Genomic DNA, 144,179 nt, shown 5'->3' on the forward strand with positions numbered 1-144,179 from the left:
GGAGTCTGAGTGAAATGGCCATGGGGAGAAACACTCCTGCTACTTGCAAAGGGTGTGAGGAAGCTTATTGTTCAGGGTATTATATAGCTATGGCTGGAGCTGGGCATAAAATGGGATTCTGTTTCTAAGCTGTAGGATAGATCCATTTCCATGTCCTTTCTGGACATGGGTTTGGTAAAAGCACTGTGAGTTGGGGGACAGGGAGGTCCTCTGCTTGTCTGGCTGGTGGCAAGCAGAAGCAACCTGGAAGGTGAGGGTGGGCCATGAGATGACCTCCCAGCTGGCCTGAGGGACTCAGGGATTCCCCCTGGGCATTTGGGTATTGTGGTGCTCTGGGCTCCCCCATGGCCTGAGCTGAGCACAGGAGCCCATTACACTAGTGCAGCGTTGCTCATCATAGGGTGAGCAACCTGAACCTTTTCCTAAAAAGGGACATGAAAGGGACATGAGGGAGGAGATGCCTCAGTCCCCATCTGCTGTTGGGAAAAGGTAAGTGTGACTTTGGAGCAAGAGGTGAATCAACTCATGCCCTGAAGGGCATCAAGGCCACAGGGTCCTGGTCCTGGTGCCTGCGTAGGTGAAGTGGGTGCTTGGAAAGCCTGAGCAGTAGGTTTTAGCCACTTGTTTTTCTGTTCATAAATGGAACAAAGTACTTGCTGAGTAGCTCACTTTGTAAGGTACCAAGCACAGATGTTGGGAATTTCTGTCATGTTGTTTTTTTAATCAGAAAATGCTAATTATCCAAGGTGGGGCTCTAAGTGGGATAAGGCTGTGGGCTTTTTGCTACAGCTTTCCTTTCTGAGTGTTTTCAGAATGCTCTTTCTCAGTGTTCTCAAAATACTCATTTTCCAAGAAAAGTGAGCTCCTTTGTTGTCGTTATTTAAATTTGTTTTCAACATTTAACACCATAAGGATAGAAGCATTGGTTTGGGTTGAAACAAAAATGATTGATCAGATCTCTTTTTTACTTGAGTTTTTTTTTGTTCTTTGACATTCTCTGGTTTCTGATTTTTAACTGTGCCTGAAGAGGGAGACAACTGAGCAGGTAACTACTGAAAATCCTCAGACGATGGGAAACTGCTTTTGTTGGGAGTTGTTAAAGAGAGTTTGTTGAAGAGAAACCTTTGCTACACTAAGACGTTCATCAGAGCTGAAAGGTGCTGCCACTTTCCGTGATGGATTGTGTATGCTTTCTCTCCTGTAGATATCAGTACCTACTGCTGAGGCTCTCCTGGAGCTCTCCCAGGCTGCCCAAGGTGTTCAGTTTAAAAGCTCAGCTTTGCTAGACAAAACAGGTTTCCATTGGGGTTAAGAATAACACTTTCAGGTAACTTTTCCAAAGCACTTCAGGTGCTAATGCACTACAAGCTTTCACATTTCCATCACTTATTGTTGTTCCTAAGTAAGAGTTGGCTGCCCTGACTGTCCTGTTGACAAGTGTCCTGTCACTTTTCCCAGTTGTTTTCAGATTTATTGTTTTCTCTGCTGTATCAAGATTGTTACAAGTACCCAAGTACCTGTTGGAGCTATAAGGGGTTACGGAGTACATGAGAGGGGACAGAGCTGTTCTATGATTGATGGCTTTAAAAAAAATCAGACATGCTTTCACTAAAATATCCACCTGATTTTTCATTTTGTTTTCAGTGCTGAAGAACTAGGATTTTTTTTATCCCTGACATGCCACTAGCTCTGTGGTAATGAAAACCAGAATACTGTTTTTGCGCTCTGGTTTTACTGTTAGAAATGCTTATTACACACGGGGGCAGTAGCACACCGTAAAGATGCAAAGTATGTTAATACTGGCTGGACTGATTTGTGGACATTCAATATACAGTGGAATATTTAGTATTCGTTAGTTGGCTTGTACGCTTGACAGATACTGGCAGGAAGTATTAACTTACATCCCACTTTGTCTTAAATAATAAGTGATAAGCAAAGAGAAGTTTGTATTTGCTGTCATAAACTGCTCTGTGAATCCCTATCCTTCAACGTTTTTCATTCCAAATTTGACGCTTGGCCTTTTTAATCTGTTTAAATGTTGTAGGTGCCACAAGAAACCCAAACTGAAAAGACTGCTCTTGAGAGCAACAAAAAATCCACGTTACTCTCGTGACTTGCAGCCAGCACTTGCATTAAACTGATGTGTCTCATCTAAGCTGTTTCTTTTGCATCTATTTTCTATGGAAGAGTTAGTAGAAAAGTTGCTCTACATTTCTAAGGGATAACCAAATGTTTAAGTGCTTTGCTGGATGCTGGCCAGAGCGGGCACCTTGCTGAATAGAGCCTATGACAACTCATTTCATCCCCAAATCTTGCCTTGCTTTGCAAAGCCTTGTAAGACGAGTCTACGGATAGCCCGGGAATGCTGCAGCAGCTGCCTTGTCCCAGCTCTCTGGATGGCAGAGAGAGCACTTAGGTGGCTTGCCCAGGGGAGCTGGGGACTAAGTGAGGCTGGACTGGTGCAGGAGGGGACCCTGGGAATGGTTTTGTTGGCTGGGTTTGTTAGATGTCTGCTGCCGCCTGGGTGGTGGGATTGGGATGCAATCACCTGAGTCCATCTGTTCTGCAAAGTGTTTTCCAAGAGGATGTCAGGAGTGCTGGACTGGCTGGAGATGAGGGAACTCTAGGACATGGAAATGAGGCAGGTTGGAAGGACTCTAACTTGTTCCCAGAGCCAGCAGTGGGGCTGGCAGGAATGATAAGTTGTGGAACGGTCGAGTGCTGGTGCCTGAGTGCCCCAGGTCATCCTCAACTCTGAAGGTGTAGAAGGAAATAATGGATAAAGACTGAAAGCCAGAAAATGAGCAAACAAAAACTCTCAACCACACATTTTCGATCCTTGCATGTGTAATTTATGTTAGTAACTCCAGCCAGGAGCTCACCTGAAGCAGTTACCTAGGGGCTCTGTCATGGTATTCCATCACAACACAGGGAGCTACACAGGGTATTATTTTAAGGTAATATGTTCTGTGTATTAATCATTGGTTGTTATTGACTTGGTGACATGTTGCTGTTGGTAAAATGAACCGTGATGTAATTAGGAGCAAATAATACCCAGGCTTGCTGTGCTAATTATTTTTGTGTGAACCCAATTCGTTGCTAATATAAATAGCAATATTAATTACAGCAAGTATCAATATTTATGCAGCATGTTTCTCTTTCAGTGCAGCTGTAGACAAGGATTCTTGTTACATATGCTGAAAGAAGAAGTGTATGTGGGCTTAAATGGTCTTTGTAATCACACCAGAGGAGTGTCACATCCATTACGTGACAAAGGACAACTGGTTATAACAAAGAAGGGAAAAACATTACTCCAGGCTGCTTCCTTGGCTGGGCACAACATAACGTAAAGCATGCCACTTTTTGTTATCAGAATTAAAACACTCTGAAATGGTTCATGCTGATGTGGACTTAAGGAGTATCCCAGCCATGCCACCAGACCTCCCAAAACTTGGGCATGCAGAAATAGGCCCAGCACTTAGCTTTCCAGCTTTTCCTTGTAGTGAAGCACAAAACATGCCCTGACTCAATGAAGAAACAGAATCACAGAATCACAGAATGGTTAAAGTTGGAAGTGACCTCTAGAGGTCATCTAGTCCAACCCCCTGCACACGCAGGGTCACCTAGAGCACGTGGCACAGGACTGCGTCCAAGCGGGTTTGGAAGATCTCCAGAGAAGGAGACTCCACAACCTCTCTGGGCAGCCAGTTCCAGTGCTCTGGCACCCTCACAGTAAAGAAGTTCTTCCTCATATGGAGATTAAACTTCCTATGTTTCAACTTACATCCATTACCTCTTGTCCTGTCACCCTTCACCATGGAGAAGAGCCTGGCTCCATCCTCCAAACACCCCTCAGGTACTTGAACATGTCAATCAAATCTGCTCTCAGCCTTCTTTTCTCCAGACTAAGAAAACAAGCATACCAGCTTTCTGTGCTGGGTTCCTGCACAGATATGATGCTGTGCGGGTGGTTGGAAGAAGGGCACAAATTTCTTGGAGCCTTCAAGCTTGTTCCTGCATGTAGCCTTGGCCCGCTTTCTGACAGATGAATAGTCACGGATGCTCCTGGTTTTATGATCCTCTCCAGCTCACTCAGTGTCTGCTGGGATTTTTGGAGACACCAGGATGAGTGTGGGGCTGCACATTACAAATCAGTGATTCCTAGTTGCTTTCCTAGCAGCAGCCCTCTGACTTCGTCACAGAATTAACACACCTTCATCAGCAACCGTGCTCTGGAGAGAGAGCAGTTGGGCTGGGATTTTCATCCTAGCAAAAGTCCATATCACATCCCTCTCCCTTCCAGAGTGCAGATATGAAGGGTTTCGGGTGCTTAGCCCCAGGTCCTCCTCCTAACAAACTGAACTAAAGCAATTGGAAGAAATTTGCATTTATGCCTGATCATTGTTTCCCTTCTCCCTTTTCTAACCTCACAGACTGTTGCTGTGCCCCGCTGGGGCTGTGACTCCAACATGGACTGGGTCTGAGTGCAGCAGGTGTCATCAGAGCATCTAGTGCAAGAAGCACCATCTGCTCTGTCTTGTGGAAGTCCTGTCTGAACATGTTTCTTCAGACTTACACTGATCATAAACCTGCTTTATGAAAGCATCCTTGGGCTGTGCCAGGTGAGCTGTGTGAACACAGCTTGCTGTGCAGACTGGTAATATTGACCCACAGGGGAGGCCCAGGGCTGGGAGAAGCAAGACTGAAGATTGGTATGTGATGCTGACCCTGGGCAGGGATGTACAGTGTGCACGTTGCAGAGGTGCACTCAATAAAAGAGAAAGTGATGTATAACATAGTACATCACGTTCTTGAAGGCAAGGCATATATACTCACCAGATAATGTGGAGCATGTGAAGTATTGAATATATCAAAGAGAGATTAATCTTTATGTGGGAGCAGTCCTGCACATTCTCTGTCTAGGTGAGCCAATATTGTGTAATTTAAAATACGGGAATAGTGTTTGTTTGCTTCTGTACTTGGACACAGGACAAGCATGTTTGTGTTTCTTTAATCTTAGGGGGTGCCCATGTACACATCTGTTAATTTTAATACAAAATTTAGCCTTTTATTTTTCAGAACAAAATGTTCTTCTAGCATCTAAGGCTCTTGTCATAAAAGCAGACCTTTCCCTTGTGTCATGCCTTGCGTAACTGAGAATGGGGGGTCCTGCCCCAACAGGCCTGCAAACAGGTGAGTTTAATTCTTTCAGGCCTAACCAGAGGGAGCGGGGGCAGTAGCACATGCTGTTCTGTTACTGCACCTCTTGGTGCACCAGCTAAAAAATCAAAGAGAAGGCTACACAATATCACTGTGTGGTGATTGACAAGTATCTGCCCCAAAATGGCCATAGCTCAGTGAAGGGGTATGTGATTGAAAGGTTAGCTAAAAGTATCCAGCATTGTGTTTTGTGTGTATTTAAGGGTCAAAATTTTGTATAATTAAAATCCCCACAACTGTTTCTACCTCCCTAACAAATTGCATCTGCTATTTAAAACCATAATATGATATATTAAATGGTGGTTATTTTAGAGCATTTATCTTGAGTTACTAATCATTCTGTTTTTAAGTGTTAATTTTATTTGTAATCTCCACAGTTAAATTGCCATAAAATATCATAGTTACAAAGACATTCATGAGCCACTGAAAGGACATGACATGTAGTAATTTAGGAATTAATGCACACATAAAAAAGCAATTTCAAGAGAAAGCTACTAATATATGCACATTTTAGGAAAAACAAAGCAGAGAAAAAAATCTGCCAAACAAGATAAGCCCATGAACATTGCAGCTCTGTCTCCAAATGAGGATTTAAAACTATAGTAACTTCTAGCCCATCTCTGAACAAAGAGTATCAAAGGGCAGAAAAAAATGTAACAAAACTTAGTGCAGAGCAGGCAGTTGTCAGCGTGTTCGGGAGCTTGGTGACGCTGTGTTTCCCAGCAGTGCTCCTCACACTGCGAAATTCCCATCTAGGTTGGGTGACTCCATGGGAGCTAAGTATGGGAATGCAGCTGGGTCCGCCAGCAGCTAGTGGCGTAGGAAAAAGAACAAAATATCTATGATCTCCCAAGAAATAAAATGCAAACATTTTACGATTTCAGAATAACTCCTAGAAATTAGGAAAAAAAAAAAAAGGAGAGAGAGAGAAATGTAAAAATAAAGGATTTTGGTACCCTTAACACGCATTTAGTTTGTGGTACAGCTGGTTGATGCATTTAGAACTGGTTGCTTTGTTGGCTGAAAATGACTTATCTTTTTGAACTGAATTAAAATGATTATCCTTTTTATATCACTGTAATTGCATGAAGGAAAAATGTAAAGTTATGCTTCCCTGTCATTGGCTATTAATAGTCTCTGCAGCTCTGCTTAGGTGTACAGGGAGAGAACAATTTCCTTTATGGCACAAGAGAAATGTAAATTACATGAAATTAAGGAAGCTTTTTTCCACTCTATGTAGACAACCCTTTGTTATGTGTGTGTGTTCTTCACAGAAAACAGTTAGTCATTAATCTTCCTCAATACAGTGGGGAATTTTAAAATCAAGAGTTCAAACGTGTTTTATTTGAAGGATTTTTCTTACAAGGTGTAGTGTATCCCATGGCAAAAGTCATCCGTAACAGGGAAAAGAAGTTGAAAGTCCTGGGGTAGAGCAGGAGCAACTCTGGTTACTTTGAACTGTCTTGGGAAATCACAATTTATGCCTATAAAAGAATGGGAAGAGTTTGAAGAATGATGTGATAAAATGAGATCTCATCTGTACTCCAGCACTCTGGCGGTGTTGCAATCTTCAATGGGATCCAGGCTTGAAAACAAACTCATTCCTTTCTCAGTGCTGCTCTTGGATGTGCTTGTCAGTAAGGATCGCTGCTGTCACCCAGATTTCATTCAAGCATCCACTCAGTAATAACAAACTTTTAAGAACTAGCAGAGGTTTCTTAATTAGCTGCGTCTCTCAGGCACAGCTATACTCTCTACCTTAAATTTGCAATTTCTTTTTTTCCCTATTTTAGCAGTACACATGCTGCCATTTTTGCCATAGTAGTGCACATGCTGCCATTTATGAGAGGTTTTATAATTGATTTAATTTTCACCCAAGGTTTCTAATGTAGAATGCTAAATGCATTTTGATTTAGACTCCTATAAAGGAAATAACTGATCACCTTTTCTGATGCATTTGTTTTATGGAAGCATATTTGCTATGATAGTACCCGGCCAGGTGATTTCTATGCCATTAATTCCTTTGAGGTGGTTATAAGTAGCTGCAAAATAAATCATCCTTATGATTCGCCATTCTTTCTTCCACTTTTCTGCAGGTTTTCTTCTATCTGTGAGGGGGAAAGACCCTGTTTATGCAATGTGAATTTTGCTTGCCAACTTCAGATTCAGAATGAGTGATGCTCTTTATCTGTGTCTCCATTTATGCACTCTCAGCCTCTCAAAATGATGCACAACTTCAGCAAGCCAGAGTCAGGGTTACAGGTGGTGACAGAATGACAGAATTACACTTCATCAAGCCATAGAAAGCTCATGGCAAAAAAAGGTCGTTTGAATCTCTGGTTATTTAATAAAGAGGACCTGTTTGCAGAGAGGTCTGTACTGCAAAAGAGCAATTTAGATGCACTCTCTGCCAAGGCAGAATAATGTTGCTATAGAAGCTGTCTGAGACAGACCCTTCTGAATTGCGTCCTCAGTGACCCCGACTGCCCCGTCTTCCTTTCCTCATCGGCTCATTGCCTTGTTGCTCCAGCAATTGAGCCTTAGTACCATTGCTTTGTGCAGATGGTTGTTACTCTAATTATTGGAATTTAATCCCTTTTAGCCCAGGTTCACTGGAATGTCTTGCAAGAAGCTTGCAGAAAACACATTGAATTGAATGGGAGAAAAAATAATATTTCCTTTTTGTTTTTTTTTTTTTAACAAGGCTTTTTAATATATTTTTTAAACTTATCATGAGCTTCTAAGCAGCTTCTCTGCTTACTTGTAATATTCTCTTCAATGATGCTGTGTCTTGGTGATCAATAAAACTTGATTATGGATAATAGTGAAAGACAGCCAGCCTGTAATCTCATTAAATATAAAAATCCAGTAGAGAGTGTAGTGACTAGAGTCAAATGATTGTGACTCAGAGGACAAAGCTGTGGTTTCAGAATAGAAGAAACTGAAGCTGCTGTTTCCTAGATTTTTCCTCACTGTCGCTCAAGCAGAAAGCTACCACTTCCATGAGCTGAATGTGGATTTACATCTGGACAGGAGATGAAACGCTTTATAAGTCCCCTGTTGAAGATTTCTTTTCAAATGAAACCAGAAGGATATTTTTAGAAAGATTTGGAAAAACAAAATAATTGAGTTAAAAACAAAAATTCTTGCTGAGTGAATGCTTTGCCTAATGTAAAATGAACATATTATTTTTGTAGTGAGTAACTTTAGTCATGGTAGCAATTGACATTTTGAAATGAAAAGCCATTCCAGATTTTTAACGTTTGAATTTTTTTTTTCTTCCTTTGGATATCTTTTCAAGGATGATGTGTTGGAGTAGACAGCAGATGCCAAGTGTTTTGTTGCCAGTGAATATGGATGCTCCTATTCCAATAACGTTGAGTGACCCTGGCTTTGTGTGTTGCTCTGTGGTAGAAATAAACTTGAATCTTGATTCTAGTACTGGTGAGATTTGCCCTCTTCTGTGTATGGTAATAGAATTGGAAAGTTCAAGATTACCAACTGCTACGTTTTAAAAATGGTTAGAGTGACCAAAAAAAATGAACTATAGTTTTGACGTATTGTAGATTCCTTTGATTCACCTTCTGGTTTCCAAGACATTAGAGTACTCATAGTCTTTTCTCAATCTTTACCTCCATAAAAGCTAAATACTCACTTTTTCATTAAGTTGGACTTTAACCTCATGCCTCTGGTGGCTGTGTCTTAAAACAGTAAGGCTCAATGGGTCACTCAAGTCAGGAACACTGGAAACCTCTGAGGTGGGAATATGCCTATCGTCTCAGAGACTTCCAGTGTTCCTGACTTGAGTCGGTGTATTTTTGGTGTTTGTGGGAGCACAAGTTCCTGGTGAGGGAAGATGTTGGCGTGTCAGAAACTGATGTTCTTTATGGTGCTACAGATCCTACTACCAAGATGTTTGTGAAATATATTCCAGGTAGATTCTGTCCCTTGGATCTGTTTGCACCTCTAAGGAAATGTTCCAATTACCACCCCTAAGGAAGCAAAATGAAGTGTTTGAGTAGTGGTACCTAATGGATGATAACTTATGCAGTGGTAACTCCATACTTCAAGGGAAACTTGGCATCATACTTCATAACTTACCCTGTTAATCGAGGCTGTTTTGAAATTGTTTCTCTTTTTTTCACCCAAATGAAAAATTAAATGCAATCCGCTTTCTCGAAGCTGCTTTCAATTTTGACTAGCCAGTAACATATTCCAGTAATGAAACCTGTACCTCCATTTAAAGATGCTTTGTGTAATTTATAGACCCTATATTCATTCCTCATAAATTCCCACCTTGCTTTCTAGGGAGTGGAAGTGCCCATTAGCCACCCTCCCAGGAGACTCCCATACTGTGCATATAGTAACTGGAGATAACAGCTGCGCAGGGTTGAGTGCGTGCAGTTTCCAGCACCGCGGAGAATTAGGTCCTCGGCTTGACCCCCCATGAGCCAGCAAGGGACGATTTTTCTTCCAGGCAGTGTTGTTTTTTAAAGCACTGGTGCATGTTGTTTTTTAAAGCACTGACTTACAGGCAGAAGGGATGTGGATTTTCCTTTTGCTCAATTTATGTGCAAGCCTCTTTCAGGAATGCTACTTTGAAGTGTCTTTGGGATGCTGTAGGGCAACCATATTTCTCATTTTAAAATATTTTTAAATGCCTAAAACCTTCAGATATGTGTGTTTGTGTTCATTGCAGAATGTAAGCACGAAGATAGAACAGCTAACATGCATAGAAAGTCAGCATGGTCAAGCCACACTAGCGTGGTAATTTCTTTTCGGTCCTGTGCCTGGGACCCTTTTAGATTAAATTCATTAGTTCATGGTAGTTTCGGGTTGTTACATAAACCTCCAAAGGGATCTTAAGCTTCTCTTTTTTATTAAAATGAAATCTTCCCTTGGCATTTCTCTAGGCACTTCTCCAGTCACAAATGAAAAGGGACAATGCTGAAAGGGTATTCTGCTGTACACTTAAATGCCAGCAATCCAATTAAAGGAATGTTTAACCTTTTGTAAATAAAGCTATGGTTTGCGCTGCCTTTTGGCTAAATGAAAAAAAAAAAAAAAAACTGATTTATTATTAAGCTTCTTACCCAAGACTCATCTATGCATTCACAGTATGGTTTACAGCATTGTAAATCCAGAATACTATTAAAATTATTGTGTCCCAGAAGGTCAGCTGGCTGGAGATACAAGACAGGCCTGTTAAATGATGTGCTTCTCAAAAACTACCTACCTCTTGATCTTTTACATCCTCTAGTCGCAAAAGTCCAAATCTAGATATTAGATTTTTGTATTTTTAATTTGAATTCTAGTCTTCATAAAAGTGAAGGTAACTTCCTGCTCGTGGGTTTAGATAGCAACATGTTCTATGGTCTGATGTGTTTTGTTATGAGACTTACTCAAAAGCCATTTTCCAGTCTAAACAGTTGTGAATAAATGCTGGACTATCAGCAAAGAGGGAAAGTCCCTCTTCTTCCAGGGGAGCAGGGAGAATATTTTCTTGCTTTCTGTGTCCTATAGCTCCGGAGAGCTTTAAAACCAAATTCGGTGGCAGTAAGAGGACACTTTTCTAAGCTGCTCTAGCTGCTGTGATGATGGAGTTGGACCAAGACAAGGTTCTTAAGTGGGAGTGCTTTTACTAGACCAGCTGATATTCCTGAGGCATAAAAGGCAATATACTTGACTTCTGAAATGAAAGCAGCATCCTTCAAAACTACATCTGGAGAACAACTGCTCAGTGTGATTTTCAGGACTGAAATACAGGTAGAAAACATGAAGAGCCTGTGTACCCAACAGCTTGTGTAAGCTTTCAAGTTGTATCAATTGACTGAATATAGAATATCATCTCCAGATATGAATCTCGGCTTAGCTTTTCTGAGCCTATTTCTTTGTTGCTCATTGAAAGTGGATTTGCTTTGCTTTTGCAGAACTTCTCCAAATAGGGCTTGATCTTGAAAAAGGTCAGACTTAGAGCTGAGTTGATGCTGGTTGCATTTTATGTTACCATAAAATTTAGAGAGAACCTGGGTAGGTTCCTATACTGTGGTGTTTTTTGGAAACAGTATTGAAATGAGAATGCTTTTTGCCTTTGCAGAATCCCTCCCTACATGTGGTGTTTTCTTAACCAAACTCAAACATTTTCTGTCATGTCCCCAGGTCCCTGAAGAACAGCAGTGCCAGAGGATGTGAGTGCCAAAAGTCACAGAGGGCCTTTGGATACTGTTAGGGAATTTTTGTTGACCTACAATGGCATTTCTGTTTGCAGGCCTAGTAAATCAAAGCTGCTCTTGAGATTCCCTGATGCTCATGTAGCACATTGTGCTACTCATCCCAGTGCACTCTAGGATGGGCTCCCAAATGTCCCTAACTGGAGAGAACACAGAGGTCCCTTGTCTGCATGTCTGCTCCATTTGTGGTTTGCCAACTGGCTCATTCTGTCATGTTTGTATTGCTCCTTCTTGCAGCTTGGCATGGTTTGTGGTTGCCTTTTGGTTTTATTTTTTGATGATGGTAAGGCAGATATATTTTCTTTCCCTTGTAAGCTATAGAAAAACCTAAAGCTTCTTTTTTTTTAAAAAAAAAAAGAAAAAAAAAAGCAATCCAGCTTTTTGAAACCATGTAATTGAAGAGCTCTGAAATAATTTGGTTATTATAGTGCACCCATAAAAATGAATTTGCATCTCATTTATGAACTATTAGATTCCCTGTTACATGAGACTGACTGTTCTTAATGTGACCTGCATGTAATTTCACATTCTTTACTCAAACACTTTGTAGCTAAACACAGGGGGAGGAAAGTTTGTTCCAAAACTGGAGCTTGTGTTATCGGGGCAAACGGGATCCTGCGTGCTGTGCCCTCAGTACCCTCTTCATGTTCTCATTCCAGCTATGCATTGTATTGCAGAAGTGAGGTGGGTGATCACTAAGGACCAGTGTGGCCAGCAAGCGCCCAGGTAATTGCCCAGTGCCCTCTACACAGTTTTGCAGCCTGTATCGGAGCCGTTGCTGTGGTTTTCAGCCAGTGACAAGGAGCTTCCCGTTTGCTCAGCCGTGTTGCCCCGTGCTCTGTAGGCAGAGGTGAGTGCTTAGGTGATTTCCATTCTGTGCAGAAGCATTCGTCTAGTGATGATGAAGTCCTGTCTGGCAAAACTCTTGCCATTTTGACTTGAAGGAGGGGCAAAGATGCCAATAAATAAAATGCAGCGAAACAGGTCACCTTGGAGGACAGGGACCACTCGGAAGTGCGGAATTTCTGAAGGCCAGTGTTCGTGTTGTGAGCAAGCCAGACCTAGGTGAAAGGGCAGAAGGACTGCTGCCTAAGGGATAAGGAATTCGGCCAAGGGCCAGATAAGGAGTAAAAGAGCTGAGACAAACAAGTAGAGGGGGATGGTCATTAAACGTAAGGGCGTGTGGACCTTGCTAGTTAGCCTATCACACTGTATAGTCAGACGCATGGATGCGGGGTCTTAACCAATCATTGTAAAGAAGCGCTTACGTGTTCGGGGAAGCCTTGCATATAAGCGCGCTTGGAACTCTGAATAAACTGGCACTGCTTGATCACATAGATCGTGTCCGTGGTGTCCGAGACCCCCGTGCCAACACCGAAGGAGATGCTTGTGCAAACAGCATCAATGAGTGAAGGGAAGGTGACCAGCAGCTCCCACTGCATGAATGTTGGCAGAAGTATTGAGCTGCCGTTTCAGAATCTCTTGTTTACTGTAATTAGCAAATGGCAAAAGAAAAGATGTAAGTGTATCCGAGTTCTCTTAAAGCTCAATAGAATCAAGAAGGTCTTAACAAGAGGTATGAAACTAATGTTAATCTGTCTTTGGAAATGGCCAATTAAGAAAATATTGATACTTCTTAGCAGGAGCAAGTATAGCCGTAGGGTTCTATGGCTGAGTATTGGTGGTTTCAGAAATATTATATTCTCCTGAATATACAGGGAGAGAACTGAGTTTTTAACTGACCCTTCTCTTCAGCTGCACACAGCACATGATACACAAGGAAGCCTGGGCTGAGGGATTAGGAAAGGACCTTGTACTCCTGAAGGCAAAACAAACTATGCTCAGCTCCTGTTATATTCAGAGGAGTAATTGGAAATGTTAGGAGCATTTACATCAGAGGAGCAGTGAAATACTTGGCATTTCACTCACAACTTCCTCTTGACCGTAAATCCTTTCCAAATTTCAGTTCACCAGCAGAATAAAAGAAACCAGAAACCAAATGTACTGTGAGTGGGCAGGGAAACACAACTTACAGCCATGGTCACTTATTTCTTCTGCTTCCTCCACTTTACTGTTGTGTTGCTCAGAGGCAGTTTTGTGCCTTAGAATCGTTGGTGAGTTGTAATAGGGATTTGGAGTTCAGGGGTTAAGCAGAACTGATCCGTTAGCTTTTCCAAGCCTGGTGCTGTGGCCTTTGAAAGATAAGGTCTTATTTTTTGATCTTATTCGACCAAATCCATATTGCTTTGCGGAGAGCTTCAGCCTGCTGCCCCACTGTTATTGGGGAGCATGATGGCTGTGTCGGTTGGTGGCACAAGGCAGCAAAGACCTGGTTTCTGTCCTCCTTTTTATTATTCTTGCTATTTCTTTTTGAGGAGGAGGAGGGTGGAATCATACATTTTTGAAAACAGATAGTTGCTTTGTATGTCTCATTTTTTAATTCCCAATTGAACACGTTTTTCAATCTGCTTCCATATGTGTATTTTAGTACGAAAGCATCCTACTTACCCTCAGAGTTAAAGGTTAGAGTGCTGGAGATTCAGGAGAAAGCCCAGAACGGTTCTGCCTGGGGGTTAAGTTGTTCTGATTTGTCTTTTTGGATCAATTTTGGCTATTTGAAACAGCCCTCATGTCTCATGGAAGGTGCCGCACAAAGACGTGGTGAGGCGATGTTTGGAAATGAAGAGGGGGACAGGCTTGTCCTCGTGTCACAGGAACACAGAGCAGCCAAGTGGCTCTGTCAGAGGCGAGTGATAAGCTGAGAACTAAATCTCCTTGACTCACACATAGCTCTTGTCTCCTGGAAGCCGTGTTGCTATTTGTTTGCAGATATTGCTGTTTGTTTTCTAAAGCCTTTCTTCTTTTTTAAAAAGAGAGGCACTATGATTATTATTAAACTAAATTAGAAGGGCAAAAGTCAGAGAGAGACAGGAGAGAGCAATTTTTATACCTGTTGTCATGCTCATTACTCACTGCTGCTTGTGGTTATTCACTGCTGCAGATCACCATGCAGTCACAATGCTAATTATCTGTGCAGGAGGTTGGTTTTGCATGCTGAAGGAAAACACTGGTATGTCTTGCTAATTTAGTTTTAATATCTGTGCCACGCTATTGTTTGGCCTAGAAATTAGATTGCTTTTTACTAATATAATTGGCTAATTAAAACATCTTCTTCTCTAGGAGATGGGGAAGATACCCACAGTTCTTTGTGACTTGGGACCTAATAAAGTGAATATGAGCAAGATCCCAAACCAACAAGAGCTCATTTAGAGCACAAAGGAAGACCTGTGCTCAAATCAATTTTAAGAAAAGTTGAGGTTTTTGAAATAGTTTTTGGTTTTGAGCTAGAGTCCAGACCCACCCCCCTTCTACAGTGGATATAGAAGCACTTGCCAGACCTGGTCCTTTGGGAGTTCTGTGCAGATCTTCAGCAGGTAATTGTTTGTTATCAATTCCATATATTTGCAGTATCCTATATACATAGTCATTGTAAGTCTTTTGCAAAGGCTAGCTCTAAGATGTGAAGAAGTAGAAACAAATGAAATTGCACCAAAACATGTTTTGTCTCTCCCAGCAGGTTACATACACCCGGGTTTGCAACCTGATCACACATTCCTGACACGTTTTTTTGCTTCCTGTTACCTGCTTCAAGTCCTTGGAAGAGAATTTAGACTGGACAGAGCCACTGTTTTCTTCTTTCCCTGCTTAGAGATGATTTAAAGTAGCTGGGTGGGGCCTGGGGAACTGTCCCCTCTGTCATAAAGGAGAAGACGGAGCAGAATGGGCAATGATTTTTCCATAAGCAGATTACTCCCTCGTCCCTATCTTTTTGGTGACTGCAAAAGCAGCAGGTCTTCCCCAAGGACGCGCTTTGGATTTCACACTAATGCACCAACCTTCAGAGAGGACTCAAGGAAAAGTCCCAATCTATCTTAGAGTCTGGGAAGAGTTTTATAGACTTATGCTAATCATATTTAATTTGCATGTGCAAATGATTTTAACTAAATGTAGGCTTCCCTTAGTATCTTCAGTTGAAAGCCCTGGATGTACTCCAAAGTTGCAAATTCCTTCACTAAGCCAGTAGGGAATGATAATGAATTATTGCTAATATAGCCATAAAGCTTTTATTTGCATAAGTAATATGAAGCTAATGTGTGGATAAAATTAAACTTTAAAATGAAATATTATTACAACAAAACTGTTAATGAATTTGGACGCATTACTGAGCAGGTATATTTGGCAGCTGGCTATAACAGATAACTCTAATAAAAGTCTAGTTGAATCAAAATCAATATTGAACATTACATAACACGTAGAACGTAGTTTAGCAAGTTATATGTACTCTTCTCCTCAATTCTGATGTGCTTCATCATTGTTAGCTTTCCTAATCACGACTAAAACAAAAGAAGATCTCAGAATTCAGGAGGGAGAAATGGATTCCTCAATCCGAGACTTTCCGTCTCTTTCTGCTGTTATAGTCAGGTTGGCTTGAGAGGAAATGCTGTGAACGCTCACTAGCATAGAAGAAGACCTGAAGATGAAAAGTCATGTCAGCAGTAGATATTGGGCATGTGTACTGCTCATACCAGCAACTTTGTTATATTAATGGCATTATTACCAAAGTTGCACATTTTTCTTCTTGAAATATTTCACTAAATCTTTTTCATGATCTTCCTTATTGCAAAAGTCTTCCCTCAATTTGCCCTGGAGTCTTTAGACTCTGACAGTTCAGGAGTATCACTACAGACTGAAATCATTTTAAGACCCTTGTTAGTGTTAGATGAAGGAAATAGGCTGACTTTACTATTCTGGAACACTGTCAATAAGCTGGAAAAAACATCACCCACAGTAATCTTTTATTTTCTGCCTCTCTTCTTACAAAAAAAAAAAATGCAGAGAAATTGCTTTGATTGCCTTACTGGTGTCTCCTAAAGGCTTTTATTCATTAAAAGCCCTTTTCTGACTTGGACACACATATCACAGATTTCTACTGGCTTTACACTGGAGTCTGCATGGACAGTTAGCGGAGGAAGCATGCGAGGCTGTGCAAAGCTAGTGGGACGGGAGGCATTTATAATACCTGTACAGGAACACTCCTTAGCTTGCTTTCCTTAGAACGTGGTGTACAGAGGGTGTAATCCCCAAACAAATGAAGAGAATGGTGCAGGCCGTGCTTTTTAGACATCTGATTCAGCGGCACCGGAGTGGATTTAAACTGTGCTTTTGATAAATAGAGAAGCGCAAACTACATCTGTGCTTATAGCTTCAATGTCAAATTTCAGCCTTGTGACCTTGGAACTGCTGACAAACTGAACCTTGGAAATTGGGCTTCATAATGGAAATAGCAACTCAGTGACCCTTAATTACAGGAGCAGCACTGGCTATGGCCTACCTTTTCACACACAAGAAGAATTCGATATAAGAGGGTGAGAGCAGCAGAAACAATTTTTCATGAATGATACTGGTTGGCAATGTAGACGCTCTTCATGCTGATAGCTTGTCTTAGTCAACCTGGGGAAAGTTATTGAACTCAGCGAAGGCAATGCTAGTATTAGGGAACTAAAAGATAAACTACTTGTAACCTTTGTGTTTTCTACCATCAGGCTCAATATCTGAGTGGAAATGTACCCATCTTACTGCTCTGCTAAGGTAGCTTGGGCTCGCTCTGCTACTAACAAAATGGTGTTAAAAAGTTAATTCGGAAATGAGACTGTTTGGATGCAAGTTTCCTCACGTTTGCTTTTGTTCCCTGCTGCTCTTCAGTTGAGAAGGATCTGAATACTGGCATATAAGTCATCACCGAGAAGGGAGATGTTTTGTCAATTCCTGTATGTCCTTTTCTGTTCAAAAATGTGCTTGAAACTCTGGATTACATGCATAAAAAGGTAAAGAGAATAGTAATGATTTGCTTTAGAAGCAGACTAGGATTTGGTGAGTATTATGCAAGTCAGGCTAAGTATTTTTCTTCTGTGCTATACTTCAAAGCAACAAAATCAAAAGAGATTGCAAGGATCTGTTATATATTACTCTACAAAAGCAAGCAGATGGCTTTTTCTCCTTTTTAAAATGTGTAATTACTACATTCTTATTATATCTCTTGGAAAGGTTCCAGATATCAATTTAGTTTGCAATATTGAGTTGTTTGAATAATAGGTATATCACAATTTCAAATCAATTAGAAATATCACTTGCCAGAGGAGGAGATGGTTTACTTGAATGTCAATAATAAAATTGTGTAAGCCATGAGTTACTCTGGACCATTTTGACATTATTACTTTTCTCTGCAGCAGGGACAGCTGAGCTCATATCAGTTGGCAGGAGAGTTAGACTCATTTATAACTTGATATAAAGCAGTTCTCAATGACCTTTTGAGGACTTTCGCCATCTCTTGGAGTGATTCCCTCCCCTTAGCTGCTCCCTTCCCTTCTTCCCTTTCCTCCAGGCTGTCCCTCTCTGCACTTGCAGTTGGAAGTGCTGAAGTAGGGTCCTTGCTTTGGGCTTCAGCAAGTTGCAGTCAGTGCATAACTGCTACTCTCCCCCACCCCCTTTTAATTATTGAGTTAGTATGTTTTTTTTATTTTCTGCATCAAGCAGCAGGAAATAAGAAAATAAGTTTTTTTTTGGATAGTGATAACTGTAACTAAGGGTTCTACCCAGATTTTTTTTGTCATCTGGCTTGTCTCACATACTATGTATTTCATAAAAGCACTCCTGACAGGGAAGAAAAAATATACCTGAGAATCTATTTTTTAAGAGGAGGGCAGCGAATGAGGTACTATGTGTGCGGTTTAAAACCTGAGGTGAATTATTGCATTAATAGGGTTCTTCCTAGGACTGTGTTGATTTTTCTAATCTAATCTGCAGTGTATTTAGTTTCTCGAGTTCCACTGACACAAAAGCAATTGTTTAAATCCATTTCCGTCTGCTGAAGCAATGATTCTCTGGTTAACTTTCACGGAAATTAGTTGGCCTATAATGTCTACATAAAGCGTGGGCACTTCTACCAAGGCACAGTTGTGCTTTGGGTTTGTGGTCTATCTTCTTGATGAATCATAATTTTAAGCACAGTTCTTCAGTAATGAAAAACAAGGAGGAAGAAGGAGGAGACTGGAGGGGACACAAAAAAATTTTCACTTGTAGCCTGTGGAGGTTTGACCTGTAGCATAGGGGCTTTTTAATAGCTGGGAAGTGCTGAGTTTGCATGAGAAAATTTGTAAATAAATAAATAAATCTGCATATTTTCTCTCCAGTGTGATCTGAAATAGGTCTGAGATACAAGTTGGCCCAGCTTTGCATGCTGGAGTCGAGCAGTGAGACCTGAACTAGGAAAACTCAGTCAGAGGAAAACACGGGCTGAGGCACCCCTGTGCCACTAAAATAATACCCAAAGGTTTCAACACGAAGGCTTGGGGGACCCTGAATGAATCTCAACTTTTTCTGCATTGACTCTTTGAGACTGTATTTCAAGGGCAGCTACAGAGGTTGAGGAAGCATGAATTTTTAAAGTAGCTTACACTCCACCCTGCTCTGTCAAGCGATCTGACCTAACCAAAAAGGAGGAAGTTTCTCTATCCCCTGTATAGAAACCACTTCTCTCTCCCTCTCTAGCAGGACCAGCAGGACCACTGGGAAATGCTGCATATTTGAGTTTCATGTGCGTCTTCTGCTCCAGTGCAGTGTGTGGCAGCAGTGGGCCTCCGAGAGCCTTCTTCAGCCTTGGAAAACCAGATGAAATATGCCGCGATGCAAGTCCTTTGGGATAGACCATGATTAGACGAGGTGAGAAAATTCGGGTTTCCCTCCTGTTTTGCCTGGGGTCACAGTAACATGGCAGGGACCAGTCCAGGCTGCGCACTACCCTGCATTGCCTGAAATGATGGTCCTTAGCCCCGGGCTTTGAACTGAGTAGTGCTAATTTTTATTAGATGACTTAAGTGCAACAGCCTTTCTCTTTGCCTCCATTATGCTGGTCACAGGAAGCACTTGCTCCTCATTTCTTGTTTGTGTTGGGGTTAGTATTTCCAACAAACTTTACTGCCTGTGGCTGCAGTGAGTGGGATTGGCTGGGGTCACTGCACAGGCTTTGGGGTAAGGTTTTTATTTTCCTTTTATTTTCTTTCTCCTCTTGGCTTTGATTTCTGGAAGCCAGTGGAAATATTTATTCAGCATAGGCAGGGTGACAGATATCTTTCGTATGAAGAACTATTTGATGAGCTGTTAGTTTTGAGTGCCTTTCCTATTCATTGAACTAATTAGTTCTACAAATCTTGCTGTCAACCAGTCATATAACCACTTATTTATTTCCTCATGTGCAGAATTTTTATTTTGTCCCATATACACAGAGCTATAAAATCAAATGCACCAAAATTATCTCTTAGTTGGATATAAATGGAAACAAAATACGCTTGGAATTATTGTTACATGTACCATCAATTTTTATTTGAACTGTCTTGTAAAAATGCCAAACTATGAAAATGTTTTTCAGTGTTGCCTTCATAGAAGTGTAGAAAGTTTTCTTTTTTTTTTCCACCTACTCGTTTAATGCTGTTTTAATAGTCTTCAGTGGGAGAATGACTATTTCCAAGATGGGAGAAGGCAGGTTTTGATATTTCTGTGAGTACCACGACTCTCCCAGTATCCCTGGTTGTTCTCTCTCTTGTTAGTGTTTGCTCTTAACCTCCTTTCATGCTCTCCTTCCTTCTGCAATTGTAGCATTTTTGGAAGCCTTTTCTGCATCATAGTAAGTGGATTTAAGTATTTTGTGCAATTAAGGCATTTCTAGCTCATGAAAACATAACTGCTAGGTCTGATTTGTGCTGTGTTTAGTCACAGCAAGTCTGGTCTTTTCTGGCAGTGATGGAGCATGGGACATTATTGTGAAAGATACAGAGAAAATGGATTTTATGGGAAGCAAAAGCATGAATGGGATAATTCCTGCCCTGTGTTCCTCTTGTGACTTGATTTGTTTTTCTTATTTGAGTCAGTATCACATGGCTCCAGAGACTCAGCGATACTTGTTGGTAAGTGGAGCTGCTCCTCTGGAGCTTAGCAAGGGCCTGCTCATCGTGGCCAGATGTTGCACAGCAATGCAGTTTCATTTCAGTGTTGCTGTTGATCCCTGGGATTTGCACAGAGCAATGCGCAGCTGGGATTGGGAAAGGATTTTCCCTTTTGCAGCCTGATATACTTTAAGTCCTGAAAGGCAAGATTCCTCTTTCACAGAAGCAGCAGCATCTGTTGCTGAGCAGGGAAAATGGAGATGGATTCACCACGGGGAAATCATGCTTGACTAACCTGATAGCCTTCTATGATATGATATGACCAGCTGGATAGATGAGGGGAGAGCAGTGGATGTCATCTGTCTTGACTTCACCAAGGCTTTTGACAACATCCCTCACAACATCCTCCTGGGCAAGCTCCGGAAGTGTGGGCTGGATGAGCGGACAGTGAGGTGGATTAGGAACTGGCTGGACGGCAGAGCTCAGAGGGTGGTGATCAGCGGTGCAGAGTCTAGTTGGAGGCCTGTAGCTAGCAGTGTCCCCCAGGGGTCAGTCCTCGGTCCAGTCCTGTTCAATTTGTTCATCAATGACCTGGATGAAGGCACAGAGTGCTCCCTCAGTAAGTTTGCTGATGATATCAAACTGGGAGTAGCTGATACCCCAGAGGGCTGCACTGCCATCCAGAGGGACCTGGACAGACTGGACAACTGGGTGGTGAAAAACCTCATGAAATTCAACAAGGCCAAGTGCAAGGTTCTGCACCTGGGGAGGAATAACCCCAGACACCAGTACAGGCTGGGGACCGACCTTCTGGAGAGCAGCTCTGTGGAGAAAGACCTGGGCATCATGATGCACAACAAGCTGATCATGAGGCAGCAGTGTGCCCTCATGACCAAGAAGGCCAATGGGATCCTGGGGTGTGTTAAGAAGAGCGTCTCCAGCAGGTTGAGGGAGGTGATCCTGCCCCTCTACTCAACCCTGGTGAGGCCACATCTGGAGTATTGTGTCCAGTTCTGGGCTCCACAGTACAAGAGAGATGTGGAGCTGCTGCAGAGAGTCCAGCGCAGGGCCACAAGGATGATCAGGGGCCTGGAACAAATGCCCTATGAGGAGAGGCTGAGGGAGCTGGGCCTGTTCAGCCTGGAGAAAAGAAAGCTTAGAGGGGACCTGAGCAGTGTCTATTAGTACCCCAAGGGAGGCAGTGAGGAGGATGATGCTGGCTTCTTTTCAGTGGTGGCCGACAGAGCTAGAGAAAACGGCCAGAAACTGAAGCATCAAAAGTTCCACGGGAACTTAAGGAAAAAATTATTAACAATGAGGAGTGACAGAGCACTGGAACAGGTTGCCCAGAGAGGTTGTGAAGTCTCCTTCTCTGGAGATCTTCAAACCCGCTTGGACGCAGTCCTGTGCCACGTGCTCTAGGTGACCCTGCGTGTGCAGGGGGGTTGGACTAGATGACCTCTAGAGGTCCCTTCCAACCTTAAGCATTGTATGATTCTATGATTCTGTGATTCTATGAAATTTTGTCCATGAAAGAGTTATGCCAACAGCATTCTGTGCTGCAGGGGTCACATACTTTTTTTTTTTTTTTTTTTTTTTTTTTTAATATTAGGGAATTTTATCTTGTTTTAGTCCATCCCCTTCCTCTGGAAATCTTAAGTACACCTCACTTTTGAAGCAAAAGTAATGAAATTTTGCAGGATCTACTACAAGCTCATGAATTAAACTGTGTTTGGAAGAGTGAATGCCTCAACATTTCTTTCCCTCCAACCAAAGAAGCCCAGTTCAAATGAAGCTCAGACAAACAAGGCCTGCGCAGCCTGAAGGCAATGCATGTAAAATGGAAAACTGCTAAGTAGAACTGTACTAATTAATGTGAGGGTGCAGTTAGTCAACTATTGGAAATTCATGTACGGTTTTGATGTGTGAATTTCAAAAAGGAAGTGAAAAGGGTCTGGAAAGGGGTTACAGGAAAGATTTGAAAATGAAGCCACCTAAAGAGAGGACTTACCCTGTTAATTGCTTTATCTGGTTGAAAAGGAGAAGAAAAGATTATGTGGGAAAGAGATCTGTGATAAGGTCTCTTTAATGTTAGAAAGCCCAATAGCTGTTTTTTGGCAGCAGTAGCCAAATATATTTAACATTAACATTTTTGACTGTGGGTGTAATTGGCTTCATGATGCTGCTCAATAGGCTTGTGAATGTGTTTAGGGAATGGGGCTGCCCTTGGTGCCTGTGGAAGACACGCAGTCACCAAGATGATGGTAATAAAGCCAAAATGGGCAGGCATAAGATTGAGAGCAAGGTTTCAGGTCTGTGTTTCAGTCCATTCTCCACTGGTTCTCTTGATGCGTTGTTGATCTCTGTACCGTCACATCCACATTTAGAAAAGAAATGTGAGATCTTCTCTGAAGTGTGTAAGATCTGTCTTTGGAGTGAAAGCAAGCTATGGATGATGGAATGTTTCTTAAATCAGCAGAATACCCCTGAGCTACAATTTTTTTCACATGCAGGTCTGTGTAAGAGCTTTGCTGAAGTGGGGCCCATTGCGAAAAGCTCTAAGTTTTTTACTTAAATATAGACACTACATATATACACTTGTGCTTTTGAGGGGGAAGCAGGAAAGGGCTGTAGGCACTGGTCAGAGATAAATTCCTGATTTTCTTGGGCTCACACGGTTTTAAGTAGAGGTAAGTATTTCTCATTTGGCTGAGGTTTAACTCTCCTGGGCCTCAGAGATTATTACAAATTAGCCAAAAATATGGTAGTGTTTTCATTTTATTTTGCTTGGTCATTTCCTCTTGCTTCCGCACCTTGTCATTGCCCATTAGGATTCCTGTCCATTTAAACTAGTATGAGTGAATGACAGGCTTAGAGTAAAGTTTAAATTCATTCTGCTTTCATTTTGGTAATTTTATCAGTTTTCCTACTGTACTCGAGCAGGTCCACAATGACTCTTCTGCTGCTTGCCAGGTATCACTGTAACCCTAGCAGCCTTGGCTTCTGTGGGAGTAAACAGAAATTGGACTTGAACTGTAATACCCTGGTTGTGATCACCTCAAGGTATTCTAACTTAGACCCATATCTAGTTGTTAACACCAATTCCTAAAGGTTAATAACTTAATTACCTTAACTAATTGGACTTAACATTTAGAAGTCTCTCCTCTTTGTCACTACAGACCCTCCTGATCATCATGGATGCATAGTATGTTGTTTTGATTTCCCTTTTTTGTGCGTCTAATCCAGAGCAGAGTTTCACTCTTCTCAAAAGAAAACTCTTTAATATTGTACCTAGTTCAGCAAAACTTCTGGAAAGGAGAGTAATTAACAGCTTGTTGAGGTAAATGGAAAGATTTGCCTTGACCTACACAGGCCTTGGATCGGACAGGTTAATCGGAAAGGCATCTAGGCACGTGCATAAGGAATAGGAATTGACTTGAAAAGGAGATTCATCCTGTGCCAGCCTTAAGTACAATGTGACGTCGTTCGATAAAGCCGGGTCCATAACAGTTGAAACTCAATGGTCTTTTAACCTGTGTTGCCTGTTCTCTTGTTTTAATAGTGAATTTACGAAACCTACAGCAAAGCAGTCTGTAGAAGATGCAACTTTTTTGAATCACACTTTACAACCTAATAATGTATCCAGTTTAAAGTAGGTGAGGTGTTGCATTAAAAGCATATGCCCTTGCAGATTGTTTCTGCTGGTGGCCAATCTTAGTGGAACCATTTTTTGGATGTGTTTGATTAAAAGCCATGTTTATACCTCAAAATATAGAAAATTAAGTGCTTTAATGCTTTAAGTGGTTTAATGCTTCTTAGTGGTCTTTGAATTTTAACTCAATTTGTATGTGTAGCATTTTCTTTATTCTCAACACATCGTTAGCTTGTTTGTAGAGTATATTTTAGTGCAGTTTTGAAACATTTCTTTGATAGTAAGCATTTCTGTCTTGGCAATACTAAGAGTGTTTTTCCATATCAGCAATGGCACGTGAATGCTGAAAACTCACTAGAGAATTGTGTTGTGTGCTGAGAGAGAAGTGCACGCTCAAAAAACAGCACAAATAAATATCTGGGAACTGCATTTAGATAATTACTGCAGCAAAATTAAGAATTAGTCATCTTTGATGCAGAGTGTGACTTTAATCATTGTACACCCAGCCGTCTTCATATTGCTAAAGTTGCAAGGAAAAATGTGCGCGAGAAGGAGCTGTTGCAGAATGAAGCCATCCTGTGACCCTTCCACTATGGTACAATCTTAGAGAGTATTTCTGTGAATGGGCTGTAAACGGACTGCTGCCAGGGGAAAAATTACTGGTTTTAAAACGTAAGGACTGTTTTGCACATAGCAGCACATGGCAGCATGCAGGGGAAGTAGGTGTGTGCAGAAGTGCCTTGCCCGGGCTTTGCTGAGCGCGTCCTTTTGGCCCCGCACTCGTCCCGCAGCACTGCAAATAGGAGTTTCAGGATCTCGTATGGGACAGGAGAGGAGTCTTTGCCTGAAAAACACACAAATCATGTTCCATTCGTGACAGTTTCTCTTTTATTCTTGCAGTAACATACAGCACTCCCTGCCTTGCCTCCGAAACAGAGTTCCTTCTCTTCACCAGTATCTGAGCAGTGTTTGAAAGCTGCTCTTCTTGACAGGCTGTCAAAGATCTACGAGCAGAGCTATCATCAGTCTAGGTACGGTCATGTAGTCTAGGTATAGCAGCAACTTTTTATCATGTTCATCAGAGAAGAAAAAAAATCTAATAAAAACCTTGATATTCATCACCTAGAATTTAGCAGCTATAATAAAATTTGGCTAAGCAAAAAAGTGTTCTCAGTGAAATATCAACTCAAACTCTTTATTGCCTTGCTGGTCAACTCTGCAGAAGGAGGTGGGAAAACCTTGGCAAGGGCTACACTGAATACTGTGTTTAACAGGGAGAGGGTAAAAAAAATAGTGAAGTTTTTACTAATGTTGGCTTGAAGGGTAATTTTCTTGTCAACTATATAATTAATGTGCCATACATTACAGTAGCCTATTGTTATTCTAGAACGCCAGGATACATTTCAAACAGAATAGCTGTTTAACAAAACACTTGGCAGATTTATTACCCTTAGGTGATTCTGTCAGTCAGCATTTTTATGCAGTTAGCCTGAAGTAGGCAGAGAATCAATTTTGGTGACTATTCTGTGAAATGCAAAGCTGTTTAAATTAACCCCCCTACAGACACAAATGAACCCCCTCACAACTACCCCACCAAAAAACAGGACTTGTATTGGATGTTCACCTATTAGCAACAAAACAGGAATTACCCTTGCAAGCTCCTTGGATTTTCCTTCTGCAGTCAAGACATTGTCTGCCACTTCCAATAGCTGCGAAGAGGAATATTGTGCTCATTTTCTGATAATGTCTTCAGTATTATGTTTATCTCCTCTTTACTTCACAGAACACTTGCTTGGAGGCATCAGAAACTATGGTTCAGCAATAAGTGTGCAATGGGAGCTTTTAAACAAGGCAACATCGTGTTGAATTTGCTGTTGCCGATGGTATGAAAAAAATCAAGTTTCAACTGAGTACAGAACAGAGGAGGTGAGTTGTGTCTTCTGAGTGTAATGATATTCTCTTGATAAACATAGAGCCTTTTCCAAAAGATGCTGGTTTAACTTCCTTGCTACACAGAAATTAGGAATTCAGGAATAGAATCACATTGCTTTTCTGTTTTCAATAGGAGGAGTTTTAGGATAGAGGTAGGAACTCAAGAGATGAAGAATACAGTAGAAAGGACAAAAGTGGGAAATAAAACACATTTGGAAACCTACAAAATCTCGGCTAACAAAATTTAAATCTTTGTGTTGCTTTTAATTAGAAAAGATTGAAGCAGCACAATTTTTCATTTTCTAAAAAATACTCTGTGAAATACAGTTATAGAAAATTGGTTGAATTTGAAAAAGGAGTACCTTGAATATATCATTTCTTTTCTCACTGTCACTTTTCTGTTATATTTCTTCTTTTGTTACTCTGCTTCCTTAATTTTTTTTTTTACTTTGGGAAAGTTATGAACTGCCAGAACTGTAATTTGTTTCCTGTTTCCCAATAGATATCTTTGCCAGAGGCTGAAAAGTCAGGCAGGAATAGAGAGAAAATCGTAGTTCCCACAGCTGATCTTAACTGATCTCTTATGGCCAGGTTACAGTGGAGAAGCTTAGGGGGTTAAAGTTGCAGTTGGATGAATTAACCAGGGGTGCTGGCCAAGAGTTCCATGGGACAAATCCCTCCCTGGAGTAAAATGACCTCACTGGGGTTACCAGAGAGATGATTTGAGCTCACACCATGGAAAGTGATCTCAGTTTACAAGCACAGTGGCCTTCTTGAGCCAGAAGCTGCATCTCCACGCTTATGTTCAATAACAATTTGTTCACTTGACTCTCCATGATACATGTCCAATCCCTGTTTTTTTGTAACGGTTGCTTTGTTTTTTTTTTCTTCTTTGTGGGTTGTTTTTCACCCTCCCATAGGATCTGGTGGCAATGTATTGGTGTGTTTGTCACTGGTGTCCCAAAGCTTGTGTGAGGTACACCTTTTTTTCTCATATTCTTTTTTTGTGCTGATTGCAATTTCATAGCTATCTAGTGTATCAGACTTTCTCCTGAGCTCTTGTGCTTGTCTTTTGGCAAAGCAAACCTAAGTGTGGTAAATCTGTAAATGATGCTACATAATGCACAGTAAAATATTGCTGAGATCCTTTGGTATTTGTGATGAATATGCAGTTGGGTTCAGTATGTAATACGGATACTAGCCAAGAGAGTTTTGTTCTGGCATGTTCTTAGCAAAAAGAAGGTAGTCCTAAATATTTCAACAGATGGAATTTCAAGCATACCCAGAAGTAGTCTGCTTTGGTGGCTAATTATTCTAAAGACGTATGTCTTATTTTCCATTCTAGTATGGAATACTAGTATTCTAGTATGCAGACTTTCAGCTTGAAGGCATTGGATCATATGATCTATGCTGTAAATGGTGCCTCCTTGCACAGACTCTAGCCATCGATCAAGGAACCTCTTCTTCTTTTTGATGAGCAAAACTGCATGAGCTTCTTGCAGTTGTATCTGTCTTGGTGCCTTTAATACAAACCTGTGGTGAAATGTAGCCCTCCCTGTAATGCCTCTCTGGGAGGGAAGTTTTCCAGACTTCAGCTAATTCTTGAAGCCTTTTGCACACTCCGTCAGATTGTAATACAGATCTGTTCTGTTGCACTTGTTCCTGAATGGAAAATTTTCTCAGGGACTTCTCAAAAAGATAGCAAAGGTAGGGTCATGTTTGACATCTGTTTGGGTTCAGGAACAAATACATTGTTCTAAATTGGTTCGTCTTTACCCAAGAGTAACGGACCCACTTGTATTTATTCAGTCACCATTGTAAGGATGGGTGAATATTAAGCTTGTTTTTGAGATTGAAGAAAACTCATGCAGAGAACTAAAATGGCTTATTTTCTTTTACATGGCAACGTGTGTGAATGAGAACTATGAAGAACTTCACTTGTTTTTAGCAAGCAGGATAAATTGCTCCTACTTGAATTTTATTTTGTATGCTTCCACTTGCTCTGTGCCTCAAGGCATCTGTCAGCCATCCTCAAGTATCAAATGATGGCTGGAAGTAAAGAAATGAAACAAGAGAGCAGCCCCACATGTGCACTCTCGGTTTTGCTATGCAGGTGTTGGAATGAGTCTTCCCTGTTCCTCACAGAAGATCCCTTTCTCATGCCACAAACACATCTTTGCTGTGGCATTGGCTGAGTTATTTTCATAATTCATAATTATCTTGCTTCTTAAAAATTTAGACATACATTTAAAAGCATGATCCAATCTTGCCTGATTGCCACCACATTGTGTTCAAAGTAATTACCATTCATTTGGCTTTTGAGGCTGTTGAATGAATTTTCCACATGAGATTCCTTAATTTGTACATATTTTATTGCTATAAAATAGGTATTGGCAAGCTGCCTAAACCGTAGAGAGGGCCTTTAATTCCTATCTCTATGTGTAGAAACAAATTAAGTGCAAATGGGGAGGCAAGAAGATAGACTACTGAAAATGTGTTTTCTAGCTTTTCTAAATTGTCCTTACGCAGGTGCAAATGCACAGGTAAGATGAAGGTAGCTTTGTTCTGCACTAAGAAGCCAAAAATGGTTAGTTTTCATACAAGAAAGATAATGTTCCTATATAATATAAAAACTCTATTTCTATCCTTGTGCTATTATCCCAAAGAGAAAATGTACTCTGCTTGAAGAGGTTATTAGAGCCTTTGTGCTGACTTCCTGCATGCTGAGGAAAACCTTCAGGAATATTAATCTTTCTCCTCCTCCTGCTTACCTACTCTCTGATGGCTGAGCAGGGCTGACCTACTAGTTAGGTTGTTAGAGGCCCTTTTAGGAATATTCCAAGTTTGTCCCACCAAACTGAAGGTGTCTGGCTATTGTAAGAGAGCTGTTACTAGGGCTAAGTGAGAAGGAAACAGCCAGTTGCTCTGGTCTCTGCTGCACCAGGGACTCACTGAAAGACCTTGGAGGCTTCCCTGGATATTAGGCTCCGTTCTCCACCCGTTAAATTGGCACTGTGTCCTCTCAGTAGCTACAGATATGTTTCAGTACATAAGAATATTGTAAACAGAGAGCAAATTATAAAACTGCTCTTAAAGCATGCCAGGTTTTATAGCTGTTTTGCTAAACAATGTTGTGTGTGCTGTACATTTACAGAAATGCAGGAAAGTTGATGCATTTCCCTGATTTCCTGTCAGAGAACTTCAGGTATGGTCTCTTAAGAGAAAAAAAAAAAGCCCCAAATAACAGTTCTTGGTGTGTTTTCTTGTACAGACATAATTGGTACACAATTCTGCCCAATCCACACTAACAAAGCCATCCCTAGGGATCTAGCATTTCCTGTTTGTTATAATCACAAGGCTCTCATAAATTAAACAGCAAGAGTGGGGAGGCTTTGGAGCTGACTAATGAGCACTTGTTGCCAATCAGCTATTCCCAGCGAAATCAGGCTTTGCTTCCTGCTTCTAACAAGAAAGTGCAGGAGACCCGGAAATGCAGAGCTTGCTAAGAAACGCGGCTAGTAGTGTGTACTTGAAGCAAAAGGCTTACAAACCAAGGGACATACTATATGGAATCAGAGAGCTTTCAGATGGAGCTAATTTTTAGTGAGTGGTCTAAATGCCAAGTGAGGCTGGTGGTTATGTTGGGATGCATTGGTCAGAAGGTAGGCTCTGAACATGTTGGCTTTTTCTGTTTGACAGAGACCTGCTTGGCCCCGCTGCTGTTAATATAGTATAGAGTTTGAATTTAGGGACCAGATTTGCAACTTTTGAGTACAAGGAATATGTTCAAAACCAGCAATGTCCCTAACACTGGGCTCAAGGAACAGCACATCCTCCCCTTCCAACAGGTTCCAAATTAAATGAAGCCTGTTTGGGCTTCTTGTGTGCTATCTGTACCTTACACTTGAGTAAACGATGCTAAGATCTCACACAAAATAGTGATTTCATGAGGTTTCCTCCCCTGCTCCACATCCATTCAGGATAAACCAGCTACCAAACACATTTTTATCTTAGTCGTGTTAAAGCTATCTTTACCTGCTCAAACACTCATGCCTTGGCAGGCTCTTTTTCACTGTGCAGCCACTCTGCTGGCCTGGGAAGAAGATCATGGAGGCATTTGGCATCCTCAGTATGGCCATTCATAAAGGCAGCTGAATTGAAGCACACTGTGGAGGAGAGGCAGGGCTGATCTTTCAGAAGCAATTTCAGCATCAGTTCCAAGAAGTCCACAAGCTCTCCGCTCGCAAGAGGTAGCCTTGCTGGCAGCAGATAACAGCACCTTGAAAATAGCGGATGGAAAATGGCCTGTGTCTCAGGTGGTGTTTTGCCTTTGTCTCTCAGTCCCAGCCAGGCAGAATTTGGAAGCCAACCTGGAACTGGGTTCCAGCTCCTGAGCAGATTTGGCAGCAGCAGGTTCACATACTGTTGCACTGTGCTGTGTTGTGTGCATAGCCCTTGTTTTACCTGCAGACCGGAATAAGTAAGAGGCTTGGTCACGCACTGTAGAAGAAAACACCACTATTGGATAGTTAAGGTAATTGTTACAATCCTTCGACCTTCTTTTTCTGTGATCTCTACCTCTGGGAATATTCATAGCACCTTTGATGACTCTTCACTGAGAGAATCCCAAAGAGGACAAATGCTCTGTTTTATTATGGCCATACATAACTTAATTTTGAGGCAGATCACAGATTTCTGTCTGACATTTCTACCTTTCAACTGTTGCAAGTTTTTCAAGAAGCAGTTAAAGAATGGAAGAGGAGAGGCACCATTTTAAATTATAACATGCTTTTCTTCTCCCTCTGGAGGTAGGCCTCAATAAAATGAATAACAGTTTTAAATCTTGTTTCAATACATTTTTATGTGAAAACATATGAAGTGTAGTCTGAAAGGACAAAGGAAAATTCTCATTTGTCCTTTACTCAAAGCTTTTTAAAGTGTTCATACATAAAATATGATAGAGAATGCCAGTGGCATTTCAACTAGAGACAAAAGAAAACAAGAGTAAAAATGTCCTGGATTGTTCTGAAAGCAGAAGTTTGGTTCCTAGGTTCTTTGCGAAGACCTTGTAAAGTGGTGCAGGATGCATTGACCAACTGAATGCAAACTTTGTTGAACAGAAGATTCGGTGAGGGTAATGCCAGCTGGTGCATCCATCCATGGCAGTAACTGGCCCGTTACCTGGTTTGCTGATTGCTTTCATCTTCTGAAAACATACGAACATGCAAAACTACTGACCAGAGGAGCTTCCACCTTTACCTTACATTCTTAGGACTATCCTGTGCAATTTGACTTGGCTGCGTAAAAGCAACCAGTGGTCCTGGACTCAAGTCATAGTGCGCTGGACTCTGAATATAACAACCTTCAGTCTGGAAGAATATTTGTTGTGTTCCCCAAAGTAGCAATGCTCTGTCGGAGGGGACTTCGGTCAAGAAAACAGCCCAGGTCAATTTTGGAGTGTGTGATTTAGAGAAAGAAAAATACCATTTGAGTGTCAGATGCTTCCTGCCTCTGTGGACATGGCCTTGAGGGGTGGTGGAACACCCTTTGCTTCTGGATAGCTGCTCTCTGAATTTGGCTGGTTGTGAAATTGTGAAGCACAGAAGGGAGTAATTCTTTGATTTATGGCATTTTCAGAATGGAAGAGGAAGGACCCACTTGTGTGTCAGCCTGTGTCAGTAAAGGGACCTGCCTTTTAGCTCACGCAATTTCTAACCTAGCTGTGGCCATAATGCTTCAGGCTGGCTGTTTGGAGCCTGCAGCAGAAGGTGACATAAATGTTCAGTTAGGTTGGCTGCACCAGAGTATCTCAAAAAATGTGGCTCTGTATTGATCCTGTACCTTGATTCTCCCGATACATGTGGCTGTGCAAGTGACTGAGTCCCTGAAGTGCCAATACTATTGGATTGTGCATGTGAGCAAAGAGGGTGAAAATCGTGGAATCCTTTCAGGTAACGCACAACACCTTGCTCTTGAGTCCCATCTGTTTTCTCTGCCCAGATCCACATAGCCCCTCTGTAGCACACTCCTTCTCATTAATGTGGGCACAATGCACTTGTAGTGAGGCTTGTTTTGTCTGGGAAGCCAATATAATGGCACTGGTGGTGTTAGGTGGAGTTGCCAGAACACCTGAAGCCATCAGCAGCCTAGGAAACCTGGTCAGCTGAAGGAGAGACCTTAACTCCTCTTGTGGCCAGTGTGACAGTGCAGGCCATGCTTACTGACATGTTGGATGAAGCTATGAACTGCCAGATCAAATAAAACCTCCTTACAAGTGCCTCCAGTTTTGCCTTCTTACATGGTTAGCCCTATATACGTGCAGTTTCTGTATGCAAATTTTATTTTTAACAATTTTGATCCTCCTGTTATTGAGGCATCATCATTCTGTAGCAGTAGGTGTTTATTTTGATTTATTTTTGTTATTGTTTGCAATACAAACTGACCTTTTACTGCAAAACTACTTGAAAAAGAGATGTCCTGCTCACATAAGGAATGCCTCAAGAGAAGGGTAGCCCTGAATAATTTCCTATCCTTTCACAGAAAGCATTCATACTGGAAAACTGGGGAATATTACTTTCAGGCCCTGCACACTCTCCTGGGTAGAAAGGTCCTGAAACACAATTTATTGTAAAACACACAGTGGTTACAGAGCTAGCACAGTCAATGATATTCCTTTTATTACCACTCAGATGAGAACACAAAATGACATTGGAAAGCAGTGAACTCACCAGAAGGGCAGAGAAAGCCATTAAATTCAACACGCATCATATTTCATAATCAGAATCCTGCAGTCAGAGCTGACACCACTGAATGAGTTTGTTGCAGTCATGATAATATAAAACCTGCTGCATCTGCTTCCCTTGGCACTTTTCTTTGTAGACCCTTGCAGTGTATGGGCAATTAATCATCAGTAGCCAGGGACACTGCAGACCAATGCACTTTGTATTGCATAAATTGAAAATGCATCACTATTAGAGAGAAAACTGCCTTCTGTACATCTCTATTTAGATAAGCAGTTTCCTAAAGGGCTGCCATGCTATTATGGCTAACCACTTAATTGGAGTTCTTTCCACAACCCAGTATTTCGGGTTGGGGGTGGTGGTGTAATGCAATCCCTTTTATAGCAAGGGAAGTTATTGCTTTTTGTACCTAGGAAGCCTGACAAGGCTCAAGCTGGAGGTAAGAAAATGCAATCCAATAGACTGTATCATTTAACCTCACTAAATTAACCTCAGAAATGAGAGCGCTGGAGCGCACCTGTGAGTGGGAGAGGTATGTTGTTTAACCCCAGTGTGGGTGAATTTTCACTATTCAACAGGTAGCTGGAGAAGAGACGTTGTCTTTTTTTTTAACGCTCTTAGATCTGCTCCCAGAAGAAGAGAGTAAACTCTCTTCTAGGTTAGGAAGAAAGGTTAGGAATAAAAAAGAAGTCCCAGTGGCAACCTGAGAAAAGGCACTTGCAAATGCATTACTCAAAAATTGATCTTTTTAAAGAGAACCCATCTTTTCTCCACCATCATTTGTTCAAGTTTTCATATGTAATGAGCAAAGAGGAGTTATTAATGAGAGCTGGGGAAACTGTAAATTACCTTGTGGTGTAACTATTTTATTTTGAAAGACTGTGATAGTATTTGCAGCTTCGTTGATCCTCAGTTATAAGCTGCCCACACTTAATTCTACTTGCATCTACCATGCTCTTTGGTCTTATTCCCTAGTGTGTGCAGCAAGTGATGTGGTTAAACAGAGCTTTTCCTGATAGAATTGTAATTATGTGAACTTGGGTCAAATCTCATGTTTTCCCATGATACTTGCAGATTCAAAACACAGGTTGCTGTAAGTGCTTAGGTCAGATGCAAGTCAGAGTCGAATTTAAATGGGACCTAAGTTAAAATACACAAGTAGAGGGGGGCATGGCAAAGTTATTCTCAGAAGTGTCACTCCCTACTTATTGGAGGAGAAACTGCTAAATGTTGTTCTCATCTACATCATGTGCTGGAGAACAGCATCTTTGCATGGCACAATTTCCTCCAGTGGAGAAAGCGTTAGAGACTGAACTGTGAAGAAAACTGAAGTTAGATCTACTTAACTTGAAAAAAATGTTGGTTAGTTATCTTTATCTTGCGAAGTTTAATGACAATTTCATCCTTGGTAATCTGATGTCAAGTTAAAACCAGCTGGATGCTAAAGCAGCCAGGTGATTTAAAATGAAGAATTCATTACCAACTATAACTGAAGGTAATACAGAATATGTTATATTTTTAAGTAGTTGTGTGATTTTCTCTGATGTAATGAAGGCAGGAGAACCAGGCCAGGAATTAAAAGCTTGAAAGCCTTGGAACACTGCCTGCTTTTGCTGCCTCTGTCTATTACCTAAATAGTAGTAACACCTATAGCAAAAAATAAACATAATTTTTGGGGAACTTTTAATGTGCCTTCTCTACTACTACAAAGGACTTGGAAGCCTTAAGAGTTACTATATACTTATATAAAATGGTAAGTAATTGCAATAACAGTATTTAGGTTAAGAAAAAGCTCTTTGAAAGATAAGTAGCACTGTCTGCTCACATTATTTCTGCTCCTTAATACTGATTTATATATATATATATAAAACTATTCAAAACTATTGAACATTTTTTTCAAAAAAAAGCAATGCATTCATACACAATCAAATATTCAAGTTTAATATTTAGCTTTGCATACATGTTGTTTTGCAAAAAATAACAACATCAAGACACAGAAATATCTTGTTGAAACACACAAATTATTATGCACAGGTTTCCTAAATTATTTAACAGATGGAGTAAACAAGAATTGTGACTTCTTACCAAAAAACCACAACCTGCTAACATTTCGTTCCTGTGAAAACAGATGAAGGTTCTGTGTTTCAGTCGCACAGCATCCTGTCCTTGATCAGGGCAGTGTTGCAGATGCAGGATGATGTCCAGAAAGCCTTGTCAAATGTTGGACTTGGCAGCCTTTTTCAAGCTGCTACTATGAATTAATGTAGCTGTAGACTAATATTTTAGTCTTTACTATGCAACTGGTGTTTTACTTCATAAAGTGAAATATTCTGAGATCGGCCACAATCTGCTTGATAAGCTTTTGTGAATGTTATTTCATGTTTAAAATAGCTTTGCTACATGGCCTTTGCTACATATAAGACTATATTTAATATCAATACAAGATCCTCCTTTGGCCTAAAATGGAAATTATTCATTAGAAGATAAACATAAGCCTAAAGGAAATGCTTGTAAAGGATAGGAGTTTTTCTTTTTTTTTTTCCCTTGATATACACAATTTCTCCAACAGGATTGGTAATGGGAGATTTGCAGTCATATTGTCAGTCTCTCATAAGACATTGCAACAAGTGTGGTAAGTTACTGCAGCAAAGTCAGGTTTTACATTTATTTGGTCCTTGGGGTGATACTAATTAAGACTAGAAGTAAATGAGGCCTCGCTGATTTAGTATGTGGTGCCTCACGTGTTAACCAGTTAGTGTGATTTATATGTTTCCTTCCTCCCAACGCCCTCCGTAAAAGAAAATCTAATCAAGATTAAAGTTTTGCTGTTTTTATTGCTTTGATTGTGATGAATTATTTCAAATTTTTAATTATACATGGAAAAAAAGCCAAGCAAAGCAAATTACAACAAAACATTTTAATTAAAGCTATACTTAACCCATAATGCTATGCTATATGTTTTTTACCTCATTTTGCACACTATTGAAAACACCTCGAATGGAAAGTATGGCCACAGAAATTACTGCCTGTACGTATAGGTCTAGAACCCATACTGTTAAAAGACAGAATGGGAGGAAGAAAGAATAACCCCCACTTTTATGTAGTTTAGGATACAGAAAAATGATCTGAGGAGGCAAACAGTGGGTCTGTGCCAGAGCCAAGGAGAGAAATTAGCTTCCCTCCCTCAGCTGCAAAGCAGCTCATGCCCTACCAGCAGGACTAAGTAGTATTTTTCTAGGCTGATATATATACTCGTTCCCTGGGTGCTGGGGAGCTGCAAGAGAAGGGATAGCAGATAGAGCACTTGACTTTCTGTAGATCATTCATCCCAAGTTCAGCAAACTTTCCTTTCCTTTCTTCAATCTTAGTCTTTTGTTGTTGTTGTTGTTGTTGTTGTTGTTGTTGTTGTTGTGTGTGTGTGTGGAATGATAGTAAATGGTCCTTCTGCCTTTGGAGAGCAGGACTGGAAAGAGCCAGGGCCTCCCCTGTGGTGCGGGGCTGCAGCCCAGAGGAAGGAGCAGCCTGCCCAGATGGAGCCCAGGATCCACCGCTGCAGCTCCGGGACCTCTGAGGAGAAGAGCAACCGTGTTCCTCAGGTGCAGCTGATTTGCACTGCACCAAGAGTGGTACAGTCCGTGTAACACCATATACCCGCCCGAGGCTGTGTTAAAGTGACAAGCAGCTGCTGTGAAGCTGCACATGGGCTTCGCTTTGCTCTCTGTATTGGAGTAAATTGAAGCTGAATGAATTCCCACGTGCTGTTGCCCTCCCGAACAGGGGCGAGTTCAGCCTGAGCCTTGTTTGCTTGGTGGGAGGGAGAGCAGCAGGGAACAGTGCTGTTAGTGCTCTGTGAGACATAGTGCTCCTAGCCTAGTATTTTTGGTGTTTGGGAGATGTCAGGATGAATTGCACTGCAAAATTGCTGCCACAGACCTGTCTGGTACTAGCTTGTTTGCAGGCATACGTCCTGGGAATCCTTCCTTCCAGTGCTGCTGGTATCCCTGATCCTGATGATCAGGGTCATTCATACAAATCATTCCTTGCCCTACAAGAAATTTAAGAGTTTGGGCTGTTAGGAGAACATGTACAATGTCGAAATCTTAGTGATGCTTTTCCCTACTATTCATTACAGCTACTAAAATAATAAAGTAGTAGTTTCTGACCACAGGCTTTAATTGCTTTCTGAAGTCAACAGAAACGTCTTAATGTGGCTTGGATTTAACATTCTGAAAAAACTTTAATCAATCAAAAAATTGTTATTAACTCTGCCCCAGACGGTATGGGCATGTGCAACAGTAACTTATCTTTTCCACCTAGTTGTTTGATGATACATCAGACAGTTAAGTGCACTCAGATGTCACCACTTGCTATCAGGCATGTGCTCTCTATGTCATGCTGTAAAAAGCTTACTGTGGTAAGCACCATTATTTTGATTATTTTGAACTCCCCAAAAATGGAACGTAATGTTTCAAGGACATAAGGTCTCAGAGAGCACCTAGGCCAAAGACCGTGGTGTGTGGATGTGGCCTTCTCAAAATGTGCTAGTTCTGGAAAATTCAATTGTGAAGTTCTGTTTTTATTCCCTGGTGCAATTGATAAATGCAGCCTGCACTGTAGGAAACCCAGGAGCTCAATGCAAATTTCCAGTCACACCTCACCTTAAATGGACTTCAAGGTTGTATGTTTCCTTACTAAACAGGAGTGCTTTAAATGCCTCTTTTGAAGGTCTTCACCTCTTTGCAACCTCTTTGAAGCAGTTACATGGTCTGAATTATGGAGAAAGTGACACCCATCCTTTCTGGTTTAAAGGTCTGTAGAATTTCGTGGGTTTTCTTTAATTAAGTGTTTATCCATCATCTTTTAGTTTTTGCTGCTTCATCCAGTCATTTGTCACAGTCAACTAGTGACAGACATAAAACTAGTTTTCTTCAGTGCTAAGGAAAAGTGTATTTAAATCTATATTTAATGAAAGAAAAGGCTCCTTCAGCCAAAGGTGGAAATATTTGGCAAATGACAGTGCTGAGAGTTTTCCATGGTATGTCAATCAGCTTCAGTAAGTTCTCATTAATTAAGCAATTTACTGTAAGGGGAGTGATTTGCAAGATTTACAGTGTCAGCACTGGCTACAGAATCACTCAATTCCCAGGTGCAAGGTTGACTGGGAAGCTTTTGTGCAGAACAACAGACCCTAGTGCCACTAAAGAGCTGCAGGCGTTAGAGCTGGATGAAAATTGGCGAATTAGGGAGAGACTGGAGGGGGAAAAATCCTCCATCTCTTTCTATTTGAAATCAAAAGGATTTTTTGAAGTTTTCATAAAAGCAGAAAATACGGAGGAAAGAAATTCTTTAGAAACATTTTTAAAATTTAAATTTAAAGCAGATGGCCCCAGGCCAGGAAATTCTGGCCTTGCCGATGAAAGGTTATAAAAAGTGATGATTAGAAATGGTCCCTAAGTGCCTAAATGTTTCTGTGTTAGATTTAGCTATCAGAGCCTCTCAGCATAAAATGTAAACTTACACTTTTTTGTGTCACTTGAAAACAAAAAATCTTTTAAAATGTTTATATATAGGGTGCCAGTTGTCGGAAGTGAGCAATTTGGAGAGGAGATTGCAGGCAGGATGTCTTCCAGCCCTTTGAGCACTGGGATGTGCTATTAGAGATTTTGCTGATGAGTCTCCAGCCCAGGAGATTCTGTGCAATTATTTTGGGCTCAACTGTGCAGACTAATCCGCAGGCTCCGAGTGAAATACTGGCCATTGTTTAATACATAACTTTTGTTTCCATGCTGTTGCCAAAAGTTTTCTGTGGCCAAACTAAAAACAATCTCTTAAGAAATAGCTACCCTGACTGGTAGCAATTTGGGATTGTACTGTAATAACAAAATAACTTCTGTTGCCTCTGTCACTGTATAAAATTGAATAGGATATTTTCTTCTTGAATATTGGCTTTGGTGCTTCTCCATTTCTAGAGATACAACATGGTCAAAATTTATAAAGTGCCAAAATCTGTTCACAATAAAGTCCACAGGTTGAATAATTATCTGTAAATAAAAAGAGTAATTCTAGTGGTAAGGCAGAAGTTAGATCCCCAAATTCTATGTTTTTAGGAGTGGATCAAACATGGAAAATTAGAACTAAGTTTGAATTTTTACTATGAGAGTTGGTATTTAGATAGTAAAAGCTCAAGCAAGAATGTCTACTTTGAAGTTGTGTGTGTTTTTTTTTTTATTATTAAATCTTAGCTGTAATAAACTAATTTAATCTGCAATTGTCTCTCTCAATAAGCAGTGGCCTGAAGGCACACCCAGTGCAAGAAATGTTTTCTATCAACTAATAAAGGCATTATCTCATGTTCTAGGCTTAAAGGATCAGTGCAGCCACTGGATTGCAGAGACACCCACAATCCAAATTTATGAAAACTTACCATAGTGGCATTTATGGCTACTAAATGAGAAATCTATGGGGCTGAACGTTGTCTGTCAAGGAAATTTTGTCAGCAAAGAAACTGGAAATTCTGTGGGTGGATTTGACTCATGACGATTTCACTTCCCTTTATAAAGGCATTAGGAAAAAGGTTTGATACTGAAAATATAGTGACTCCTTTGAAATGGTAACTTCAGGAACTCCAGGAGACATTCAGCCCTCCATAAAAGCAAATGTTTCATAACTGAATAGTGATTCAGCTACAGAAAGGTAGAAGATTAAGTTAATGCTCTAACAGGGCAAAGTGTGAATCAATAAGTTAAGGACAGTGCACTAATGTCTGACAAAACCCACACAGATGGTGTAAAAGCTGGTCCTCTGACTACCAGGATCCTTGCAAAAGAAGGATCCGATTCTTCATTTGATAGTGGTCACTGAATACTAGTTCATTTTTAACCATTTCTCTCTCAAACAGCCACAGAGGCTGTTGAGGCTGTTAGAACTGTAGTAATTGCATACAGTCGCTTTTTTATTCAAGAACTTTGCTTTCTATAAGGTACTGAAAACCAAGAGCACTCTTTCCCTGGGGCTAGTAACTTATAATTAGTGGACAGTTCCATGCCTTTCCTGGCAAAGTCATACACCTGAAACACATGTTCTGTACAGATGAGCAATTATATGTATGTTCATTAAGTCTAACACATCTAAACTTGGGCACCTCAATCATCTAAGTTACCCGGCATTATGGTTCCTTTTTAGCATTTCCCACTCTGATGCTCCTTCAGGTTTTATGCCAGCTAGGAAAGCTGCCACAGACACACAGCAAATGTGCTGGGATGAGGTAGGCAACGTGAATGGAATTCCTCTTGTGTTGGGAATTGTGACTTGTGATCAAGTACGGCCTCTTTTTATAGCAATATCCTTCATACTTTCCACCCCCCCCCAAATAGTAATGCTGAGAGATTGTGAATTTTAGCAGCTTTTACACCATCTGTGTGGGTTTTGTCAGACATTAGTGCACTGTCCTTAACTTATTGATTCACGCTTTGCCCTGTTAGAGCATTAACTTAGTCCTGTACCTATGTATAGGTACAAGATACGTACATATAGAGCATTAACTTAATCTTCAGAGAGAAGTGAAACAGTATTCTGATTTGAGTTAGATTTATAATGTTAAAGTGCCATCTTGTTTGGCTTCTCTTGTAGAAGTTTCAAACATTGGGCTCCTAAAGGACTAAATTGTAACCTAAATCATAGTTTGCAAGGCCAAACCCACAGAGTTATAATAGCTATTTTTCCTGCTACGGCTTCAAAAGTGATCGCATAGAATAAAAAAAAAATCTCATGTTAAACAGGAAGAGGTGGAGGAAAAGGTCAAGATTTTCCACAAAAAAACTTCATATACGAAGTGTGATCCACAAGGCAGAACAAAGAATATTGTTGGGTGTAATCATGGGTCACTGCTTTCTCTGAGCTGTTTATAGCAATTCCAAGGTAACCTAAATAAACTCTCCAGAAAAAAACTCTAGCTTTTGAACAACAGAGTATTGTATATTCCTACTGCTGTTGTTTACAGTAAGTTTTGTCTGGGGCTTTGTCAACAAATTCTCTGCAGATTTTCCTTGGGCTCTTTAAAGATTGCACTGTAAAGTTACATAGATCTTAGAGAGTGAAACAACTGTTTTGTATCATAGTTGAATACTTTGATTATACTACACAGGGGTCATTTGCATTAATTGCAGCCTATTAGTTGCAAATGACAACATTTTATTTTGTTGTACTTAAAGATTTTATTAGTAACAGATGCTTTTAGTTAGTCTTGGTTGCCCCAAGAGCTTTGGAGAAACTGATTTTCTGTCGGAAAAGATTGGAATCAATTGCATTCCTCCCTTCCAGATAGTGCTAAAACATTTATTTAAAGGTTTATATGCTCACCCTGCCTTATCTGTATTCCAAGTCACTTGTCTGATGAAATAAAATTCATTCATGCCTTCCTTCACTGTGTTATTGACAAAGTGTAAGATTTATGTGACTGGAAGACAGAATTCTGTCTTTTGGGAATACCTCTCTCTAAACTTCTCTGAAAGAATTATTTTATTGCAATTTTCATGCCAATTCAAGTATGTTTGAATGGTAAATCCTAGGAGCTGGGCTGTGTCTGACCATATCAGCCTTTTGAATTAGTAGCAGGCACAGCATGATAGAAATATTATGTTCTAAGGAAGCAGTCTGTGTGCTACATTTTTTTTTTATTAAGTAGTTTGCCTTTTTTTTTGTACATAATAAACTGCCTGTCACTTGATTCTACAAATCAAAAACTAGGGGAAATCAGTTTTCTAAAGTTTTCTAGATGCTTGGCATTTTACTGTTGGAAGAGTTCACCATTGCTGTGTGTTTCCTTAGCCCCTTCGCCGTGGAAGAGCAGTGCCTGGAGAGCAAGTGCTGAAGACCATTTATGCTGCGTTTCATTTGGGGAAAACCAGAACTTCAGCAGCTGCTTTGTCCATCCACGCAGCGAGTGCTGTACGCGTGAGGCTGAGCTGTCGGCCAGGGATATAACACAAGGTAGATGTTATGAGCTAAGTGCTTTCTCTCTCATGCTACAGGCACAGTAGATCAGCCCTGAATTAAATACTTAACAAAACAAAACAACCTGGCCTTGCAACTGCAATACTGATTAGAGAGTCCAGAAGCATGAGATGTGCAAGACCTCCTCTCTTGCTCCTCTCTTCTGCATTACGATAGCTCCTTTAAGGCCAAGGAGAAGTAGCGAGAAAAGAATTTAACAGTAGTCTGAGGCTAGAAAGCGTGAGGAGAAAGGTTGCCTTTTCTTTTTGTCACTCGCCATGTTTCCAGAGCTGTCTATGGACAGGACAGTGTGGCTAGAGGCACCAGGGTATTGCAACTTGTAATACCTCAACCACGAACTGATTAAAAAACGCCAATTCTCCCAAATCGCTGCCTCTTTGTTTCCTTTCCTCCCCAAGCAGGAGCTCAGTTTAAATGAGACATCCTTTGGAGACTTGGCAATGAATAATATTATTGGAGTTTTTAGAGCTTTCTTCAGCTTTCTCTAGAGAAACTCTCCAAATGTTTAGATGTGCATTGACCTAAAGGCTGGATGCATCTGAGTTTTCAAAACTGAGGGCTGAGAGAAGGGGCTGTTTCTGTACCCCTGTTTCTGTATTGTCAGATGAAATGACAATAAATGATTGGAGGGGATCATAGTCCCACACAGATTGGGTAGGCCGCTACCAAGTCAGGCTGGACAACTCAAATTCCAGGCTCTGATTCTGCAAATTCAGGGAAGCTTTTCAAATATTGTTTTTTTTAGAGATTAGTGAATCTGCTATAGGCCTGAATCATTCTGGGCTCAAAAGGCAGTGAAACACCAGCCACAGCCCAGTTTAAAACCTTATATTTGTTTAACCCTGCTTCAGAATCAAGTTACTGCTGTTACAGAGAAAGCAGACCTAAGGTAGGCATTTGAGGACACTTGACTTTTTGTTCTCCTTTCAGAAAAATCATCTACAAATAGAAACACTGTTATTTGGTCACAGAGATTATCTGAGTGTGAGGAGAATGGATTCTAACTCTGCATTATAGCTCAGGGTTCTCTTTATTTTTCAGTGTGCCATTGGAAGATATAGCTCCAAAGCTACAGCTCTACTCCTTTAGCTGTGCTGTTTTTATTATGATCCTCCATGGAAATTTGCTATCTTTAAATATAAGCTGGGGAACCCGGTCATGTCCAACTCCTTCCACCAGAAATCTTTCCAGTTAAGCTTTCCAGACTTAGTGAGTGCAAGAGCCAGGCTCAGGAGGTCCAGTAGGGAATAACCCTCCTGCTCAAACATGCCCACCAAGCCATGTTCCCAGAACACGACTAGTGATGCCCGCACAAGTCTCTTGTCAGTTCTTATAGCTCCCCATTCATCCTGGAGCTCACCCCAACCTCTGCAGAGAGCTATAATGCAAATACTTTGCTAACAAATTGACTTCTCAATAAGCAACCTCTTTCTGTAGAGTCCATCAACCCCCCCATGTGGCTCTGCTCTACCCAGGGAGACCTTGATGAAGCTGCAGCATATGCGTTTAACCTTAATAGCCATAAAATACATTTGTCCTAGCATGAAAGAGAGCAAATGTCCTTCATGCAGACAACTGCAAGAACACACTACTCCAAAAGAGCACGGTAGTGTCGACAGTGGTAATATTAACAGGCCTTCCTCTCTTCTTTGCTCACACATGCGCTGTGTCCCGTATCTCGCAAGGTTAAGTGCTGTGCTGTTCGGGGCACCGTATTGTACCCTACTTGCCTGGGAGTGGCTGGTGGCTCTGCTGGTGGCTCCACAAGCAGGAATGCAAAAGTCAGGAGCTCGTTCACACTGCAGGCATGCCCCAGGAGCTGGTTTTGAGTGACCTAGATTGTCCTCTGTTGTCACAGGTCCATTCCTGTTACACTATTTCACAGGCAAAAGAAAAAAAAAGAACAGAAAAAGAGAAATTTAAGTATGACTAATCAAAGACAAAATGCTGCTTTCAGCTGCCAGTTGGCAGCTTTTGTCCTTGTGGTGAGTAGATAGTTAAAGAAGCAGAAAGCAAATATTTAGATTCTGAAAGCCCTCTTACTCTCTTATTGTACCTTTCTTGTGAGTGTTTATTTTTAAATAAAATGCCAGCTGAATAGGTGATTAAGCCTGGAGAGCTGGATGCAAATGAATGTAAAAAAAGAGTCATTTTTGTATTCATGCCAGCTTGCTAAGACTGAATTCTACCAATTGGCAAAACTGATTTTCCATATTTACTGTAAAGAGACAAACATCTTGAGATGGGATAAGGTCCTGGTAGTTGGTTTTGGGAGAGGGGGGAGTTTTTACTGAAGGAGCAGAAAGATAAGCAAACTCTGTAGAGAGCTCCTAAATTTCTCTGTAACTAGATAAAATATATGACCAAAAGACCCCCAAATGACAACCAAAACCCACCATTGTATAAGCAGATATTTTCAGAGTTCCTGAATACCAATCTGCACTGGGCTTTGTGAAGCGAAAACCTTTCAGGGTTAGCTAGAACTCTTATTCCTTAAATATTTAAATCCACATAGAGAAGAGGGAAGGAGGCTGGGAAGAGAGACCTACTCCATGCAGGAATCCAGCAGGAGGATTTCTTGTAAACCCTTGGAGACCCCGAGATGCTTTTTTTGACCCTGCTTTACCCTGTAGTTTAGAGAACTGTATGAAATAATAACTAATAGGAGAAAGTGAATGTTCTGAACCTTCCAAATGTCAAGAGCCTTGATCACAGACTGGGACTGATTGCTGCAAGGATGAAGGATTTGGTTTGGAGACACCCTATTGAACAGGCAGAACAGTGGGAGGCTCTTCCCCCAGTGTTCCCACTGGGATGAACACAGTTGGATCTGTATGGCCTCACATAGCCTCTTGAGTAAAAATGGTCATTTTTGGCTCATTTTTTTAGAGCAGGAGGCATTCACCAGTGCCCGCCCCTTTAAGACTCATTACAGCTCAGTCTCAGGTATACTCGTGCTGGACACATTTAAAGGGCAAAGACTGAAAGTGATAAAAAGAAACAAAAAAATGCCACACAGGCATCATCTCTGGGATTCAGGAAGGAACCAGCTGCCCCAATGTTCCCCTAAACAGACTTTCAGAGCATCAGATCTGTGCAAAAATATCCTTGATTGGAAAAACAACAGCCCCAGGATTTTTGTTGTTGTTTCCATCTATTTAGAGATATGTAACTTCTTTGGTAGGCATGACCCTCTCTGCTCTAACTGTTTTATAATGGATTTCATTCAGCCATTTTTTTTTTAATTACTGAGATTGAATTGTTATCTCATAATAGTCCTTTTAGTATTAATTGTTTTGTTTTCTGATGATTTCTGTATGTTTGTTTTCAGCTAAAAGTAAAGGTATTTGGCAAATCTGTTAAACCCAGGTAAATTTAATGATAATACAAGAGATTACAAATTCTGGCATTTAAAGTGTTGGCTTATTACCTGAACTTGAGAAAGACAAGTTGGTATGTTAAGCAGAGATGTTAAGATCTGTATGTTAAGATCTGCCCTATGAGGAGAGGCTGAGGGAGCTGGGCCTGTTCAGCCTGGAGAAGAGGAGGCTGAGAGGGGATCTAATCAGTGTCTATAAGTACCTCAAGGGAGGGAGTGCAGAGGACGGTGATGGTCTCTTTTCAGTGGTGGCCACTGATAGGATTAGAGGAAATGGCCGGAAACTGAAACACCAAAAATTCCATAGGAACTTAAGGAAAAATTTCTTGACAGTGAGGGTGACAGAGCACTGGAACAGGCTGCCCAGAGAGGTTGTGGAGTCTCCTTCTCTGGAGATCTTCAAAACCCGCTTGGACGCAGTCCTGTGCCATGTGCTCTAGGTGTCCCTGCGTGTGCAGGGGGGTTGGACTAGATGACCTCTAGAGGTCCCTTCCAACCCTAAGCATTCTATGATTCTATGATTCTGTGAAGAGACAAGGAGAACATTTGTTTTGCCTATGAGACTGAAGACCAGAGAAGAAAATGCTTTCTCCGGTCACCTGGAATGAAAACCGGCCTCTCCCCTCATAGCACGAAGCCTGTGAATTAAAGCTTCTTTTGCTGATCTTAGTAGAGAAGATAACTATTCAACAAGAAAATCCATTTTTAGGAGAAAGAGATTCTAAAAGCAGACTCAGTTAAATCTTTGCGAGCTTGCGTTATCTTATAGGATCTCATCGATAGTGCTAATGACATAACATTAAGTCATCTTATCATACAGAGAGCAATATCTGTAAGTGTATAACAGAATAGATCGCCAGAAATTTACTGTACCTTGATGTTCTTTATTTCTCTTCCCAGTACAGAAAGGAGCAAGTTTTCCAAATGGCTAATAACCTTCTCAAAGCTTTTTATTGATTCCTATTTCTAGAAAGAGGACTAAGCAAATCTCCTAGCTTCTCTACCTTTGCCACAAGGAGACTTCTCCATAAACTAGACTCCTGGTGTTGTTGCTACTTATTTTATGATGGACTACTCTGATATCCAGTTATGACAGAGATCTGAATTTGAAAGGCCTTGAATTCTCTTTACTGTGAAAATGCTGAGCCAGACTTTTCTAGCAGCCTTTAACATATAAGATAGGTTGGTAATTGCCATTTTCATTCCTAAATCTTACAAATGGCATAGCAAATGATTACTTGGTAGAATCTGCTTTTAGATGTCTCTCTGAGTCAGAAAATTTTAGAGAATCAATCAATTTTCTCCTCTGTTTGTGGCTTACACACCCCCAGTTGTCTAATTACATATGATAAATCTGTGTAAACATGAGTCTTATCCTCCATAATCCAACTTCTACCTTACTTGTTTATACAGCGGTTAACAAGCTCAGTCTATTTACCATATTGCTTAAAGTAATGGTTTTAATGCTTTGTGCAGCTTCACGGTCTTTTAGCAGAAGTGAAAAGGAATGGAGTCAAGAAATGATCACCACTGGTTGGTCTGAGTTCAGCAACAGAGAGTTCTAACTTAGGAATCTATGAGCAGAAATGCCAATAAACAGATTTGCAGAGATATCTGATTTGTTTTCCAGAAGCATTAATTTTCATTTTTATCTTGTTCATCCTTCTGTGTAATAATTCCTCATTCCTGATTTGGAAAGTAGACTCATGCATTATGATTCCGAATGCCACAAAATTCAATTAAGGGCTGGTGGCAGCATCGCTGCTTGGCTTGTGAATGATTGACCTCCGTCGAGAAAACAGGAAGACTTCTTCCATCACAAGGCCCTGTTGCTAATTTTTACGGAGTAGATAAGCTAAGGATATGTAATCTATCATTAAACAACACGGGACCATTTACAAGATGACTCAAGGGGTGTTATCCTTCAGCATGAGGGAATAACTATTCCTTGAACTTGGTAGGAGTAAGGTTGTAAAATAATGTAACACCTCGGGTACAGCCCTGCTGTGAAATTAGTTCTCTGTCCTTCGGCAATCCTTTTGCATTAGCAGTGTCCTTAGCAGCATTAGCCCACAAGAAATACGGATACAACTGTTGTTGCACTGCACCTAAAATGTGAGTTATTCTTGCATCAACCAATATCACGAGACTTGCTTATGGCTGTGTATAGGTTTCTTCCTAAGAGACTGTTCAGCTTGCAGTCTCACTCCCCAGGTCCCTGCAAGTCCTCCCCAGCCTCTGTATACCACCAGGGTCCAGCCCCGCTCCGCGTCCCCGAGCCAGGCTGGATCCTGGCTTGCTCATCATCTAGGCTGCTGCCAGGGTTGCCGCCATCCTCACCTCTGAGGTCCACAGGCACCGGCTGGTACGACGGAAGCTGTCTACATAGCAGGAACAGTCGATCCTGTTCTTCTGTTTCTATTTTAAAATATTTCCCTTTATTTTTTGAGAGGAGCAAAAGTTTCCAAGACAAGCATTAATTTATTTTAGAAAAAATAAGAGGTCTTTGAGTGTACTAGAAAACACCACACTCACCCAGAAAGTGTTTTATTAAGATTTTCAGACTTTTACTGGTGTAGCACAGAGTCATGTTTTTCTTTGTAATGAGAGAGTGAGGCATGGATTAAGTGCTCTGTTTAAAAGCATGCTTGACTTTGACATGTTTTGCTGAATCCAAAACAATTTGGTTGAAGTATTATTATGAGTTACTTGAGGTAAATCAGCACATAACTCATGTTGCCCCATAGGGCAACTTATCCTAAGTGTGTGTGTTATGTATACAGAGCCCTATAGCGTCTGCACTTGGCGCATTTCTTTCAACTCAATGTCGAGATTGCACAATAAGGCAGAGCTATTTAGAGAGATGCTGGTGGTGGTGTCTGAGCCCCCAGGCTTTGTTCAGGCAGCTCCAATCTGAACAGATCACTTCCATTCCATACCAAAAGAAAAAAAAAAAAAAAAGGAAAAAAATTCTCAGGAGTGCAATGCAAACTATTTTCTATTAACAGCAGCATGAATGTTATTGCTGAGCTGTGTTATGCCAGATGATTGTATGCAGCAGAAGGTAATTTAATGCACCAGAATTGTGCTTTGCTTCCCTCCCCCAGGTTAAAAAATCTGATCAGATGCTGTCTCTCTACACAAAATCATCAGGCAACTGCAGAGCGCACTTGGCAGAACACGCACAGTGTCCTGGCTGACACCGTGTCCAACGAGTCCTGCAGCCAGCGCAGGGCTGGCGGGTCCTGCTGCTTTCCCCAGCCCTCTCTTGGCCGCGGGAGGGCTATTGAACCTATTGCTCTTAAGCGCTGCAAACAGAACAGTAAGTCTCAGTAATCAGGTGCGTGCTGGTCCCTTTAGCATGTGCCGCAGGTGACAAGCAGGGACTCAAACCAAAAGGCAACGAAGGTAGCTGGAGACTAGCGAGCCCCCACGGAACGGCCTCCTGGAGCGCAGCGAGGTATGTTCTGCGCTGTAATAGCTGTATGTACCGTCCTGCCTTGTGCTGTAAGTGAGGCTGTTCCAGGATACTTCTAGTGCCCGTGGCCCTTCTTACAACACCTGCTCAGAGAAAGCTGCAGGAGGAGGAAATGGCATCTTGAGATCACAGCGGCTTTTTTTTACATCTTTAAGAGCAGCTATAACTACTCATAAATAAAGGATAGGTCTTCTGTTTGTTCTGATATTTTAGGCATTTGCAGCATGTGAAAGCTGTATCCCTTTATGGGCTTTATGGGTCCTACCAGCTCAGAATTACAAGGTAAGGTCTTTTTTACTGCACAAACCAGGCACTGAGGTAGGAATTCATGACCACCCTCAAAACTGCTCCAAGTCCTTCAACTTCCAGATGGAACTAGATGAGGGAAAAGTATTTTCACCATGAAAGCTTAAGGGTTAAGATTCATCTCAATTCAACCTGAAGCTGAGATAGAGACCTGTAGCAATTTATACATGCACACCAGTGCAAATCAGAGAGGCACTGAAGTGATGAGGCTCCTCAGCTGAGAGTTCAAAGGCAGCTTTCAAGGCTTTGCTCTCCTGTTTGAATGCCTAAAGCACCAGTGTGGGGCTTGGCGAGGATTAATCTCCCTCTTTTGAAGCTGACAAAACTTTTCTGATACAAAGCTATTTTCTGATTCAGACTCAGTTTCCCTTTGTATTATCAAAAATAAAATCCCAAGCTTCCTTCCACACCACTGGAATCTGTCACTTGTCCATGAGATTCAGTGAATCTTCCTGGTTATTAGCAGCCAGGGACCCTGCTAACAGCACTACCCGGGTATGGAGCAATGCTGACTATCACAGGTTGTGATCTGGCATTTCCAGGTAGGCTCTCCAGCTACTTGCCTTTTCTCCGGGCTCATTCCTAAATATGACCTGGCATGTCCAGGCTGAGCTTATCTAATTTGGTTAATGCTTTCTAAAATGACAGATTTTTTAGAATGATTTTGAATTGCATATTTAGCTGAGCACTTTAAAAAAATATTTGTCTTCAAGAAATGGGAATGATAAGTAAATGATTAAAACAAGGAGTTATTACTAGAGTGAAATGGGAACACTTGTCTAAATGGAGATTTCACTGTTCTGGGGCTCTGGCCCAGGAGAAGAGCTCACTGCCAAAGTGACTGAAAAACAGAAATTCTCCTTCAATTCCTTGGCAATTTTGAGGCTAATGGAAACTCCAATGCAAGTTCCTAATGCTATGTTTCTCTCTTAACCTAATTAACGAACTGAAAATTTATGTAGTCCTAAATGGAATTGCTTTCTCCTGAGTACTGCAGAGGGAGTTACTTCTCATACGTCTTAAAGCATGGATATTGATATTAGTGCTTTTCTTCAGCTACAACACCTGAATTTTGTTTATAGGAATAGTAGTGAATTAGTTTATAGGAATAGTGACACACACTGCTGACATCTACTCAGGACAGTATCATCCTGCTTGTGATGTTAGTATATGAAGTGAAGTAGAATTGCTAGTGTTAGCAGATTTGCTTGTTGAAATTTAAGAAAACCCAGGTCTGAGGAAAGCTGTTGTTTTTAAAGATGATTCTTTTGTAGAAAACATCTTTCATTTTTTAAAAGAACCTCCAAAACTCTTAATTAAATTTAGAAAATAATTTAAACCTCACAAAGGAATCTCAGTATTTTTTTAAACATTGTTTTTCAAGGATTTTTTTCATTAGAGTTATGTTAAAACTGATTATTGGCTAACAAGAACTTGCCATCACTTTCAGAATGACATTCGAGGGTATTACCAATATGCTTTTAATAGTTTCACTTGCAGTTAGTTTCTGAAAAATGGATTTCACACTCTTCCAAACAGAAAGTGTGGATTATGTTGTGGCTTAACTCTGTTTTATCATGATACCACTTCCAAAATAGTGAAGGCATAAAACGCTTTATGGTCCAAAGATAAACTAGCACAAGACACTATGTAGGAATATAGAGAAGAATCTGAGGAAGTGCTAAAAGCCTTATTGCAACTATAGAATGGACTCCTAAATCTTTTATGCAACTTGATCAGTTCCTGCTGGCATCCCACTGTATTATTTTCATACATAAACGCTAAAAGTTGCTGTATGCACTGTTTTTGGGCCATAACAGACTGCTTTTGTGCCCTAATAGGGTTTGTGTTAAACTGTAAACTACAAATGATCCCATCATTCTCAAGGTGGTGTCAAGCACGGCCGGTCGCTTCGGCCTCTGTGGAGCAGCCCTGCACCGCCTCCTCCCCGCGGCAAGACAGGGGTTTCTTGGGCTGGGATATGGCCCACAACAGTGAGTTTAAGGAAAGGCTACTTTTCCCCACTTGGATTTTGTTGAGAGGAGAAAAAGCAGTAAAGACCAACACTATGTGGTTGTCTGCTCCATAATTACAACACTAAAAATTCCATGCGTTGAACTGTCCTTTCCATACAGTCACCCTCCTCCCCTCTTGAGGAGCTTGGAAAAATGTCTGTGAAAGAAAAGACAGTTCCTCCCAACTTCTGCAACAGTTTGGTTGTGGATCTCAGAGGGTGGTTTCCAATATCTTTTTACTCTGTAGCAATACAATTAAGGAAAGAGAATGCACGTTAAAAAACCCTTGTCTAGCCAACTGACTACAAAAAGAGGTCAAGATGTACTTACTTAACAGGAAGGTACAAGTAGAAGTGATAAAGAGCACAAATGTTTTATTCAAATTGATTTTCGTAAGTATAGCAAATAATATTTTCTATATTCAGTGCCTAGCCTTTGAGAAACATGGAATGAGAAGTTATTAAGAGAACCTCCTGAAAAGCTTCCCTGGAATGCTTCCACGAGGAATTAAGTGATACTGGAGAGTGGAAGCAACACATAGTGTGTGCTCCCAAGCAAAATATAAGTCATTATGGTCAGACTCTAAGCACCACTATTGATTGAAGTAGCACAGGTGACTGTGTGAACATGTACTCTGGAGAACAGAGTGAAGGAGAAAAAAAAAAGACCCATTAAAGAGGAGATAGCTTGGAGGGAGAGAGAGAGACGTGAAACAGAAATATCAATAGTCCAGTGCATAAGCACCAGCTAAGATTGAGGTCCCATTGTGTCTATATACACACACATAGTAGCTGCTAGTCTTCTCCTGAGCCTCCTGCTCTTTAAATAAGGATTATTATCCCTATCTTACAGAAGGATCAAGAGATTTGCTTAAAAAAAGGCTCAGATGAACTTGTGGCAGAGTCAGAAATTGAACCTGCAGGCAGGATTGCATTGCTAAAAAACAGGAGCTATCCAGGAGGAGCCAGTGAATGTAGCAGGGGGCTTGCACAAGAGCTGCACTGATCTGAAGTGGCAACTGGATGCCAGGGGAGATATCCTGCAGCAGCTGGAGTGACATTTGGGCAGATGAGTCTTAGACTTGCACCTTGGCCTGTCATTTTTTCCAAAACAGATGTACAGCAACATGGAGTCGTTTTCAAAGCTAAGTCTGTGTGTCTATGGCACAGGTTACAGATATGATACCTATTCCTGCATGACTGAGCCTGTTGTTCTGCACCTTCACTGAATACAGCACAAGTCAGGAGGAATTTAGACACCAAACAGAACCAAGTCTCATCTTCCTTGACCTTTTCAGTATTTTCACTGTCATGCCTTAAGTTTACATCAACAAGCTACCTGTCGGGAGAAGTTTTGTTCATGGCCATGTGAATGTTACAACTCTCACTGGTTTTGAATCAGGCCTTAGAAAAGGAAGCATAGAAAAATCTAGCAAGTTTTCATGAGCTTTCAAAGTAAGAAAGATCTTTAAAAAAATCCCTGTCTTATATCCCTGTCGGGGGGTGAGATAAACTTAGAGTTGATGGAAAGAAGAATGTTGCCTGCAAAACTAGGGGGCTGCACTGCATAGGAAATGGAGCATGAAAAGGATTTGTGCTGTGATGTCAAGATTAGAGAGAACAAGCATCATGAATTAGCAAGTAGAATGCAAATACTGTACATTCAAGTGTAACTTCAACATAATTCCAGAGATGTGGGTGTATGAGGAATTGTACAATCTCCAAAATAGTATTAAAACTGTTTCTCTCCAGTGACTGGAGCTACCATACAGTGTGTTAGGTGGTCCCAGCCTCCACTGAGCTGTGTCTGGAGCTGTTGCTTTCCTCCCACTCTTTTTTTTTACTGGTTTTCATTACATGAAATTGCAGATTTTATTCATATGCTTACTTTGCATTTGGCATGCGGAGCTGAGAACCACATACAGTCACCTGGCAGAGCCCAGCTATTTAGCTTGTTCTAGTCCAGTCTGACTTAGTGGAGACTCTTCCAGCCCATAACAATGTGACTTATACTGAGTGAGATCAGGTCTACTCTGAGTATTTGCCCCCTTCTGCCAGCTTCTTCAGCATGACTTTCTACTTCCTTTAGCTCTTGCCCAGAATTAGCTAGCAAATATTGGCACCAAAAAAATTCAGGCTTTTGTAGTTTCCAAGTAGACAGCTTGTATTCACCTGCATGACCGTGCTGCCTCTTCTACATCTGGTGGCAGGATGGGCACTTCTACTTTAGAGAAGAGCCAGCGTGCCAAGACTTGCTTCACCCTCACTTAGTTAGACTGATATATTAATCATAAATCACATGCAGAGGAAGGAAATGTAGATCATTTATGGGACCCATCAGTGCTAGGTCAAACAAATACTGATAATAACCCTGCACTAGTAACAGTAGGAGCCATTGCCAGCAGGAGCTGGAGTTGAGGAAGCCAGGTGAAAGTCATGACAACAGGTAGCCACGTTCAAGAGGCTTCTTCAGAAAACTATAGATTATCCACATGCTTTTCTGTGTGTTACTTTTCCTTACATGCCCCCAAATTCATCTTACTAACTTAATTTCTAGAGTATTTCATTGCTTTTCCTTAAGGAAATCAGTTCTTTCACTGTACAAAAAAAAAAAAAAAAAAAAAAAGCTGAGCTCTGTTTTCCCCTTGAATACATTTTTAGGCAACAGAGTGGGGAGGAGGAATGAAGTGGATGCTTTGCAATCATCCACTTTGGATTTAAAGGAATAAACCCAAACTCCCCAAGTATAGTGCTAGTTCAATTGCAAAGGGGCAAGTATGTAATTTTCTCAGTAGCAAATATAGCTACATGTATCTAAATCTGAGACATTCATCTGCTCTTTTATAGGATAAGACAGGGCTCAGAAATGATTTTCTGTTTAAGTACATAAGATCAAACATGTTTGTCATTTTAGCCTTCCCTTTATTCTATCTGATTTCAAGATCTTCAGACAGACTCTCTTTAGATGTCATTGCTTCAAGCTTCTGCTTTTATCACATTAACCACTCTTCATGAGCTTTTACACATCAAAATGTCTTTAGATACATTGTTGAAGGGAGAGTACTTATGAAGACTTTTCAATAACAAGTTGGAGAATCTGCGCCTGAAACTTTTATACAAACACCCTTAAGGGAAGAAAACAAAACAAAAAAAAAAAAAAAACAAAGCTCCAAACAAAAATCCACAGTGCTCTATTCTCGTATCTTTTCAAGAGGGAGGGAAAAAAAAGATATTTTAATTATGCTTGAATTCAGCTCTGTCAGTGTGCAAAACTCCATAAGAAGTGATAATCCTGCCTGTTGGGCTCTTAAGAGACCTGTTGGAACAGAATAACATAAGAACAACTTTTTAAACAATTCTCTCCCTGCTACATTTAGCATGTGGCTATACCGAGGTCTGTTATTAGAAAGACTTTCATTTGCTAATGGATCACCTAGGCTTTTGCTGAGCCACATCAACAAATATCCGTAGATCCTGTTGCTTCTCAATCTCTGCATACCAAAAATTATTTTTCCCAGCTAGTCTGAGGGCCAGACTTTGCTCTAAACTGTTTCAGGGGAGGGCAGGACTTGCCTTTGTAAGACTGATAAGTGATTTTTCCAGCTGTTGGCATCCCCCTTGTCACTCGTGCTTCACCAGTACCTTGCAATTAAGACAAACAAGCAGCAGATGACAATAACAACATGTGCGTGCATTAAAGCTCTATCATCCCTCAGGCCCACCTGGTGAGGCAAGTTCAGCCTTCCCTCTACCTGAAGAGGTGCATTTGCAGATGGGAAGTGAGTGGTTGTGGTGCACAGGTGCAGTCAGGATCACAAGGAGGCTAGAGCAGTGGCTGGATATTTCTGTGGCAAGTTCTTCCAGCTGGCTGTTTTCTTATAAGTTTTGGTTTCACTTCTCTTTGGAATAAGTGTGCTCATTTTGATACAATTGCTTGTGGCAGGACTGTAGCATAAGCAGTATGAGAAAGATGCTTCCAAAATGTTTTTGGGATATCTTTGTGTATGTAGACACAGATACATTGATTCTGATGATAAATTAAAAGGCTGGACTGCTCGGCTATCTGGAGGAGGTGCATCACATTCAATAGTTATTCTGCATTTTAATTTCTATTTACATCTTTAGAGATATGGCACTTAAAAAAGGGGGAGGAGAAAATTGAAAATGGAGAACAAGTATCCTACAATAATGTAAGATAATATTGTTACCTTACAAAGGAAATGTGTGACACCAATCCACTAGAAGGTATTACTGCTTTAAATCAGGTTGGGCTTGAATATCACACACCAAATGTTGTAGAAGATTAAATGCTAATAATCAGATCAAAAGTGAATATATGAGATGGGAGATGAGGCTGGGAAATTGCTTGCCAGGCTGAACAAAGAGGAGGATGGGAGTAAAGTTATTAGCTCAATTAAGGAGAAAGATGATTTGATGAAAAACTGCACCCACAGAAATAAATCAAGTATTCAGAACACTTAAAAAAATAAAAGGCTTAAATCCATAGGCAGTTTTTATACAATACCATATATGCCAAGATAATTGAAAAGTTTCCCTGCTTATGAAATAGGATTGCCACAAGTTACCTGCGAGAAATAAACATAGCAATGTTTAGCAGCCATTTAGTGTTTTACGGGATAGTCCTCAAATAGATGTCTTCGGTGGGAAATTATCCTTTTCTGCACGTTTTTATGCGCGGAGGGAGGCCGAGGGGTTGCGGGCTGCTCTGCGCCAAGCCGCGTGCCCAGACTCGGGGCAGCTCGCGGCTCTCCTGGCTTCTCCTCACCAGCTGCGAGGCCCTGAACTCTGCTTGCGATAATGAACCATTGGAGAGGCGTTTTAGGTTCCAGTGATCCCCAGTGGAAGATATCTATGAGTGCTTATGAAGCATTTTCTTATATCTCTGCCTGTTAACTTTTCATTAATTCGGGGATAGTTCTGGAAACATAAACATATTGCAGTGGATTGCCTTCACTATAACTAAAAATAAAAATAACTACGCTAAACCCCAAAAGGCCCTTACTAATTGACCTGACATGCTAATTAAGCAGTTTTGATCAGAAATAATTAACATAATCCAGCTAGACCAATTATAGCACAGAAAAAAAAAAAAGGAATTATAACTTTTTAGAAGCTTTAATTTTAAGAGTATCATTTGCAACATGAAAGAGCAGCTGATTCTGCAAGGCAAGCAGGAGTTTTGAGTTTTGGAACCAAGTTATAACCACAGTGTTATAATGCTCAAAGCCATAATGCACGGTGAAAGAGATGATAACCTGAAAAGCCCTGACGAGACACTTTCTTTGTGGCAGGGACAGGCTAGGCAGGGAACCTTGAAACCTTATTCTCACCTCTGGAAGAGGCTGACAGAAGGTGACCACAGTCCAACTGCTCCAGTAGGATTGAGGAATGACCCAAGTACTGGTCGCACATCACAGTTGCTGTGGCGAGGTAAGAAAAACATGGTTGGTGGGAAGCCTGCTTTTGAAATTTACTCTTGAAAGAGTGAATCTTGAAAATTACTCATTGAAGATTATTGGTTACTTCCAGGGAAGAAGAATGAAAGTCTCAAGTCCCACTGTCCTAAATGCAAAGTAAGAGAGAAGAAAATGCAACTGATGTTCTAAGCAGTGAGTGATATGGTTAGTGAGGTGGCTATGGACACTGTAAGAGGTGGAGATGGCACAAACAGTTATTTATCTCTTTTTGTGGATGGAGGGGGCAAAAAAACCAACTGACCAGCAGCTACTGAACTCACAGAAGACCACTGAGTTACACAGAGGATCTCCGTTGCTCTGCTGACCCTTTTTCATCACCGTTTCAGCTGCGAGATCCATCGTAGCCAGACAAGGTCTCTTTCTAGTGAGTTCCAATGAGGTAGTGCTGCCAGGCAGCGTGCCAGCCCCGGGCACACGCCGCTGCAGGGCTGGGCTCTGTGAATACAGCACTTGGGTGCTTTAACAAGAGGAGTCTCAAGCCGCTGTTATGCGCTGTGTAGCGTGGCTGGGCAAAGATAGACAGGATTTTCCAGAGTACACATGTTGGTCTTTAGATCTTAGCTAATAATGATTTGACCCCAGGGAGAATTTTTGCAAAATATTAAGTTGTTATGCTGGGAAGTTCCCTACCAGGGAATATTGTATTTGTTAAGTACCTAAAAAAGCAGTTACAAATGTGGAGAGCAGCTTGTTTTCACTACTGCATGTCTAATGCAGAAAGCAGTTCTGCGGGGAGCTAGCTGCAGCTCTGAGCATCTCAAGGTGCTCTTCTGGAACTTCATTTTCTCTCATTTTCTTATTTCTTGTAAACAAAATAAACAGCCTAAAATGCCCCAAGCTGAGGTGAAAATTTGGACCCCTTACATGAAAATCTTCAGGACAGGCCTTCCCCACTGAACCTTGACACGCACTTTGCTTTATTACCCACCTCCAAGACTCCTGTCATTCAGGGAATGTGGGTTTCAAGGCTCAGATCCAGTTGGACTAGCTAATTACTTGTGTTGTAATGATCAACCTGCCTAATTTATCACTTCTTTGAACATTTAATTAGCCAATGGTGCAAGGCAGTTGGGTTCTGAATTAGGATAAATTAAAATGCTAGCTTTGCAGCTGCAACAGTATGTGAGGCCCTGCCAATTGCCTCTGTGAAAATATTTAACAAAGCAGATCAGAATCCAAAGAACTCAGCCAGGTTAATAATTCTGATGAAGTAACTCAGCCTTTGAAAAACTGTGAAATGTGGATGTTTCATCACATGTCAGTCTGACAGTACTGAAAGATAAAAACATGAGGCTGAAAATGGCAATATGCTCCTCCATGTTCAGCACCAGCTCCCTCTGGCACATGAGGCTCCCACCTACAAGACTCTTCCTGCCCTAGGTAACTGAGGCACCAGTTCAGTCCTGGTAGACGTCATTTCAAGGACATGCTTGTGTTTCATTTTCCTATAAACAAAGCACAAACTTGTATTTCTGTGTATTCTAAAACTGCTCTGGAAGAGCCCTAGTATTGGGTAGTCAACGGTTCTTGAACAGATGGAGAATAACAAACCTGACTATGAGCTTCCAATAGGAAAAAATGAGCAGCAGAGATAGTTTAAGACAGTAGTCAATGGTGACATTTTAATACAAGTAGCAGCTGAAGAGCTTTCATTACTATGTTCTCTATCATTCAGTTTCCATGACTAAGCCATTGTGGTGAACTGAAAAGGACCTCGATAATGCTGTCAAAAGTGCTGAAGAATCACAGGCCTAGATCTTACCGGCTTTCCGAGAAACTCAGATTCTTAGTCCTGCATCTGCAGCTGATATTTAGGTGCCTGATTTATATTTTTTTCGAGGATTACTGTGGAAGGGATGAGACTCACTATATTTATATGGCTGGTTCAAAGCTATGGTGCAAAACCCCCCTGAAATCTGTGCGCCTGAATCCTTAGTGTGTGTTCTGCTCTCTGAGTCTCCATTCTTGAGTCATTAATTCAGATAGTGAACATGTGCTTGTAGTATAGGAAAGAGGATCAGCAGATGCATTTGTTCTGTAATGCGCCCATCTCTACGCATGCAGTTTCCTGGGAGGCACAAAAGCATTGAGCATCTCCAGAGGAGACCTGAGATGTGCCCACGCACATGTGGCATCAGGCACCTACTAATATAAAAACCAGTAGTTGCAAGCAGCAATGCTGGTTTACTTCCAAATAATTCTAGCTACACTTTACAGTGGTATATTTAGTGCTAATTAGTGCACTTTGAATTGTTTGCCTAAACTACACAATAATATCACTTCATTAAAAAGGCTTCAATTAAAGAAGGGAGAAAAAAAGTTCCCTGTCAGAAAGCTATCTGCATGTATTATACCAGCATTCTCAAATTAGCAACGAAATTACAGCTTTCCTGTTACCATGAGAACGGCAACATTTCTCTCAGGCTGTTGAAATTATTAACTCAAGGAACATATATCTCTTTAAACTTCATTATTATTTATCTGGGGTTGGACGAGCTTTGGCTGTGCCTGCATTAACCACCATTAATCACTTGTCTGGTGAAGTATTGCCAGCATGGAGAGCGCCTCCGCCAGTGGAGTTTTTTTTTTGTTTTTTTTTTTTTGTTGTTGTTGTTGTTGTTTTTTCTTTTTTTTTCTTTCTCTACCCTCTCCAAAAGTTATAATTAGCTTTTATCTTTCTGCTGCCCTCCTTAATGCTAGCAACATGTGGGCAAGACTGTCAGCTTATGTCCCCAGGAACCTTGCAGGCTGCGCCCTGCAGCAGCTGGCGAATTCGGTGGTGGTCCAGATTCAGTGGAGTGAGCACAAGGAACAGCAAGGAGGGCTTCAAAGCCATTTGTGCACAGTCTGTGCTAACTGCTGGCTAAAGTCACCCAAGAGCTTGAGGTTGTTATAGCAATGTGCCGAGTGCTGCACGTTCTCCTTGCTGAGAGCAACGTGATGTTCTGCTGTGCAGGTCCTTTTCCCCCTGCCCTGTGCTCTTCTTACACCTTGGCAGCCCTTTGACTTTGAGTGGGCGAAGAAGAGCAACCAGGGGCATCTGGTTGGGTGCGAGTCGTTAACGGCAGGAGCGAGGCCGCGGGCCTGGCCGTGTGCGCGTGGTGTGTGCCCTCAGCAGGGCTGCCGGGGCCCTGCCGCCCTCCACTGCTCTGCCTGATGCTGTGTGCTTTTGTCCCAAAGTTGGTGCGGATGGAGGTAAATTCTAAAACTGCTCTGGATGGATGCATGGAATTCTAAAGCATCTTGGAGATGAAGGGTCCTGGCTGCCTGGTCACTTGCTGACCCCGGAGCTGCCGTGGCTGCGGGATGATCCGTCACCACGCCAGTGGCCGTGCGCCTGCCGGCCTCCAGCGCTGCTGCAGGAGGGGAAGTCGTTGCCTTACCCGTACTGCTTTTGCTGCCAGTCAGATCCATCAGGCCAAGTCACCTCCAGCCTATGGTAGAGCCCTCTGAATGAAAGAATGAGCAGTGACACACGTGGTGACAATGTCAGAGGCTTCTCTGAATGCATGGTCTCTCCTGGTGGTCGGTAGGACACAAGCTGTGTCATCTTCTCTATATCCCTGGCCCTTTGCAGAGGGGAGATGTTTGTCTGGCCTGTGTGAATGCAATACAAAGTAAAAATAATTTTGAGTACTTCCTACCTCCCCCGCCCTCCCAGCATATTTTAGGTTACTTGTAGTTCCAGAGTTTCTTTTAGACTCATGTCGTGTGTGTTCATAGCCTTTGTGATCAATGACCACTTGCTGTTTACAAAAATAGAAGTAGAATAATAAAGATACATTACTAGTAATGGAGATAAGAGAAATAAGGGTTATCTCTATAGATGAAAATAGAAGACAAAGAATGCCCATGCTTTCTGGAGGAAATGATAAGATTCCAGAGATAAAAGTAGACCATAACAATCTTTATGATAATGGGAGAGGAGCACATTAAGAATTTTATTAGCAAGAACTACAAAAATTAGCTTTCTTCATTTTCATTTTAGAATCAGTGAACATTCTGTTTCCATAATAAAAACAGCAATGAAAAGAAAATTGGACACAGGGCATTACACTTTCTTCTGCAGGCAAAGATGATGTCTTTGCTCATAGAGGACTAATAAGGACAACCAAGGCTTTGGCTCTGGAGAGCGACCAGTGGTACCAAATACTAGTGTCACCTCCTGCGCCCTCCACTTCAGAGCTCAGTTGGCCCTTCCTGAATAACATGTTAGGAAAGAGCTGAGGAACCAAAATAGAAATTATCAGTATAAAGATGAACAGAGGGAGGATGTTTCCCCTTTTTGCATTTTGGCTACAAATGAACCCAGAAGAGGAGCCTGTATCCACATGATGCTGCAGCGCAGGACCTCCTGGCAGATGCTGAAACCAGCCAACCTGAGCAGCACCTTTCAATAACAGAGAGAGGGCAGTGAGCTGAGGGAGAAAAATATCTGAGTCATCATGAAACTGCAGTTAGAGGCCCTTTATGGCCTCTTCCCTGCCTGGCTTAATAAACACATAAGGTTCTTTGGGGTTGCAGAGAGGCTGTGAGTGACAGAAAGGCTTCCTGGATGGGGCCCTGGAGAGAAGAAATGTCCATGGACAGGGCTAGGGTAGCCTGGAGCAGCTTTATGTGACTATCAGATACGGTCTTGAAGCAGACCAAAGACACTATTCAACTTGCCTGAAGATAAATACGGTCTAAAGAACTGGTATCTCCTGCTTTCTGGGTTACCAGAGCCATTTTATTAACATCAGCAGGAGAACAGTATAAATTGTACACAGTGTTTGGTGCAGGAACAGCTTCCTCATCAGCAGGTATGGAAAGAGAAGTTAGAAACTGTCTGTCCAATCCACACAAATCCACATTAGTCTGTGTTCAGATTCCTGAGATTCTGCGATGTTGCAGCTATCTAAACCATCACTAACTGGAAGGCTGCCACCACGAAGTGCTTCAGAACTGGAGAAAAACTGGTGCTTCTGCACCTTCAGTTTTTATAAAACGCTTTTTGCCAATTTATCTCAGCCACATAATCCTTTCTTAGCATCATTCCTAGAAATGTGGGACATCAAGTTCATGCAGTGCTCCCTGCCAAAGCCCAAATTGGATTCATAATGGCTACTAAAGGGGGTCCTTACTGCCATCTCAATGAGATGTACATTGCAGTTCAAGAACAAAATACACCCCCATCTTGTAATGATCGTTATGCTGCAGTTGGAAGGCCATTTGTCATTTCTCGGGAGCCATTTCTGATATCATAACTTTGCATGCTCACTGACTGTGGGTGTAAAAAAGAGGAAAAAAAGCTGTTTCCAACACCCAATCCTGATGAGAAGACTGTGTTCAGTGATTGCTCCAATTGCATTGCCAATGAGTCGAAACACTTTTTGCCAGGGCCATTAAGCAGACTAGGGGAACATTCATGTATGTTTAATGCTCAGGAAATCAGTACAATGGAATTCCAAGTATCAGGGAGAAAACAAGTAAAATCAAAAAGGTCGACGGGCTGGGAGGAGAAAAGGTGCAAACGTTGCTGGAGAATATCACTTTGGAAAATCTGCCTTTGGAATTGCTTGCAAGCTAGCACTGTAAGAGCCTCATCCTTAATCAGTTTGTCCACTTAGTGCTGGCACTAAAACAGAAGATTGAAGCCCAGAGCCATCACTGCCCTTGCAAGGACAGGAGCAGCTAATCCCATATTTTAAGACTTCTTCCTAACTCCAGCATTAGATTCAAACAACTGCAAAATTAACAAACTGGATACCATTGCATCCTCACAGTATAGGAGGCCTGTCTGAGACCATTCCAATTTTATCTTTCACTGTAAGACTAAACTCAAGGTTATAGCCTTCAGCAGATAATCCCTCTCTGGACAGCTTAATACTAAGGGTTGCAAGAATAATATTTCAAAGCTTCAGTGTCCCAATTCAATTAGAATTCAGATGGTGAGTTTAGATGTGGAAGCCACTTGGTGGTGTTATAAATAGTCTCTGGGTCAGCATTGGATTGGCTGAACTCAGTTGATAAAGCCAGACTTAATGCTCGTTAAGGGTTAGTTCAAAGGTGGGCACTGAATTGTGGGTTCCTGCGCAGTATGAAATGAAGCTCTTTGATTATAAGCTGTCACAGGGACTGTCCTATCAGTACTTCTTCCCATCCCCAGGCAGAGGGGAAGACCTCACATGGATTTTTCCAGCAGCTGAGGTGTCACAGCCCAAGGGGCGACGTCTTCCTGCAAGTGTTGCTGCCAGCGTTGCATGCTGCTTCAGCTGCTTCAGTGCTATGCATGGGGTGCAAGTCTGTGAGTTTGTTTTCAGTCCAGTCTGTAAGCACCAATTTACACTTACTCCAGTCCTGTGTCTCCAAACCTGAATCCCAACCCCAAATGCCATTTCATGGAAAGCAGGAATTATACCCACTCTTCTCTATTTTTGGAGCCTTCTCCATTTTCAAGAAGTGACAGGCCTGACATAAACAGCTTCCATCCCTTTGAACCATTAAACTGCTATGGATCTAGTTTATTGCACTTGATTATGATTCCTCTCTCTTCACTGAGCTGTAAATAAAGGCTTTTGACTTTAAACACAGCTCAGATATGTCATGATTGAAAACAGCCTGCTGCTCTCTCAACATGTTTATCTAATGTCTGCAGGAGTAAGAACAGGGAGCAGGGGAGCAGATGGTGCAGCTATCTCAGTGAAGGCAGCACGGTCTATGCGTGCAGTATGGAGACATCCGGTATTTTCTAATGCAGCACTGTAATTATGGTGGAGAGTGGATTTTATTTTTAAACTGCAACTTAAATAAAATGATTGCTTCAGACCACACAGGCCCATGTACAGATGAAATGATACGAGGCCTTTGCCTGAGACAGGATGGAGAACATCAAACATACAGGCCAAGAAAAGCAGGAATGTGGGACAAAGAAGCAGAGCGATAAAGTGCTGAAGGGACAAGGGATTTCCAGTCCAACCTGTGACTGCAAAGTCCTCTGAGGCAACATTTTCCTTTTCCTCTCTAGACACGTACTTGGTGGGGCAGGGGTGAGAACTCCTGTGTTTTCAGAAAAATATCAGCCAATCCTGCCAAAGAAGAGAAAGAAAGGTATCATGAGAAACTCAAAAACTGATGAGGAGAGCATCTAAAAATATGAAGTAGGATCTGTCCTTGAGGAAAGGAACTGGTGCAAGTCAAGGTTGACATTTACTCAGCCCAGATGGAGAGCAACTTGTAGCCAGATATTCTTCTGTCATCCAAATAATTGCCTCTTCCCCTTCTCATCACATGAGCTATTCAATAGAAGCGAAGTTACGAAGGCCTAATTAATGCTTTCAGTTAAGTGGTCGTTTTCAGTACTTAATTCTAAGTAAAATGCAGTATTTTGGACTAGTTCAATAAATACCCTGTGTCACTTATCTTCAGCCCACCCAATCTCTGAAAAACTAAATAGAGCGTGCTGAAACTGGCTTAATGCAAAGGTTTCTTTCCAAAGTTATCTCAGTAAGAGGTGGTAGCACAGAGGCTTCTATCCCTTCCAAATGTGATGGTTATTAGTTATTTGGGTACAAAAGGGAGAAGGATGGGGAAAAAGGGTAGAGGGTGTTTGGGCCATGCTTCAGTCAGGCCTTTCATGTAGAGCAGAGCCGAGGTGCTGGTGGGCTCCAGGGTATGTATGGCCCTGTATGGGGACTGACCTCGGCTAAATGCCCGGAAGCCATCGCTGGCATCAGAAGGCCCATGAGTAGACAGTGCCCCATGCCCCCCCAGGCATTAAGGACCTGCCAAAAGGAACAGAGGGCCAGAGCCTGTGTTTAGACAAGAAGTGACCAGAAGAGCAGCAGGAGTGGTGGAACGGAAGAGCGGTGGCACAGCAAAGGAGCTTCAGCGATGCCCTCCAATAATCATTCCTGCCAGGCAGTCAGAAAGCATTTTCCTTCTTCAGTGATCTGAAGCTTTTGAAATGAATGTAGACTTTCTAACTCCCTCTCCTTCCTGAGATAACAGCAACGGGATACTTAGCGATATGAGTGTTGGTACTAATTTTGCACAATTGTCAGTAATTTAGTTTCCCTGTGTCCTCGTTTTCCCCATTTGTAAAGTACAGCTTGTACCTACATCATAGCAGCTTTGAAAAGGAAAAAGGGGATTTATATTAAGCATGATTCTAATGTCTTCTGCAGTGCATATAAATAACTTCTGTGATGAAAATTCAACCCTGTGTTCTGGCATATTTAGATGAGAAGATTTTTTTTCTAAATATAAAAGTATAAAAAAATTACAGAACACTTGGAAATAAGTGACTGGCTAAAGCATTCTGTTTGCTAACAGAAAATATTTGTAAGTGCAAAACGACTTTACAATCACAGGCTGTACATAACACAGCAGAGATCTGTTGAAAAACAATCCAGAGGAGCTGCCAAGATTTTATAATTCCTTTATTCCTTGCATGTTCCTGAAGGCTGGAAAGCCAAAACTTGAGGCCAGGGAGCAGAAGGGCAGCTCTGCCGATGCTGGCCAACGGAGCAGGAGGAGAGCAGCCCCATGGCTGACGTCCAGGAGGAAAGGGAGGACGAGCAAGTAAAGGAGCTTGGCTGGATCAGTTGGGTCTCATTTGCATGGAAAACACTGTGATGTTTTTACTAAAATTATGTATTCTCTGCAACTTTAAAGTTGCAAAGAGCAAAGCATATTTTTATTGTGAAATATTTTTGAAGTAGTTGTTAGTGCTGTATTTTTTTGGTTATTATTCTTTAATCCAGTGATTCCTCTTCTCCACACTCCTGAATCATTCAGGCAACAAAATTCCAGCCAGTATTTCCTCCACCAACTCCAATGAGCCAAGGCTGAACCCACGCATATTTCAGAACCACGCCAATGTATTTATTATCATGCGGATGATCCCGGAAATCCCAGCCAGCAGTATCACACTTGTTAAAGTTCATGGATTTGGCTGAGCTTAAAGTAACAACGCTTTGCTCCAATAAATACTGAATAATCCAGATACTTTGAGTTTTCTACATGCTTATAAAAATAAAACGACCTTTTCCTGACTCTCAATGGCAAAAACAGATAAGAATCAAGTGTTCTGCTGTCCTGGACATGAAGAGAAGTGCGCATCCCCGTCGTGCCACCAAACAGCCTCTGGAGCTGTCCTGGAGGATCCCATGATGTTCACAAAATCCTCCCTGCCTCAGGAAAGCACTCGCCCAAACCACCTCCTTGAAGGATGTCTGCATGGCGCAGGGAGCAGGTCTGCTCCGAGGCTGCTGACACCTCACCCTGCTGCCCAGCTCTTTTCGGGCAGTTTTTGGGGTTTGATTTCTGTCACTCACAGTTCACCCCTCACCCCAAACCATGCAGGCTGCAAATGGGCAATAAATTGTTGCTAAGCCCCATAGAAAGGTCATTTTTAAAACACCTGGCACCATGGGCCTGTGGCCTCACTTGCTTGCGCGATCCTGAGTCTTCCTTCCCTCAAGCTGCCGTGGCCGCACAGCAGGACCTGCCACCACCTGCACACCCGGGTGCTGAAAGTCTTTGCTCACCATGGGCCAGGAGGAGCCGGGATGGGGAGGTGAGAACTTGCCCTTGCCATTGGCCCTGCCGTGTCCTGGAGATCCGAAACCCGCAGCGATAAAGTCACTCCATGCAGCACTTACCCACCCAGGCAGCCCCATGGTGCCACTGGTAACGTGGTGTCTTTGCTGTGAGGCCTCACTTGACGCAGCTGAGGTGGGAAGACTGCTTTGCTTCTGTTCCTTCTCTTTTCAAGAGATTGCAAGGCTAGTGCTTGGCTACAGCCTATGGGTGTTTTTGAGGTGAAACACATCGGGCTGGGGAGCACTTGTTCGCTGTGGCGCCTGCTGGTTGTTTATGACAGAAAAAGAGTAAGCATAGGGCAGAAGCATGCTTATAAAAACTGTAAATATTTGTGAGAGCCCTCCTGTAAACTCAAGAGAACCTGTGAGGAAGAACTTCTTTACTGTGAGGGTGACAGAGCCCTGGAACAGGCTGCCCAGAGAGGCTGTGGAGTCTCCTCCTCTGGAGATCTTCAAACCCACCTGGATGCCACCATGTGGCATGTGCTCTGGGTGTCCCTGCTGGAGCAGGGAGTTGGACTAGATGATCTCTAGAGGTCCCTTCCAACCTCAACCATTCAGTCATTGTGTGATTCTGTGTTGAAAATTTAACTGTTTGGGGAAGAAATCCCCAGCTCTTCCCCTGTGCTCGCCCAAGGCCCGCACAAGCCCCTGTCTGGGAGCCGCAGTGCAGCGCCCTGCTGCCTCTCACCGCACGATGTTAAAATTCCCCTCTGAAGACATGTTTTTATTGCACCTTAGTCACGATTCAACTCAAACATAGTCCCGAAAGCCAAAAGCACCAGGTCCATGCGCCAGCCCGCCACGGCGTGTGTGCCGCCGCTAGAGCTGGGAGGCTCTGTCAGTGAGGGGTAAAACACTAACGAAGTAATGGTATCAACCAAGATATTTCCTAGAGAAAAGACAGTGACTCTAATTATGTGGAACAACCTTCTTGTGCTTCCCGGTAAGGATATGAGAATAAATTTGGCAGTTCATACATGGCAGGGGTTGAGGGGGAGAAAGAGCTTTGCAAATTCTGTAGCACAGCTGCCTATGTGCTGATTTACAGTAATTCCTTTCATTTCTTTTCTAATTAAACATCTCCTGAAGGATCAGGCCTGTCAATGTGATCTGAGGCCTATAGCCTGAAGTGTAAAGTGAGGCAAATTGCCTGACTTACTTGGAATGATAGAGTCATTTTGGAAGGAGATTGAAAATCAATACTTGTCATCCCCGCGTCGCGCTCTTTATTCAGAGGGGCAATTTGTAAGCGTAATCTGTGTGAGTGCAGCGGGAGCATGCAAAGTTACAGTACTCGTCACGCAGAGTGAAATGACAGAATATAAAATATAGGCTTATTGCCATTTTATTCATATTAATGTCAAGGAAGCTTATGAATAAGCACAACATTTTAATTCAATGCTGCTCAGCCAGGCCACTCACTACAGTTTTTGGCTTAAGTGGCAGTAAGGGGACCGGTGTTTGGCATAATCTCCCCATTGACAATGCTGGTGGTGTCTGCGTGTGTCTGCGTTCAGCTATGGCAAGGCAAACAACGTCTGGAAAAAGAAGTGCTTCAGCCCCACGTATGCTGCGAGAAGAGCAAACACACTCTGCGGCGGCGGGGCTCGCTGGAGCTCGAGGAGAATGGCAGCGCTCGAGTGCAGATGCAATCACGGAGGACAAGAGGCACTCAAGAGCTTGCGCTTTTCTCAAATGAGAGTACTCGGGAGTGGAAAACTGACAGCCCTGGCTTACGCCGAGCGTAATGCCGTCAGGTGCCTTTTATCTTTTTGTAACGCGGGCTGTTGGCTTTAATCTGCACTGGTAGCTGTGAACCGTTTCCCTCCAGAGCCTCCCTTGAACTGAATTTGCCAGTAATGACAATTACGGGAACAAATTAGTTAGGATAAAATATAGAAGGACAAATGTGTTACTGCAGTGAGGCTGTCTGGTTCCCTCTGCCTCTTCACCTAATTAAAGCTAGGGAAGGGAGCTGTAGCTCTGGTCAGCATTGCTATCTCTATACTGTTATCCAAATAAGGTGTTTTCTCATGCTAGAGCATATGCCAGGAGAAAGTGAAAGAAAAATAAAGTAAAGAAAGTAAAATATGACATTCCTTTCTATGGGAAAAAAAAAGACATCCAAATTATTCACAAAAAGCAGTATTACATTGAAGAGAGCACACCTCAGCACAATGCTTCCCTCCCAAGGTAAAGAAGAGATTATAAAATTAGCCTAAATCCTTCCTGTGGGACGGTGCCCCAGAATTCTCCTATGCAGGATACACTTTCCTGCAGGTGAGCCATACAGGAGAGGTAGAGACTGTTTTTCCATTCTATGCTAATCTCTTTCCAGGTCTTAATGACTTCTTTGCTAGCTCTGAGTGAATTTTAAATACTTATGTCTGAAGGTTTTTTTATACCGAGTTTGGTGCCAGTTACCCTGGCTCAAGAAGTAGAACAGTAGGTGGAAAACAGAAGTAGGCCCCTCAACAGCTTCTGCTGGAACTCCTTAATGTTTTTATAATGTCTTTAAACAACGAAGAGGATTTACTGACACTGTCTGGTGCTGGGGCACCCAGGGGTCTTTTCCATTATTTTGGGGACACAAAATTAAGTTATGCAGAAAGACTTTATGTTAAAGTTAGAGGGGAAGGCTAATTTCAGATGTCTTTTCCCATTTAGAGAATGATACTTTGCTACTCCTGTCTGTTGGCAAAAACAGGTTTCGGACACCCATTTATTGCCCGAATTATTCTAAAGTACAGTCTCCCAAGACCCCCAAACCTCAGCTCCTTGATCAGAGGTGCAGAGAAGCTGGCTGACGTCCTGTCTTGCCCTCCAAAAGCCTTTGGCCTGTGGTGTGTCCTGCAGATGGGCACGGATGGCACAGGCGCAGCTGATGCTGGCACTCCGGGAGCAGGGTCACCTTTGCCAGCCAGCTCACCAGCCAGCCAGAAGCCAGATTTAATTTGGAAAAGAACAGCCCACAGTTGTTGCAGATACAGCACAGAGCAGATTTTTAATTGTCCTCTGCTCCTCCCTGTTCAGTCTCATCCTCTAATTGGTAACTGAGAGGGCCAGTCGGCCCAAATCTGGAGAAAAACATTTCCAAAGCAGCCAGTGGGACAGAAAACAGTTAGCCACTCCTTGATAGCATGATCTTGTAGCAGTTCACACACTGGATTTGGCTAATTGGAGGGTCCTAGGGAGAGATTATTCTCTCTTTCCCAATCCCATGAATGGAATGGTATGAATTCAGGTAGAAAAGAGCTTCATCTGGCCTTCTTGAATTTGTGTGTGTGTGTGTGTGTGTGTGTGTGTGTGTGTCCTGTTAACCCTTTACTGTTTTATCCACCACCAGAAGTGTATCAATCTATTTGTAGCTAAACATAGCTAGATGGATCAGAAAACAAGACTTTTTAAAGTGACTGTAGGAAAGGGCTGGAAGAAGTGAATTTCATATATATTACTGTTTAGTTCTGTTTCTTATAGACTGGTCTGCAGAACATCTTGCTTTCCACCTGATAATTCAGCCCATGAAGAGCAAGCAGCATAAAGAAGGCTGCATAGGTCAAACCGCCTTGCCCTCTTGCTTGTGCCATGTTTGAAAACCTTGGTTCTTTTCTAGGTTAGTCTCTAAGGCATCGTTCTCAGCCTCTCTGTGCACAGAGTCCTGTCCTACAGGCCCCAATAGCCTGCTTGGCGTTTCCCCTTCATAAAGCATTATCTGTGGGTCTTCATGTTGAAAAATGTATGTTAGACTTGTAATCTCAGCTGGTCCAAGCTGTTGTTGGCTGCACCCATTACTCTATTTTCTGCCAGTTATATGTACAAATGTGCATTTTACAAACTTCCATTTGTTGCTCATGTTTCTCTATGCTTCTTGATGAGTGAGTTTTCATTAGCTTTAATCCATCAAGTTTTCTACAGCTTTTGCACTGGATATGCAGGCATACAGTTTTGTCCCCTGGTGTCTTCTGGGCTTGTAGGATGTAGCACTAGAAGGACAGAAAGCTGCTCCTGTGACCGGCCAAATGCTTTCACTTTGGAAAATGCCTGATTAGTAAAAGCTAATAAATACGTCCTATTTCAAAGCTGGTTCCTCTCCTTGACTCCAGCCAGACCAGGCTTTAGCCTTGAGCTCCTGACTTAAAATCTGCAGAAAAACCCACGTGAGTCCTGCAGAATTCAAGCTAGAGCTGTGACACGCGGTACCTGCGGAGAGGCACGGGGATACCTCCCTGCCAGGCACAGCCCTGCGGGACGCCCAGGGTTGTGCCCTAGAAGACCCCCTGCGTGTGTGGGGAAGGTGCCTCCATGACGGCTCAGAGGATCTCAGCAGAGGTGACTCCCGTTGCACCTTGGAGGTACAGTAACCATGGCAACCTGAGAGCGAAGCTGCTTCTCAACTTTCTGTCAATGCCAACAGGACAGTTCAAAAACTCTTCATTAATCCCGCCATATATTAGAGTTTACACACAAGCTCCTTGGGAGGTAAACGAAGACCTGGAGAATCCATTCCTGGAGAGGAATGGATTTTCCAGCAGCAGAGCTGGGCCTGTGGGTGACAGGGCAGCAGTGCCAGTTGACACATGCTGCTTTTCCAAACCAGCATTTCTTAGGCAGTAGAACATTTATTTGTTTATTTGTTTCATTTCTTTCTGGATGGTCTCTGTGCTGGCTTGTGCCTTGTTAGGCATTTTAGTTTAAAACAGGCCTGCTGGTACGTGATTCAGCCAGTGCAGCCCTCAAGTACAGATGCAGTGGGCATAAAAGTAGTTTGTTCTTTTTTTTAAGCTACAGTGGTGCACTCGTACCCACATTAAGAAGACAAAGATTGCATTTCTGAAGTGTTATAGCTGTACAAGAGATGTGGTCCACAGGAATCTGGGGCATACTGAAATTCCTTGAAAATATCCCCTGCATACTCTAAAGCTACCAGGAAAGCAAATAGAAAATATAGGAGTTATTAGGAAAGAAATAGACACAAAAATAAAACTACTCTGTTTTGTGAAACCATAGTTGATCCACATTCTGATCCTGTAAGCAGCTGTTTTGCTCCCTTTCTCCATTTTATTAGAGCTGGAGAAGATTCAGAGAAGGGCAACAGTCAGTCAACGAATCACCCTTGTTGGAGGACGCTCCGCTCCATGAATCCAGGTAGAGCTGCTTTCGTGTCCTTAGCTGGCCAGGTCAAAATATTAGTGTGATAAGAAACGTGTCAGATAAAAAAGGTGGTGGTTAATGCTTGCCAATGGATACCAAGGCACTTGTGTGACAAGTGGAGTTCAGCTTTAATCGCTCTAATAACACGCGCTCCACGATGTGATGTGAAATCCTTACTGAAAATTAGAAAGACAGTGACTTTTTGTTTGCACAAATAATAGGATGGATTCTGTAGTAGTTATTTTTTCAAAAAATAGCTTGATGTTGCAAAGAGATTTAAAAAAAGATAAATGTAATGACTCTACAGATTGTGCATATATTTTAATGTTAATTCTTTTCTGCAAGCTGCAACTAATTTCTTTCCGCTTCATTTTTTCCTAAATTCCTGGCAGCTGGCTCCTGCTATTCATGTTATCATGATTATTTCTTATACTGTTAATTCAATTGACAAAATCCTCTTATATTAATTTTCAATTAAAAATCAGCATAAGGGGGAGTCAGAACTTTCCACCTCTGGTCTGATTTGGGGTATCTTGTACCATGGGGCCGTATCTGCAATGTTGCCACAGTCCCAGCTTGGGTGAACGGTGGACTCAGTGGCCATCACACTGTGTAAGGGACCAAACCAGCAGCCAGTTTAAGCTCTCAAGCGGCAAAAACCTAAATGTAATAAACCGCTTTTGTGATGAATTTATTGTTAAAGGTGAATTATCCCAAACCCAATGCAGCTCCTAATGTGTTTGATATTTCAGAGTAGGTTAAAATAAACAAACACTGCTGCTAATGCTCCCAGCAATCTGGAGGGAATTAACATCACACAGCAAAGGGTGTTTAAATTACTTTTAAAATTCTAATTAGCCCCATGAACAGCAGTGAGTGAGAGATGAATTACCTGGCTTTAAAACAAGACAATCCAAAACTTACCACAAAAGAAAACAAAGGCTGGAGGATGGGAGCCATGAATGAAATGAGAACAACCCCATCCATTTATTTAAGTAATAGCCCATTTGGTGCCTGATGTAACATTGTCCCACATTTACAATATGCTGGGAGAGCAGGAGGCAGAGAAGCTCCAGTGAAAAGAGTATTTTTTATTGCTACAAATGCTGGCAATAAAATCCCAGATGCTTCGTTGCAGTAAGATTAACTGGAAACTAGTTTGGGATGGTTTTAGTTGAAATAATCAAAACAGTTGTGATGCCTTTGACTCCACCTTCCCTGTGTCTCTGTTCATAAATAAACCCATGGGGATTTGAGTGGAAGTTTTCATGGCCTTATAAACAACCTGCTTAGAAAAATTTGGGGACTCCAAAAGCATTTTGCACTCTTATATTACTTTTTATTGTAGGTCCACCAGGATGCAGTGGAGGGTAATGCTCCACCGTGCAACATGGCCCATCCCTGTGGAGTTGTGCCCAGCGCTGAGATCTGGTTAGAAAAAAGTTTCAATGGCCAGATTTTGTGTGTCAAAATTTATTTCTATTGCCTTTTTAGAGATTGGCTGCTTCTCTTACAGTTAACTGAATTGAAATAATGTCAGGCTTGTGCCATAAAACTGGACAAGGATGTTGTTTTCTCGGCTTTCACAATGCAGTTTTCTCTGGTTTGAGGTCACTTTGCCTTCTCTCCGCTTCTCACTGCAGTGTAGCTGAGCTGCCTTGCTGAGTTGCTGGGGCCTCCTCCTGAATCAGGAGAGCTAGAAGTGCTCCATTCCCCAGTGTTCCTCATAAAAATTTGTACAGTTGCTTCTCTATTCTCTGGTCGTGAGGAAGCATCAGAAAAAAAAAAAAACACTATAGATATAAAGGATAGTCGTTTTCTTTTTTCCACGGATAGTCGTTTTCTTTTTTCCACAGCACTTAGTAGAAGCCAAGAGTTTATTAGATCCGGTTCATAGAATCACTGTGCTAAGTTCAGGTCCCAAGTTTTGCCCCTTCAAATGGAAGAAGACAATTTAAATAGGAATGGCTGTGATTCCTGTCCCTTTCCCATTTGCTCCTGAAATCTGTGAACATTTTATTCCACTTTGCAGTCTGCCTATTTTTCTTGCAGACTTTTCAAATCTAAGAAGGCAGAAAAATGCCACAAACAGAAAGAAGAGGTTTCACTGGCTGCTGTGAGACCATGTGGAGCATAGATATAATACCCGTGTGATAAAGTTATGATCTGAGTTAGAGAAGGACCTGTTTTTTTATTTTTCCTAGTTTTTTTTTTTTTTTTCCCAAAAATTGTCTTCATTTCAGTCTATCGGATCTGAGTCCAACAGATCTCAGTCTGGGCCACATGTGCAGGAAACAAATGCTGAAAAAGCCAGCAGGACTTTAGCTGCTCCACTGCATGAGGCAGCATTTCTCTTCTGAAAGAAACGATTAAAATGTTCAGCATATTGAGTGACTGGATTGGCTGAACATTTCTAGGTGTCCTCTAATAGTCATTAGTGTAAATTCGTTATATATTTCATTAGCTAAGCCCAAACTTACACTCTGGCTGAATGCTGAAAATGGGAAAACCTGTCTGAATTAGATGAAAGAAATTAAAATAAGAACCACTCAATGGTAGCAGTTAATGAACTGGAACTAACTGAAAAAAAAAGGTATCTCCTTCCAAGAGCAAAGCAGTAAGAGAGGATCAGGTTGTTTTGGAAATGCTCCGAGCGCAGCATTAGCATTACCTGATGTGAATGTCCCTGCGGGTAGCTGGTACACAACGACAGGCTGTGTAGACAGAGTGTGTTTCACCCGCGTCCTTGACTGATTTCCAGGATCTTAAGGATCATAAGGGTCTTAAAATTGTAATATAGAAGTCAAGTAGAGATAGACGCATTATTATCCCTCCTTCACAGACAGAGAAAGGAAGTAGAAAATGATCTGCTAAAAATGCTTTAGGACAGCTGAAGTCTAGCTAGGAGCTACACTCAGCTGAGCTGCGCCCTGATGGAGGGTGTCGCACAGAAAAAGCTCTCCAAATGCAGGCTGAGCCTTCAGCCCATCACTCGAGAGGATGCTCAAGCTGTGCTTATCCTCTTACAGATCATAGGACAAGTTTTTTTCACGTTAAGAACAAAATGTTCTGAAATGTCCAATTTCTTTTGTCATGTGCAATTATTTCTAAAGAATAATCATCCTCTAGAATTTTTTTTTAACATTTATTGTCCTGAAGAGGTGTTTATTTTTTGGTAGTTGCAATAATACACTAACTTATAAGCAAATAGTCAATTACCCATTACCAGTAAATCAGGCAAGTAATTTTTCACGAACTGTTAGATCGAGTTCTAACCAGAAAGGTTCATAATGTGGCCATGAGGTCAGAGCTGGCCAGATCCTCCTTGAACTTTATCAGAATCCAGGATCATATCTTTTTTTTCCCCTCTTCCTCCCCGCAAATGTAGATTTCATCCTTTTGCCCAACTTAGCTTGTTTTCACCATCTTCTTGTCCTATCTTTCCCTCTTACAACACAGCATCAATGGTAAAACAATTGAAATTGGATTTCTCGTACAAGAACAGGCTCCCAGCATCTCAAGGAGTTCAGAGTTTTGCAGAGGTTGAGGCTGAAAACGTTTCCATGTGGATTTCCCAGGAGGCTGTTGGGTTGTATTTACATTTCCTATTTCCTGGCAGAGATGTCAGTTGGTGTTTTCTTTTCAGGAACAAAACAGGAATGTAAGATGTGAACAAAAAGGCTTAGTACATTGGCGGCTGCTGCCAGGAGGCACCTCTATCCGAGCTGTTGTACCTGTGCTCCAGGTTTCTCCTGCTGCGTGTTCCACCTGAAAGCAATCCCAAGTAAGTGGGATTTCTTTCAATGTAGATCATTGCCCAACGCTCACCGTTCCTAGGACTCTTTTACAAATCGCTCTCCTCTACTTGCAGATGTTAGCGCAAGGTCTCCGCGAGGGACAGGTCATCAACATGCCGGTACCTGCTGATTCAAAATAAACCACCACAGGCTGTGCAGGCCACAGAAGTGCAGGCCAGGGGGGTCTGTGAAAAACATCCTTCCCAAAAGCTAACTCACTCTCACAGATCTCCTCTAGAGCTATGCTCCAGCTTGCAGGGAAAAGTATGGAGAGGCGATTTCGTCCTGCTTTATCCTTTTAATGTCAATATCCAGAAGCATTTTCCTCTTTAGATCTTTCCTCTCCCCCTGCAGAAGAGTATAGAAGGGGGAGAAACCCTAAGCAAACGCAAAGCTGAACAATTTGACTTTGCATCATTACAGCAATCTCAGTGGGAGCCATCTGATAAAAAATTTAACAACTTCGTGTTTCTATTTCCAACACAGGTACTGGAAAGACATTGTTAAATAATGCCTGCATTTCATATGGTTTCTTCTGCAGCCTTTAATCAATAAAATGTTCTTTAGATCAATACAGATGTTATTTCACCACTTGGAACCATTTATAAGTATGCGATGGAGGTAGTTACAGCATAGAAAGTGCATAGTGAGGATTGCTCTTGGGCACAACACAGTTATAGCTCCACATATACACAGCAGGCATCAGTATAAAATTGGATGCACCAGCATAAAATCACAACATCTCCTCTACCAAGCAGCTCCAGATAAGCTGCACTGGGGGAATGAGGGCTGAGTGCATTTAACGCTGGGTTTTCTTCCCTATCAGAAATGTCAGCAAAAGAGTTTTGCAGATATATGTTGATTATTGTATCAGTAAACTGACATATTCCCTTGCTGAAAGGATTTTTGTAAAGTGTGTGCATGGTGCCTCAGTAATGGGAAATATAGAGGATAATTGTAATTCTGCCAGATCAGTTCAAGTAGATGAATTTTATGCTGCATGTCATGGGTGGGAAGTTTGGACATCGCTGATGATCTAGTGTAGAGGCTATTGTCACAGTAACATTAGCACAAATGACATCAAAAGTACTGTGGAGTGAAGTCTGTAAAATATCAGAACTCTATTCATAATAGTACTTTAACATGGGGATACAGCTTGCATTTTCAAAACAATTTAAAAACTTGGAATAATTAAGCATCTAGTTGGCAAGGTGGTTATTCTATAACCTGAGCTGCAGAGAAATCAACCCCCAGGGTCACAGACAGGCCTACAGCTTTCTCTCCCCTCCTGTACAAAGCACAGGACTTGGACAGTCTGTTGGAAGAAAACCCAACTTTTCAGAGAGGCCTCTGTTAATACTGAGCACTGTAGCTATTTTTTATCTCTGCAAGACAAGGCACACTAGAAAACCTCTTCATTGATCCACACAAGGAGGGGGCCCCCCCGACACAACCTCTCCAAAGGTCGCACATTTGGCTCCCCCGCACCAGCACCTGCCTGGGGACAGCAGCAGGGAGAAGGTCTTTGGGGCAGGCCCAGGCCGAGCTGGCGGCGGCTGCAGCGCACACCTTGGTGCCCAGGGTTCCTTATGACAGTTAAATGCGCCGGCGTTGCGCGGGAGCAGTGTCTCTCCTCCAAGTGCTTAATGTTGCTATCAATTTTAATTGTCATATTAATTGCCATTAGTTAAATTGATGTAATGAGCCTAGAGTGATAGATAAAAAATGACAATAGGGTGAGGATGGCTTCTGATTCCCACTAGTAAAAGTAGCCAGCTGGTTAGTGGAGGCCTATAGGGGATATCTGGAACTCACAGGTAAACCTCCCTTTCCAGCCTCTCTTCCTGTCGCGTTTTGAAACCACCGAATCCTTCAGACAAGTAATTGTTCGTTTTGGTGCAAACTCCATGCATTCAGATTCAAATCTCCTGTTTTCAAACCCAATTAGGAGATTGTAATTACCTGTGGGACATGGGGATTTTGTTTGTCTGCAGGGGCAGAGCAGATATTCTGCTTGTGTCTCCCCTTCCAGTCATCACTAAAACACTGGAGCAAAACAGTGTTTTCCTCTGGCTGTTCTCAGGCAGCGCGATGCCAAGTGAAGGCAATATTATGAGACTGCATGTGTTTGGGAATAATCATGCAAGCTATTAATAAGCCTGTCTCACTGTTCTCCTGCAGTGCGTGCCCCAGCTTTTGTGTGTTTAACACACAAGGAGCTCTTCGATTATTCTCCACACCACTCTATGGATAGTAAAGCTGAGACCAACCATTAAGGCAGTCAGAAGATGAACCCATATCTCTTGGGTCCCCTTTCAGTCATGTACTTTTTCTAGGATCTCAGCATTTGTGAAAATTATGTCTATAATATATTCTCTAAGCCAGCATAAAACAGTTCCTCCACATGCAAGGACAAGCTGAGCAGAGGAAGCATATTGCTAAGCACCTGCTCAGGAGAGGAGAACTGCTGAACATGGCAAACACTGATTTCTTTTCTAAGGTGCACAAAAGAAGGGATTGAGAACCGTTTTTCATACGGTTGCTGCTCATTTGCAAGACCACTGAGTTCATCAGAAACTGTGGTGGTCATTTTCCTAAAAAGCAAATTAAGATGGATCTAGTACAAACTGTCAAGGGGTTTATAAAATTCATTACTGATGAACTCCATCCAGCATCTTAAGTTCTGTCCTCTTCCTTCTCCTTGACTTGCAAGGAGCCTGGGACCAAGGTAAGCACCTTGGGGACCAGAATGTGAATTGATCAGGAAAAATCACAGCACCAGCCACTGAAACACGCGTCAAGTGTTTGAACAGCACTTCGCCGGTGTTGAGACTAGAGTGAAAGAACATAAGGGAAAACAAACAGCAAAAACTAGATTCCCTGAGGAGTTAATTCTGCTGTGAGATTTCCTGTTGCCCCGTCTCTCAAGCATGCTGGAAAGAACAGCTGTTCTTGCCGAGAGCCTGCTATTAACTCTGGGAAGAGTCAGATACTGACCATTATTTCAGAGCTTTGGAATGCTTTTGGCATGGGGGCCGAGGAAAGATTCACAGTGCACAAACCTGCCCTTGTGTCTGCTTTTCAGAACCCATCTTGTCTAGATTTACAGGCCAATATACCAAGGGCACACATGCTCTGAGCTGATATGAGACTGCACTGGGAAGAGCTGGGATCCCCAAGACTCCTCTCGCACCCTTCCTACTTTGTACAGTATCAGCAATGTAGCTCCGAAGCACTGAGGGACAAAGTCATCCTTTGCACTTTCCCTTCTCCCTCCTGCACACCAGCTCCAAGAGGAAAGATGGTCAAATGACATGCTGGCCTTCAGAATAGTGCCTTACTGGTGCAGAAGAGCTTCTTACTCACCCCATCTCCTCTGTGGGCCTAAGGTGTTGACCATAGCTGATGGACAGCACGCTGAGGTGTCGCACTGAAAGATTGATTCCGATCTGGCAGGCAGCATAAAGAGGTACTATGAATAGTGGAGGAACCCAAGCCTGGTCTCATAATAGATGTGCTGACAACATCACAACATTTGCAGCAAAAAAAAAAAAAAGGTTGTCTTGTTGCTTCTAGAGATTAACTAGACTATATAGAAGAGAGATTTTGCAATCACTGCAGCTAATCCCTGAAAACTTAGGCCCTCTGTGCCATGATGGGTAACCCCAAGGCAAGCAGAGCCCCGCGTGGTGTGCTGCTGCAGGAGCGTGGTACAGACCTGCGTGGAGGTCCTGGCCTTGCCTTAGGCACCGCTTAGCACCACTGAACATGTGTGGTTGTCTGCTGTTTCTTGAGGAGAGTACTGCTCTCAAAGTGAGCAGAACAACACAACACCCAGGTTTGCAAGGGGCTCCAGCTGCCTGCAGCTGAAAAGATCTTGTTTTTATGCATAGAAAATGCTGACGGGCACGTTAGCATAGAGCAGAAAGGCCGAAGGAGAAAGAACTGTGAAGAGAAGGAAAAGTGAATTCACGTTACAAATGAAGCATTTTAAAAATAGTTATTAGAAGAAACTGCTCAGGTGAATAGTAGGATCTCCACTTCTTGAAGTCCTCAAGTTGGCTCTGGATGCATTTGCCATGATCAAGTGCAAGTTACTGAGCGCAGGAATGGAGTAAATGGATCAAATGTTACTGATTTTGCCACAAGGAAACTCAGACTAGAAAATCTCTTTTGGATTGAAATTTCAGAATAAGAATTACATAGAGATGTTATTAATCCAGTAACTGTAAAAAAAGAATACTATTAGCATATTCTTGAACAAATGCCAACTGAAAAAAACATAAATTCATCATGCCTTGTTTGCTAGAAATAATAAGTAACAAAAGGCAATAATATTTTGCCTTCTATTTGTCATTTACTTGAGGATGTCAGAGTACATTCACATACCAGTGGTTCCTTGAATACTGCTGGGTGATTTTGATCCAAAGCCCAGTGAAGTCAATTAAAATATTCTCCTTTTTTGGAGAATTTTGTGTCCAATTTTCATGTGTAGTAAGAGTAAGTCCAAAAGTCATAGGAGGAGTAGCAGTGGCAGAAGTTTTATGACAGCAGAGCTCAGTGCATCGTTGGATATATTGTATTAATCCAGGATGTCTTGCACCTGGAACAAGCTGTGGGCAGTGAGTACCAAGGAACCAGGCCACTTTTTGTGTGGCCCCTTAGTGCTTATTGGAGACACTGTTCAGAAGAAGCCTAGTCTCAAACAGAAACAATGCCAGCCTCCTACGTTCAAATGGAAATGCAAAATGTTTTTGTTTTCACCATCAAATGCCTGCTGAGCTGTGCAGTGCCCTGCTGGGCTGCTGCTGCTTCTCTCTGACTTTTCTCCTCAGAGAAGTTTCATGACGGTTGACTTGACCGGAGATGCCAAACGCCACAGTAGAGTGAGGAGCAAATCAAGATGGCAGAGATACTTCAGTTGGACTTTATATTGTCAAAAAAAAAGGTGGAATACATGTAAACAGAAGGCAATTTCTGGTGTACTTAGAGCTGCTCTGCCTTTGAGGCTGTGTCTGCTCCTTCTTCCAGGTGGTGCCCATTTCAAGGGGTGGGGTTCATCCTGTGTAACTGCTGACATTGAAACCCTGTGTGTAGATGAGATGAACTGTCCCTGCATCTCACCAGCTCAGCAGAAGCTGGCCAGGTACAGCACAGGTTTCAACAGTTCATCTGATCGTCCTTAGCCTTCGTGTTGCCAGTGATTAAGGAACAAATAAGGTGCAAATAGGAAGTGACATTGTTTGTCACTTGTCTTGTAAAATTGAGGTGATTTTAAAGCACTCCAAGGGATTTCTTTGGCGTTGGGAATGTATAAATTACATATAGAAGCAGGGCAGGTCAGAGGCAGCCTAGATTAGAGGTCAGAGCATTTGTTGTACCTTGACAGTCTTACTTTTATTCCAGTCTCTGGGACATGGTAAAGAATCTTGTCCACCTCATGTGTATCAATTTTTCGATTTGTGAAATAGGAAACAGCCTTTTCCTCTCAGTTAAGTGCTTTGAGTTTTACAGGTGAGAAGTGTTAAGCAAACAGATTCAATCCGCCGCAGTCATGGGAATATTTCCTTTAACTTCAAGGAGATTTGGCTCCTGGCCAATATTGTATTGCATTGTACTGGTTCAGTTGGAAAAAAAAATAATGAATTGAAAGATCTTCGAGAGCTCTTTAAATGAAAATGCAGGTAAAAGATGGTCAAATGTGGCAGGTTTTTCCTCTTTCGCTGCCCCAAGCATTTGCCATGAAGTACCAATGGGAGTTCTGCAACCAACAAGTTCACTAATCTCCGTTTAGTCTCATTGAGTCCTGAACATTTTCTGGAAAACACTTTTCAGAGCTAATCTGCCCAAGCAGGGCGGGGGAAATGTTAAAACACACAAAAATCTGTGCAACAGGAAATAATGTTAGAAAGCTGTGAAAATCATTTATCCTTTTGAAGCGTAATGGTTTTTAATTTTCTCATGCCCTGATCTCCCTGGCAACAATTTAAAAGTGCATAAGCATTCATGAATCAAAGCTCTTCGCGTCTGCATTTTTAATTATGTGTCGTTGGATTGAAACTTTCCCTTTGATCTTTGCATTTAAAGGGATTTACAATTTAATGATTATAACCCCCTTCCCCCTCAAAGTCTATCCTTGTTATGGAGCAATATCACAATGAGGTCATTGTTGGACAGGAGGAGGATAGTTTTGTGTAGGACGTTCTAAGCTTGTCCGAAACCTGCCTCACGCTCTGACTCATGCAGAAGATCCACAAATAGCGGGGCTTCCCCATGCTGGTGACTCCAGGCCTTCTGCTACTCAAGGCAAAATGACTGGAAGCAAAGTAAGAGAAAAACAAAAAAATAACCTGCTGGCCCATTACACAGTCTGATACTCTAGGCAACTGCCTCTCGTGCCCAGGGTAACAGTGTCAGAGCCACGTAGCTGGACACCATGGCAAATGGAGATGGCCGTGCTCCTGGGTGCCAGCCTGGAGGGTGCCTGGGGGCGGCTGAGGGGCAGTGGAGTAGTTTGGCCTCACCAGCAAGAAGGAAGCAAAGAGCAGCACGTGAGCACGTTGAATGGCCACCCATGCTACTTGATGGGGCCAGCTGACAGGATTAGCAGAATCTGGGGAGGCAGCAGAAAGGCCTGATGGCAAAGCACTGGCTGAGGAAAGGACTTTCAGCCTGCCTCGCGGTCAATGTCCGTCCTGAGGAAGGAGCTGAGTGCTGCAGGTCTGCAGCGGGGGACAAGGGAGGGTGAGAGTGGGAGCTGTGAAAGCTTTTCTGGGGAGCAGAGAGCTGCAGAGAAACACAGAATGAAATCCCTACACAAGAACAGGGTACGTGGATGCTGTAGTGGTAAATGCCATAGCCACAAAGAGCAGGTGACCACGGCAAAGTCACCTACCCTCTTTGTTTCCTCCTGGGGCTCATAAGTGCCCAGCTACATCCGTAACCCCTTCGCTACGCCAAGGACTGCCGCGCTGGCACTAGAAGGTGTCAGCAGTTTCCCATTAGCTCTGTGCATGTCTGTGTGAAATGCGCAGCACATACTAGGTGCTCTCTAATGAGCTGCTCTTTCAAAGCTTTTTGCTAGATGTTTAATTTTCTCACTGAATAACTGTTCAAAGGTCGTGCGGATCAGTGACACATGCAGAATGAATGCATGTTACTCCTGATGCACGTGTGGAAAATAAAGGCCTTGCATGGGCTGCTTTATATGCACAATGTTATTGTATTTTCTTGTCAAAAAAATCAATAAAAAAAATTAAACTAAAAATCCTGAGCTGAATGTTTTATGTCTTACTAAACTACTTAGAGGTTCAGCTAGGATAGCAAGGGTCCTATTAATCAATGCTTTAAGTTGACTCCATGGTGAGCTGATGAATTGAAAAATTTGCTAAGATCTCTTTTTGTCTCTCTTTAGAGGTTCTTAATGCAGTAGATTTTGTGAAGAGAGTATGCGTTTGTGCCATTAGCAATAAGTTAACACTGGATGATTTAACATTAGAATCATCTTTTATTGAGCCTATACTTAAAAAAAAAGAAAAAAAAAAGCCCGTGTTTTCACTGAAACGTGCTCCATGATGATCCAATTTTACAGTCATTTTCTCAGATGAAAAAATTCATGGTTACACTATTGACAGCTGCTGTTAAATTGCTCCAGATGGGATTATTCTTAGAGGTAGCCTGCTCATCCAAGTAAAGGTTATGGGAAAAGATCCTAATGTTTTTAGCCACGTTACTCAGAAAAATCATGCTTGTTAGAGCACAGGTACCATCAATAGTCTCAAGAAGGTCTGTAGATCAAGGATAAATATGAATCAGGCTAGAAGAGTCAACAGTGATAGCAAGAAGATGAGGTATGGGGAGACTGAGAACTTGTAGAAGAGGAGAAAGCTTGGGATTGAGTCCTGTCTTCTTTGGCTTTTGAATGATCCGTGAAAATATCCGTAAAGGATGGAGAGTGGCAGGAGCAGTTGAGGTTTTCAAAGGTGTAGCACTGTGTAGACTGTTGCTGCCTGTAAAGTTATTAGTACCATAGAAAAAGGTGAGGGGAAAGAGCAAAAGGAAGGTAGATATTGCTGGCAGCCTCGGTTTAATTTAAAAGAAGATCCAGGTAAGCAGCTGAATGTAATACGCTCCCCTTAAAGCCTTATAGATTGATGCTAGATTTTGGGGAGTCTTTATGGTGATTTTTTAAGCGCCTGAGAAGTTCTACACCTTTTTAAATCTTTCCTTTAAAGTCACTTTCCTTTCATTAAAATGAATTTTACTCAAATACCCCATGATTTTCCCAGTGAACTAGAAACGCATGTTGGGTAGCTGCTGCAGATGTTAATGAAGAAGTAGCATGGGAAGATGGGTGTGTTGTGGCTCAGCCCCTCCGAGCTCAGCAGCCTGCAGCGGCAGTGCAGAGCGGCACTCTGCAGCGAGGCAGCTTGCGCCATGTCTGTGTTTGTGGCGTTATTTGGTTTTTGGCACAATTGCCAGCTACCTTTCAAAAATGTCAGTTATCCCCAGAAGAACTCCCGAGTGCAAAACCTGCCTAGTTTGACTGTGTTTGACTTAACATAGAAGTTCTTGATAAATGTGGAGTAAAGCAGGATTGATAAATGTGAAGTAGGATTGCCTTTGTAAGCAAAAGAATTGCAGAGGACTCTAGAAGGGTGGCTCTAGCCACTCACCGTATGGAAGAACACCTGTAGTGTCTCTTCCAAGGCAAGACACTCAGTGCAGCAGTGGGTGATTGGCTATCTGCACAGGAACGGCTATGCAATGTGGTTGTACCACAAATGTCTTTACTCGGAAGGAAAGATAAAACACCATTTTCTTCTGCTTATGCAGAACTGCGGCCAGGCTGTCGCTTGTGAAAAGGGCTGGAGGGGAGGTGGGAAGATGTTGCTGGGCTGGATTTGCTACTGAAGACAACAGTCTTTGGCAGTGTCATTAGACTTGGTGCCCAGTTTTACTCTTGTCTGTGTGAATGGTTCTCTGGTGCATATACCTCATACCATATGAGGTTACCCTCGATTTGGTTGAGTACCTGCTATATTGGTAAACAGGTAGCTTTGCCCGAGCAACAGGAACCTGGCCCCTTTGTCCAGCTCTGAGCTCGCGTGTAAGGATTAGCAAACCAAACCCGCCCCGAGGGGCAGAGGACTAGCTGAGGAAATGTTTTGCCTGAGTGCTGGAGTGCGCTGTGGCATGCTCAAAATTAGCATACTCCAAAGCCTAAACATACTGTGGCTTCAACAAGCTGTTGCCAGAATTTCAAGCTGTTAATAAACAGGTTTGTGACTCTGTCTGCTCCAAGTTGCTTTGTCCTTTGATATGTTAGTGTGGCATCTTGTTTTTCAGGCTGAAGACATGAAACGTACCACAAGAAAGCTCCAAACACGCTTCAGTCTTGGAGCATCCAGCATGTATAACTGTGCCAGGCTCCTTACTGCTGTGATTCCTGTGAAACAACCAAGGGCTCCAGGTAAGCTGTGATCAAGCAGTGTGTTTCTGTAACAGTTTTCTTTCTCATGTGCACCTTGTTAGCTTCCCTGTTTATTGCCCTCTACCTGTTTGGGAAGTTCTGATCACAAATATAAATCTTCCCTGACCACAGAAAATGTAGTGGTCCTGGTGTTCACGGTGGTGTTCAATGAAGCCATCACTTCTGCTGGTGACTTTGGGCCCTGATGGCACAGTGGGTTTGGCACAGACATGTGGTGCTGTGTTCACGGTGGAGCGTCCTCTTATGTGCAAACTCTGAGCCAGGGCAGTAGCATCACCTGGGGCCCTCATTCAGATCCTGTCTTGTCTAAGATTTCCAGGTAGTGGAAACAACAAACCCCAGCCTTGGGTGCACTTAGATTAATGGGAGAAAATCAAAACTTTCAACTCCCTACCTCAGAGAGAGAGAGAGAGAGAGAGAGCATAATGATCGAGACCAAGCCCACTTACCTCTTTAAACATATTGTTATCTTTTTAAGGGAAGTCAGTGATGTATGAGATGTTTAGTGGGTAAAACCCTCTGCAGACATTGGGCTGGGTAGGTTATAAATGATCTGCATGCAACTGGGGATTTTTCTGGCAATTTATGTACTGTCTGTTCATGACTGGTGCTTCTTTCTGTGAATTGCAGAGCCTACAGAAATAAAAATGATTTGCTGTGCCTAGGTTTAGCTTAGGAAATGGTAATTATTGCATGGAAAGGTACCTCACTTAATCAGTGGGCTGATGCACAACTCATCTGAGGTTTCCTCATTACTCCAGTGTAAAGGAATGAAAACAGAAACAGAGGAAACAAAACCAGCCACAAGGAAAAAGATTCAATCTTGTGACTGAAAAGTGTAGGCTACAAGCTATACAAATAGAGAAATTCAAGAGGAGGGGAGAAAAAGGGGGATTGGGATGGGAGGTGGCAGGAAATGATAATCCAGAGCCTAGATGTCCAAATAATAATAAAAAAAAAACAGGATATGCAAAGAAAATAAAGCAACATGAAAATCAATGTAATAGTCCTACTTGTAACTAGGTAAGTCAGAGATACAAAACAACCTTGTGTAGAACAATCAAGGAAACAACAAAATCTGCTAAGCTAAAGCACTTTCCAGGAGAAGTAGAAAGTAGGTTAATGCCTAGCCTGAAATGGGCCTTGGATCTTAGAGGCTATATGTGTGATCGGGTTTGTACCATGAAGTTAGGCTCTTTACTTGCTCCATGTGAAAGGGCACTCTTTCAAATCTGCCCAAGTTGGGAGGGAGCATCAGAGAAATGAAGCAGTTTGGCAGAGACTTGGTCCCAGGTTCACCCTGCCAGGCTCCGGCGCTCTGAGTTTGGTGGTGCTTGTGCTGTGCCCGCGCTTTCAGGCTGTGTTTCTCCAACAAGTTCCTACCTGCTGGTGTTATCCATGAATTCATGTCTTTGGCTCCAAGCCTTTGAGGTACTTGGTCTGAGCCCATCAAATAATCGAATTCTCAGGATTGCTCCTGTGATATTGTTGTGAACTCTGTTAAGGTCATAGCAGACCTGTCTGTAGGAGTTTATGGAGTTAGGTTTCATACTCAGCATGTGGAGAAATGAATAGAAGTTGCACAGCACATGGGTTTTGCAGGGGGGAAGGGAGGCACCAAGGCTGAGAGCTTTCTGACTTTGACTCCCTTGTCAGGCTCCTGGTTACTAAATGCAGGTGCCCACAGTAAGCAGTCAGCGTGGGAGAGGTGACAGTGCTGACGTCTGATCAAATTATTCAATATCAGACTTTTGGAGGATCATGATAGTCAGATAGGAATACTGTTGAAGGACACAGAAGACTTCTAATTTGTAAACAGAAGTAATATGTCTTATCAGATGAAAATAGCCAGGATAAACAGCATTTCAGGCCCTGGGATGGATGTCTTTGGTAACTCTGCGTTGCAGTGAGTGTGGATTTGGATGAGGTCCTGTGGAGGATGCGACAGGGACATCCCCTCATTCCCTTTCCCACTGTGGAACACATGAAGTAGACAAAATAAAGCATTTTGTGGGTCAGGACTCTGCTTTTGTCCTGTGGGTCAGGACTCTGCTTTTCTACGAAGGATGCCTGAGTTTAGAGCTGACCATATTTAGCAACTTGTGTGTCCTTCAAATGCAGCTGCTTTGCACAGAGAATAGCCCGCTCTGCATCGCGCCGAGTGGAAGGCCAAGCCGGAGCGCCATGGCTGTCCCAGGCACCTGCTTGTCCATGCGCTCCCCGTGACAGGGCTACCCTGAGCACAGGGGTGCTGAGCTCCCTGCCTGGGCCCGGGGCTCCTGGGGCTGTGAGCAGGAGAGCTCCCCTGAGCCCTTCGAGGGCGCAGGCAGAGCTTTCAGCAGCGTGCAGCCGACCAGGCTGGCTGGGCTCGCTGCAGCCCCACGGAACTGGGTGGAAATCTGGGGTTTTTTTTCCTCTTTGGTTATTCCCCTTTCAGACTTGCTCCTTTGGGGCTTCAACACCTGTTGACGGTATCGAGCCATAGGTGCTCTGAAATGGAATAATTAACCTGTAAACCATAAACACTCAAACACAACATAAATGGAAAGTGGTCTTGCAAGAAGTTTGTCCACCTTAAGAAATGTGTGTTTTCTTTTTTTTTCTGAACGTTATCATGTTTGCTTTCAAGAGAAAAGATGGAACTAGCACCTCATCTGTGATCCAATCCCTAATAAAATGAGGACTGTCATCAGAAAGGGAGAAAAGGGCAGGGGAGGGGAAAAAATAGAGAAACAAAAGATAAATGGCTTTATTTCTCAAAAGCTTGGGCTGAAACAATGGGACTAAATGAGATACATTCCTGACACATCTTTTCTGTTCTCCAAAGGCTTTTATTGTACCTGCAGCTACGTTTTTATCTTTAAAAAAGTAGAATTCTCTATTTCATGTGAGCTCCTCCCCATAACCCCCTTTTCTGCTTGCTGAGATTTAAGTAAGCTCTTGTAGTGCTCTTCCTCTGATCCAGCTTAAAGATTTGGAAAGCCCTGAGTTTGCAAGGAGGATGAAAAAGGCCTTAGTATCTAGACACCGATAGATCTGATTCATCATCTCAGGAGGATAGTACCACACAGCCAGTGGCACAGATTGTCTTGATAACAAGCTTTGGGTTTTTCTTGGCATGCACCTTCATTTAAAGGTCAGAGCTCCTCCAAAGAAAGAAGAGTTCCTGCATTAAGAAGGGGGGTTGCTTACATTAGCTTGACAAAGCAGTCCTCCTCACCAAGGCTGCGGGTTTAGGTTCGAAGAGGCAGCGTGATGCCAGCCGCATTTTTAGACTGTGGCTGTGAGTGCCCTGAGCAGCGGGGAAGCAGTGCAGCGAGGGGTGGGTGCCGGGTGATACCCCGACGGGGCAGTCCCTGCAAGCACCGGTCGTGACAAGGAGAGGAAGAGTGCTCCTGTAAACTCAAGAGAACCTGTGAGGAAGAACTTCATTCCTGTGAGGGTGGCAGAGCCCTGGCACAGGCTGCCCAGAGAGGCTGTGGAGTCTCCTCCTCTGGAGATCTTCAAACCCGCCTAGATGCCACCATGTGGCATGTGCTCTGGGTGTCCCTGCTGGAGCAGGGAGCTGGACTGGGTGATCTCTAGAGGTCCCTTCCAACCTCAACCATTCTGGGATTCTGTGATTCTGTCCCCAGCACAGCTACTCCTTAGCCTAGCATGAGCTCTGGTTTCACTTAGCAAAATTAATGACCCCGGCTTTAGACCAAAACGACTTTCTCTTATTTCTGCTCTTCCTTCCCCGCCCCCCCCCCCCCCCCCCCCCGTCCCTCTTTCATATCTAAGCTATAACCCATTGCCTAAGATGTGCTAAACTTGCTCTGTTCTTAATCAGGATTCCTCCCTGGGTAGCAATTAAGCGATGACGGCTGGCACTTAATGGGGATGGTAATTTTCACTTAATTGGGGTGTTTTCCAGCCCCTTACGGGTGCGTTGTGTGTTTTTCAGTGCGCTGTCTGCCTGTGGGTGTGTTTAGCTCTGTATCACTGAGGCAGGCGTGGGGCTCTCCCCATGACTCATCTTGGCTGCTCGCTTGACCAGTTGGGAGAAGCCACCGGTCCGGACTGTTCTTCACATGTTCCTGGGATCAGCCACTTGCCTTGGTCTTCTTGACCTTGCCATGCAATCTCCCCTCCCTGCTTCTTTGACATTAAATTCACTATGAACAATTGTTTATTTTTTAGTTCATTCATTTTAAAACCAAATCAAGCCCCTCCTAGGACTTCAAATCCTGGAGTGCACCATGCACCATGACTGAATGTTGCCATCCAGCAGCACTGGTGTAGGGCAGCAGTAGGACGTGGGTGAGAGGGGAATGGCATTAGGAGTAGATCTAATTCTGCTTTTAGTCTGCCCTCTAATCTGCTCTCTGACACCAGCCTAATCTTGTTATCACTCTGCACTGTAATTTCCTGATCTGAAATGACTGCACTGTGGAGCAAGTGGTGAGCAAATAATTGATTTCTCCCCCATCCCTTCTGGTTGTGAGAGTGGATAAAAAAGGAAGCCAAGTTCACCCTCTGACAGGGAATCAAAATGCTCAAAAGCAGTTTGCCATGTTATAAAGCATTAAAAAAGTGTTCTAAATGCTGCTTCAAGAATAAATAAAAGATATAATACGGGGTTTGGAGCTGACGATGGAAGAGGGGGGAAAAATCACATGTTGACACTTTTAGAATTCTTAAATTTAGATATCTGAAGGGACCATATTCAAAATGCATTGGTTGCCTCAGCATCACCTGCTAGCCTGTGTCCTTTAACTTTAAAGGGGAAAAAAAAGAACCAACAAATGAAAAACACTGATCTCTTCCCTAGCTTGAATGGACATCCTTGAAGGTGCTCCCTCAATGGGCAACAGCACCTGTGTGGCTTTAACCCTCATAATACCTGTAATGGGAAATGACTGTGTGCTCAGTGTATTTGACAACATACAACAGAGGTTTTAAATATTGGGGAGCCTTTTGGAGATAATAGTTTTCATAAACAGATTCCACCACGGCTTCTAGATATTTTCCATTTTAATCCTATCTGTACAACATTGACTTTTCTAATCAATTGTGAAGGTAAATCCTTGGGATTTGCCAGATTATGTGTGAAAGGCAATAGGGAGTACTTAAATATTATCAGTAAATAAACAAACACATAAATCAAAAACTAGAGGGAGAGAAGCAGCACTCAGTATCCCGGCTATAATCCATGTTTATTATTTAACTTTAAAATGACAAATCAATGGCAAAATGGAATTAAGTAGCTGTGTAAGCACAGAGGTAATTTTATCAGTGTATGAGATGCTTCTGTTTTACATTACACAGAACACAGTGTGTTTACTGAGCAGATGCAGAGACATCCGTGAGTTGGAAGTGGAGCCGAGGCTGGAGGGAACAGGGATGCCATCTTGGAGATGAGACCCTGGGGACAAGTTTCTGATGGAAACAGTGTGGACAATAATGGGAAAGTGATGCATTTGGATTCTGCAGAGAAGATAATGAAGCCTGCTTTACGGTTTGAAGGTAAAACTGAGTAGGAGGAGGAAAGACCTTGTCTGGAGGTCAAAGCTGACAGTCTCAACAGGTCAGATGTGTAAGCACAAGCTCTGGTGGTGGATGTAGGTGTAAGGGATGTTGGGGTAACCCTGAGACTTAGCTTGATTTGCTAATATATGTGTAAAATACTTTTTCTTGTAGTGGAAACTATGCAAGGACAAAAGTGAGACCGCTCTAGGAGAACACAAGGACCACAGCAGTCTATACGAGTGGATCTTCCACTGTCCCTGTGGAAAGTAAATGTCCTACTTCAGAATATCTCTTAGTTGATTCCTGTTTCAGCCATTGCATGTTGACTTTGCAGGGGCAAGAAGGGGTGGAATTCCCAACTCTATTGTGGTCTAACTGTATTTTATGCTTATACAAAATCCACATTTTCAGGAAAATGCTTGGAACTAAAGTCTCATTTGTATGAATACTCAAGGCAATGGGTGTTGTCAATGGAGAATTCCTTGAGGGTATAAGGTAACGCTGACATATTAAATCACTAGTTGCATGTCCAGAGGAATATGTGAAAAATCAAAAGCAAGCATCTACCAACTTTGCCAACCCCAAGATGTGCCCTCTCATCAATCACTGCAGCTCACTACAGCGGTGTTTTCTGCAGCATAACATCTAATTCAGCTTGAGTAGTGGTAGGAAAAATCTTGCTGTATGTGAACATTTCCTATGAAACAGTTCAACACAGTCAGTGGAAGATATTCATGGTTTATAGTTTGCCCAGTTGTCCCAGATGGGCTGCCTGAAGCCCAGCTCAGGTTTGTTTAAACTAAACCTCAGCTTGCAGGGCTCTGTGAATTGTTAACATATAACGCACACTCAGTCTCACTAGACTCGCCTCTACCAGAAAACAGAATAAAATTTCAGTCAGTCAGGTCATTTCAGGCGAAAACACAAATACCAGGGGTGTTTTTTCTGCAGGTGTCTGCCCTCGTGTCAGGCCAAGCCAAAACTGTGTCTTACGTGAATGTCAGGAGTCTCAGCAGTTCACAGGAAGGGGAAAAATATGTTGGAAAAAAATTGTAGGAGCCATTGAAAGCAATGGCAAATTGGGGAAAGCGTATTTCATATGGAATAGGAGAATTTCTGAGGTCTATCTTGTAAAAAGCAGCACGAGCTTTGAGTAGACCCTGAAGTGGGAATGGTGCCTGTGCCCACCCAAACACGGGCCCTAGGGAAGAGAAGCACGTCCTGAGGCAGGGCAGCTCACAACGGCTGCAAAGGATTTTAAAATGTAGTTTTAAAGGAAGTAGAAGGGGGGAAAAAGAAGAATGCATTATTTCCCTAAATCGGTGAAGGAAACCTAAAAATACAAAACATCCCATGTCATAGACTTTAAGGCTGTTTAGAGCTCTATTGATTTATGATTGACATAGACTCTAGAGAACAGCCTTTCCACTTGTATAAGGAAATTCTCTTTGTATAAGGAGAAAAAGAAAGCCGGAGTGCATTTCAGCACTGACTCCTAAATCAACACGCAGAAGCTTTCAAATGCTAGGGGCCAGCAAATCACAAGACAAGTGACTGCCTATTCCTCTGTTGTTATGAGCTGCGGTTGTATTTTATGCCTTAGCAGCACCTGGAGGCTTCCTAAAGCCATTTCTGGGCTTTTTATTTATGAATTTTTGGGATCTCTCTTTTTCACCTTCTGGAATTTCTTGCTTTACTGCCCTGAGTTCGCATTTTTGGGTCCTGCTCTGGAGTCACAAGAGCTAGAAACTTTCTTCTAATTTATTTTATTTTTTATTTCCGTGGTCACAAAACCAAATATCATGAGCTGTAGAGGAATCATAGAGGACTCATAAGAGCTGGCACTGCTGACCTCCTTTTCTCTACATTTTTACTTCAGTTTGGAGTTGACTTCCTCCATTCAACAGTCACTTGGGTTGTTGCAGTTTTAGGGATGGAGTTCGGTAAGTTCTGACCTTGCTTCAAGGGAGCTGAGTTTTACTGAGCTTGGACTTCAAAGTAGTAGTGACGGTGCTGTAGTTGCAATAATTTAAGGATATGAGAAAAACAAAGTTTGTGGAGAGATCGAGTGTCTTTTATTAGCTGCTCTAATATGGCTGCAAAAAGCAGCTTTGGGTGCAGCAGCCTTTTGCTGTCTCACATGGTTCCTCCTGGAGAAGAAAAGTGGATCTAGGGAGCTCGGTATTTTCCTGTGTCTTGATAACCTCCTGTTTTCTAAGGATCACTCTAAAAACCTTGGGTTTCAGCCTGGGATTGAGCCTTTGCTGTGGCCTCTCTTGCCTTTGACTCTTAACGGCAGCGCTTGGTCAACGGCCGCGAGTGCAGGGGAGGTGAAGGTGCCGTTCTGCAGCCTGCGCCGGGGCTGGCGTCGCGCGGACGTCCCCTGCGTGGGGCGGCTGCCCTGCGTGTCCGCGCACCCTGTTCATTAATCATATCCGCCGAAAAGCGTTTTTAATTACGTTATGTTCAGAATCCATAAAATATAATTAAAATATGTAAATCTATTATATTATTTAATGAGTACACTGAGACCTGGAAGTTTAAATTAGATGTAAAACTGATATAGCCCTAGTGCTATTGATTACTTAATAAATCATTGCAGCCTTTGGCAGAGGTATTTTTCCCCTATTGGGTGGCAATGCCTTTTTTTCTTTCATCCATCAGTTGTTAGATTTATGCCATCTTTTAAAACTATGACAAAGAAATGAAAAACTATGCACTTTTTCTGCAAGTAATATCCCTTGCTTACTATGGTACCTTCTGTTTCCTTCTTTGGCCCTTTCTTGAAGGCCTGGCTCATTGCTACAGAACAGTTGAGGTTTCACAAATAAAACCCAACCCAACCACCCCTTCCCCCAGCAGCATTTTGGTTCCAGGCTCTGCCGTACGCTGGACTGTGTTTTCAGGCTGATGCTTTTTTTCTGGGAGTAGGAGATGCAGCTACTGCGGAGTCAGAGCTCTGAAACCCGATGACCGGGGGGTTTGGAAGTTAATCCAGCTTCGAGTGTCTTAGACTGTGGGAGGAAAACTCAGAAATACCAGTGCTCTTGGCCCTGCACTGAGAAACAAAGGCTGCTTTGCTAGCTCCTTTCTGCAGCTTGCAGGGTGTTATTAAACAGCTATTATGCTGCATAGCCATGCAGAAAGTAAGTTTTATTAAGGGTATTATCTTATTACTGGCTGCTTCCACTACCTCTAGACCCTTTGACTGTCCTAATTAACTATTTTTGCATCAAATGTACATTGTATTTGTTTCATAGCAGAAGTTTTGCTAACAGGGTTGAAAATGAGGATGCCCCTTTGCAAAGCACATCCTCCTCATCCCGCTCAGCCGCAGGCCCCGCGACTCCACCATGCCACCGGCACGAAAACCCACAGGGTATTTCACAGCAGATTGTGACTATTTGATCCAGCACAAGTGTCAGGCTGTCTGACAGGAAAAGATAGCTCTTTAGCACAATAACCTCTATTGCTTTCCCTCTTCTCAACCTGCCAAGACCACAGGCTTCAGCCGCATTTAATAGCCCTTCTCGGCATTTCCATCCCGTAGGACAGACGCGGATCTGCTCGCCCAGCCTCTTTCAAGGGAAATACTTGGAGCTGATATGTTGCCATCAGCACAGCACCCATTTCGTGTCAGGCAGAGTATCAGCAATCTGATAGAAAAACCTGTTTCCCCCGACGCCTCCTAGGTCAGCACTTGGGGCAAGCCTTGTGTTTTTGCACACTCAGGCCGTAGACTTAAAAATAGACATTTAAATAGCCTACCCAAATGTACAAACGGGGCTGGTGTGCAGGACATATGCACCTGCAGACACCCCCAGGGCACTGTGCGCTCCCAAGTGTTGGGCTGCACCTGCAGTATCCTGGTTTTCTTCTGGAACGACTCGCCTGTGCCTGGGCACGTGCTTGGTCTCATTTCTGCTTTTGAGACCATGGCCCAAAGCACAATGTTGCTATTTAGTTAGATTTAAGCTTCTGATTTCAAAGCTGCTTTAATTAGTAGCTTGCAGTAAGTGCAGTCTCCCAGTTCTTAGCCCACTGGGATATTACCAGACTTTATTGTTTCTTTCTGTCTTTGTGGAACTTCTGTAAATCTTTTCTTTGATAGCAGCTAGGGTTTCAAAGCTGCCCATGTTTGAGCCATAAGAGACTAATAATGATCTAATTAATGGGAGATGTTTTTCCCAGCATTGCTGTATTTTATCTCTTCCCTAAAGATTTGTTGGTGCAAGCCAACCTCAGGCACCAGCTAGATCCCTTTTTTTCCTCATGTATTGGAGAAGTACACATATATATCTGTATATATCCCATGTTGTTCTCGGTTGAGTGTGTAAATCTTGAAAAGTCTTCCCAAGTGTAACTTAGATTTAGGAAGTAGCTTTGTTATTCCCAGCAGGTTTTTCTTCCAGCTAAGATTTGTTTCTCCAGCTCAAACCACAGAGCCACTTTAACTCTCACTAAAAGACTTCAGTCTGTATAAGCTGCAGTATAGGACATGCTTATTATGTGCCAGTGAGTATTCGTTGCCTCTCTCCTCCTGCTTTTTTGATTTCATTTTCTTTTTATTAATTAATGAGCTCCCTTAATTATTTATAGAACCCTTAAAAAGCATCGTGGTTGGATTCCACGGGCTCTTCCTTGCCATATTGTTCTGTTCTGCCACAACAAGGGCACAGATGCCTTCCCAGAGGTACTGAGAGCGGTGGCATCTTTAACTCCGTGCATAATCCCATGGGATTGTGTTGGATGCCTGGTGTCCTCCTGGGGTCAGGGGATCCAGCTTCGCAGTTCTGCAGGGTCCTGTGGACCTCGGCAGGGGCTTTCCCAGCCTCTTGCTTGTCTTAGGCAGGTACGGGACGGATTTTGTGGATCATTCTTTGGTTCAAAACTCATTCATCACAGGGCATGCAAAGGGACTGATTCCTTTAACATTCCTTTGGCAGGACGTGAACTCAGCCGTTGGGCCTGGCTTTACTACCCTAGAACCATTCCCTTTCCAGCCCTGGCTCAGAGCTGTCAAATTTAGCCCTGGCAAGGACGTAATGGGTCAAGATTGGCCCATCCAGTCACAGATATGCTTGATAGAGAAGGGAAAGCTGCTTCCACCCAGATTGCCACCTCAGAATACACCACCACTGTCTATAGCATCGTTACCAAATGGACATCAGTTACTGGCTCCAAATCACCCGTTTTTGGTGTTTTTCAGAGATGGAGACACAGTAACAAATGCCTCCGGAGAAAGCAGGGAGCTGTGGAAGCTGGGATGAAATACAAGAGCTGTTGAGTTTAGGAGGCACAGGCTGCAGGGGAGAAGCAGAGAAGAGAGCACTTCAGCAGCAGAGACTCAAGCTGACAGGCAAGCTGTGTCACTTCACGGTGCTTTATGACCTTGAGACACTGTCTCCATAAATCATGCCAAGTAATTAAAAACATAATTTAGAACTTAACTAGCATGTCACCATGCTGGGTGTACAACAGTGATGCCTTTCTGTTTTTCTTTCCCTCTCCCACTGTGACACTGGGTTCCACTGGAGTGAAACCACCTACCAAAGGCAAAACCTCTGGCACAATTAATGGCTTGTTGCCAGCCACTTAAATATGGAGAAGCAGATCCAGCCCAGCTCGCGACCTGCAGGTGCCCAGGAGCCTCCTGCTGCACCTTGAATGGCCTCCTCTGACACAGCTAGCAAAACCCCATGCTCTCTTGCAGCATAAATATTTCCTTGCTGATTTAAATAGAAAGCAGATGTGTCTCATTTGCTTGAGACAAGTAGCAAGGGAAGAATCGGATGGCAAGATGAGGTGCTTTGGAAGAAATTAAATGATGCAAACTCAGAGGTTGCCAGCTCAGGGACATTCTTTACTCATTTTTTAGATTAAAAAAAAGTAAATAAATAGAAGAGGATGACAAGCTAAGCTGCGTTGTGCCCTGAAGCAGTGTCTAGGGGAGGATGGTGCTCACTGTTTCTCGCAATTGGGTAAAAGAGAAAAAGGGCAGTGAATGTGGTAGCTCCCTCTCACACAGTTCAGTTGCTTTGGCAGAAGGTGTCACCGCTTTTCCTTTGCAAAGGAAGAAGGTGGGGAGGACGTCCTTGGCTCCGGGAGGACATTCTCGGCTGCAGGAGGGTGTCCTCCCCTCGGCGCGGCCTCGGGCGCGTCGCGCCGCTGCTTCACGCTGCCGGGCGCGCCTGCCACTTCGCGGGTTGCAGCGCAGCTTCTTCCTGCCGGTGGCCACCCCGCTGGCAGCTAACCGCCCAAGCACAAAAACAGGCACACAACAAAAAGCCCCAAGAGGTAATTAATTTTTAATTTATGTCACTTAGAAATCTGTTGCATCTTCTTTCAGTGTGAATTTGGAAGTGTGTCATTCCATCAGGTAGGGGGACTGCCAAGCCCAGGTTTGGGTGGAAGACCCAGCACTTATCAAACCAGTGCCATGCTGCGTGAAACCTGGGGCAGCCCACCAGGATCAGATTAAGCGTAATTCTTTTTTTTTCCTTTGGCAGGTTTTCATTTATTAAAACACAAATTCGACTCCATGCTGTAATTGCCCAGCTTGACAATAATAAATCTGTTTGCTGTTTACATACTTGAAGTAACTCATGTGCATTTGTGTGGATTTTTTGTTAGGGCTGTAGTGAAGTTTTATGGCTGAGGTTTTGGAAAGTGCTGTGACAGCTGACCACGTCTGGTGTTCCCCTCTGATGCCAGTGGGAGGAAACAGCCCTTAGGCTGGGTTGCATTTTGGGTTGGGGAGTAGAGGGCTGTGCTGCGTCCCTGGGGTGGCTGGTGGTGCGAGAAGCCCTCAAGGAAAGGCTGCAGTGTGATTTCCTTTAGAGCACTCTGTGACCATAAATTTCAAGAGCACTTCCCGTCTGAGCTGGTATTTCTCCTGCCTGCTAGATGACCAGTGAGTTGTTAGCTGGCCAAGCGAAAGCGGCGGCTGTTCAAACCACGTTGCAAGCAAGGAACTGTCTGCACCGTCTGGAGCAGAACGGGGTTCTTGTTTTGCATGGCACTTACCCTGGCAAAGTGCCACGCGGTATTAACAACCATGCTGCTTGTAGGTGCCTGGCCTGGGACCCTCTGTTCCGCAGGGTTGTGAACAGGAAGACTGGGAAGACCAAACAGGAAAGGCCGCAGAGATGCGGGAGCCTTGGCAGTGTCCTGGATCCCTGCCTCTGCTCCTCCAAGCAGCTCCTTGGATTTCTTTGTGCCCATTATGGAGCTCTAACTGCCACAGGGAAGGTGAGGGTCCCAAGCAGAGGCTCCATTCGCAAGTTGCAGGGGCTCCGCAGGGAGCCGCTCACTGGCCATGGGGTCCCGATCCCACAGATAACAGCGCGGGGATGCGCTTGGAGCAGCCGCCGCTGCGGGGAGGCCGTGAGCCCCGGAGCCACAAAGCTGCCGTGTGCGCGGGGGCCCTGGCGCCCTCTCCCCCGCTGCTTCGGCTGGAAAACCAGCCGGGATGCCGGGATGCGAGCAGCGGGTGGAGGCGGCTCTTCCTGAGCGTGCGATGTGAGGAGCAAAGGCAGAACGTGAGATTATCCATGGACTATTTTTTCCCTCTTGTTTTGCTAATGCATTTCACTAATGCCACAGATACGTATTGGAGAGTTCGGTCTGTTCGGACCTGTATTGTAGGTCACATGGGCTGTATTTGCAAGGTGAACTACTGTAAGTGCCAGATCTCTAGGTGTTTTTGGTCCTCCCTTGGATGACTTTTTTACATGGTGCTGTCTGAGGCCAGTGAAGTCCTAGGGGTGATGAGGGCTCAAGAAGACACAATATTTGTTTAAAGAGGAGCAACCACAACAAGACTTCAAACTGAAGGAATTGCTTCAGCGGGAGCAGGATGTGATGCTGACAGCATCGCTGCAAGGTTCCCAAGCAAGTGCAGCAGAATGCCTCAAAACCTGAGCAGCAGGCGCCCATCTCCTGGCGAGGAAAGGAGGAAAGTTGCCCAAACTCACCCTCTCCAGCCCTTTCTTCCTCTCCCCTGAGTGCAAACCTGAGATGCTGGTTACATTTCCTAGAGACCTTTAATTCTCTAAATCTTTAATTAACCCAAATCTTCAAATCAAACGGGAAAAACAAAACAACATTGGAGTCAAGGGAGAGGCAAAATATGAGATACTCAGAAATACTGAATGCAAATATTGGCTTGTCCCCTTCCCCCACAACACTGGCTATTGCTTCAAAATCAAGGAAATTTGAAATGCACTTTGTGCACAGACTTGGCATAATAACACTACTTTGCATTTCAGCAGCCTTATTTTCCCCCTGGGTTCACTGTCATCTTTCATTTAGGCACCACAGGGATGATCAGCTTCAGAAAGGAGTTGAGATGAAAGGCACCAAAATATAAGTGGCTAAAACAAACAAACCAAAACAACAACAACCTCCTGGCACTCAGGAGCAATTGAGAAAACTTTCCACTCCACAGGTGCCTGAGCACTAAACATCTGAGTCCATCTTTTTTTTCTTTAAGTCCTTTTTTTCCCGTTCCAATAGTATAAACATTTCATGAAGTTGTATTTTGCTTTTCAAGTGTGATCACCAGTGGCAGTTGTTGCCTGTGACATGAGCTGCAGCACTTTTGCAGTCACCATGAAACTAGGAACTCCTTTGCACTGGGGGTTTGCAGGCAGTGTAATAATAAGTCGTTATTATTTTAAAGCACATCTAGTGCAATCAAATGATTACAGCTGTAATCTCCCAGGAAAACAAAAAGGTGAAAATAATGGCATTGACATTAAAGGAGATGCAGATTAAAAGAGTGAAGCAGAAGGATATTGCTGTATCTGTGCTGTCCCAGGTAGGATTCAAATCTGGATTCGCCCTCCATCTTCTGATTTGACCTAGTACAAATCCATGTCTTTGTGCCTCAGTTTCCAACCTGCTAAACACTAGCTGAAATATTTATCTGTCATTGCCTGTAGTGAAGAACTAGATGCTGAACAGAATGTATTTTTTTCTCATATTTGAATATGTTTATTTATCCTTTAGGAGAGCATTGCACTGTTGGTCAATACTGGAAATTTAGTCATGTATAGGTGTGACAAAGTACACGGGCTGCCCCAACAGCTTTTCATACAGCACAGCTTCCTTCTGTGTTGAAATTGCTTGGAAGCTGCTTCCAGCCAGCCATCCTTGGGACACCCTTTGGACACCTCCTGCAGCTTGGCCCTCGGAAGGGCTGAGCCTGCAAAGCATCAGCCCAAGTCAAACAGAAACCCTGGTTCTCTGGAGCTCCACAAATCAGGCCTTTGTAAAACCCACTTCTAAAGCATCCTGTATATGGTTGTCTGTTTAAATGTCTGATTTGTGAAAAGCTAAGAATAATTTAGCAGCTGATTAAGACAGATGCCCGTCCTGCTGTTGCAGGACTGATAATCCATAACGTACACTTGTTACTGCCTTTGTAACAGAGTTTTGTGGGTGTGAAGCAGCAGCATCATTTTCTAACAAACTTGGGCTATCTGTTACCTTGCTTTTGTCAGCCTAATGATAAAAGTAAATAATATTTTAAGGACCTTGCCAGTGAGCGTCCTTCTGTTAGAATGAAACTGCTTTACGCTAAAGATATTCCAGGGAATTAGAAGTTGTAGCCTTGATGGTGTCTAACTGAAAGAGATGCGAAGGCGTCAAGAAAAGAGCATCAGATTAATTTTTTAGCCACTGAAAATAATTTCTGCCCTGCAGATCACCTGGAGGAGCTTGTTCCATTGCTGAAGCCCTGGGGAAATCATGAGAGATGCTGATAGCTGCTATCATAGTGTAAAACAACATTGTGCTTGCTTTTTACAACGGTTTCCTGTGCGATTAAGGTGCTCCAACTGGGAACTTTTATTTCCTGCCCCTGACATGACTCTGCGTTACAGAAGCAAATACCTGTCACCAAATGTTTCCAGCGTCCATCGACTCCAGTAGTATTGTTCTGTGGCTTTTCAGGAGCCGCTTTTTGATTATGACGGTACTACTTGAACGTAATCCTTTGCTTACAAGAGTTTCTTCGCCTGTATCAGGCAAAATCCCTGTCCTCAAAGCCTCTGGGATCTGAGCTTTCATATTTTACAAGGTCTCATTCGTTCTCAACTACTCTCTGAACGACAGCTTTTGATCAGTCATTAGAAACCAATGATCTCGAACCTCATTCTGCTTCTCGTGCTCATTACGTTGCTGCTACTTCTATCCCCTTCATCTGGCAGATGGAGAGATTTTTAAATCAGACAGCAGAGAGAGTATCTTCATCTCCATTTTTGTACTGGGCAAACTGAGATATAGAGAGGCAACCAGTGCAAGGTGTGAAAGGGCACCCATTGTATAGGAGCCTTTTGAAAAGCCTGGGTGCTTCTCTGGAAGAAGATGCCTCTCATGGAGAGTTGGAGCTGGCAGGGGCGAGAAGCCCAGACACAAACACACACCGCATCTAAGCTGGACTCATGTTATTTCGACAGCCAAAAAATAAAGGGAAGTAGTGTGTGTGTGGAAAGGGGAAGTAATCAGCCCCGAAGTATGCTTACAGGCTCACTATCTGCCCGTGAATCAACTGTCCAAATTCTCTTTGAAAGAAATGGATGCTTTTACGATGCAATTCCTTGCATCCTAAAGTGGGCCTGGAAAAGAGGTCGGCTGCCCTGTGCTGCTCTGGGTGTCCCTGTGCTGCTTCTTTGAGTACAAAGCAGTCCAGGATAAACAGACAGCTGCACAGGAGAGGTGGTGGGGAGAGTTGAGAGCCTCCCTCTCCCTGGTGTGAGGAGAGGCTCAGTGTTTTTCTCCAGGCCCAGTTACTGTGGAGCTTTGACTCTGTCATGGTTCTCCCTTTTCCCTGGGCCCTTACTCTCCTTCACACGTTCAGCAACCAACTATTACTGCAACCCAAACAGCCTGAGAGAAAGCACGGAGCTGGATCCCTTCCATTTAACCAAGCATATGATTCTAAAACGAACAAATGCTTCCTTTAAAACAAATCCAAGGCAGCGATTTATTTGCAAAATTCCTAGAGTAGAGCAGAAGCTGTGTAAGAGCTTGAGGGTTGGTGACTCAATCAGGGTATATTGTATTTAGCAGATATGAATAGATAAGTCACCGCTAGAACGCAAGAGAAGGGGAAAAGGCATTTCCACAATGGGGAAGTTGTCACGTGTTTATCCAGGATGTTTCACTGGCTTCTTCTCTAAACATAACAGTGATCAAACATGTTAGCAAGGGATGCAGCACATTTCCTCATCTTTGCTGAGGTGCTTCCCCGTATTTGGATGTAATTGGCATCTTCTTTGGATGGAAGTCATTTTTTGGTACTATTTCAGGCATGCTCCCAGGTCAGCTAAGTAATGCAGTGCAGTCTAGTCAAATGCCAATGGAGTGAGCAGGTGATCAGGATCTGTTTATTTGCCCACCCAAAACCGCTGTCTTCCTTTACAGGGAAATGTCTCCCACTGAGATAGTTAGATTTATTAGTAGAAGATTTATTTAGTCTGGGTTTGCTGTCATGTTATGTGAGGAGGGTGGAGGGTGTGTGAAGATGATTTCAGTTGGTGGCTTGTTTCATCTGTTAGAGACTGCCATTGCAATCAGGCAATGAGCTGCTCTCTGTGTCCTTCACAGCTCATCTGTGGATCTGAGAGATGAGAGCAGTGTGATGCAGGAAGCACCGCACAAGCTGAGAGCATCTAGGCAAGAGCAGAGGTCAGAGAGTGAAATGACTGACTTAGTTATTTCTCTTCTGTTTGGCTATGCATGCTTTATAACTTGGTTCTAGCTATTAACATCAACAGAAATGCATGCAGAGAGATCACTCATCATCCGAAGTGCTTTACTCTTCCCTGGACTCTTAGAGCTCCTCAGCAGTATAAATATGATGGGAATCTTATGCCTGTTGCTGACATGTGGCTTTTTCTATCATAGAACTGAGCAGCTGCTCAGTGATCAGTGATCTTTTATGACAATATTTCTCCTTAGAAACAAAAGTGATGATGAACCCCTGGCTCTAAGTAAACAGGGAACATGGAGAGGAGCTGATAATTGCAGTGGGCTGTATTCTGTGCCGTGTTCGCATGTGTCCACCATGACGTTTCTAAACTGATCTACTAAGACTGCTGGGGGCTGGGTCTCGCCAGTATATGGTAGACAGCACTCATGTTTCCAAAGAAGCGTTGGCTCCCGAGGATCAGCAGGACACACATCTTGCTGTTAGTCCAGATATTTTTGTTGTTGACAAAAAACGTTTGACTGAGAAAGGACGTTCATGAAGAAACAGTTCTGGCTTTATAGGGAAGCTCCTGCTTCCTAGGGGTCTTCTGGGTTTCACCTTTTAAGAAGGAACAAGTAGGGGTAAAATAATCTGGATTATGATTTATTTGAAACATTTTAGAGCCTACTTCATAGACTGCAGGTACTCATATCTAGGCCATTGCACCAGATCATCTCACAGAAGGGAATGCTGTTTGAACCAGGAAATAGCAATGTTCAGCTTTTAGGAAGAATGAACTTAGGGTTTTATAGATCTGTGTTGGAAAGTTTAAGTTCTTAGTTGTGAACAAACACAAAATATTAATTATTGAAGGATATTTTTGAAGGGATATAGTCTACCAGTTGAAGTTTGTAAAGCAGCTGCCCCGTGTATTCAGGAGGAAACTCAATTATAAAGGAATTGTAGTGGGTAAAGAAAAAATATATCTAATATATTTTGAAATAAAACTAAATCCTTGGATATTAGATATGGCTGTCAATACTCTGTGAAAATCTCTAACCAAATTAATGCTATGATAAGTATATTTGTTGTGAGGTTAGTGGATTTTGCTAGGGAGGCATGTCTAAGAATTTGTAAACACTATTTATTAAATCTGATGGAGGGGAAGATTTAACCATATGGTGGTGAAGCTGGGAGTGAACACGCTCTTGCTTGCTAAGTGTTTCATTATCAATGTTGCTGCTCTTCCAAAACACACTCACCTTCAAAACAACCTTAGGGAGAAAGGAATTCCTCTGGTAGATGTCTTGATGAAGTTTGAAAGCAGGTCAGTAATGTGGATAGGAAAGATGATATCAAGAGCTCGGCTGCTGGGACAGGTGGGCGGGTGGGTGCAGGGCCTTGGCTTGGCCACACTTGCTGTCCCTGGTGCGGAAAGGCTGGCCCTGCACGGCAGCTCCAGCCGTGTGCTGGGATGTAACGGGGAGCCATGGATGGGGAGAGCAGCCATGTGTGTGCTCTGATGAGGAGAGGAGCTAAATCTGCCCTCGGGAGGATGTCTTGGTTTGAGCCACATCCAACAAGGGCTTATGCTCCTGTCTTAAGCCTTGTAAGGAACCTTCTTAAGGCAAGAAGCTTCTAATTCTTTTCTCAGTGGATTTGCATATCTTGTGTAAGCGTTTTCTTTCTCCTGCGTTTACAAACCCTGCAATGCTTTTCCAGCGATGCCACAGACCTAAGTAGGACTAACAAATGTGTGGAGCCCTGCACTGAGAGAACGAATGCAGAGGAGGTGGTTCCCTGAAGACACAGGTGTGTGCACACATGCTGCTCCTGCCTAACGCTTCTGCTTCCTCCAACATTCAGCCTCTGGTTCATCCCCTTTCTAATGTTGTTTTTTTGACCTCCACTTAACTTTCCTCTTTAACCATCTGTTTGTTTACTCAATTCTAGCTTTCTCCTACAGTATTTCTCTCAGAAATCACTGATGTTTACTAAACTGTTCTTATTCTTGCACCAGAATCCTATTCGCTTCTGGAAGCAACAAGCGGCTCACTTAGGATACGTTTTGGGGGTGTGTAAGGACAACCCTAGGTTTCTAGAGCTATTGGTGTGATTTCCAAGACCCATAGCCAACTAGTTTTCAGTCTATTGTTGACTACGGAGCCCTTCATAAACATAAGGTAATCACTCCAAGACACACTTGAATTATATTAGCTGAGATACTTGAGGAAGCTTGCAGCACTATAACTGAATTTTTGCTGCCTATGTGGAAATAATTATGGCATTTCTAATGATTATAAACTTATATTGTTAGCTTAATACACCACAAAATCAAAGTCTTATTTATGTGAAAGCCTTTGGACAAGGCCGTGGTGACCTAGGTGATTATTATCAATGGCTAAAATGGAATCAGACTTTGTATTTATGTTTTCTCCCAAGTTCATTGTGCCTGTAGCTAAATGATAGAGGAAAGGTATGTTTTTTAATTGCATTCTGTAGTTTCAATTTCATGGTTTAAATGGTGAAAGTAAAAGAGGGAAAAATTGAAATGGAGAGGAGCATAGCTTGCCTAAGGCGTGATAGTAGCTATGAGGAAGAATTAGACACTGAATAAGAGCAAATAAAAATTGCAGGTATTAGTAAATTGACCAGTGAAGAGGTCTTGAATGCCACTTCTGAAAGACAGATAAGATCTCTCATTCTTTCCTAGTTTTAGTCCCTGCAGATGAAATGTCTATCTTATGGCATATTATCAAGTTTGAACAGTAATTCTACATGATTGTTCCTTAAAAATTGCTATTGATGCTTTTGGTTAACTCGTCCTTTCACATCTCTCCTGTTATGTAGTGTCTGGCTGTGGGGAGAATATAAATCATTCCCAGGATGGCTCGTGATTTAAAAACTGTCTCTGCAAATCTGAAGGGATGACCCTTCCTTAATACTTTGTAGAGACCCAGGAAATACATTAAAAGTTGTAATATAATTCCTAAAAAGGAATAAGATGGGATAATTTCAGAGTAGGCTGTTTCTCTTTTGGGGGGGATTTTTCCGTGCCCAGGATACTCTGCAGGAGGCAGTAATTTAAAGAAAGAAGGCTCCTTTGGGATTCTGGGAAGAATGAATGGGCACAGAGTTGTTGCTGGCACTGGAAGGAAAGGAGAACATCTGGTTGTCTACTGGAAATGAGACTGTAGTTAGGAAGAACAGTGTTCCTTCTTCCCAGCAGGTCACACCTGATCTTTATTTGGGGAAACGTCACACTGTCCATGCCAGTTACCACATTTCTGGGGTTCTGGGGAGCTTATACCTTTACTGTAAAAATATCCAAGCTCAGTTGGACTATGTAAACCATGATTATATCCTTTCAAATTCAGATTGGGGAAGTATAAAGTGCTTAATCTCACACTTTCTTCATTAATTGCAAATTTAATTTATAAACAGCTGCATGAGTTAGAAATTCCATCTCCTGTGATGAATACAGACCAATTAAGGTTATAAGTAGAAATAATTTATGGGATGTGTCAAAAGCAAAAATAGATTTACATAGAGTTGTATTGATTGAAATGCAATCTCATCAATCTGGAGGATGTTCTGGACAGTATTCAAGGAACTTGGAGATGAAAAAGATGGGAAGACAACACAATAAACTGAACATGTTCATTTGTAAGGCAAGTAAAACGTATCACTGAATCCCAGCTGCTATAGTAATTTCCTCTCCTCTCACACAGTTCCACAATACTGACAAATCTAAATATGAAGAAGAAAAATGTCTCTGGAAGGCTGTTATTTTGCTGCCTGAATTGTGTCAAGGAAGTGTAAATATAATCACATTTTATCCCCCGATCTGAAATGGATTTCAGTGGCACAGATCACAATGTAGCATGTCTCGATTGATAATAACTCCCTTGTTACTGTCAGTAATATGGTGAGGTGGAGAGGAAGGAGGAAGCAGTTCAGTTCATGACAGAATTACTAGGTAATTTAATCAAAATCCTGTATCTACATCTGTGTCGTGAAGGAAGGGTAAACCTCAAAAGTTTGCCGTGAGAAACAAACCATCCTAAGGAAATCCTTTCTACAATTATTTGGATCCAGAGACCCAAGTGATATTATTTGACATACACTGCCAGGTTTTCTGTTTGTAAATTATCTGTAGGATGCTTTTCAGCTTTTCTGGATTTGCTATGCATGAAGTATTGCTGGCTGGTACTTCTCAGTATGAAGCGATTTCACAGGGAATTGACGGCAGGTTGGTAGAGATTCAAGACATGAGCTGCCTTGGTCAGTTCTGGTGGGGATCTGAGCTTCTGGGCCTTAGGCTGCTATAAGAAACCAAAGCTCTTCCTCCCTTGTCTGCTGCAACCCTCCAGCAGCAGCGAGGCTCTGTGGGTGGCAGTGGCTCTGGTGTCACCCTGAATCTGCTTGTGTCGCGTGGCTGTTTTATTGCTCTCAGCTGATCACAGTGCTCTCCAGTCGGAGAATGTCCACTCGCCCCAGCTCAGCAAAGTGCCATGTGAAGAGCTGCCCGTGGTCTTGGTGCTCAAGCCTTGGGCAAGTGTCCGCTGCAGAAAGGCTGGCGCTCCCCAGGCTAGGCCTCGTTCCAGCAATCACTGCCCTTGCAGCTCTGCCCGTGGAGCAGGACGCTTCGTGGCTGTGCAGGAGGCGGTGAGAGGAAACGAGGTTTGCTTTGACCTTCCTTCTCCCTTGGTTGATTTATTTGGCAGCTGTAAATGCTGTGATTGAGAGTTTAGGAAAATGGTGGAGGGGAAATAGGCCGAGAAGTGGCTGTTGGTAGCTCTAGTCTCGTCTCCAAGTGTGGCCATAGCCTGTCCTTCCTGTGTGCTTGGTTTCCTGCATAACAGCAGGATTAGCTTTGCCGGACAAGACTTGAGCATGGGGCTTAGCATTAAAAATCCCTTGCACAGGAGGGGAAAAAAGAAGGAAAGTGTCCGTGTCCTCCTCGCTGTTCTGTGTCCCTTGGCTGTGTCAGGCCGACAAGCTGTCCTGGCAAGGCTTGTTCCCAAGGTGTGGGCCTGGCATGGCTTAGGAAGAGTTGTTGGAGTTGGAGAGTGAAGCGTTTTATTTGGAGAAGCTGAGAAGAGTGGACAAGTAGGTTCCCTTCCCTCCCCAATACATTGCAGGTAGGGAAAGGCTGGCACTTGTTGACGGAAGGCCTGGCATTTTGATACACTAGCAGCTTTAAGAATTCTGCAAGTCCAGGCCGTACGTTTTAGATTATAAATGAAATCCTAAACAGCAGCTTTCTCCCAGTTTTCTCTCATGCCCGTTCTTCAGCAAATAAATTCCTCACATGTTCAAATGGCCAAGCAAGTTAATTTTGTCTTGAATTTAATGCTCGCACAGCTTCATCCATTTTCTCTCCTTCCCCAGAGCGTGACTGTGCAGGAGCCGACCGAGCTGTGCGCGGGCACACGGCGCCTCAGCGGCTCTGCTGGCTTGGTAGCCAGCCAAAAATGATGCATGTGGAGACCCCCCTCCACAGCTGTATCCTTTTCAAAGTGATGTTTGTAGCAGAGAGCTACAAAAGTGCTATTATGTTGTCTTGAGTGGCTGTGCGGGTTGCATTCTGAGCAGAGCAGGGATTAAATTTTGCCATCACTGCCCATGAGCAATTTGCCATTGTGTGGCAAGCAGCTTTCAGAGCAGCCTATTATTGTTGCCTGTGCTGTAGCGCTCTTCTTATATGAAATCTGAAGCAGGACTCCCAACCTTGGAAGAAAAAAAGATAATCCCTTTGCCTCTATTGTTGGCAATACTGTCTTAGAAGCCAGAGAAACGCAACCCCCCCTTTTCCTCCTGTAATGATTGTGAGCTTTTCTACTCAGTGTTATTTCTGTATTTCCTTCTGCTGCATTTCAAGTAATGCTGGGACTAATGTGGCCCTTTCCACTGAACGGTTCCAGCTGATGTGAGGCCGTGTCTTGCCCAAAGATCTCTGTGCACAAACAGGCAGTGACAACCCACTTCTGGGGACAAGGAAGTAACTGTCAGGTTGCACTGAACAAAGGAAGTAGCAAAAAACTGTTGAGTTGTATTTATTTTTATTATACTGCAAGTCATACATATTATTGATGGAGACAGGTCTCTTTTCTGAAGATTTCTAAAGAAAAGAGTTGCTTGTAGCTAAGGGGTGTTTCTGCTGTTGTTATTACCAAGGCAGAGCTAAAATCTAACTGTTTAAGATGCTTCAAATTAAAGCAAAACCCCTCTCCTTTCCTTTTCTCATCCTGCTCCGTTTGTCCCCTGAAGAATTTGGTCACAGGAATGCCCACTGCTGCGTATCAGACTAGTTTTCTTCCAGATAAGCAGGAAAATTTCACAGTTGAATGCACGCTGTGTTGAGGAGGCCCCACAGAATAATTCCAAATCTATCCTAAAGACCAGCTTGATACCAGAAGTAAGCTTAGCTTAGGCCAGAAGTAAACTCGTTGCTTGAATCCCAGAGATTCCTTCTTTGCCTCAGCTTCCTAGTAAGAAAGACCTGGCTCTCTGCAAAGCAAGTGCTGGTGTAAGTCAGGAGAGGCTGCTGTAAATCTCCTATATCATCTCAGATGAAGCCTGTCCTTTCTGTTACGAAGATCAAGACCTAGAAAACCGGAGAAGTTCCTATGAAGATCTGAAGAAGGCCAATTATGTGAATTAAATTGCCCCAGGAATCACAGTGGCCTAGTGAAGGCCTTTCTAACACTCTTGGTTTTCTATGTGTTGAATACAATGGTGCTAGGAGCAATACAGCACCCAAAACAGTGACTGTATCTGAGCATCACAATTGTTGGGGTTCAAGGCATAACTCAGAGCAGAAAGGCTGAGGTTTTTGCTTTGGGGCCCTAGGTCTAGTCTTGGCTTGCCTCAGATGGTAGAAAGCCCTTTGCTAGCTTGTTCTGCATTCTACTGGTCGTGAAACATGGAGCACCAGAATGTCCCAAGTCCAGTGGCCTCCAGATCCTTCTGTCTGTTCTGCACAGCTGCTTTTCTCTCTGTATCCTGGAGTGATGCTGTTTCTCTGCTCAGCATCAAGAAGAACATTAGGAGGTTCATTTTCTCTTGGGATTCTCCTTCTTAAACAGGCAAGAGGCTTTGATGCGTCTACGCGGGTGAGCGCGCAGATGCACCCGCAGGCACCCAGCACCGTCACTGCAGCTTTGCTTCCATAGGAAACAAAGCTCCAGCTGCATCGGACTGGGGTGACCTACTGCTCGTGGAGGTTGTGAAATTTAACTAGTGCTCAAAGAAGCACTTGCTGATCTCAGGATAGAAAAAAAGAGTGCTATTGGAGTTTCTTTGTTTCCATGCTAGTAAAATCTGCCGGAAAATGGGATAACCACATGGCTTTTCCGGTGAGCATTTGTTGGAGCAGAATGATAACAGGTGGAGGAGGGAAATACATTAGTGCTGCTCCCTTTCTGCTCGGGCTCCGGGCTGTCAGGCCAGGGCTGTGGCCCGTAAGCCCCGCAGCGGGAAGCGGGACCGAGGCAACAGCCGGGCCACTCGCATCCAGCGCGGTGATCGCGCGGCCGCAGCTCCCAAAGGCGCTTCATGCTGCAGTGCAGGGGCCAAGGACTCGGCCTCCGCTCGGCTCTGGCAGCCTTGGAGACTTTAATTGCAGGATGGCTCCGCTCCTGGCAATTGCAAGGGCTTTTAATGCGACCGCCTGCTTTGGCGGGGAGAGGCCGGAATAATCTGCTTTTTGCAGTGTCCCTTGCTGGAGGTAAGAGGAAGAGGTGAGTTGAAGAGAACATAGATGGAATGAACATGTTGCAGTCGCTGGCCACAGCCCTCGTGCGTGAGCACTGGCCCCACGTGTGACTGACATGGCCTGTCCTGGCAGTGCCACCGCCGGCCGGCACAAAGCGCAGCCGTGCAGCACTCGGGCTCCGCGGGACAGCACGGGCGCACCGTGAGTTTTTGTGTTTTATTTTTCATCATACTATTTCCCTTCTTTACCTTTTTCCCCTCTTCCCTTCCTGTGAGCAGATGAAACATGCACTTAATTTTCAGGAAAGTGACTGCTGTGGTAGCAGCTGTGGGAAATCAAATGCACAGCAGGCCCCCATAATTCACAATAATTTTGTGTAGCAGTTTCTGATGATGTGATATCAGGTGAAAATTATCCCTGCTACTTTCTCATGTGCCACATCTTTTGAACTCCAGCCTGCTTTTCCATTGGTGTGTGTGCCTAGGGCTACCAGATTATTGACAGGGGAGAAGGAATAATATCGTAGACTTAGTTTTAAAATCTTCCCTGTGAATGTATTGCAGAGGATGTACACAAAGTGCTACCAAAACCTCAGTAGCAAAGGCCGTCATTTATAGTCCCTTAATCCCCACTGTTTGCATCTATACAGATTCCTTTGCTAAAGAGCATCCTTTTTGATATATTATATTTACCCACAAATGCAATATTTACTTCTGATAAGATAAAAATGATAATGATATCTCTGTGTCTCAGGCTTTTTTTTCAAATGAAATATCTAACAAAGCGTGTCATGTTTTATTACTGCTGGAAGTTCAGCTGTGAGTGTGTGCACAGAGGCATCGCTCCCTCTGCCACCTCCATCCGAGCTGCAGGGTTGGTGCGGGGCTCGGGGAGAGGCCGTGCCCGGGTCCTGCGGCAACGTGCCGCTGCTGCAGCTGCCCCGTGCACGTTTATGGAAAGGCTGCTTGAAAAGTGGCTCCCCGATGCCTGTTCCCTGGCAGCCGGCATGCTTGGGAGACCCGGCACCCAGGGCGTCATCATCCGAGGCTGCAGAAGGTCTCTGGGACACAGGTAGCTCTGGAGCAGCTTTGGATAAAATCAGCACGTTGTGACCAGCACAAGACAAATCAGGGAGCCTAAGGCAAGGAGCCAAAAGGAAGTGTAGTTTCTTGACATCAGCTTGAAGGGTCACTTGTCTTCTGTTTGCAGTGTCTGGGATTAGAGTAGCCGTGTGGGCTAATGCTGGGTTACTTAGGGAGGTGGGCTCAGGAAGGGAGAGCTCACAGAGGTGTAGCCACAGAAGGTGTTGGTGAAAGGGTAAAGCCTGTTGCAGCCTGATCGTCATTGCCACACACCGAGCTGTGCTGTTAGCAGCTTGATGTGAAAGAACCTTTAAATATTGATGCTGCGTGTGCTCAGTGGAGCATTGCACGTAGTGAGAGGACCCAGTGAACCTGGAATATTTAATGTAATCAACTGGAATGTAAAGCACAATATGTACAGACTTGTTCAATCTGTACACTTAATCACTGCTCTCAAAAGGCTGTTACCTGCAATAATGCAGGGTGAAGTCAAAGCGGGGAACAAAAATGCCCTTCTGCAAATGGATAGTGTATAAGCTCCTCAGATGATTTGGGTTCCAGAGGGCACCTTATGAGCTCTCATCAGAGGTTAAAGCTGGCCTAATAGCATAGACTAGTTAGCAAATAGAAGTACTGAATGCTGTTCTCTGGGTTTTGTGAAGGCATCATATATATTAACAGAGGAATTAACCAAAAAACTTACCAACCTGGAATGATATGGAATTTTTTGCAGAAATTATAATTCAAGAAATCTGTCAGTCAAAAATTGCCCATTGTGTACTACTCATCACTTGCTTTTCTCCTGTAAAAGAAAAAGAAGGAAAGAAGTTTTCCTACCAGGAAGCTCAGACAGTCTCACATGATAACATAATATTGTCACGAGGAAAGTTAATAGCAAAAAGTAGGCCAGATAAGAGAAAATAGTTCATTTGAAGTTTACAGCTTGAGATCAGTGATTAATGGCTCCAAGAAGACAGCCTGCATCAGGGTACTAATGATCCGTTACTCAAAAGGAGAGGAATGTTTCTGGCATATGTTGGATGTGTCAATAGACTCTATAGTGATGGGTTTATAGTCATTGATGTATCTTACTTGTAAAGGCAATGATAAAATAGTATTAATGCATAATTAGTGGAACCTGCGCTAGTGAAAATACCACAGTCTGAATACATAAAAGTCTTGGAAACCGTGAAATTTCTGTCTGCAGATGACAACAGAAATAATCCCAACTTTCAGGCCAATGTGTTTTGCACGTCCTGTGAGCCTTGCCATGCTCAGCTTGGGATAGTCACACTTCATCGGTGCGAGGCAGAGGAATAAGCCTGAGGAGCAGCCAGAAATTCAAGCGAGCCTGTAGTCCATTTATAGTGTAGAGGGACACGGTAGAGGTCATCTCTGTCCCAGCCGTGCCGTTCAAACTGGTTTGTGACTAAGAGGGACTTCTGGCACCATCTTTCCCAAGGAGGGCTTCTCAACAGTGAGATTTTTTCCCGTTGCCACGAGGCCTTTGGTGTTTTCAAGGGACACTTCAAACCCATCTTTTCTGCTAGGCTTTTTACAAAAAGTTAGACTGAGTATTGAAGGGTTGTGGTGAATATTTCTGCATTTAAACAAAGCTGATTAAAGGTTTGCTGTGTATTTAAATGGAAGTTGTTGTCTGGTACCAACACCTGCATTGCCTTATGAAGAATGGACTTGCTGAGCTCTTTTGGTGTGTTTGGTGCTTTCTGAGTGCTTTTGGGACAGGCTGCTGGTTCATGGGAAGGGAGGAGAGATGCAAAGGAGATGGGTAGCAATATTCCATTCTCTGTTGTGAGAAATTCCTATTGACTGTCCCCTCAGTTATGTAATTTTTGGTAGCGTATCCACACACGCAGACCTTATTGGTGCTGAATCAGCTGACCTTCAGGGCCATCGTGCCCCTGTCCTGCCCCCAGCCCAAGCCCAGCTGACTTTCCTAATGGAAGCTGACAGTAAACCTCAACCCTGCTTGTCAGACATCTCTAGAAACCTCAAGGGAAGGAGAGGAAGGCAGACGTTTGAGGAACAAAAATAGCACGCATAATGAGCTCCCTTTTTTAGCCAAACTGCTTTTTTAATAATCTTCCTTTCTTTCCGTCTCTCTGGCACATACAGCCACACCAAACACACAGCATCTTCAAGCAATAGGAGCTACTCGGAGCGGTAGGATTGGGATGGATGCGTCCACTGGCCTTCTAGCACGGGGCCACTGCTTGGAAATGTCACCTGGGGAGGGCTGAAAAGGGGTTTCTTCTGTCTGTGTCTGTTACTAAACTCGTGTGAATTCTCATCCCAGGCTGGGGAGTCTCTCCGTTGATTCCTTCTTTGCATTAACATTGTGTCCCTTCTGCATCCGCCTAGGCTGTCACTGCAATGGTGAGGCTGGGATGCTGCTGGCACTTGGATACACGGGATAATCTGTGCTTTTTAGCTCCTGCCCGGGGTGATATTTTTCCCAACTGACCTTGAAAACTATCTTTAGAGCAGGAAAGGGAGCTCGATTAAGGCAAGGAAGGGATGTTTCCACAGGGTCTTTAGAAGTTGAAGGACGTAATCTTCTGCTCTTGCACCTGAGCTAGTCTGCATGAAGTTGCATTTTAAAGTTAACTCCAGACTGAAGGAAAGGTGTCTCCCAAGGCCTCAGAGAGGGGAGAGCTTTTCCAAATACCCCACACTGATGATGCCAAGCAGTCCTTTTCACATCCAACCCCTCTTGTGGAGGCTTTCTGTGCCTTACTCCTCACTCGCTCTGGGGTCCTATTGCAGGGCACCCAGTTGGCAGTGAGAAGGGTTGTGGAGGACAAGACGTGGCCCAGCTCTTACAGCAGGGTTGTCCAGAGAGGTCTCACAGCTACAAAGTACCCAAGTAGAGAAATGGGGCTACCTGGGAGGCGCAGAGCAGCTGTGTGACAGGAGAAGCTGCCACCAGGCAGTTATTTAGGCCTAACTTAGATGAGAAGAGCAACTAAATATGCCAAGGGTATGGAATGGGATTTGACCTGTTACTTTGTTATTACTACAAGCAGGCTTAATTTTGTTGGCAGCCTTACTTACGAGAAAAAAAAAAAAAAACTTAAAAAGAAGAGTAAACTCATCTATTAATTATCTAAATACTTTTCAATGAGACTGATCTTCAGAAGCAGCTTGGCTGATTGTTGTTCAGCTCCTAAATAACGTGGCTGCCTTTGGCTGCATGTCCAGGGATAAATGATGTCTGAATATTGTCAAAATGTCAGGCAGCTGCAAATAAATCCCAATAAGTTGCTGGGGTAAAGGGAACACCGAGGTGAGGTATAGTACATTTTATGTTGCCTCAGAAATTCAAACCCATTTACAGGATATGTCCTATATTTATCTATATTCCAGAACTGTATTATCTTTATCTTTGTGGATTCCTATTGCTTTCCAGTGCTTTTAGTCTGTAAATTCAAAGCCAGATGGATGTTTTGTCTTAGAGATATCAAATCAGCTCCCTCTGAATGAGAACTGGAACCTGAGTTTCTCTCTAGGTGCACCACCAGGGTAATATAAACAGTGCAAAACCAGCCTGGGCTGAAACTAAAGGCCAATTTGGAGGCATTTCTTTGCTTGTATTAGAGAGACTGATTTAGCAATCTGACGAGTGATTTCGTTATTCCCTGGAAGGCGGCTGCTATGGGCAGATGCTATGGGAGCTTCCTCCGCTGCTTTGTGCGATGGCAGATTTGTGTCTCATGCATTTGCCAGCCCTGGAAAGGATGTCCAAAAAAGAGCATGGCAAGCTTCACAGCCTGCTCTTATATCTCGCTTCTCTTCAAGGGAAGACATTTTTGTAAGCCTGTTTCTCCCCTCCCTCTTCCTTTCTGTATCTCTCTTCCCTGCCCCGTTCACCATCTTCCCCTGCTGTCAGTGCTGGGCGTGACCAGTAGTTGAATGGCCAAAACCCAATAAAATAAGTGAGCCAAAAAAAATAGGTGAGCCAAAGTAAGTGGGCCAAAAAAAATAAGTGAGCAGATTTCACAGAGTATCCTGTGCTCATCTGCCCCGCTCTGCTTCCCGCCGGTTTGATCGGCAAACCTTAGGAGTTCAGTACCGAACGGGGGAGCAGGAAGGTCCTCTTCGCCTAGCTGGAATGAGGAAATGCTCCTAGGAAGAGGGAATCTTGTGAGCTTGTGCCAGCTGCTGTCATCCTCTTAGCCTGCGTGTTCTTGCAATCCTTGTTAAACCCACTAAACCCTCTGCAATGCCCGTTCTAAAAGACATAAATGCACAGCTCTCTACTGCTGTAGGAGATAAAATTACCAGCGCAAATATCACTCATGCAGTTTTCTTTAAAGAGCAGGGATCTATCTGCAAGTCACTAATATATGGCCCAATACGGATGATTTTGCTGCAGAGTATTAGGTGGAAAAAGCCCTCTCTGATATCCCAAAAATAAACAAATATCAAAGTTTGTTGTTAAATCCTTTTAGAAGCTGACACAGAGATTGATGGTTAATAAGCATGTGTTCTTACTTTGCATTGCAAAATTTTCAGTGGAAACCATAGTCAGCCATCCAGATAGGCAGCTCATTATTTTGTTAGCCTTCCTTTTTTTCCTATTGTCTACCCATGGGTAAGAGATTCTGCATCAATAAATGAATACCGAGAAACCCTGCTGAAGAACAGTCAAGATAACAGATTGCAGTAGGTGCTCTTGGTTCCCTGGATTCGTTGCAGGCCTAGTGCATCACACGAGCTTAGAAAGTCATTGGACAATTTATTCTTTAGCAAAAATATTTTGCCCTGTTCACTTATTTTCTAGTGGTATAAATACACATGCACAAGATGAATTTCGAATTCAACAGTTGAATGAGATTGTAAAGAAAAGACAAGCTGCTAAAGAGAGCAGAAAATCTATTGTCTTTGATTTATGGATTTGTTCCAGCCTGAGAGGCTCAGAGCTTTCTTCGATAAGGGCCGTAAGTGATTAGAAAGTAATGAACTATGGAAAAGGGACGGAAGATGCTGAGATTAGATCTTCTTGAGTGAACAGAAGCTAGCAATGAACCAATCTGCATGACACATTGACTCGGTGTCAGCTTCTCAAAACTGTTGATTTATTCCTGTTATCTTTACATTTTACCTCTGAAGAACAAGATAAGAGGAATTAAGTAGCTAAAGATAGGGTCATTTTCATTTAATATTCCATTAGCTTCTATGTATGTATGTGTATGTTTCTAGTTTACTTAAAGCCACTGCAGATGGCTGCAGTTTTCATGTTCACCTTCTCAGAGGGTCATGTGTAAAAGAAGATTCATAAAATGTTTCCATGTGCGGAAAAAATGTGGTTAAATTCAAAGCCTCTTTTGATCTCCATGAATTTAATCACTGAAAGGTCTTCCACTATGAAACAGAAAACCTCTATACTGACATTAGACTAAAGAAATAGTATTGCAGGTCTAAGAAGTCTGCCCTTTTTATTCCTTTGTCAAGTATAGAAGATCTAATATTAAAGTCTGTTTATTTCTGTATCCACACTAAAAGCTTCTGATTCCACTTGTATTTCTATCAAGAGGGTTTCATGCTAAGGTCCCTTGTATAGCAGTGATATTTGTATCACTGTGATGATCCTGGAGTTGAAGTGGAGCAGGATTTAGAAGCAGAAACGGGACCTTTCACTTCAGCAGACACAGAGTTGGTCTAACAGGCGACAAGGCCAAGTGGTGGCTTGCGTTATAGTTCTCACTGTTAATATTTGGACACACTAACGGCATCCATAGGGTGGGATATTAAGCGTTATATATTGACAGCATAAGCCCTCATATGTTTCTTTTATTTTCAATTAAGAATGGAGAAAGAAAAAACTATTATCCCTGTTTTATACTAGGGACAGTTATTTTGCAGAGTGCTTATGGTGCACTCAGGAACAGTAAGAGAGTACCAGGGAGAGCAATCACATCTAGATTGCCTGAATGCTGTTGCCACAAGATCATCTTTTGATGTTTTTCTTTCCAGTCTTACTGTGAGCACTGTTTATCAAAACATGAGGACATCTGAACACCTGATCTCTATACCTTGGTACACCTAGGATGCTAAATTCTGTAGGCAACTTTGACACAGCGTATCTGCAGGACCTCATGTTAACGGAACCTTCTCTGTAGGAGTTGGGTGAAGGACAGTATAGAATATTAATGAATATTTCACAGATGCTATTTAATACCTAGTCTCTTAGGCCAAGAAAACTTTGAAGTTCTGCCATGTCTTTTAGTCAAAAACCAAAACCTATTCAGTGATCATAGAATCATAGAATGCTTAGGGTTGGAAGGGCCCTCTAGAGACCATCTAGTCCAACCCCCTTGCACACGCAGGGTCACCTAGAGCACGTGGCACAGGACTGCATCCAAACGGGTTTGGAAGATCTCCAGAGAAGGAGACTCCACAACCTCTCTGGGCAGCCTGTTCCAGTGCTCTGACACCCTCACTGTTAAGAAATTTTTCCTTAAGTTCCTGTGGAACTTTTGGTGCTTCAGTTTGTGGCCATTACCTCTAGTTCTGTCAGTGGCCACCACTGAAAAGAGGCCAGCACCATCCTCTGCACTCCCTCCCTTGAGATACTTATAGACACTGATTAGATCCCCTCTCAGCCTTCTCTTCTCCAGGCTGAACAGGCCCAGCTCCCTCAGCCTCTCCTCGTAGGGCAGATGTTCCAGGCCCCTGATTATCCTTGCACTCTGTGTTGAATACATATACTCAGTGAGCCACTTACTTAGAAGGTTTCCATGTTGAATAGCAAGAAAGCCTCTTGATGAATATTTTAAAGATAATGTTTCTTATATTGGGAGGCCCGGAGTTTGGTAGACCTTGAAATGATTCATAGGGATAAGCCTTACCCTCTTCCTCACTTCCAGACCCAAACCCAGGACTCTGAAAACCAACTCTTCTTTCTTCGCCCCATAATATTTTGAGCTTTGTAAATCTTATTTGATCCATTCAACTTTACTCTGATATGGCTACAAAGGGCACAGATTTGCTTTCCGAGTTAGGTATCAGTCTGTTAAAATAACAAAAGAAAATACATGTTCTCTATTGGGGGAGGGAAGGGAACAAAAACTAACCAAGTGCTTGTGGTTTTCTTATCTGTAGACAAAAGTGAAACTGTTGAATTAGCTTCTAACCATATCCTGGTGCGTAGGTCTGATTTACCTCTATGTCATGCAATCATTCAGATGGGTTGGATGCAAACAAGGGTTTTGCCATTTGCCTTTCCAGTTTGCGCTCTCAGAAGACACCTCTGAATGGAATATGTGTCTCGATGCCCATTCAGGTATCAGGCCCCATTCGCGTTTGCTCTTCCTGTAGGCAGCTTTGTTCTGTCAGATGCAGCTGGGATTCTTTCCAGTTGAGGGACCTTGGTGCAAGCAGCTGTTATTATTATCTGTCTAATGATAGCGATGTGCTATGGACTTTAGCTCGGAGCAGAACTCTGTATGTTCTCGTATGGATGTAAAATGATCATGTGGTTTTATGGGTTTTAGTGCTTACCAGATCCCCCTAACACTTGCACAGAAGGAACTACTTAGAAAGGAAAGTGCTGAATATTGGCCAAGGTTAAAAATGAGGACTTTGGATTGACCTACAAAGCTTACCCAAATTCTTGGGCAAATATTTACTGTGCTCCAGGATTTCAGGTTGACGTTCAAGCTCAGACTTTCAGAAAATTTGCAGGAAATTTACCAACCAAATTTTATTAGATCTTACTGGATTGAATCTGGCCTCCTTGTTTGTAACAAGCCTTTGAAGACACAAAAAAATAGTTTCAGGTACCAGGTTCAAATGGGTTTGCAAGGAAATAGGAAGAGGTCAGTCTGCATATTAAGAATTGAGGTCCTTCAAGCCCAAACTAAGAAGCTGAGCAGCCCTGTGGTCTGCTGTCTAGGCACATTCATAACTGCACTAAAACATGAACACTTCTTGGAACCAGGATTTTAATTTCCATCCTCACAGGAAGGACTCAGCCAGATTCAAGGTTGAATTTGACTTCTGTAAAATATCTGGGTGTATTCGAATTTGGTAACCCAAAACTGCTGTATGATGGAATTGTTCTACATGAAAAGTTTGACTTTGTTCTAGTAAGTCATAGGCCCAGAAACAATCTGGTTGCTGTCCGAAAGTAATGCATGGTACTAACAAGCAGAGAGAAGGGAACACACTGCCAAAGAGCAACGTATTTAAACCATAATTTAAACCAATTCATGGTTATGAATTAATTTAAGCTGGAAATAAGATAGTTCTTAACCATGACAGCAACGAGATTCTGGAGCAGAACAGTATTCACATGAGAAAAAAAATGGGAGCAGAAATACTCTCTGCTGAAAGATGAAACCTGATATGTTTCTGAAGGAGATGATGGGATGTAGTGATCTGTGCTATCAGGGCTTGGGACTTGATGGCCTCTGCAGTCCCTACCAGCCCTGTGATCTTATGTTTCCACATTACCATAACTATCATCCCCCAAGAGAAACTGTACCTTGGTTAGAAAGTTGTTTCTCTTAAGATACCCTCAGTGGTTCCTCACTGACCTGTGACCATAGGCACCTTTGAACCAGGGGGCAAAGAGCCTTTTGCAGAGAACAAAGTTGTTTTAGAGCCTTGATGTGTCTGTGATATCGATCGGCAGTCCCTACAAAGGGCCAGGATTTATGGAGGTGCAAAGAAGCCTTGGATGCTTCAATGCAGAGTTATACCACTTAGTAAAGAGGCTGCAAGGGCTATAAATCCTCATGCTTGTGTGTCCAGGCAAAACTCTGCTAGTGGGATTAGGCTGAAACTTCAAACAGAGGGTTTTGTGGGGTAACGTATCCCTGTTTTCTTCCTGTAAGGCTTGCTGCACCTCCATTGGAGTACCCGATAACTGGTTTGGCAGCGGCTAGGTTTTGGAGCAGGATGTCCTGCATCCTAATCGAGGATGTCTTGAGCAGCATGGAAGTGCCCAGAGCCCTGTTGTTTTCAACTCTTAAACCCTGTAGCAGCCTGGAAGTCACGCAGGGCAGGAACGCGGTGCTGCCGCTGCCCCTGCCCGTGACGCAGCGCAGCGTCAGCAGGAGCTGTCCTGCTCTGTGGCACACGGAGCTGGCCTAAGGGCACGTCCCTTCCTCCTAGAGTTTATTTTTTGGAATTTCAGAGCAGATCCAGAGCCCCAAAGGCTCAACTTGCTGCCATCTTCTAGGAAACTCCGGTAAAAAGTAGTACCTTGTTTCCAGGAGAAGACAACCACCCTACAGCCCAGCACTGGCTTCCATCAGTTCAGCACAAGGCACTAAATCACACAGCACATCGTTTAAAACAAACAGTGTATAAGGGCTTGTAAAATAACAATACGAAGCAGCTCGGGAGTCCCCCCCGTGTCCCAGCGAGCTGGTGGAGCCGGCAGGACTGCAGCTTTCAAGGTGCACGCGGCCTTTCAACGCAGACCGGCCGGGAGCCGCCGGCCCAGCGCGATTCCTCCAGCCTTGTGAGCCCCTCATTTCCAGGGACCAGAGGGATTGTTGTAGTTGAGAGTCAGGTTAAGCTCATGAAACAATTATTGCATGGGCAAATCCCTGTTTTAAGGTAAATTACATGGTTTCCACCTCTGTCAATCTGTCTGCTCCATTCTCTGAGAAGTCCGTGTAACAGGGATGGTGAAAATCCATACAGAAATTGTGCGACCGATTCCGCATGATTGGTACTGCCTTTTCTTTTTCAGGGAGTATTGAACTCCAATATCATTGCGTGGCTGTAAAGGAACGGGCTAAAAACTGGCTGAAAATACCATGTTTTGGATATAAACCCTTCTGTCTTGCACAGATTCTAATGCAGATTAATTGCAGTCATTTTCAGACGGATAAAATATCCTACTTTCCTGTGCGAATTTGTTCTCTTTTCTGGCTCTTAGGTATTTTGTGGCTGAGACCTTTTCTCTGCTAGAAACACGCACACAAATCACTGCGCCCCTCCTCTGAAAGCAAAGGAATGATGGTGTTATTAAATTACACAAATACTCTGCCCTTGAGAACAGATGGGAAATGCAATAATTGCACTCTGTAAGCCCAGAGGCTCCTTCTAGAGCATCCACATCTCTAGCTCCTTGGCCAGGCTTGGTGGCTTGCATTTATTAGTGTTAGAAAGTCCTTGTTCCAAAGAGATGCTGAGCAGCAGAGTTACTTTCAAAACTGTCCTGTTAGCTGGTAAATTCATTAATAGCTGCTCTCCTGAGGTTGCAATGGATTTCGGACATTGGTGTGTTGGGATAGGAGATGGGCGCTTGGGAATAGCAGCCTGTGAAAAATGCTCTTCTGCCTGTGCAGGTGGGTGGTATTTTGGATTCGTGCTAGCGGAGTACTTGCTAAGTAGCCTTAGGATGAGGAGTTGACTGGAGATCCTGCAGAAATGGAATGGAAAAGCAGCTCTATCTAAACCAGGATGACTTGGGAAATCTGCTTTACCTAATGAGCTCTGGTACTGTGTTAGAGAAATAGTAAATGTGGTGTTCCTAGGTGGTTTAGTAGCAGCAGTTAATCCTATAATGATGTAAGATTAATCCCTTCTTTTTATTGACCCTTCCATAAGTTTTGATGTTTTCCCATGCAGTTTTGATGGGTGAAATGGACTTATCCCATGTTAATCAGAGGAGAAGAACCATCACAGTGCCGTCACTGATAAGCAATTACACTGTAAAATAACAGCAATGAACTCAAATTGCCCCTCACTGCCCATCACTGCTCTGTTTTTTATAGTAATAATATAGTCCATTAAAACCGACAATCACTGTGATGTTTATGCATTATTGTGGAGATAGATTACATAATTCTCATTTTGCAATTTAAATGTAATTATGAGCTTACTAATGACTAAAACCTGAATTTGCTAGACTATCAGTTTTTTTAACACTTGCCAAAATTATACGTAATTACTTAGAGCTTACAATAATTATAAGTCCATCTTTTAAATAATTAATGTGCACTTCCGTGATACAAAACAGCTAGTAATCAAACGACCTCTGGCTTTTACAGCAAGCCCATGCAATTAGACTTATTGTGTAGGTCTATGGAAACGTAGCCGTTACAAGAGCCGGTTAAGTTGGCAGGCTTGATATTGATGGTCGTTGCGTTTTATGGTACCCGACAGTGATGAACACGCAGCAGCCCTTAGAAGCAAGTGCCCAGCCAAAATGCTGGGCAAGGAGCCCGGCTTCCCGGCCAGGGACCCCGCGGAGCGGGACCGGCTCCTCCTGCTTGGCGTTTGCAAAGGGCTTTGTTAGATAAAGCTGTAGCTGATAAGGGTGGTGATTCTCTGCAAACCTGCCTCCTCATGAGCTTGTTATGGGAGCATTTTCTTTGAAGCAACAAAACAAAAGAACAAAATGCAACAAAAAGCAAAATGAGGCCTTAAAAGTGGTGTGGGAACACGGAGGGTTGGTGTGTGGGTCTCGGCCCTGCTGTCCCTGCAGCCAGGCCAAGGGTTCTTCCCAGGCTCTCATTCCTCAGCTGGAGGATCTGTACTTCACCCTGTGCCGTCCCTGTGTCCAGCCCCTCTCTCCTTATAGCAGGCAGGGCTGCGACGTAGCTGCCATGTGACGTGACGTGTCACCGTTCGCTCTGCTCCCACCTGCCTCTGCCACACGCCGCGGTGAGACGGGCATTGAGCCGCTCCGAACCTCGGTTTACCTGGCTTTGAGAGAAGAATTATGGTAACAGTTACCTGGCCCACCAGAGTGATGAGAAGATTAATTAATGTTTATAAAGACTTTGAGGTCCTCGGATGAAAATTGCTGCAGTATATAAGTGCAAAGTAATTATGATTATCGTTACTTTCATTTGCATGTATAGACTGTAATTAGCTGTGGATTGTATTGCATCGACTGCGAATAATTTAAAAGCTCTCTTCATGAAGGTGTCACTTTAAATGTTCTTACATTCTGCATTTAATAATACCCAGGTTTACCTTCATTTTTCATTCCCTTCTCCTCTGATAGTGTTATATCTTGCAGTGCTGGCTTGCTGGAGCACTGAATGCAGTTTATTTCTCACTCTGTTTCCATCTGTTTTGCTCGTTCTGCCCTGACAGGGAAATCATCCTTGCAGTAGTTCCTGTCCCCTCAGAACTGAATGGGTGCTGGGAAAAGGGACAGGGCACACAAGTTGTTTTGATCCAAAACTACTACGCTTAGGACTAGATACATTCTACTCAAAAGTGGAGCGCTTAAATTAGGGACATAGCTGCTGCAGAGATCCCACTTGGTCTCTGCAGGTTATACGAGGAGCCACATGGCCCTTGTTCAAGTATCTGCCTAAATCACCTAAAAATGTTCGTGTATCTATTTTCTTGAGCTGTGCCTTATGAAAATATGGGCATGTAACTTGCTTACACGTCTAGACAGTCAGTTTGGTCCAATCTGTGCAAGCATCGGCTTCTCACTGGAGATGGGAGCAGAAGCTGTAGAGTTGCTTAGTGGGTTGTCCCCGAGCTTGGGAATCTGTCTTGCAGGGATGTTGTGAGCACTAGGTTTTTATGATCTGTGAATCCCAGGATGCCAAAGCCTGTTTGTTTGTTTAGTGACCCTGAACCCAAGGCCCTGTCTTCAGAGCTTAATTGAGATTTTTATTTTATGCTATGAAAGCAGAAGTAATTGTCCTTCTTAAGCAAACATTGAAAGCCACACTTAAATTAACATCTCTTAATTAGGCAAAAGAGAAATTGTTGTTTGCATTGCGTGTCAAGATGTTTAATGTGCTGATGAGGGCAGGAGCGGCCGCCCCTGACACAATGTGTGCGCTCGCTTGTCCGGGATGCAGGGTCCCCTGGGGCCCCTTCACGTTGCAGATCGTGTCCGTACCCGTTCCTCCCTCGTGTGTAAGTCCCATCTGCCGCTTAATCCAGTCAGCGTAGCAGCAGCATCAGAGTACGTCCGATCCACAGGCACATCCTCACAAAAGCTTCCTGTTACTGAGTTTCATAGTGTGGCTTCCTAACTTCGGCTGAACGTCCCGGGCGCTGCAGTAGCGCTCACTTACCTGCCCGCCGCCTGCTTGACTTTTGGAGGTGACCTGGGGCTGAATACAAGTGCTCTTGTTTTCCAGTGCCTGAGCTAAGTTTACAGCTGACAGAGTTATCCATCACTTCTAAGGACCTTGCAAAGCCCCGTTGTGCCTACAGCAGTGTCTGAGCGCTGCAATCTTCTGGATGTGGCTGTCCCCGCGAGGGAGGAAGGCACCGTGCTGTGGTCCCATCGGTGGAGAGCACAAGCACAAGGAACCCATGGTTAGCACAGAGCAGCCCGTGATGGAGCAGGATTGAGAGGACAGTGTCCCCTCTTATCCTAGTCTACACACGTAAAAGAGAACAGAATAATTTGTCTGTGGGAGATAGGACAAGGAGTCTTAGGCCCTGCAGTGAATGACAGCACCCCCACTGAAAAGCATTTCTGCTTCCTTAGGCTTTTCCTGGAGCACTGGAGCTGTGAGTTGGCTTTACAAAGTGATAACTGAATCCTGAATCTTGTTCATTTATTTGGAATGATTACAGGAAATCAGGTTATTCTGCAGGGCTGCTCGCATATGCTCTTAGTTTCACTTCTCCTGTGGCAAAGTGCTCAAGAATAACCTTGTAGGAAATATTTGGATCTCCCTAGTAATAAGGTGACCTCATGTCCAGCATGCAAATTTGGCTAATGTTCTAAATCTATTTAGCATGCTCAAGTGTAGGGATTGAAAGAAATTAAGGGTTGTTTACTTTATCTGAAAATGTGAATGTTGGCTTGTTAGTCCATGCCAACCTCATTAAAATAACTGTATCTGAAGGAATGAATGATTTTATGGTGATGGATAATCCATGTAGAGTATGAAGCTATTAGAGAAGATGAAGAACATGGAAAAGCAATGAAAATAGTTAATTAGAGAAGACAAGGCTGTGGGTAACTATGCACATAGGATTCGTGTAGGCGAAGGAGAATGGGCAGGAGCAGCTCCTGGCCTAGCCTGTGTAGTTTGAGTGAGTTCGGTGGGGTACAGGGATTTGGATCTGCTGAGGTCTGGTGTACAGGATGCAAAGCCAGAGAGGAAGCCCATGAAGAGCCTTTTGATTTTGGTGAGTCCTGACTAAGATTATTAATACCTAAATTCATGTTGTTCAACCCTGCAAGTAATATCCCCACCACACAAACACGATGGCCTTAGTGCAGCCGTTGCTCTCCCAAGCAGCAGAGGATGTCCTTAGGAATGAACCCCTCATCCTCCTGGCTGCCGTAGTGCTGCTTTATTCGTGGGCATTTGTGTTTTGTTCCTGATAATGCCGAATCTCCACTTAGATCAGTCAGGAATAAAATAAATTAGGACCAAAGGTGAGTCCAAGGAGATTTTCCTATGTTCCCTCCATTACAGAGTTCCTAAAAAAAAGTTAATAAGATCAGGATGGCCTTAGCAGATTAGCATCACCATTCTGCTCTCCGGGGAGGTGGGACGGTTTGGTGGTGTGAACTGTTTGCACAGTGCCGTTTCCCTGCACTCCAGCAGGAGATGTTTCTCCCCTGTGTTTTGCAGAGGGAGCCTGGAATCTCGCTGCATTCCTGGGTCTGGAGGCACAAAAAGAAGAATATCCAGAGAGTCAGTTTTTCAGTTTCGCTCCTCATGCTTTATGAATGACAGCAGTATTTTGGGACGTCTCGTACTCAGATCATACCCTTTTGCAAATAGATATGTTGTTGCTATAATTAGGTTTCGTTTACAGAAGCCTTCACTGGTATTTTACAGAATGATCGGCAATTTTTAAGTGCCCAGCTGCACTGAAAACAAGATTATGAAAGTCTAACGTGGTAGAGGCCAGAGCAATTGTACCCTAAAAATCTCATGTCAGAATGGTTACCTTGGGTCAAATGAGAATCCCACTCACCGGTTGCAGTCTGTGAAGATACAGGTGCAAGTGGGGTTCATAATCGGAGGTGACAAGGATGGTTCTGCAGCCACCTCAAGAAACCTGCTCCCCAAATGCTGCTGGAACAGGGGAACTGTCCCTTTAATTAGAAGCGTTATTAATAAATCCGTCTTGTTCCCTAATCCCCACACGCATAGTGCAGTGATTCATTAGCACAGGAAGAGGCAATTTAGATTTCCTCAGATAATAGCAGCTGCCACTAATCAAATTAGAGGAGGAGGAAGTCCAGATGGAAAGATGGAGAAGCTGGTCTGGCTGGGAGACAGCAGAAGGGAGGCTCTGATGGGAAAGGCCTTTCTGTGAGATGGAGAGACGGGCGCAGGGCTGCTCTCAGCGCGTCCCCGCGGGCATCGGCCGCTCTGGGCGCAGGGCCGGGCGAGGGCCCCTCTGCAGCCGCGGGGCCAGGGGGCTCCTGCTCCTGCGGGGCCTCCCAGCGCCCCGGTCCTTGCACGTGGGAAGCGGTAGGTGGCCTGGCCCTGGGCCGCGCTCCCGCTCCTGCTGGGCAATTCCCACCGTTGCAACCTTTTTCCGCTTGCTGTCCCCAGAAGCAGGGCAATCCTGAGGGTTTGCCTCACACCCAGCCTTGCCGGTGCAGAGCGAAAGCAGCAGATCAAAGGCATGTGAAGTGCTCTTTTCTCTAGCACTTCAATCAGCAATAGGAGCAATTAAAATGTGAATTAATCTAAGGAGGATGAAAATGCAGATTTTGAATAGCCGCCATCAGAGTCACCTTGACTCGCGCTTCATGCCAGTTAGCGTGGCTGGTTAGAGACACTCACGCTTTGTGAAAAATCCTGCTGCCCAGATCCCACTGGTTGCAGCTCCTGGGGCCCTGGGGCTGACTGACGGTGGCACGACAGGCGGCACGGGGCTGTGCGGGGCACTGCCAGCAGCCGGGGCCAAAATAATCCCCCTTTAGGAAGGGGTTGGGTCCAAGGTTTGCAGGGAAGGGAGCTCGCCCTGTCCCGAGCGTGCTGGGGTGCTGCGAGTGGGAGGTTCGTGAGCGAGCCCGTCATTTTAAATGCAGGACTCAAAACATAAATAGCTTAGTAATATAGTCTGTATTAATTGACATATGGTTGTCAGCTTTGCCATGCACCAAATCCTCAGCCTCCTTTTGCTTAGCCAAGGAATCTCAGACGTATTAGCTGCTCTAAAACATCTCTATTAACTGTTCCTCCTTTCCCATCCAGTCGCTACCAGTGGAAGTGCCCGGACATGTGGACACAGGGGCTCCTCTCCACTGGAGGGCAGCAGAATTGGTGAGTGCTCAGTAGGAGAGGGGAGTTTTCCCTGTTTGATTTTAAATTTGAGAACACTACAACAATGCCAACACACTGTACTTTTTTTTTTTTCTTTTTCACCTTCTCAAAATTAGGATGACTTCTAGGCGCAAATGTTTCTAGTTGCTGTTGAAAACTCCGGGTTCTGGAAGTTCCAAAATATTGCCCTTCCGACAAGAGGAAACGCTCCACAGCCATGGTGGTTTGGGGCATTTCTACCTATCTTAGTAAGAAAACTTGTTAGAAACAGTAATGCACTAGATTAGACAATACAATTTTTGCCAGTAAACTCCAAGGAAAAATGCTTAATCACTTTCCCTCAGTACTGTTACTGCAATCAGTTTTTTAACTGTAACAGCCAGCAAGGATCTATTGCAGTTCCCACTGACATGTGAAAGCTTCCTTTTAACCTCAGTTGCAGCTGAATTAGTTCCTAAATAAACCTCTAGTCATCACTTGAAAGGGCTGTGTAAGTATATTATAATGGAGCTCATCATAAACACATCTCCCTGAACTAATGCTATAGGAGAAAACACATCAGTTTTCTGTATTAACCACTTATCCAAGGGAAGCAAATGGAATTAATAGACTGCTCCTGTCACTTATACATGGGAGTGAGAGAAATGCCTCCTCATTGCAGGTACTTTCAGGCTGTGTTTAAATAAAATATCTTCCTCTGGCCTGTCCTTGAACAAGCAGAGCTCAGGGGAAGGGGAGAGTCACTCTGAGCCCCCTGAAAAGCATAGGGTTCCCCAGAGACCCAGCTGAGTCCTGCCAGCTCCAGGGCTTTGGAAAGTCAAGTCAGCTGTTTGGGAAGGATCAATTAGGAGGCAGCCTGGTTTGCTTTTGTGGGGGAAAAAGGCAGGTTTATCCATCAAGTGCTTCCCTGTCCAGGAAGAATTATATTTAAAGTCTATGACAGCAAATATTGGGAGAGGAATTAAATGACTTTCTACGTACTGATAACGCAAGTACTAGCGGGAGCTGCCTGCAGACCACTGGGCTCAGTGTGTCAGGCGGTGATAGCCCTTCCTTCCTGGCGGTCTCTTGTGCTGGCACCCTTCAGGCTTTCTAGTAGACTCACCAAGCCTCCTTCTTTGCCATGTTATTTTTGCAAAAGCATGAATTGGTTGCCAGTGCAAGTCACTCCAGTGCATGCAGTAGCCCAGCACAATCCTAGATAAGAGTGTTTTCACTTGAGATCTCATTTAATAATTTTAAAATGTTGTTGATCATTCGCAAATTGTCACTGACATCAAGGGATTTTAGGTATCACTAGCGAGAAAAGTCTCATTAACTTTAGTAGCTCAGAGTTAGACCTCAGCTCCTCGTAAGAGCTCACACATCTCTTAGTCTAAGCGCAGGAGCTGGTTAGAAAAGAATGTTGCAAATGCTGATGCCTACATGGAGTCCAAGTTCATCTCTCACAGGAAAAGAGGCAACAGGCACCTTGTGCAATGGAATAAATTGCAGTAATGCGAGGAAAAAAAGAATAAGGAAACCTTTTCAGATAGATGAGCTTTCTAGTTGCACCTTTCCAAGCATAAGGAAAAAAACTTCTTCATAAAGATGGTCAAGCACCAGAAGAAGGGTCCAGAGATCCTGTGGGATCCCTTCCCATGAAATTACTTAAAAATAACTGGTCCAGCTCGGAGCAGCCTGATCTAGTTGGGACACCTTTGGGCGGGAGGGAGGACTGAAGACCTCCAAAGCTCCCTTCTGATCTGAATTATTTTATGACTCCGTTGCTTACCAAAACCTACGTCCACCCTGCAGACATCTGGTGGTGAGAGAATATATGGCAAGTAAATATCTTTGTAAGCATTTCCTGCTTGGTGGTGTGCTTTTTTCACACACTGGCTTTAGAGGATCATTCCGAACAAATAAGAATCTGCAATGAAACAAGTTAATGTCAGTGTTAGGTGATTTGGTTCTCCATACTAATACCTCACTGGGAGCAGAGGAAATGCAGCACTTCAGAGTAGTGAATCACAGGTTTGAACTTTGTACTTTTTCTCTGAATACCTGGCAATGACTCAGCGTTGATAATAGCTGAGTATCTTGGCATGAAAAATATCAGATGGAAACGCGAATTGCTGTGAAAGATCAGCTTGAGCATCCACCAACCTCACCATCAGCTGCGCTGCGGTGAGAGAAGAGATGGGCGAGGTAAAAACAGCAGCTGAAGGCGGATTCTGATCTCTTTGTTTGGTATTTTTGCTTTTTTGTTCCCTTCTTTCTTTTTTTCTCTCCCTGCTGGAGATGCTTCTTAGAATTGTGATTCTTGATGTGACTCTAGTGAGCAATAAAGCAAAAAATGTTGCAAAGTCGTTTTAGTTATGGAGCGCCATTAAAGTTGTCATTTATTTGCTGTCATTTAATTGACAGGCCTTGAATCAGAGAGGCAAAATTGGCAGTGGCTTTCTGCTGCTGGGGATGGGGTTTGGAATTCAACATCATGCAGTTAGAGGAAACAGGAATCGTTTTTATCTGCTCTCCTCTGTCCAGGAAACATTGCCTTGCTGTCACGTTGTGCCATAGGGACTGACTCGTCTTAGCAGGTGCGGAGACAGGGAAGGAAACAGCCTGATTTGTTGGGCTAAATCAGGCATGGACCCTGCGTGCTGAGGTGCTAGGCAAACAGCCGCAGGGTAGCAGCTCTTCAGGGAGAGGAGGAATCTTTTTCATACGAAATCGGTTCAGGAGGGAGGATGGTCAGGGGAGCGGAACCGAAGCACTCGAATGTATTTCTGGCCAGCGCTGGAGCCTGAATAGTGAAGGAGGAGGGAGAAAGGCAGAGGAAGGTGAAACTGCCTTAGTGGGTCCAGCAGGAACTTCAGAGGTGCCTATAAAAACACCTCGCCAGGTAAATAACCAGCTGGAGGGAAAAGCAGAGGGGCAGCTCACCATGTAAGAAGGCAGATGACAGGAGGGCTGCAATAAGCAGAGATTCATAGTGAGTACTAAGGTTTTATCTTCTGTTTTTGTTATAGAAAATATTATACACAGGATTTAAAAACACTGAGTTTCTTACACTAAAACTTGGGACATGCAATTTGCTCCTAGGTTTTTCAGGGCAACACAAAAAAAAAAAAAAAATCCCACTGAAACCCTTCCCCAGTTGCCACTTCATTTACAGAGCAAACATTGTCATTGCAAGTTGGTGTGAAGTAGATTCACTGTCCACTGGTTTGTTTTTTAAATAGAGTCAGACAAGCTTGGAAAACTTCTAGCAGGCCTAGGAAAGCTGGATGAATGTGTAAGTGCACCCATGCATTTTATTGATTTGAATTAAAAAGTCTCCCAGCTCCCAAAATGAAACCCATAAAAACTAAGACACATTCTGGAATCTGAAATTCACTTCAATATATGGAATACCAATATTTCTGAACTTCTTGTCTTCTGGATGTGGAAGTTAGAGGGTAATGTTTCCAGCATTCTGAAGGACAAGAATATCTAACAGTTAATACCAGAAATTTTAAAGAAACAACAAAGAATCATAGAATCATAGAATCATACAATGCTTAGGATTGGAAAGGACCTCTAGAGATCATCTAGTCCAACCCCCCTGCATACGCAGGGACACCTAGAGCACGTGGCACAGGACTGCATCCAAGCGGGTTTTGAAGATCTCCAGAGAAGGAGACTCCACAACCTCTCTGGGCAGCCTGTTCCAGTGCTCTGTCACCCTCACTGTCAAGAAATTTTTCCTTAAGTTCCTATGGAATTTTTGGTGTTTCAGTTTCCGGCCATTTCCTCTAGTCCTATCAGTGGCCACCACTGAAAAGAGACCATCACCGTCCTCTGCACTCCCTCCCTTGAGGTACTTATAGACACTGATTAGATCCCCTCTCAGCCTTCTCTTCTCCAGGCTGAACAGGCCCAGCTCCCTCAGCCTCTCCTCATAGGGCAGATGTTCCAGGCCCCTGATCATCCTTGTGGCCCTGCGCTGGACTCTCTCCAGAAGCTCCACATCCCTCTTGTACTGTGGAGCCCAGAACTGGACACAATACTCCAGATGCGGCCTCACCAGGGCTGAGTAGAGGGGCAGGATCACCTCCCTCGACCTGCTAGAGATGCTCTTCTTAATGCAGCCCAGGATCCCATTGGCCCTCTTGGCCACGAGGGCACACTGCTGCCTCATGGTCAACTTGTCAACATGTCAACTTGACAAGGAAAGCTAAGGCACGTCTGGAAGGCAAGCTGGCAAGGGACGTTAAAAATAACAAAAAAAAATTCTTCAAATACATTAACAGCAAAAGGAAGATCAGGGAGAACGTGGGTCCGCTGGAGGACGGGATGGGCACCTTGGTTACAAATAACACAGAAAAAGCAGAGTTGCTCAATGCCTTCTTTGCTTCGGTGTTTACCAAGGGCAGCCCTTTAGAGCCCCAGGCCCTAGAGGCAAGAGAAGAAGCGGGTGGAGAGGAAGACTTGCCCTGGGTAGAGGAAGATTGGGTCAGAGAGCACCTAAGGAACCTCGATACCCACAAATCCATGGGCCCTGATGGGATGCACCCCAGAGTGCTGCGGGAGCTGGCAGATGCCATAGCTAAGCCGCTCTCCATCATCTTTGAAAGATCCTGGAGAACGGGGGAGGTGCCGGAAGACTGGAAGAAGGCCAATGTCACGCCAGTCTTCAAAAAAGGCAAGAAGGAGGACCCAGGCAACTACAGGCCAGTCAGCCTCACCTCCGTCCCCGGAAAAGTGATGGAACGGCTCATACTGGCCGTTGTCTCCAGGCACATGGAGGACAAGAAGGTGCTCAAGAGTAGTCAGCATGGATTCACCAAGGGAAAATCTTGCCTGACTAACCTGATAGCCTTCTATGATGAAATGACCGGCTGGATAGACGAGGGGAGAGCGGTGGATGTCGTCTATCTCGACTTCACCAAGGCTTTTGACACCGTCCCTCACAACATCCTCCTGGGCAAGCTCCGGAAGTGTGGGATAGATGAGTGGACAGTGAGATGGATTAGGAACTGGCTGGATGGCAGGGCCCAGAGAGTGGTGATCAGCGGTGCAGAGTCTAGTTGGAGGCCTGTGGCTAGTGGGGTCCCCCAGGGGTCAGTCCTTGGTCCAATCCTGTTCAATTTATTCATCAATGACCTGGATGAAGGCACAGAGTGCTCCCTCAGCAAGTTTGCTGATGATACCAAACTGGGAGGAGTAGCCGATACCCCAGAGGGCTGTGCTGCCATCCAGAGGGACCTGGACAGACTGGACAACTGGGCGGTGAAAAACCTCATGCAGTTCAACAAGGCCAAGTGCAAGGTCCTGCACCTGGGGAGGAATAACCCCAGACACCAGTACAGGCTGGGGACTGAGCTTGTGGAGAGCAGCTCTGCGGAGAAAGACCTGGGTGTCATGGTGGACGACAAGTTGACCATGAGGCAGCAGTGTGCCCTCGTGGCCAAAAAGGCCAATGGGATCCTGGGCTGCATTAAGAAGAGCGTCTCCAGCAGGTCGAGGGAGGTGATCCTGCCCCTCTACTCAGCCCTGGTGAGGCCGCATCTGGAGTATTGTGTCCAGTTCTGGGCTCCACAGTACAAGAGGGATGTGGAGCTGCTGGAGAGAGTCCAGCGCAGGGCCACAAGGATGATCAGGGGCCTGGAACATCTGCCCTATGAGGAGAGGCTGAGGGAGCTGGGCCTGTTCAGCCTGGAGAAGAGAAGGCTGAGAGGGGATCTAATCAGTGTATATAAATACCTCAAGGGAGGGAGTGCAGAGGACGGTCATGGTATCTTTTCAGTGGTGGCCACTGATAGGACTAGAGGAAATGGCCGGAAACTGAAACATCAAAAATTCCATAGGAACTTAAGGAAAAATTTCTTAACAGTGAGGGTGACAGAGCACTGGAACAGGCTGCCCAGAGAGGTTGTGGAGTCTCCTTCTCTGGAGATCTTCAAAACCCGCTTGGATGCAGTCCTGTGCCACGTGCTTTAGGTGTCCCTGCGTATGCAGGGGGGTTGGACTAGATGATCTCTAGAGGTCCCTTCCAACCCTAAGCATTCTATGATTCTATGATTCTATGATTCTATGATTGTCATCCACCATGACACCCAGGTCTTTCTCCGCAGAGCTGCTCTCCACAAGCTCGGTCCCCAGCCTGTACTGGTGTCTGGGGTTATTCCTCCCCAGGTGCAGGACCTTGCACTTGGCCTTGTTGAATTGCATGAGGTTTTTCACCGCCCAGTTGTCCAGTCTGTCCAGATCCCTCTGGATGGCAGCGCAGCCCTCTGGGGTATCGGCTACTCCTCCCAGTTTCGTGTCATCAGCAAACTTGCTGAGGGAGCACTCTGTGCCTTCATCCAGGTCATTGATGAATAAATTGAACAGGACTGGACCAAGGACTGACCCCTGGGGGACCCCGCTAGCTACAGGCCTCCAACTAGACTCTGCACCGCTGATCACCACTCTCTGGGCCCTGCCATCCAGCCAGTTCCTAATCCACCTCACTGTCCACTCATCTATCCCACACTTCCGGAGCTTGCCCAGGAGGATGCTGTGAGGGACGGTGTCAAAAGCCTTGGTGAAGTCGAGATAGACGACATCCACCGCTCTCCCCTCATCTATCCAGCCGGTCATTTCATCATAGAAGGCTATCAGGTTAGTCAGGCAAGATTTCCCCTTGGTGAATCCATGCTGACTACTCTTGAGCACCTTCTTGTCCTCCATGTGCTTGGAGACAACGGCCAGCATGAGCCGTTCCATCACTTTTCCGGGGACGGAGGTGAGGCTGACTGGCCTGTAGTTGCCTGGGTCCTTCTTGCCTTTTTTGAAGACTGGCGTGACATTGGCCTTCTTCCAGTCTTCCGGCACCTCCCCCGTTCTCCAGGATCTTTCAAAGATGATGGAGAGCCGTTTAGCTCTGGCATCTGCCAGCTCCCGCAGCACTCTGGGGTGCATCCCATCAGGGCCCATGGATTTGTGGGTATCGAGGTTCCTTAGGTGCTCTCTGACCCAATCTTCCTCTACCCAGGGCAAGTCTTCCTCTCCACCCGCTTCTTCTCTTGTCTCTAGGGCCTGGGACTCTAAAGGCCTGCCCTTGGTAAACACCGAAGCAAAGAAGGCACTGAGCAACTCTGCTTTTTCTGTGTTATTTGTAACCAGGGTGCCCATCCCGTCCACCAGCGGACCCACGTTTTCCGTGATCTTCCTTTTGCTGTTAATGTATTTGAAGAATTTTTTTTTTGTTATTTTTAACGTCCCTTGCCAGCTTGCCTTCCAGACATGCCTTAGCTTTCCTTGTCGCATCTCTGCATTCCCTGACTATGTTCCTGTATTTCTCCCAGGGGACCTGTCCTTTTTTCCACATTTTGTATACCGCTGCCTTCTGCTTGAGCATTGCCACAAGCTCCCGGCTCATCCACGCAGGTCGCCTGCCCCCTCTGCCTGCCTTCCTACACACAGGGATGCACTGCTGCTGGGCGTGGAGGAAATGCTGCTTGAAAACTAACCAGCTCTCTTGGGGCCCCCTGCCTTCTAGAGCACTAGCCCATGGGATTCTACCAAGGAGGTCTCTGAAGAGGCTAAAGTTGGCCCTCCTGAAGTCCATCGTCGCAAGGCTACTTACAGCCCTGCCTCCTCCTCGTTGAATCCTGAACTCCACCAACTCATGGTCACTGCAGCCGAGGCTACCCCCCACCTTCACATCTCCTACTAGGCCCTCCCTATTTGATAGCACGAGGTCCAGTAGCCCACCTCTCCTCGTCGGCTCCTCCACAACCTGCGTCAAAAAGTTATCGTCGACGCTCTGCAGGAACCTCCAGGACTGCTTATGCCTGGCTGTGTTGTCCTCCCAGTTGATGTCGGGGTAGTTGAAGTCCCCCATGAGAACCAGAGCCTGTGACCGTGAGGCAATATCCAGCTGCCTATAGAAGGCCTCATCAACCTCCTCGTCTTGGTCAGGTGGCCTGTAGCAGACACCCACCACAGTGTCTCCCACATTAGCCTGCCCTCTAATCCTTACCCACAAGCTCTCAACTCGCTCATCCTCCACTCCCAGATTGAGCTCCATGCATTCCAATTGCTCTCTCACATAAAGAGCAACTCCACCACCTCGCCTTCCCAGCCTGTCCTTCCTAAAGAGCACATAGCCTTCCATGGCAGTGCTCCAGTCGTGCGAGCTATCCCACCATGTCTCTGTGATTCCAATGAGATCATGATGCTGGGACCGCACACAGATCTCCAGTTCATCCTGCTTATTCCCCATGCTTCGCGCATTGGTATACAGGCATTTCAGGGAAGCAACACAGGCCACAGGTTTCCCAGGAGGGGTGAAAGAGGACCCTCCGTGATCATTTCCTATCCTCACTTCCCCACTAGCATACTCCCGCTGGACGCCATCTGACCTGGGCTGTGCGGTACTGCTTGCCGTATCAGTGTGCCACTCCCCTTCCCCCTTCTTGCCTAGTTTAAAGCCCTCCTAACCAGGTTGGCCAGCCTTTTGGCAAAGAGACGTGTGCCCCTCTTGCTAAGATGGGTCCCATCATTCCCCAGTAGCTGGTGGTCATCAAACAGAGCCCCATGGTCATAGAAGCCAAAACCCTGTTGCCAAGCCCAGCGGCGCAGCCAGTTGTTAAGCTGCCATATCCGCCTTCTCCTCCTTGAGTCCATTCCCCTCGTTGGCAGAATAGAGGAGAACACTACCTGGGCACCTGTACCTTTGATGGCCATCCCTAGGGCTCTGAAGTCTTGCTTGACGTCCCTCATTTTCCCCATGGCATCATTAGCACCCACATGAAACAATACTAGAGGATAATAGTCCGACTCCTGAACAAGCCTTGGGAGCCTTTCTGTGACATCCTTTATTTTGGCCCCTGGCAAGCAGCAGACCTCTCTGGATGAGGGGTCCGGTCTACATATCGGTGCCTCCGTGCCCTGCAGCGTGGAGTCACCCACGACGATCACCCGCCGCTTCTTCCGGGTGCTCCTTTTCACTTTAGGGGGAGCAGCCTTGCAGCATGGATTAGACTGCCTCTCAGGAGAGAGCCCCCTAGATGGGCCTTGGTTCAAGGCCTCCTCTATCTGATCCACATGTTCCAGGGCCTTGTACCTGTTGAACGTGGTCACCGGTGGAGGTGAGGTGGGCCGTGGAGGGGCTCTTCTGCCACCTCGAGTGGGGACCCGTTTCCATTGTTGGTCATCCCTGGATACTGTTAATTCCACCCCCTCTACCCTAGGGCAAGAGAGCACTGGATTTCCTGACTGAATTGGGGGGTTCTCAGGTTTGCTTTCCTGGGAAGACTGCAGGATGCAGCTCCACCAGTCTATTTCTCTTTCGCATTCCCTGATGGCCCTCAGTCGTTCTACCTCCTCCTTTAGCTCCACCACCAGGCTGAGCAGGTCATCCACCTGCTCACACCTAAGGCAGGCTGTGCTTTCGCCACTCCCCGGTAACGTGGAGAGGCTCAGGCATTCCCCGCAGCCAGAAACCTGGACCGCTGCATGTTTCTGTGGCGGTTCAGTCTGGGTCGCCAAAGAGGAGAAGAGAGAGCCAGAAGAGAGGTAAGATTTTCAAATTGTGTTTTTAGTACCAAGAATCTAACAGTTGCCACTATGAAAACATCTCTGAGACCAAGAGTGTGAAATCCATCCCTGCCTCAGCTCTGAACACAATTTATCCCATTGATTTTGAAGTCCAGTGCAGGAATAAATGTCACCTAGGAGCTGTGGTGGCATTTATAGTACCCGTGGCATTTTCAGTCATAGTCGCTGGAAAATATAAAGGTGTCTCAGCTATCTGGGCGTAGCACTCGGTGGGAAAGGCGGGAGGAAGGCTGAGTTTCAGGGCAAGCGGTGCGTGTGGCAGGAGTTGCTGCTGGTTTGAGCGCATGCTGGCAGAGTGGAAGGGGCATGTGCAGGGCACAGCGCCGAGGAGGTAACTCACAGCCTCCTTTTCTGGAGCAGAGATGGAGCCAAAGAGTTAGAGAGGTGGTGCAAGAGTTTCCGTCAATGCATGCTTTAAACTAGCTTCCAGCCTGGGCTAAAATTGATAAAATCCTGAATGTGGATATAGATGCCTATCTTTTAAGCACTGAATGGGGCACAAAAAATGGGGTCGATGGTCTGATTCACCTCTGGTTTTTGTTTCTTTGCTGTGGTGGCTGCTGGCAGGTGAGGCCTGGCAGAGCATGGTGAGTAAAATACCTCTGTCCTTGGAGGAGAGGTTGTCCTCTTTCTCTGTAAAACTCATTTGTGGTGAGGCCAACCCTGGCACAGTGCCCAAGGTTTTGTGGGTTCAACTCTTTAGTGACAGAGAAGAAATAGGAAGTTCGGGCTGACACGGGCACCTCATTCACCTGCTTCTGCTGCTGCTAAACAGCATTTTGCCTTAGTTGTCAGGGTTGGGACAGATTGCTGAGAGCATCGAGATCTGATTGCTCCAAGGAAGAGTAGAGCAGTTGTCAGAGGGCAATGTTTGAGGGCTGTTTGTCCTCCCTCCTGTCTGAAAGGTGAGGGAAGGGTCTTTCACAGTGTCCAGAGCCCCAGAACAAGCCCTCTGCTCCATAATCCCAGCTGTGCATCTCCCTGTGCCTGCACTGTGAAATCCAGTCTCAGCACCGTGTCCTTCCCTAAACAAAAGGTGATGCTCCACTGGCCACTACCGCTGCTCTCTCCTTCCCCATCTTCTGAGAAAAAGCTAACGTGGTCTCCTCTGTATCTCCTTCATCTTCCCAATGAGAAGCAAAAGGTTTCTGCTGCCTCTGCATCCTACCTGCTTGGAAGAAGTGTAGTCTTCTTCCACATTTGCTTGTACTTTCCTGTAATGACACTCCTCACTTTGCCCTACTACACTGTTGGGTTGGTCACCTTCCCTTCTATACTGGAAAACTGATCCTATCCCCATGTACCTCCTGGTTGGCAAAGTAAGAGTTACAGTACAGGGTGGCTTCTGTGAATAGGACTTATTGTCCAATACAGGGATAACAAGTGTTTCTAGGGGTTTAGACCATAGTGAGAAGCATGAAGGACACGCTCCAGTTGACTCTATACCCGATCCAACCCTCATGCTCTCTTTCTGCTGTTAATTCTTTGTCCTCCTGAGCTCTGCAGTCCTGATAGCAGTGTGGTTTGGGGAGGAAGGGGCTATGCTATCATAAAAAATAAAGGTTTTAATAAACAGGTCTGTATAGGCTGCTTTGGAGCACAACAGAGACAAGTAGATGGTCGTATTGGTATAAAGGGTTGTAGCTCTGTGTCATCTGCAACCCCAAGGCCCTGTTGCTCAGGTAGTTCCTCTTGCCTAATTAAATTGTCTCCGTGCTTAGGTGGAGGAGAGATGCAAAGTGCAGAAGCAGTGTACAGTGCTGACATAACCTCTGTGATTTCTGCAGCAATCATCGTAGGAGTTAGCTAATGGCAGGGTACGGGGCCTCCCGCTGAGTTTCCATTACCTGGTAATTTTCAGCTTGTTCACTGTTGCAAGAAAGCTCCTCTGTCTTGTAATTCCTCCAGCATTCGTCTCGTCCTCTCCAGAGCTGAAGTATGTAAGATGCTTGCTGCTGGGGGATTTATTGAGATAAGTTATTGAAGTCAAGCAGTGAGGCAAGCATCCAATATTATACTATTCATCTCTGAATTTATGTTCCCACTTTCTTTTGAAGGTCTAATGTAATCACAAACAATTTGTTTTGTATATGTTTAAAAATTCATAATTTCCTTGTACAATGAGAAAAAACAGCACTTGTAGCTCATTAGTGGTGGGATTCACAAAACATCTGGCTTTTCCTTTTGATGTAATTTCTGTGTGACTAAAATTCTGCCTTCATTTGGAGTGGTTCAAATGAGGAGGTGCAGTCACTCTGCCAGAAACCCATTAAATGTGCCCAGGAGTCAGCCTGTATAATCTTCCAAGTGTGTTGGAGAGAATTAGAATCTTTTTTTTTTTTTTCCTCTGGCATATTCTGATCAATTTTTCTAAGTTTTCTTTGACTCTTCCATTTGCTTCCCTGTTAGACCCACTTGTGTTCCCCTGTGCTAGGTGCTGTACAAGCACTTCAGAGAAGAGAGCTGCTTTGTGATCTCCCATCCCAAACAAGGCAAGTGAACGGTAAGACACCCTGCCCTTTGGCTCTTGATGGCAACCGAGATGATAGCAGAGATGTGAAGGGCCTGATTTCCGAGTACGCTGAACACAGGAACTTCAGTTAGGCAGCAGCTTAGTCCAGGGGAGCTTAGTTCCTCTGGGATAAACCAGCCCTTAAGCAAATGGGCTGATCTCACTTGGGATATCTGTGGCAGAGCAGGAAATTATCTGTGTCTTCTGCATCACTCCTTAACCACAGGCTGACCGTTTATTTTTGAGGAGCTGATGCTTGACTGCAGGCTGAATATTCAGAAAAAATGAAAAGACCCACCGAACCAGACTGGATGGAGGAGTCAGGTGCTGATGAGAGGCAACGCTCCCGGTGTAGAGCGCGGGCAAGGCCTGCAGGGCTTGTTCCCAAGTGCACTGGAGTCAGAAAGTGCCAGGAGCTCAGCACTGCTGTGTCACTGCTAGCGGAATAGGGATTTTCTTCCAGGGCAACAAATCACATTGCCAGGGCTTATAGAGAGGAGAATGTGACCAGACAGCAAAATTGCTAAATTTTGCAGGAAAATGGAAGCATCCTGGGTCTGCAGAATGATATGTAAAGCAGGACTCATTTCAAAACACCGAATTACCAGAATGCTTGGGCTGTTCTATTGCTTCTGAAAAGAGCATTGAGAAAGCAGCTCTGCGAAGCCCCCTCACCTGTAGACATGCTGCTTCGACCCGCGTTGCCATCCGCATTTCTTGGTGTGCTCACCACTGCCAGGGCAAAACCAGGCACTGGTTGTGTTGGGTGCATCTCTCTGCCTCCAGTTTCTACCTGTTTCTCTCACTGCTCATTGGCCCCCTGTGTTTGTCCTGCTAGCCTGGGGGGTGCAGTTTGCATTCCTGGGGGAAACCTCATTTCCAAGGTTCATCCACAGAATCTGGGCCATGTGGAGCTCATTTGGGAAATCCTTGTTTGGTGACTTGACAACGGTCAGAATCTTAAATGAGGAGAGTAAAAACAAAGCAAAGTACTAGTACACCAAATGCTACATCTGTGATATACTTCAGATGCTGTTGCTAAATGCTGAGGTCTTCATAATGAGCCTTCATATGCCCTCTTGTAGGCAAAAGACTCCTGGGGTTCAAGGCTCCAGAAGTGCTGTGCAGTTCATATTGCATGTGGGTAATGTTTACATATGGTTTACACCCGTCCCGTGTGCTCTACGCGAAGTCAGCCTGCACGCTCACCTTGGGCTGCTCTGGCGCTGTGACCCACAAGTGCTGGTGCCCGCGCTGCACAGCACCGCAGCGGGCACACACACGGCCTTGGCACGGCTCACACGGCGGCAACGGGGCACAGGGGCCTTTTCACCACTCAACGGGCAGTTTTGCAGTTCCCATGGTGTTTTGCAGGGCCAGCTTTCCCGAACCTCCATTTATCAGTAAATACAATGGTCACCGTTTTCCTGCAGGGACGTTGGGCCACGTATATCATGGGAACAGGAAGAGTTTTGAGCTATGTTTTGTTCTGCTGCGGACAAGCCAGAAGGAGAGACTTTCTGCAGGGCCATGCTGTTCAGTGTCAGATTTCTCTATGTGCACTTATTTCTTTGTCCGTTAATTTTTTGCACCTTCCTATAAGCACATGGCCATAGCTGCTATTCGGCATGCTGCCAGCTGAGCCACAGCCCTGGTAAAACCTGACAGTCCCTGTCCTTCCCCAATGCTCAAGAGCTTCATATGGAGAATTAAAGAGTGATTTCATTATCCTCTATTGTGCGGTAACAAAACCTTGGCACTAACACTCTGCATACAGATGGACATGGGAATAATTTCTTGGTACAAGTTGGATTTGGATTTTTTCCTCTCATTTTATTATCTGGATGCTGAGGGAAATATTAGTGAATTACACCATGGGAAAGTAGGTCAACATCAAGCTGGGAACACAGGGGAAACGTGGTTGAAAACTACCTGCTGACCCAGTGGTAGAGGGGCTATTGTGTGGTACTCAAGGTGCCACGCGAGCACTCCTCAGCTTGCACTCTGAAGACCTTGGCAGTGAAACAGGCCTGTGTCCTTTAAAAGAAGAAGAAGAAACCAATATTGATTTAGACAGAAAAGTCAAATGTTTCTGTTGCTGCAAGTGTGCCAATAGATTCAAAAATAATCCAGGAGCTTCTGGCTCTCAACATGACAGGCCAAGGGGCTACGGCTCCCGGCGCAGAGCCTCCCCGGGGAGCGGGGGGAGAGGATTAATGACGGCGCTGCTGAACCGTGCGCGACGCGCAGCGTTAGGAAGGCTTTGCTCTAATGAAACCTTCAGCCTTCAGCTGCCTCGCCGCCTCGCTGAAGAGCAGCTGCCAGCGCTGGGGAGCAGCTCGGCACAATAGACACACGGTCGGACCGAAAAAACGGAGCTGGAGTGAGGGAGTAACGAGAGACAAGGGAAGAAATACGTGTTTAATCGGTTCTTTTTCCCATTGGGAGGAGCTGATTGCAGCATCCCTGATGGGCAAACCATCACACTGAGGGATGAGTTTGCCTGCTGGCACCCCACGGGTTTCTCCTGGGGAACAGCCAGGCCGTTGTACAAGCTGCTTTTCATGCCATAGCTCATCTGTCTCACTCTTTGCCTTGTCTTTACTTCGGGCCTGCGGCAACGTGGAGCCTCACAGTGCTGCGCAGACTCAGCAGGCCCTTCTCGTCACTCTCAGTTCAGCGGCAAAGAAGAGGCAACAGGCACCTAAAGCGAAGGAGAGCACATGGAGGACACCAAGTGAGGGAGTGCTGTCTCACTTGTCCTCCTATTAAGAGCTATGAGAAAGCAAGTTTTGAAACACATCGAGCCCTGCACTTTGACTAAACTCCACTGTTTAGGATAATGGAAGAGAAGGAAAATTGTCATTGGCAACATGAGGTGTGTTGACTCAGTCTTGCAATTTGGAACAGCATTAGGCTGATTTGGTTCTGGAGGACAGCTAAATACCCGTGTCACCTTGGGTGTGCCAGTGTCTCTAGCATAAGAGATGATAATTTTGGACTTGGCCACTACAAAACAAACGGGAAGGGAATTTTCCCGTAGCTGCCCTGATGACTATGTGCGGCTCCAATGGCGCTGCAGCCTCGGAGAGCTGAAGTCCTTTTCACTATAGGTGTGTTGATGTGCAAAAGCCTCGGGGAGTTTAGGATTTTTGAAGAAAAGAAAAACTAGGAGTTAAGGGTAAATGTTAGGAGATGTAGCTGTTACATTTGTCTATCTCATCTTGTTTACTTTTTAACTGTTGTCACAGCTCTTTCCAGCCATCGTGGCAAGGACATGGCATAATTTACAAAAACCCGGGGAAACGATTGAACACAGATTTCTCCAGAGAGGTGAGGTTTGAAGAGCTGCTGGTCCCGCAGCTTGATGCAATCAAGGAGCAGACAAATTTTCCTGACCTTAAATGCGATAGCTTTCATTGGCCTGATATTTAAGGGAATAACCTTTAGCTCAGAGAGCCTGCTGCTGTGCTCAGATCATCTATCTACCTGCACCTGTTTTGTTAGGTTCGGCATATGTTTTGCTAGGTGAAAGTCATAAATCAGTCTGCCTTTTAAAGCCTCTCTGCTGCTGCCCTCCAGGTAAGTGCCATGGTGGTGCCTCTGACCCTGAGTCCCTGCGTGGTCGTAGGGGCATCTCTTCATCACCACCTTGTTCCTTGTCCATTGAGAATCCCACTGCCCATCTAGCAAGTTGTTGTACTCTGGATCAAGCTACAAAGAGCTTGCTGTGAAACTAGATAAACTTGCGGGTTATGAGGCCATTGCTTCTTCAGTGCTTTAATGTTTGCGTTGGAACAAGCTCTGATCTCACATAAAGTGGTATGAATCTGAGATAGCTACCTGGACAGCAGGACTGTGCATCTGAGAGCATGGCCCGTGCTCCAAAGAGTGTGGAAGTATGAAGAATGGATTGGATTGGATTGGATTGGGTTGGATTGGATTGGGTTGGTTAGTTGAGCCTGGCTTGGTGCGGTGTGGTTTTCCTCCTGGCTCTTTCCTACAAAGGCAGCTTTCCTTGGCTCTATCACATAGTAAGTAGGAATTTGTTGTTAGGGACTTGAGATTCAATACATATTTGCATAAAGTGGCTAAGGGTTTATGCTGCGACAATACGGAAGTCGATAGCAGTGTCAGGGTTAAAAAACGGACAGATCTACGTGGAATGAGACTGACAAGGCCAGGAAGGTCGTGGCCTGTAGGAGGGCGATGGAGAGAGCCCATGGGCACAGACAGAGCGGGAGTGCATTGCCAAAGCTCAACCCAGCCCAGGATCAGATGTGAAGAAGGACCTGCCTGCAAAGGGAATGGTCGCTGCTTGCTGAAGGAGAGAGCACAGCACGTGGGGAGATGGGGAACATTTAGGAAAGAAAAGGAAGATGTTGGATCTGAATAATAAGGCAGAAAGCTTATTTATCTGCTTTTGAATTTTAATGATCAGTTCGAGTGATAATTACAGAATTTCTATATTTATATAAAACCAGCACATAAAATAGCACAATTTGATATTTATGAAGTGCCAGTTTTCCATAAATACAGAGATTTGTTAATGAGCATTGGGAACTATTCATTAAAATTCAGAAGTAGATAAATAATGAATAGGAATTGCTGTTTATTCATTAAAATTCTCAAAAAAAAAGGAAAAAGAAAAATATCTCCTCACTTATTGTTGATGAATCCAGCCTGTTTTATAAGGAATTTGTTTTAATTAATGCTATCTGACACTGTTAATGCCAGAAGAGCAGAGAATCATTTGCACATTGTAGGCTTTATGTAGGTCTGCATTAAAGCTACCCCAGGGCAGCAGTATTAAAGTAATTTGGGCCTGGCTGGAGCCCTCTGCTTGCTCCAGCATCTCCACTTGGGTGGGCAGAGTTATGCAGTGTGTGCATGATACCAAGTCCCATATAGACCTAGTGCCTCTTCCTAGGGCTTCTGCACTTGTCTCCAAAGGAAAAATTCTCCTCTTCCAAAAGAGGGCTTTGCTGGTGACACTTCACTGGTGCAACAGCCCTCGAGAGCAGTGGATACCTGAGGAAAAAGACAGTCTGAATTTGGTAGAGGTTATTGCAGAGTCACCGAGTGGTTGAGGTTGGAAGGGGCCTCTGGAGACGATCTAGTCTGATCCCAGCCCAAGGAGGGTCAGGAGTTCTGCCAGCTCAGACACAGCTAACTCTTGATTATATTTGGGTCTGTACATCTCCAGCTTAACTTCTGCATGCTCTAACTGCCCACTGGTGTCACAAGATCAGGGCTTGACCAGATTCGAGGGTGCAGACACGGCATTGCTGTTTGGACCTCCTGCCCTGGCTTGTGAAGATGGGGGAGCAGCTCTGCTCTGACTCCTCTGCAGCAGCGCTGCCAAACGCGCTCATCATGTTCAG

This window comes from Tinamus guttatus, unplaced genomic scaffold (genome assembly GCF_059628265.1).
Source record: "Tinamus guttatus ecotype Peru unplaced genomic scaffold, ASM5962826v1 Tinamus_guttatus_pri_ptg000019l, whole genome shotgun sequence".
NCBI lineage: Eukaryota > Metazoa > Chordata > Aves > Tinamiformes > Tinamidae > Tinamus > Tinamus guttatus.